Source organism: Alosa pseudoharengus, unplaced genomic scaffold, assembly GCF_046254945.1.
Source record: "Alosa pseudoharengus isolate Yale_2024_CS ecotype anadromous, Long Island Sound unplaced genomic scaffold, YU_APseudo_1.1 YU_APseudo_1.1_scf_22, whole genome shotgun sequence".
NCBI classification, from domain to species: domain Eukaryota; kingdom Metazoa; phylum Chordata; class Actinopteri; order Clupeiformes; family Clupeidae; genus Alosa; species Alosa pseudoharengus.
The window spans coordinates 15,581,596-15,725,774 of NW_027468680.1; the positions used below are offsets into that span (position 1 = coordinate 15,581,596).

Genomic DNA, 144,179 nt, shown 5'->3' on the forward strand with positions numbered 1-144,179 from the left:
CTGAGTTGTCATGCCTCACAGCTCAGGAAGAGGGGTCTGCAGAGAGTAGCAAGAGGGAAAGTAAATGTTGGTGGCAGAGTTGGAAAAGTAAACATTCGCAAAGCAACGGTATGAAGAAGTCCTGACACTGTCACAAAGATGCAGTTTGCCAGCGGATAGCACAACCTCTTTGCAGCAGAGGTATTAGCTGATGTACTTGTGAAAAATGTGAATTGGGAAAAAAAGTCATTCACACTCTTACAAGAACCAGGCAAAAAGCAATATATATTATTGACATAAATTTGGACTCGTTCACGGACAGACATGAACAGGAGACAGCCACAGGAACAATACCATCCATGACACACCAAAGGAGCTCATAGATCCTGTTCAGAGATAGTATAAGGGGCATGTTACAGTGATTGGTATTAATACAGGTTCAGATCAAAAATTTTCTCAAATGTCCAGTGCACCTTAATTCCCATTAATGTCAAAGTAAGATACCAACACTGTCAGTGTTAGAGAATCTAGTCTTTGAGTACATATTAGAAAATAGTTTCACTCTAGGGTTGACCTCAATAGTAAAAGATTGGAAAGGACCTACCTCACTGTGGGATATGAAGTCTGAATGCAGTAAGCCTACTGGTCACATTACAGTAATATATTACTTTTATGCTGTTTATTTTTATGTAATTTGCCATTTGTGAAAAATAAGATATCCAAATATCCAAATCAGTAAATTACTAGCAATAACATTATTGTCACTGAACACAAAAAATCCTACATACGAAATAACATAACTATTATAGCCATAAAGATAGAAACGAAGGTAGCTACACCAAAAATGAGACAGAAACACCTGTCACTTCTTACCCAGACTCACTAGATGGCGTCTTCGCTCAAAGCCTACATTATATTTTGTAGTAACTCGTTGTCACCAGAAGAGGGATATTCTGCTTCATTGCTGGCAGTCACGCCAGCATGAGCAAGCAAGAGAAGTGTAATGGAATAAAGGCTTATTTAATCTCAGCTATTGGTGCATTTTAAATCGTGTGTGCCGTTCTAACAGGAAAGATCATTTCGAGTAATGATGGGGTGTTGGTTCAACAGCTTCTTTTTGCACAGCTGTTGTTGAGCTTTTAGTCAATGAGTGCATATCGCTAACAATGCCAAGGTCACGGACTACGCCATTGGGAACACATGTTGTACCGTTATGAAATCTACCTCTTTCCAGGTCTGAAGAAAACAGAAACAGATTTTTCACCCGAAATATTCCGGTTGCTATAAGGTGTCAATCGTCATTCCTCAGTCAAAGAGTGGTGTATAGTGGCTGTCAGTGTCATAGGTCAACCTCTCAAGATGCTAGTTCTCTGTAGAATTATGGTAAATAATTATAATTCTGGTGACGCTACGGGAAAGCATCATCCATTCCAAATACATTTTTAACTGATTCAGTGTAACCTATTTTCTTCCTAGGTAGACAAAAATAAATTGAGTGGACAACAGAAAGCAGACCAGAAGTATCCTCTACTTCATAATGCTTACATAGAATGCTGTGTGTGTGGTGTATTAGCTGCACATGGCATATTCAATTTCGGTGTGGTGTGATTTTTAGATAGCATGAAGACAACTCTGTGCGTGCAATGCAGCATCTCCCATCCTCCCAATGAAGTCCTCTCGCTCCCATTGCCGTCACAGGCTGGGACAATGTTTGCTGTACGATTGGCTGGCAGCGATGGCTCAGTGAGTGCGTTGCTCAGCTGCTGCCATTCAAGAATTTGGAGACTCGTGCGCTGGGGGTGTGTCGCAAGTAGCGTAAATCCACGCCTCTTACATAAAGTCCAAAGGCAGAGCTGGCAGTGCTATAGCTCAGTGGTTGATGGTGAGAAGCGAACTGCTTTCAATTCCGCATTGAGCTGCGCTTGAAGAAGTTTTTTCTTTCTCGCACGACCAATCTTCCCAGTTGATCGCCATTGTTTAAGTGATTCTTGTAAAGGTACTGCAAGTGCGCAAAAGACACGAGCTTTCCTGGATCAACCCTGCGCCAGACACCTAAAAATTCATGTCTGTGTACCCACCTCATTTGTACTGGTAAGTTTCATCCATTTGTGTACGGGTTTGGTTTGGTGAGGTTTGACACCCTCGTCTATGACCGGCCAACTTTAGAGTTTGTCACATCTTGTTTTGCTGTAATTAAAATTGGCTCAGACCGACTTTTTTAAAATGATGTTTTTGTATTTTTGAAGAGTTGCGTAGGCTATATGCTTCTTGCACACCTGCTGTGTTTACGGTTATGCCATTTGCTCTGTGTGAGAACTAATTGGTTCTCTGTGTTATGGGTTTGCTGATGTGTTTATCTGTTTATTATTAGTCTATGAATATCTGAGCAAAACGTATGGGCTTCTTGCGCAGAGGCCAGAGATGAGACTCATATTAACAGCATGTAGGCAAACGGACCGCAGATGGCTGGAGGTCGGATAAAATGTCAATAGTTTTCGGCTCAGAGAGAAACAAATCGGCACTGACCTTTTTACAAATGGGCATTCTTTGTCATTCTGCAAGGAAATGTCGGGCTATCTTTAAACGCATTAGAGTGGAGGGAAACTGGTTGAGATAAAGTGAAAGCACGAGTTGAGCTTGAATGCTGCCCCACCTTCTTCTGTCAAATAAACACATCAGTCAGTGTCGAGTCGAGTGGTGGTGGAAATAATTATTAGTCGAAGGGTCGGGCTCTGGGTACCACTTCACAACATCTAAATCTTGCTTAAAGTTGTCTTACAGTTTTACCCGTACAAAGTAACACATTTGTGAAATAATGGTCAATGTTGCTCGATCTAAAAAAAACCCATCTTCATCGCTATCGCTCCATGGAAAAATAGCGCTTGCCACAGCCCAGAAAATGATTCTTAAAACACTGCACCAGGGTCTCGCCAAATTGGGTATTCTTGACTGAAAGTGGCATGCAATCTCTGCCCAGTCACGGTTTTGGAGAGGTCAGAGGCTTGCCATATAAAATGTGTAACATATGACGTGGACCTTCAGGCATGGGGACCGTGAGCGTCGTCGTCATAAAAGTTGGGCTCAAGGCGATTTTTTTGTTACTCGCGGCAGGCTACATCAGTTCACCAGCAGTGGGGAGCACCAATGCATGATAACTTAATTGTGCGCGCGCCACGCGTTTGCTGTGGTTTCATGCTCGGTGAGCAGAGGCGTTCTGAGGAGTCGCGTGGGAATCACCCCCTCCACGAGTTCAAAGCTTCCAAAACACTCGCGCCCACTCACGTAAGTGGAAAGCACGGCCTCAAGAGTGTCCCCATTTTGTTACTTTGACACCCCACAACTTTCCTTTGTTGGCGTGGTTTGTTTGTTAATGTCGGCGATTTTGCTATGGTGTAGGCTATTGTCACAGAGAAACGTTCTGGTTGATGAAACGCACCAGGTATTTTCCTCAGGCTCTCCCTCTCCCTCAGTGTTTCTTTCTTTCTTTCTTTCTCACTCTCGGTATTGTGTATCTTTCTTTTTCACCAGGAAGTGAAGACCTGACCTCTTTATTCTCACCGCATCGTTTTTGGGTAGAGCTGCCCTTTTAGCATCTCCCTGCTGCAGGTTGAGGTTTGCTGTCTGCAAACTTTTAGAGCTTGTCTGCAGTAGTACCTGAACTAAAGACAGTACAGAGTCATAAACTCATCATCTGTAAATTTTGGCTTGATTTAGGACGTAATTGCTCCTGGAACTGAGAAGTTACCCAGTAACTCATAACGTTTTCCAGGTTTAAAATGCCACCCACTTTTTGACACCTGTTTAACTAGACAGTGGAAAAAGAGATTCTTTTGAAGTTGTACTTTAATGAAGTTGACTTTTCAACTACTCTGACTGGTGAAACTTCATGTTTTGCCTTTGGACCTTGAGTTGGTGGGTGCTTGCAGGTGCTGGAATGACTGAATAGTTTCCACTTTCCACATATGATTGGAGAGTTTACATGCAATACTTTACTTGCATGAAAGTGAAAATGGTTTGTGCGGTCACAGTGGAAAGCAGCAGCTGAGAAGTAGAAGAGGGATGACCTTAACACTGAGCTGCAAATGCACAGCCTTGCAAAGTAGAAACAGCATCTCCAAGACACACACACACACACACACACACACAGACACACACACACACCCTTTCTGGTTGCATGGACAACCCTGATTAAAAAGCAGATTTAGTGCAGGATAGACATTTGTCACACAGACAACTTGAACAAGCACACATTCCCTCTGCATCCCTGTGTGTGTGTGTGTGTGTGTGTGTGCAACTACCAGCTCACATGCAGCAGCCAAAAATCCCTGACCTCCCATTCTGTACAAGCACATATTGGCCATTCAGATCAGACCTCTCGCGCTCTCTCTCTCTCTGTTTGTGTGTGTGTGTGTGTGTGTGTGTGTGTGTGTGTGTGTGTGTGTGTGTGTGTGTGTGTGTGTGTGTGTGTGTGTGTGTGTGTGTGTGTGTGTGTGTGTGTGTGTGTGTGTGTGTGTGTGTGTGTGTGTGTGTGTGTGTGTGTGTGTGTGTGTGTGTGTGTGTGTGTGTGTGTGTGTGTGTGTGTGTGTGTGTGTGTGTGTGTGTGTGTGTGTGTGTGTGTGTGTGTGTGTGTGTGTGTGTGTGTGTGTGTGTGTGTGTGTGTGTGTGTGTGTGTGTCTCCACCAATTTCATATGTTTGCTAATGTCCTATTTCCAGGGCAGTTTGATGCCAGATGTCCCAGCTCTGGAAAAGGCTTAGTATGATGTTCATGGGATTAATTGGATGTGGGGCCCCAGACTCTCTCAGGCTGCCTGAGTGGCATGTGGTATTTGTGATGTACTGTGAGGGTGAAAATATGTCTTTCTATAAAAGAAGGTGCCATCTTGTGTGTGTGTGTACCTGAACTCTTGGCATTTTAATGACCAAAAAGAACATTATTGTCTCTGAGAGACAATGAAGTGCATGTGAATGAGTTGCGGAGGTTCTGTCATGAGCTTAGACAGGATTAGACTGCTGTGAATCTAATCTTTCACTGTCTGAGATGCTTGCTCACAGGGACCTCTGACACTTTGATTTTAGGGTGCATCAGTGCCACTAGGTGTGTGTGTGCGCGTGCTTGTCTGTGTTCTTTTATGTTAAACATGTCCTATTGGGAATCCTGAATTTAGGTTTTTGTTTAATTTAGTGTCCATGATTCTTGTTGGAAAAGGAACATCGGCAGCCCCCAAATGGGCAAGAGGAAGGCAGGTTGTTGTGTAACTTCTGTCTGCCTTGTTGGGTTGAGTTGGTGAAATGTGTGCACACACACACACACAGTGTCAGTCTTCCTCTCCTGTGTGTGTGTGTGTGCACGCACTTGCTTGCTCAAAGTCTTCCTCTCGTGTGTGTGTGTGTGTGTGTGTGTGTGCACTTGCTCAAAGTCTTCCTTTCGTGTGTGTGTGTGTGTTTGTGTGCACTTGCTCAAAGTCTTCCTCTCGTGTGTGTGTGTGTGTGTGTGTGTGTGTGTGTGTGTGCACTTGCTCAAAGTCTTCCCCTCATGTGTGTGTGTGCATGCTATAGCATAGGGTCTGCAGTTCCTCTCGCAGCAGGATGTTTATACGAGCCCAGAGCTGAATCATAAGGGGCAGTACTGAAGTGTTTATCCTCTCCGCTCCGTTAAGCCCGCTCTTTCCTTTGTCCGTAACTCGCACAGGACACAAGTATTTATGCTGCTACAAGTAAAGATTACTCCCTTTCTCTTTTTATGGGATTTTTCACCACATTGTTCATTCACCATGGACAGCTGTGCTCTGTAGATGGTGTGCAGAATCCTGTGTTGATTTGTCAGAGACGGGGCTTTTTGTGCTCTCTCCAGGGTGCTGTATTAGAATGAGTGACTTGACACACACACACACACACACACACACACGCCACAATTCTGTGGTAGTGCTTGTTCAGGGCCCATGTCGGGACGGTGGGCAGTGTTTCCCATACATTGACTTATTTGTGGCGGCCCACCACAATATCCACATTGACCACCACACAATGATTTTCCAGGTTGTACTAAATTGTGCTTAAATCTGGTTAGCATCATAACCAAGCTGTGCTAATTTGTTAAAAGCTGTTGCATTCAAGTTAATTCTGCAAACCAACCACCACAAATTAAATTCAATTCTCTGGGAAACACTGGTGGGTGTAGTAGTATCGGTCTGCTACAGTAATCTGTATGGATCAGTGAACCCAGTTCACTTAACTCCTCCTTATTACCACCTCCATTAGTACTCCTCCAACTCCAATTCACTCCTCAAAGATGACGTCTTCAAGGATTTGAATTTTAATCTTTCTAGACATTGTTGGAGGAAGCAGGTGTTATAAGTCACAACTCTAGAAGACCATTAGATGAGCAGACTGTCCTGTAAATTATGGTTGATCGGATAGTTGTAGTTCTTTTGTGTTGAATATATTTTTAAATATGCAGTCTTCATGGGACTGTTTAATAAAGGCAAACATCATTGTGCTACATCTTGAGGATTTGCTGTGAGTTTCTCCCCTGATGGTCAGCAATTTGTCATGTATTTGACCTCACTGACCTCCACCTCCAAATTTCCAAAAACATGAAGGAGTGTTCAGTCCCCAAGCTTAGGCACGACTGCACCGTTATGATAGAGTTGTTGAGTGTGTTTATGTTCCTTGTGTTGGAGTCCTAAAATAATGCTTACTGGAATGTGGTTGAGAAGAGACACAAACAGAACGCTATTATTTCAAAAGCACTTTCATCCTGACTACAGCCGGAGGAGTTCAGTCCCGGTGATAAAACAAGTCAACTGGTATGACAAGTATGTGACTATGCACTCTAAAAGCATTGAAGAGGCATTAGGCAGTGGTTTTGTTGACTGGTCTTCCGGTTTAAGCCAGCTGTGTTGAATGCTAAGTGTGCTTAGATGTGTGTGGTTACTGTTATGGTTTATTTCGATTATATGTATTGCTGTGAAACTTTGGCCCATATCTGTAGTTTGCTCTATACTGCACGCCCACTGAGGGGCTTTCATAATGACACACACAGATACGCACACGCACACGCACACGCACACACGCACACACACACATACACACACACACACACACACACACACACACAGACACCTTGTCTGTCCAGGATTTATCCAGCCAGTCCTACAGCACTTCAGTGAAAGAATTTTAGGGGTTTTCTGACTGGGTGAAATCAAAGCCTTCATTTTTTTTCTGAAAATGTATCTTGTCATGTTTGACGTGTGATGGGCTGACACCTAACCTTTGACCTCTTCCTCCTTTAGCCCCTTGTTTGTGCCCACTGGAGAGATGACCGAGGTGATCATTAGCAGCACCCCGATGGAGGACATGAGGCTCAGCCCCACCAAAGAACGGCTGACTTTCCAGGTAACCAACACCTCACAGATCACCGATATGCCCTCCTCAAATATGGCCTCTCATGAACCTCGCTGTGCATTATGGGAAGTGTATTATCTGTTACTCCTAGTCTAGACCGAGGTCTAACAGTACATCTTTGGTGGTGACTGGCTTGAGCAATAAGGTCGGGGTGGCATCATAACGCATCTTATCTAAGCGATGTGCGGTCCACTGATGTAAGGCCAGCATTCTGCGCAATCTGCTGTCCTGTCCAGTTTAGTACATGCACACACAGCACTCTTGGCTTTCCAGCAAGGGGCTATTTATAGAGGAGATCATAATGTCTGAATGATTTCCACCCCTTCCCCCCTCCCTCTGCAGTGGAGTGGAGGTCTACTGACCTGTGTGGGGTTTAATTCGTTCCCAGAGAATAAATCAAATACAAGACAAAAGACAATTTTGTGTGTGTGTGTGTGTGTTCTTGAGTTGGCCTTGCTCACAGCTGTGTACTGTACTGCAGTGGTGGCCTTGCCAGGGGTTCATTGTTCCTTTGTTTGACTCATTTTGTCGGAGCATAGCACACTGACCTTGATGAGGACACCACCAGTGCCCTGAGTTATATGAATCGAGATAAGGTGTGTGTGTGTGTGTGAGAAGATGCCTTAGAATCCAGTGTCTTGGCATCAGTCTTGCTCTCATCTTTCGCTTTCTCTTGCCCTCTCTCACACTTGCTGTAGCCACATCCTTATTTTGCGTATTTTTCTCAGGGTTGGTTTTGCTTCTTGTGCCTGCGGAAGCTGTGTGCATCCTCACAGCTTTACCTAACGCACAGATCTGAATGTTGGGTTTAGTTAATTAATGTAGCTGGATAAAAATGAAATTAAGAGTAACTAACAAACGCTAGGTGATTGTGAAGGGGAAAATCCTTGAATAGTATTTTCTTCACCGACTCCAAACCTCCAAACCTTTTCAAAATGAATTTGGGGTTCGAGAGAGTTTGAGAAATCCTTTTGCCTCTGCAGATGTGTTGAGTCGTGCTCCTCTAAGTTTGAGGAAATGGAAATCTTTCTTTGCCACTCCAGTAATCCCAGCTATGTGTCTGGACTGGTGCCAGGTCCAGAGGAAGCGGAGTGCAGCAGGGTGCAGCAAGCACAGAGACCACGCTGGAACCTTTGCCTTTGCAGAGGAAGTGCTGGGGCTCGAAGAGGGAGCATATGATCTCTGGGTCCTCAGTTTTAGTAAAGCGGGGTGATCATTATTAGGATATGTGGTCTGGATGCTGTAGAATAGCTCTTTTATTCTCGACCAGAGTAGCACAGAGAGCGAGCATCATCTAACATGAATACCACTGGCTCTGTGTGTGTGTGTGTGTGTGTGTGTGTGTGTGTGTGTGTGTGTGTGTGTGTGTGTGTGTGTGTGTGTGTGTGTGTGTGTGTGTGTGTGTGTGTGTGTGTGTGTGTGTGTGTGTGTGTGTGTGTGTGTGTGTGTGTGTGTGTGTGTGTGTGTGTGTGTGTGTGTGTGTGTGTGTGTGTGTGTGTGTGTGTGTGTGTGTGTGTGTTCCCATCATTCTCTAGGGCCTTTGACCAGTCATGATTTATGACTCTGATTTCGAAAATGAGACTCAGGAAGATGTTGTTTTTTTTGTTTGCCAAGCTGCTAATTTCTTGTGGCTTGTCTAGGGTCTGTTTTTGAGGGAAATGAGGAATGTTCTCTTGAGAGGGGGGGAAAAGTAAATATTTTTTATACTATTTTTCTTGACTCCTTTTAATGTGATCCTCATGGTCATGCTCTCTCTGTGTCTGAAGTACGGGTGTCTCACGAAGAGTCTCACAAATCGATTCAGTCACAATTTATTGCCCACAATGTCACAATACAGCAGTGCTCAATATATTGCCAAAGATTCACCTACGATACAACACGATAGCTGTGCAAAAGGCAAAAAGCTTAGTTATGCATTTATTCACTACATTTCACAACTGAGTTTTTATCTTAGCACTTTTTAAAAATATACAAATAATTTGACAATTTGTTGAGGATTACCCTCAATTTTTTTGATAAGTGACAAGACATGTATAGTCACTCTGGTAAGTAAAATGTACATAGGAGTCCACTTAGAATATGAATGGTAGAACTTCATAATTTTGTCAGATCGATCACCAACATATTGATAGTGCATCGCAAATAGAAGCTATACAATATATTGCCGTATCAATATTTTATTCCAAAAAGTCAAGATTCACATTACGTCTCTATGAGACTTATCAAGGCTCCTTTATCTGTGATCCTCCTACACTGTATAGTTGAGAGCACATTATATTAATAAATTGACTACATCAGTTTAGCAAAAACTCCTCACATCACTGTGATCTATTGACTTCCTACAAGAAGATGGCTTTTTTTAACTAATTGTAATGATGTCTATTAACAGGCCTTTGAAACATGTTTCACTGCACTTTATTTGGTTACTTAGTGGTTAATGGGCTTTGAAAAGTAAAGAAAGACAAAGTAAAAAAATGCATTTAATCTGGGCTCGCTGCCCAAGCGGTGACATGGTTTTCCACCGAAGTATGCGTCTAAAAATACTCTTCCACTTCATCCTGCTTATGCACACGTCCTGAAATGTCCAGAGCCTTGAAACACTCTGGTTATCTTTTGTCCTTCACATACAAATATGCTCTTTCAAACACGTTGAATATGTACGCGCTCAAACTTTAAGGACCAATTGTTATAGTTCAATTCTTGAACCTGTATTGAATGTATTCCATCTCGACTAATACTGAGCATCTCTTTGTTTCTTTATTTGTCTCTCTCTCTCTCTCTCTCTCTCTCTCTCTCTCTCTCTCTCTCTCTCTCTCTCTCTCTCTCTCTCTCTCTCTCTCTCTCTCTCTCTCTCTCTCTCTCTCTCTCTCTCTCTCTCTCTCTCTCTCTCTCTCTCTCTCTCTCTCTCTCTCTCTCTCTCTCTCTCTCTCTCTCTCTCTCAGATCTTCCCGGACCCCTCAGACTTTGAGCGCTGCTGTAAGCTGAAGGACCGGCTGCCCTCCATCGTGGTGGAGGCGACAGAGGGGGATGTGGAGAGCGGCGAGCTGCGCTGGCCTCCAGAGGAGTTCCTCATCCCGCAGGAGCAGGACGACGCCGAGCTCGCCGCCGGAACCATCCAGAATGGACAGACAGAGCAGAACTCTCAGCACTAAAGAGAGACACATACACACGTAAACACACAAGCGTACATATTCATATACATACAAATACACGTTGCACACTTGCTTACATACGTAATGACCTGTGGACAACGCCACCCATGTACACGTATTCACATCAGAAGAGCGCAAATGCAAACACACTTGTGTGTAACAAAGACCTCCTGTGATTCCTCTGGACTCTGGATCACTTCTGCAAAACTCTCCCTTGCCTTCACCAACTTATATGCACACCAGCATCACACAAACTGATAACTGTAATTTCCCCTTCTAGTGTGTTTGTCATCAGAGGTGTGTGTCAAAAAAGGAACAAAAGACTTTTGTTGATCTCTAGTCCCTGTCCTCCAGCCAGTTAGTGGAAAGACCTCCTTAATCATTGGATCCAATGAAGAACATCAGTAACTGTGATAAGTTAAAGATTACACTGAGCAGAGTCTGCCACTGAAGGATTCCAGAGCTAGTATTTTTTTTCCACAGTGTGTGTACATACCTGTCACTATTTTGTTGAAATGCCATCTGAATCTTACAGTTGTACATAAGAGACACAAATGAAGCAGTAACAAAGCTATGAGGAGAAATAAGGATGTTTAGTGCAGGGAGTTAAGTGTTAAGTGACTTCAGATCTAGCAGACATACATGGAGATGACTAGATGGGGAGAGAGTGAGAGGGCAAAGAGGTTTTCGGTTTAAGTAATAATCAAGATATTCTCTGCACTGATCCTTAGGATAAGACACTGTAACTGTTAGATGGCCATGGGCACTGTCGGAGGGGAGGGGAGGGGAGGGGGGGAGGGGGTGTATATACGTTGGTGGAAAGGAGCACTGAACCCGCTCCATCATTTGTCCTGTGTTTGCTATGACTTTGGTCTTTGATCTCTCCCTACACCATGAAGCCCTTCTCTTGTTCCCATGACCATGTTATTTTTTTCCATTCATGGTTTTAGCTTTTAGATGAAATACTCATCCGTTCTTTTGAAGGGGTGTGGGGTGGGTTGGGAAATGCTGAATGGTCCTTATATTACTTTGCAAAGTCGAGCATTGCACACAGTTGTTAATTTTTTTATTTTTTTTTATGTCTATGGTGGGGAGCTGTAGCCCTAGCTACTACGGGCATGTGGCACACGTCGCCATGGGAACTCACCTGTGGGATTTGTTTTTGTAAAGTTCTTTTGTGTTCTCCTGTATCTTTCCCCCCCCCTTTTTTTTCCAACGACCATAGGGCTTTGTACAGAATCCTTTATCCCAATATAGCAAACTTATACAAGCATTCTCTCATACACACTGACACACATACTGTAGGTAGATCACTTCTTACTTTTGTAAGCTCAGGGAGAATAGCCACCATGTTGTTTTTTTAATTTTATTTTGTATGTAGACCACGTTCCCCTGCGGTTAGCAGGGATTGTAAATAAACATTTAAAAGTGCTTTCCAATTCTGTCTCTCTCCCTCTGTGTGTGTGCGTGTAGAATGTCTACTCTATTTGAAAGTTATGATTTAGGGGGGAGGGGGGTGGTGTTATGTCACCTCTGTGACATTAGCATAACATTAACTTATTGTTCCTTTTTGTGCATTTGTCTTTGATATGGATGTGTGTTTCAAGTTATGGATGCAGTGTGTTCAGTAGGCTCAGTAACAGAAGCTGTCTAATGGGGAAAGGCTTTTGATGTATGTTTCTTGTCTTGCAGAAGTTTCTGGCAGGAAACATTTCTGTGCACATGCCACCACCAAACAAGCACCCCCCTCCCCTCCCCCCTCCCATCCCCCACCTGAGAACAGAGCGAGAGACACGAGTGCTGCTGCATATTGCTACTTCCTGCCCATGTACAGCTGCTGCACTTGTATGTGCGTGTGTGTTCGAGTGCATGTTCTGTATATAGCAACCTGAAAAACCACACACTGCCTTCCTGTCATCCCAAACACATTTGCACATTTCCTTAACCATCTAGTCCCCCGTGTTGTGATGTGATCTTGAGCTTGACTTTTTTTTTTTTTTTTTTTTATCGCCAGAGGCGTGTGATTTGTTTTCCTGAACTGGCTTCAAGGCTTGCCTGATGGGAAGTCTCTTCTGAAGTAACAAAGGGGGAAAACCCATAAAGTTTTTCCACAACCTTTCTTCCGCCTTTCTTAATGGTACAGGTTCCTCTCCAGACCTGTCCTTCTCTTTTCTATTGATTCACTTTGTAAGCAACACGCACGCACACACACACACACACACATATATACACACACAACTACCCTCAAACTAGCCCTCCTCTGTATCTATCAAAAAGCAGTTCAGGAATGTGTCTCACATACTCCATGGTAAGAGTAAGCAGCATTTGTTAAACATTCTTGTGATGGCTACCCCTTCCAACCATAATGATTGTGTTTGCTTAAAGGTATAGTCCTGAAGTTATTTAGCATTGTGGGCCCTGACTAATTTATGACCACAGAGGTGTCCTAACATAGTTGACCTTGATGTTTGACACGGTGGGCCTTGGAGAACAGATGCAGAATGATGATGGGAGGGGAGGGGGCTCTGTGGTGGACGCATCACAGTTCCTCTGGTTCCTGAGGCACTTCCTGGGAACAGAACAATGACCTGACATTCCGGCCCCCCCGGCGAAATGCTCTGCCCTCCTGTTTCCTGGACAGACAGCGGCAGTGGCCATGGCAACGCAGGAGTACGCACAGGTGGGCACTGGACGCAGGCGATCAGACCATGTAAACCCTGTCCTGTCCGGAGTGCCATGTGCAGATGACTCAATGTAAACCAAAGCCATAAATGTGTTCTAGGAACCCTGCGGGTGACCGACATGTCCACAATTTCAGAGAATGGATTCCTTACAAACACATTCACAACCACACCCCCAACAACATCAAGCCACACAAAGTCAGCATTACACACTTATATTAATACTGTATGTAGCTTTAAAGAATTATAATTATGCATACACAAACATATTAGAAAGACTTGCCGCATTCAGAACTTAAGTGGTTTCTCTCAGACTCACTGACGCATGCAAACAAAACGGGTTCATATTCAGGGGCATGAACTTTTGAGGGATAGTGTCTCATTTAATGCTCTTGAACTGTTGCCATGGTTGTGTCTGTGTGTCTGGGTGTGTGTGTGTGTGTCTGGGTGTGTGTGTGTGTGTGTCTGAGTGTGTGTATGTGTGTGTATTTAGTCCTAAGCACTGTCGCTGATAGCACTTCTGTCTCATTCTTAAAATTCTTTCCAATGGAAACAATCTGGTACTAAGCTATGTCTGTCAGCACGGTCAAGCACTCACACCCACACACACACACACACACACACACACACACACACACACACACACAGTCTGTAGTCACTCCTCGTCTCACCCACTCCTGACTCACACACACACACACACACACACACAGGTTCACACACTCATGCCCTGGACACTCCTCAAACACACCTAAGACACATGCACACACACACACACACACACTCTCTCTCTCTCTCTGTCTCTCTCTCTCTCTCTTTTTCTTACTTATATTTTCTATCTACTGTATGTCGCTCGCTTTACATTAATCGTGCCATAAACATCTTCAGAACCCTTTGTCACCACCTAACACTATCCGTCTCTCTCCCCATCTATCTCTCTCTCCCCCCTCATCTCTCTCTCTCTCTCTCCCCCCATCTCTCTCTCTCTCCCCCCTCATCTCTCTCTCTCTCTCTCCCCCCATCTCTCTCTCTCACACACTCTCTCTTCCCCTCTCTAGCCTCTTTCTCACATGAATCCCATCTCACAGTAAAATAAATACAAACTGGTTAGACTTTTTCATGTTCTCTCTCCGTAATAGTAAAGTAACAGGTCTCCTCTGTTCTCACTCAAAGGCATTTAACAGGTTTGTGTCTCTGCAACCTCGCCAGAGTGAACAGGCAAGGTCAGGTGGATTATCTTAGCTATGAACTATCTTAGCTATTACTGCCTACTACTACTTACTATGAGGTTAAATCGGTATTTATTTCTAATCTTTGTTAACTATCTCTTATCCAGGGACAAACCAAATAAAAAAGGAAACAACACAAACTTGTGTTATCCCTATCTGGGCACAGAGATGTGTTAAAACAACACAAGTTGTGTTGTTTTTAACACATTCGTTTTAAGAGTGTATCTCTTATCCAGTGGCAGTTGTTAGTTGTTGCTTATGAACTGGCCAGGCAGCAGAGCTGTTCTGTCTCTCTCTTCACTGCTCTGGTGGGATGTTTCCCATAAGGTCGTAGAAGCCATGTGTTCAGTGCAGACACTATGTATTATGTAACCCTATATGTGACTTTGAGGCTGTGTGTGTCTATGTGTTTGTGTGTATGGGGTATGTGTGTGTGTGTGTGTGTGTGTGTGTGTGTGTGTGTGTGTGTGTGTGTGTGTGTGTGTGTGTGTGTGTGTGTGTGTGTGTATTTGTTTGAGTGTATGGGGTGTGTGTGTTTGTTTGTGTGTATGGGGTGTGTGTGTTTGCTATTGGTCTAAAATAATAGCCAGACATGTAATGTGAGTGTCTAATGTACATGCGTGTCCAGTAATCGAGAGGCCAGTTATGTGAGTGACAAGGAGAAAGTTTTGTGGTTTGTCCCAGGCTGCTGTGTGTGTGTGTGTGTGTGTGCGTGTGTGTGTGTGTGTGTGTATTTGTGTTATTCTGTCTGCCATGTGCGTAAGGGAAAGATTCCTTCCCTGGGGATCCAAGAGTCTGAGAAGAAATCAGATCCCTTAAGACCAAGAATCATATTTATACCAGCCCGACCCAAACACACAGAGCGCAAAGTACTGCCAGTACTGAGAGACATGGTGTGTGTGTGTGTGTGTGTGTGTGTGTGTGTGTGTGTGTTTAGAGGGAGTGAGCTGGAGACCACACAGTTTGAGCCAAATTCTGACAGAGATGGAGAGATAAGGGCAGAATCACACGGATGAGTGCAGTGGGAAATATATGGACAGGTTGGCAAGGAGACGCAAAGACAATAGGGGAACACAGACAGCATGTCTGATTATGTGTCCAGTGCATGCAAAAGAGGTGAAATCAGGCTGATGCATTAACAGGTGTGTGTGTGTGTGTGTGTGTGTGTGTGTGTGTGTGTGTGTGTGTGTGTGTGTGCGTGTGTGTGTGTGTGTGTGTGTGTGTGTGTGTGTGTAATCCAGATTAAGAGATACTGCATCTGTTTACTCTGCCATAACAAGGATCAGATGGAAAATTGCTGCCTCAAAATGGGCAATCTCATCACAGCCATCCATCACCACAAAACACCAAAATAGGTTGGTCAAGCTTACCTCTTCTAGAAATGATTTCTCAGGAGCACCAAAGCCTCTGCTATTAACAGCAGATTACATAGTCTAGATACTATTTGTGCATTTTCATGGATCTCAGAGGTTCAAGTGAATCAGGAAATGAGTCAGGCTAATGGGTGTCAGGCTTTAGGTGGGACTGTGAAAGGCCTTTGTATGTGTGTGTGTGTGTATGTGTGTGTGTGTGTGAGTGTGACAATGAAGTAATCTTTTGTCCCTACATGGCCTCATCTCAGCTGGACTGCAATCTGATGAGGGCAGTTGGAATGGGACATGCTCTTCTTGTTCCCTGGCTTTGAGGCTTCGGCCAGTGTGTGTGTGTGTGTGTGTGTGTGTGAGTGCATATGTGTGTCTGTTTGAATGTGTTAATCCACACTGTCCTGCTTCAGCATGAGTCGTCAGTGTTATAAATAGTCTGATTCTATCCCCCTGTAATCCTGGGTGGAAAAACTGTTTAACCTTAGAAAGAGAAATAGAGCAGCAGACAGAAACGGAGAGGTAGACAGAGAGAGAGAAAAGAACTGAGAGAGAGAGAGAGAGAGAAAAGAACTGAGAGAGAGAGAGAGAGAGATGTCATGATATTTGGTTTGAGATTTGGGACAAACAGTTCCACAGTCCACGTGCTGTGTCTGAGTCTGTGTTCAAGACAGGGATTATTGTTAAATTAAGTACTTTGAAACCCATATAAAATCCACATTAAATTACTATTAGAGACAATAAGGACAGCTGGATACTTTGAGTTTGACCCATCCTGTCCATCCATAGACACAACAACCACCCACTCTACTCATTCAGTCTCCCTCCCCACGCCCCCCCCCCACTCTCTTCATCGTCTTCATTCTTCTTTTCAATCTTCACATCTGTACCCATCTCTCTCCTCTCTTACCCTTTGCTCTCCATGTATCTTTCCACTTCTGTCCTCCACCCTCTCCATTCTCTCTGCTCGTCTCTCTGTCCTTCCCAAAATGTGGAGGCCTGTGAGAATGTTTTGAAAAAACAAACCAGCTGGGATTCTTTCCAATGAAGGCTCGTTAAAGTGCTATCAATAGCCCCCTTTGAAACAAGCCCAAGACCCAATGTCCAAAGCCTGCAGAAGAAGAAAAAAAACATGCTTTCTAAAAACATTCACTGAAGTCTTGTTTATTTTGGTGATGTAAGCTCACAGATATAGCATAAGTAGATTAGACGAGCAGACCCATAACTATGTCCCTGGGGCATGGAGTTTGCTTTTCCACGTTCCCCCTGTTCCTTTCCCTGTCTTATACCTATTACATAAAGTCACTGTTGTGATGAAGACCACAGCCATCTTGCGAAATGTCAAGAGTGCTGTCCATGTGCATATATACAATACAATCATATACAGTATGTACGTGCTGGTCTCAGAATATCTCTCTCAGACTGACCTTCTTGATCTAAATCAATCAGGCTTTAAGAGCTGTGACTCCACTAAAATGGCTTTGAAAGGGCAGTTAAAGCTGCACCTCAGGCCTTGCATCTAAGAGCTGTGTTTGACATGGTAGTGCTACTCTCAGCATCTTGGGGCAAAGCACTTTTGGTTTTGGTTTGAAATAGCTGACTGGACACTATGTCATGGCAAGGACAAAAGTCCATATCCCATCGCCTCTCCACAGGGGTGCCCCAAGGATTGGTTCAGGGGCCCCTTCTCTTTACAACATACACAGCCTCTTTGGGTCACATTATCTGCCTACTATACATGGCTCCTCACATCACCACTATTGGTAGTTTTCATTCCCAACATGCTGATGGTGGCCTAGGGACGAACATTTGAAGACATGGTCCAATAAAAACTTTTGCAAGAGCTAATGCGTAAGAGTGCGGTTTTCAACTTTGTTTTCACAGCTTTCATTCCTGTCAGATGATCCCACAATCTCTGTGCAGATGTTAGTTCATCTGTCAGAAGGATGGAGGAACTTTTAGCTTCAGCTAAATCTCTAAAAAATATAAAAATGGCTTCTTTGGGGAAGTGGCATCATCCGTACCAGTTTCAGGTCCAAGTGTCCATGGGGACCCAGATGACCCATGGTCATTTCCTGATCCCATACTAACTATCTCCCACTCGCTTCCTGTCAGTCTCAACAGTCCTATTTGAATAAAGGCAAAAAGCCCAGAAAATTGACTTTTCAAAAGTTATGAGGACCCTGGGTGTCATGATTAATGAATAGCTATCATTTTCTGGCCAAGTTGTGTCCATGCCATAGTTGTACCGCTTTGCTTTACACAACAAAAGGAAAATCAGACCAACCCTGATTCAATGCACAGTCACAGCTCTTACAGATAGTCCAGAACATTTTTTTTTGTATTTTTTTTATTTCTATCAAAAGGGAACGTGATACTTCACTGCTCGACCAATTCACAAATGTTTGCCAACAGAGAGACTTCTGGGACTTCACCTAGTAGTTGAACTTAATCATGCAAACATTTCATGAAGGCTCATGTTTTCTCAGAGAACATCCTTTCAAAACACCTCTAATACCCCAACATACTATTTATCTGATGTCCTGCCACTTTGAAATATTGTATGAGTAGAATTAATCCCTAAAATCCCTTGAAATTATAGTCTCTTAGACAAAACCTGCTCATTTATTATGACCGCCGCTAGCAAAGCGGTCATATAGGGATTGTCAAAGTTTTTTTTTTTTTTTCGTCATCTACTTCCTGAATTTTTGGTCAACGATACCCGGGACACCGAAACACCGGGGCACATGAAATTTGGTGGGTGTAGCCCCACTAGACTTTTACGGAAAAATTTCGTTTGGTCCCCGGGGGCCTTCCCCCCCCCCCCCCCGCGCTGGGCCCCCCGAAACCCAACAAAATGCAGTTTTTCCTAAATTTCCGCTGTTGATGCAGGCAGCTCACTGCGCCGGGATTAGTGTGTGCTCCACCTCACTGTGTGTACACTGTGTGCTGTGTGTGTTTCACTAATTCACGGTTTGGGATAAATGCAGAGACCAAATTTCCCTCACGGGATTAATAGAGTATATATACTTACTTATAAATTTAGTGACTGTACACTCATTGGCCTAGATGGAGGTGCACACATATACACACGCGCACACACACAGGCACGCACATACTATCGGTATCGGCAATTAGAACAGCCGATACATAATTACAAATTCAGTAGGATTAAAGGAAAACCAAATATTCATCATCATCATCATCATGGCTGCATTTCCAGTATTGGCGATACGTAGTCGTTTGTCCACCAGATGGCGTACCGTTGCAGTGAGACGTAATTTTGTTGGAAGTTAATCTAAAGTGGGTTGGAAAAACAATGGACGCTTCCTTCAAGGACTGTAGAACGTCTAATAGGACGATTTTCACATGAAATGTAATTCCCATTTCTTCTTGAAGCCGAAATAAATCTGAGACATCGGACATGCTTGGTTTTTACTGCAGGTACGTTAATCTTATAATATCAATAGCTATAGGACCTAGGTACAATAATGTTACCGTTAGCATTGGTTGAGTGATGGAGGCCAATTTGTAGAAAACTATAAATGCGGTTATACCAGAGCCCGTTTACGGAGAGCCGGATCACTCCCTATTAACTCCATTGTACCTGCAATCTGTTGTAGTTCCGCTAGGGGCGATCACGAAAAAGTGCAAAAACAATGGGGGTCTATGGAGCTAGACGGCTAAATGTGTCTCTTTCACCTGGTTGTCGTTGAAAAATCGAAGATTTGATTGTGGTTTCTGCAAGCTTAATATGGATTATAGGTCAAAAGTTGAATGAACGAGTACTTACGTCCTTTTGATTTCTTACAGGTTGGGTCGTTGTTGCCCACAACACACTAGCTTTCTGCTAATGAATGACGTCATTGACACATTTGAAAGGCTTTTTAGATCAAATAAGTGACTCAAAAAATATAAATCTCAGCGGTCTGTATTTTCTCTGCCCCCTCTTTCGCATGCAACATTCAAATTTCTGGGCAAAAAATTATATCCAGAGAAAAGTGGATTTGAGGGGTATAGCTCCATAGACCTCCATTCATTCTGCACTTATTCGTGAGCGCCCTCATGTGGAACCAGAAAAGGAACTGCAACCAGTTCAGAAACCGGAAGTTTCCAGAGAGTGGCGGTTCTCCCTTAGTCATTCTCTGGTTATACCAAGAAAATTGATAGCAGCACTGTAATTGTATCTTTCGACTGTCATCTCATTCCCTAACGCGATGGTTTTCTAATGGAAAATATACTTGAAAGATAACCTGTCTATGATGCAAACACCGGGCTGGGACATTTCTGCTTGCTAAATAGGTTTTTTTCTGCTGTTGATTTGGTCACAGTCCTTGGTGGCCCTGTCAGTGCTTTGTAAAGTGTTGCATTAAGACCACAAAAGTCTCAAAAAGCATCTGAGCTAACGTTCATTCCCAAACACTCACTAGGCTACTTCAATACTCTATTTTCAAAATTAACGCACCCGTGATGATCTACATCTAAACCAAATATTTTAGAGCCCACTTTGAGAGATGTATCCAAGGCAGGGCTGTACACATAATCGTAATAGTATTTGTTGCACGTGCTACAAAAATCATTCTGTGCAATGGATGATTTACCAACGTTACACCGGTGAAGCACCCGATTTGGTTCCCCATGCAATTCATGTTTCCCCTCTAGGTCTTTACCATAGACTGTAAAAAATAGGTCTTTTTACACGGAAGCTCTAGTCGGTTACCGTAGCTGAAAACACGGAAAACGCAATACAGCACTGTGAATACGCACGGTAACCTAGCAACAACGCAAGAACTTCAAAACAGTGGCGTAAAGGAAACAGGAATTCCGGAGGAACCAAATCGGGTGCTTCACCGGTCCGATACAGTTTTGCCTATGGCTATACATGCGTGAGACTGAGACGCCTGTTTATTTGTTTTAAGTGCATGCAGGGTGTGAGAGGGGAATCAATGTTCTTTGATTCCAGCTTGGTAGTTGTAGTCTGTGAGATTAAAAAGCACGTGTGTGTGAAGTATCCAAACAATGACACCTTCGTTATGGCTTTCATTATGGCTGCTTTAGCCACAGACCTTCAGCTACTGTGCAGTGGGTCCCATTTAGAAGTGGCTACTTCATTCGCGCTTTCCGTGATTCACGGAGCTGCGTGAATTTTATTACAACTTTTCGGCACGATATGGCAGCTTAAGTCCGCTGATACTGTAAGGCGTAAGCCATTGGTTTCCAAAGGAGATTTTATTTGTGTCGCCAGCATAGCCTATTGACAATTTATGCTGTAAATAGGCTACCTTATACCTGTAGTTTAGGGAAGCTAACAGCTTTCTATTAGGATCTAGTTTGTTAACAGTCACGGTTTTCTCATAACTCCCTGATGCATTTTTGCTTTTAGAATAGCCAGAGCATGGATATCTCAATCGGAAAATTAAACAATATTGCAATATAAAAGATTGAGCTTGGTCTGGTGAAAGCCAGACTAGCCATGACCTCAGTTAGGGGAGCGCGGGGCACAAAGTAACGTGGGGTTAAATGTAACACGGACTTTTCCCCTATTTGCAGGGGGTTGATCGAGGCATGCTATTGGTCAGTTAATCACATTACTATGAGACGGTGTTCCACAAATTTTCAGTCAGTATGGACGTGTTTCCACGTAGATCTGCAGCAAAACGCCTTTTGAAGACATCAACGTAAATGTCTAGGCGTAAATGTCTATCATATTAACCGTCTTGTAGGCTAAAAATGAACACCGTTTTGAAACATGTAGCCAACTCATAGCAGGAGCTAGCTTATCTTATAACAAACGTGACCCAGCGGGGTTAGTAGTAACGCGCTGTTACAACTAAGCCACTCATGCTGTACAATGACGTTGCAAAACAAAAATATGCGCGTATTAGTGTTAGTTTAGTTAGTTTTTGTGATGTTTTGCATTTTGCCTCATGTGTTTTCAGGTTTGAGGGCTTTTCTTGGCAGGATTGACCTTGGTTAGACTCTTTGCTTCCATTGGCGCATATTTCTCATGTTATTTCTCCGTATAGAAAATAAAGTCAATTTTCGACACACGTCTGTTGTTAGTTCATGACTTATGTATCATAAATAGTCAGATCCTATTCTATCATACACATTCAGATACATTTATTGAATTAATTTAATTAAAAACAGCCTTTGGGGTGAGTGTTACAACTAACCCCGCATATGGGGCAGGTTGTAACATTTCACCTATCGCCACTCTCGGTGGAATTGTAAAAGAACAGTAGCTCCTACAAACAAACTTCCAGTGCATATGTGTAACAGAGATATGTATGGGTCAATGACGTGACGTCTAGATTTTCTGTCCAACAGCATTTTTTAAGTTTATAAAAGGTTTGAATGCCTGAAGACACACCATATATATGTGGGAGCACTCCCATATTTGTAATCACTTTACCTTTTGAAAAATCTTTTGGTATTTTAAATTTTTCTCTTATGTGAAGTATCAAAATATCATGTGGTGCGACTATCCGACCATGACTGCTGTTTGGGAAACTTCTTTAAAATTACACTGAATCTATTCAAATGTGCGTTCTGCTCTATCTAGCATTTTTTCAAAAGTGTTTTGTAGCTCTGTAGAAAATGACACAGCATTTTTTTTTTTTATGTCCATCCTATTATACAAACAAACTTTGTCCGAAGATGTCAACTTAATCAAATATCATCTGGTGCAACCATCAAGAAACTGCCATTTTGAGACTTTTATTTTAAAATTATGGTTATGGTTATGGTTATGGTTATGGATTTAGCAGACGCCTTTGTCCAAAGCGACATATAAATACAAAACAACATAATAATATTTAAAAATGAACAGGGAACAGATTAAAATCTAGGTCAAATATAGTAAGGAGAATAGTTGTAGTACACAATAATATCAATTCAATCAATAGCCTAATAAAAAAAGCAATGTAAAAAAGGGGAAAGGCAATAATAAAACAATAATGTCAATTCAATCAATAATATAAAAACAATAACATGCTAAGACTACATTAAGGAGAATATCAATAATAAACAATAATGTCAAATTAATTAACAGCCCAATTAAAATAAAAACAACATTATATAAACCATAACACATAAGCGCTTAAACAACTAAGTATATGTTGAATAGGAATGTCTTTAGACCCCTCTTAAACGACCCAAAACTACCACAGGAACGGAGAGCACTGGGCAGTTCATTCCACCAACATGGAACCACTGAAGAAAAGAGTCTGGAATTAGACCCAGTTTTTATGACTGGTCGACACAACATACGCTCACCAGAAGACCGCAGTGGGCGGTTGGGCATGTAAGGCTTGATTATTGAATTAAAATAACTAGGAGCAGATCTAGTTAGTGTCCTATAGGCCAAAGTGAGAGAAATTAATTCAAAGATCTTAAGTTGCATTCATAAACTAGTTTGCCAGGCACCCATTGGGGCAGCAAACAAGTTTGTAATTATCTCTTATATTTGGAAAAACATAGCTTAAATAACAGCTGGTATGACCTCAACAATACAATGAATATTAATTTATTTGTCCAAATTAATTTTTGATTAGAAATGAAATAGTGACCTTTTAGAGGAATCAAGTTTGTTATGAGTAGGTGGTCAATTTTGTGCCTGTAAATTTGATCTCAAGTTGAAAATGTCATGTGGTGCGACCAAACATCATGTGGTGCGACTATTACAAAATGCTTTTTTGTGTGGTTTTACATTTAATTTAGGATTATTATGCCTATGCAATTTATTTTAGTGTAATATGGAATCAATTTTTATACATTCAGAGTACATTTTCAAAGATTTCAGAAAAAAACGTTTACATTTACTCTTGGTACATTATAATGACAAAAATGTAAATAAAAATCATTTTATATGTAAGGTTACTTTGGTAAATGTACATTTATTACAGTTTTTCTCAGTTGCTTTGGTGCTATTCTCACATCACTATTAACATTTGCACAGCAGTTAGTGCATTTCTCAAAACAATTAATGCAAACTGCAAAACCTAGTGGATGACCTGCAAAAGCACGTCACTTGCTCAAAATGGATAGTCCATTCCTCAAAAGCAGGTATTCATGTCAATGAAACTGTCAGTGTCATCAAAATGAGAAGTCTTGACACCATCGTTTATGAACAAGATAGTCAAATGGCTTTGTCATGTTTTCATTATGACAGTTCTCTCAGTGTTTTCCAATGCAAAAAAAAGGTCAGAACTCGGTGACACTACCTGAACATGCTCAAGACAGCACTATACAGTACATGTACAGCCATTTGAAAACTACAGTAAAGTTACACATTGCTGTAGTTAGGGGAGTAAGTGAGTACAAGACACTGAATACGTACATTTTTACTGTATGCTCTTTGCAATTCTACAGCATTATTATGTGTCACCGAGTTCTGACCTTTTTTTGCATTGGAAAACACTGAGAGAACTGTCATAATGAAAACATGACAAAGCCTTTTGACTACCTTGTTCATAAACGATGGTGTCAAGACTTCTCATTTTGATGACACTGACAGTTTCATTGACATGAATACCTGCTTTTGAGGAATGGACTATCCATTTTGAGCAAGTGACGTGCTTTTGCAGGTCATCCACTAGGTTTTGCAGTTTGCACTAATTGTTTTGAGAATTGCACTAACTGCTGTGCAAATGTTAATAGTGATGTGAGAAAAGCACCAAAGCGACTGAGAAAAACTGTGATTGTTGTTTTTTTTGCTTTGCAAGCACTATATTACCCTCATGAAATGAAAATATAACAGTTTATTAATCTCTCTACTTATATTTTTAACAATATGAGATCCTTGAGTCATTTGGTGCGACCACTCATCATGTGGTGAAACCAATAATAGCAATAACTGTGTTAAATTCTAAATGAAAAATAACATTTCTGTGGTTAAATTATTAATCAGTCATATAGTATGTTAAAGTCAATGCTATTTTTCAGACTTTTCCATCAGTTTTATAAAACTTACAGGAAAAATAAGGGTTCTAAATATATTTTATAAGGTGACAATGACAGTATAGAACAAAAATATCAGTCCAATATTCACAAAAAATAAAGAAATGTAAATACTTTGTTTCTAAACAGTTCATATTATTAAGAACTTGTAAACAAACTTTTAAGCATGTTAAGGAAATACATTTAATTTTAAGATAATCTATGGTCGCACCACATGACATTTATTATGGCCGCAACCAATTCATTCTCATGAAAAAACACTAAAATCACATTACTTGAAATTTTAATATGGATTTTCATATACCCAACATTCTTAATGTTTGAACAATTGAAACAGAAATTCTTATTTTTAGAATTTTAAATTTGGCCTGTTGAAAAACCTTATCCGTCATTGACCCCTATGTTGCTTGTTAAAAAGTAGGCTATAACTAGTGAAACTCAAATGATTTTAGAATTATTTAGCCATAACCAAAAAGTGTTACTTTGTGCCTCGCGCTCCCCTACACAATGCAAGGGAACATAAATCAACTTATATTTGCACGAACAATAACAGACAACAGCTCTTTAACTTGGCCCGTTAAAATGTGTATGAACAGTCTAGCGACGCATTTCATGAAGGCCCATTTGCACCACTGGTTAGATGTAAAACTGCATTTCGTTTCAGACTACTGGTACTTAATTTGTGCATTGACAATAAAGCATCACATGAACTAAAGATGACTAAAATATTATGTAGAAGAAGAAACATTCACAAAAAATCCATCCATCCAAAAATGACCTTTCTTTTTGATAGCAGTTGAAAACTGCATGGAACTGACAGAGATGTTTTTGTTTATTAATAAATAAATAAATAAATAAATAAATAAATAAATAAATAAACATTATGCTGATACCTTCTGCTTTCCCCAAATACAATGTAGCCTACAGGTGTACGTGACCTTTCATCAATCCAGTTGCAATGGATGAACTGTGATGAACTGCCCTACTTGTGATTGTTTAGAGATTTTAAATTTTTTATAACAATGCTACAACTGTTTTGGCTATTCTACAATCTATTCACCTTTGCAGCGCCAGTAGGCTACTTTATGTGCAGCCGCACACACACACACAGGCATGCCAAACAAGCATACACAACAGTTTCAAGAGTGGGGGATGGAGTAAAAGATGGAGACAAATTGATTAGTGTGATTTATTTTCGCGGAACGGATGTACATGACTGAGCGTCGGTGATATTTTGTACCGCTATACGGTACATCTAGTTTATTGTAATGGATGCAGAATGCACTGCACATCTTCAAAACTGCCATTATCACTATGCATTATTTTAATTCGCATTGATTGTCTTTTATTTCATGAGTCGTCAGTTGATACTCTTGAAGTTTAATCGAATCCTGCGTGCACAGAGGTAACATATTCGCAAAACATGCAACTTGGACTGAAATTCATTAATTTCTATAAAAACAGCGCCCCCTGTCGGCACCACCATTTGATTGGTGTTAAGAGGTCAATCTATGGAAGCCAGGAATGGCATGGTGGCGTCAACAAGCAAGCAGCTGCAGCCTGCAGTTTAGCAGTCGGCAGAGTCCTCTGCCAACATGCCTTTTGATGATGTAATTCCCCTGAATCTTGAAATAATTTCTGTCAACAAGGAAGTAGCAAACTCACGACTGAAAAAAATATATTTTTGTTTTGGTTCTAGCAAATAGCTAGCTGTGTCGCAATCAAACAAGCTTATTCATACTGTAGTGTGTTGTCAGCTAGCACGCTTGCTAACTTCGCTTGACCGCACCTTGAAATTGCCCGCGTACCTCCCTAGTAAGCAAGAGAACTCCAGCAATTCAGGTGGGTAAAGACTGAAGTACACATTAACATTACCATTTATTACATCGAAATATGCTATGTGAACACGGTGACGCATAACCATTTACAGTCATGTTCGGACCGATTGGGAAGTTAAACCGAAGCTGTTGCCTCAGTGCTCAATATCAATTGAGAAGCTTGCAACCTAGCTGACGAGCTAGCTAGATAGCTAACGTCAATCTACTTCCTAATCCGTGAGCCGATATTAAAATGGTAAAAGTCATGTTAACTTGGTGAGTTGGGTTTATAGATTGTTAGCTATGTATCTTAGTGTTTAGCTGCGACTGTCTTGCCATTGGGATGGTATGTGAAGTAGTTACTTCACTTAACTGTTAGCTTGGCACAGGTTGTGGTTTATATTGACAGTAGCCAGCTAACGTTAGCCGCTTTAGAATATAGCTGGGTAATGAACCTATGCATTACCCTTACCGTTTAACGTCAATGCATCTTACTGACGTCATTCCTTTAGTAATTTGCTCTATAGTCGGTGATGTAATAGCAATACAGTACTTTTAGCCACTTTACACTAGGGGCCCCCGTGCATCCTCGTGTTTACCCACTGGGGTTACACACAGTCATGTCGGAGGAAAGCAAATCCGGATACCTCAGGGACTATGCAGAGTTCGTGACGTGCATTATCACTCATCACTTCTCAGATGAAAGGCATAAAACCCCATAGTTTTTTGGGGGTCTAATTGCAGTTTTGTCCTTGTAAATCATACAATGCAGCAGTTTGAAACTACTTCCTTGAGATGTTATCTGTACTATCTGTTAAGTGTAGACAAAACAAAGGTTGTGTGGTTTGCTCTCACTCTGTAAACTGCACATTCGAAGCTGCTGTTGTTTGTTCACTCCTCAAGGCTCCATAAACAGCTGCACTCTTATCAAGCAGACTGGGTGGAAAAGTACTTTGCAGCTGTGTGCGTGTGGTTGATCCTCTGGTGCTGTGTTGTCCGTCTGCACTAACAAGAGCGGTGCTCGTAGTGCTTCCAAGTGGACTTGACTGCAACATTAAAATTGTAGAGCAGGAACCACCTCTGTTCCATCACCTGGACCACTTGAAGCTGGATAGATTACTTGATTCAGGTACTGTATGCATTTTTGTGTGCTCTGAAGCCGCTTGCTGAGCGTTCTTTTAATGGAGCACAGCATACTACAGTGATGCCGTATTAGATCAGCTGAAAAGGACACACAGTGTCTCTCAATCACGTGTGAGTGGGTTGCCCTGAGAGACACAGAGAGATTAAAATGCAAAGAGGATCACCCGGCAGGTCTGGGACAGCTGGGTGTGTCTGTCAGCCACACACACACACACACACACACACACACACACACACACACACACACATATACACACACACTGACTCATGCACATAAAATTGGACAAGATGTAGCCCAGAACATTAGCTTTCATCATTGATGTCATGGATTTTTTTTTTAATGGTACATTTTGAGTCTTAACTAGTAACAACTGTCTGAAGAGTTAAAGAACCAGAAAGAATCAGGTTAGTCATTTAAAAAAAAAAAAAAAAAGTTAAATTAGGACCAAACCTCCTAATTTCCTCCTAACGAGTCCCCTGGTTATTTGGATTTGCATGTAGAGGAAGAGAAAGCTGCGGTAGCCTAGATCTGCACCCACACAGTAGATGCTTTTGTCTAAAGTAGCTCAAGCCATAACGCAGTGAATGCTTACACTGGTCAGAACTGGCAATTGGAACTCTGACCCAGCTTCTCGGTCAGCTGGGTCATGGGTAAGTCTGGCAGGGCTTGTGGGAGCCAGTGGAGGTCAGGGCACATGTTGAAGCTTAGGTGGTCACCCACAGGATGAGGTTGGGCATTGGTCCACAACACTTCACACTAACCCTAATTATGTTGGAGTGTGTGATGCTGTGATGGAGAGAAGATAACCTTTTCATCTGTGTGGAAGGAGGCTACCTGTTCGAATTCTAAGCCCCATATTTGCAGGCCAATTTAGGAGCAGCTCTTTAAAATAAAAGACTTATCAGACAGAGAAGACTCCTTAATTATACTATTGAACTGATCATGTAGTTGTGTTGTTTACACTATTGATCAGGGCTCAACTTTAACTTTTAAAAGTGGTTGCCAGCTTGGTCATGAGGTTTTGGTTGCCGAAGCTAACCAAATCTGGTATCAATTTGGTAGCCAAGGGCAACCGGGCAACCGTTAATGTTGAGCCCTGCTATTGATTGACAGAATGTTCTGCACCACAATCAGCATTGCCTTCAGTTACATCTTGTCATTTAGGTCTAGAACTTGAGTTACTCTTTTATACTCTTTTAATATAGCCAGGCCTGCCACATATCTGAATCCTGGTACCGATTCAACTGTCTAGAACAGCGGTTCCCAAACTTTCCCCCCCGCGTACCACCGCCTACATTCTGACTCGGCTCGCGTACCCCCACCATCCGACACATAAACACATAAAAATGTAACGCATTCTATACCCCCCCCCCCCGCGTTGACAATATTTGTCCGTTTCCCGGTTTTAGGTGCGTGCATTTGGTCAGTTAAAAAGTTATGAAAATTAGCCTGCATAGTAGACTAACTACATCCACATACAATATCTTATAATAGGCCTACAACAACGCATGACAAGGATGACAAGGCTAAACTTAGGCTACCTTTAGTTTGTTAAATGTAAAGCCTAGCTTAATGTTACCTTTCTTGCCCATCTGAAATAACTCCTAGCTTTGCTCCTTTCCTCCTTTCTGTTTTTGTTGTTTTCAAAAACCTGTTATATCCGCGAAACTTTCCCCCCACACCATCCAACTTTTCATGTTTCCATATAATTATGGCCTGATTCGAAATTATGTATTTATTCATGAATTAATTACAAAAGATTTAAAATGTTCATTTTATACCTGTCCGCCATTGCCCTTTTCATCTCGCGTACCCCCTAGAAGCAGCTCGCGTACCACCGGGGGTACGCGTACCACAGTTTGGGAATCCCTGGTCTAGAAAGCAACGGTCTCGAATGGCATAGTAGCCAATTTAACAACTGCTTCTCCATGCTTTCATCTCCTTGTTTTCATCTCATAAAGCCAGCAAGACATGGCTGGCACCCTATGGGGAGGTTAGGTTGTTTTAGGTCAGGAGGAAAAATACCTTTCTAAACACCATCCAGCCAAAGAGTCAAGAGATGGTAGGCCTATACCAGGGTTGTGAGACAGAGCTCTCACTCAGGAGTGCTGTTGCCAAGGGCAGATTTGGGGCCGTGGATAAGTGAAGGGACGAGACGAGTGATAACAAGAATAGCTGAAGTGGCGAGGGCCTTTAATGCTATTACTCCCACTCCCATCATTCATGTATCTCTTAAAAACGAGATCTGTTGACCTCAAAATGTTTCAGACTGTTCTGTGCCAGTTCCTGCATGCATAAAGGCCAGGTCCTGCATGTGGTTAAGGCCCCGTTGATTGCAAGTGTGTTATCTTGTGATTAACACTGGATGTTCCTTGTGGATGGGAACGTGTAATGCGTTGTAAGCGAGGGGGGAACAAGGACAGGCCTGAGCCGAGAAGAGCTTTTAGATGCTGTGTAAGACAGTCATTCGTGAAGACACGGTGAGCTTTGACCGGCTGTTATTTCTAATCTTATGAGTGTGTTAGAGAGACTGGTATGCTGAGTCATGTGTGTGTCCCAGAAACGCTGTGTCTGTGTGTGTGAGTGTGTGTGAGTGATTGGGTAGGGGCCACGTGTACTCAGTCAGGCGTGATCCATCTGTAATCCTCTAAGTGTTTATTGTTCAGTGCCAGTGGAAAAAAAGTCATCAAAGCATCATTGCTTTTTCCATCCCTTCAAGCTCTGACCAAGAGACACTTTGTGTGTGTGTGTGTGTGTGTGTGTGTGTGTGTGTGTGTGTGTGTGTGTGTGTGTGTGTGTGTGTGTGTGTGTGTGTGTGTGTGTGTGTGTGTGTGTGTGTGTGTGTGTGTGTGTGTGTGTGTGTGTGTGTGTGTGTGTGTGTGTGTGTGTGTGTGTGTGTGTGTGTGTGTGTGTGTGTGTGTGTGTGTGTGTGTGTGTGTGTGTGTGTGTGTGTGTGTGTGTGTGTGTGGTCGTGGTTGTGTGTGGTGATGGCAGTAGGGGTTGAAGTCCTTTGTCATCTTTCCACCGGTGTTCAACACTCCACACATTCTCCCTTACCACATACACAAGCACACATTCCCTTAATCATTAAGTGTGTGTGTTGAAACAAATGAATAGCCTACATATTTCATTTGTTCTTCTCCAACAGTAGCAAGATTGTTGTACTATGACTTTAGTATGATAGTATGATTTGTTTAACCAAATGACTACTGCAGGACATGAGCAGTGCTTGTTTGCCAGGCAAAAGGCTCAGTCTGTATCAAGTCCTATCAGTGTGCATTTACTCTGAAGACTAGTGTTGGGAGCAGCAGGAGCAGGGAAATACATGTAGACACAGACTGCAGCTTTCCTACTATACTAATGTACCTTATTAACCTCTAAGAGAGGGTACAAATGACACCTCCCAGTTGACCGACCTTGGTCATTACATGTTGGAATACGCTAATGCTGAGATCGAAAGTGTGTGTGTGTGTACGTTTTTGTACCTGCTACACCAGTGTAAATTTTAACACTCTCAGCAGGATTGCAACCTGATAGTGTGGCTAATACTTTCCATCCACTTGCATGCACACACGTACCTTTCTTGTAATTGATATCATTAGGGAGGTAACGATCACTGATAGTCACTCTAATCAGCAGCACAGTAGAAAGATTTGAGTGTTTTATCAGTCACACACACACACACGAGATTCATATTGCACTTCTCACTCTATCTTTTACACACTCTCACACACGTTCCTCATCATACTCTGCTTTCACCAGCAGTAGTCCTGTTTACACAGCAGCTCTGACATCTGTGCTGCATTGATGTTCCCACAGATTAATTGAATCCGTTTTCACACACACACAAAAACACACACAAACACGCACACTTGCACTCACACTCACACTCACAAACGCACCTCAGGCAACACAAAAACACACTCTGTAACAGTGTCATTAATGTAACAAGCATTGGTTTATTTGTATGTATCAATGTCTTTCTTTCTTTTTTCTTTCTCTCTCTCTCTCAGGTATGGCGGTGTCTGCGCGGGGCCTTTATTTCCTGACCACTCTTTTCCTGGGCAGCTTCTTTGGGAGTGTGTTCATGCTGGGGCCGGTGCTGCCCCTCATGCTGATCTCCCCCGCCTGGTACCGCTGGCTCACTGATCGCATCGTCGCCACCTGGCTCACCCTGCCCGTGGTGGGTACCTGTCGGGGTGTGTGTGTGTGTGTGTGTGTGTGTGTGTGTGTGTGTGCGTGTGTGTGTGTGTGTGCGTGTGTGGGGGGGGGGGGGGGGTGGGGGTTGTATAGCGGGAGAGAGGAAGAGGAAAATCAATACCTTTGTTTTTTGTTTGTTTTCTTTATTTTTTTATTTCATGTTTTATAAACTTCTTATAATTTTAGTAATAATACGTTTTTTTACTTTTGCAAATCCAGGGCTCCCTTGAAAAAGAGATGTTTGATCTCAATGGGACTCCTAATTAAATAAAGGATAAATACAAATAAAAAATAATAATAGCATGTGTGTGAAGTTCACTTTGGCTGTGGTGGGTATGTGGTATGTGTGTATATCTGTGTGTGTGGGAGAGACAGAGAGGATGTGTGTGTGTGTGTGTGTATATATGTATACGTGAGAGATAGAGCTATGATGTGTGAATTTATATGTGTGCAGAAAAGCACGTGTGTGTGTGTGTATCTGTAATGTGCACTTTCCATCACAAACCGGTTTTGTGTGTGTGTGTTTGCGTGCAAAAACCCTCACGCCCGTCTGCATGCGCTCTTTCACTCACCTCTGACCAGCGTGATATTCACCACAAAACCCTGACCTTTTTACATGCTGACAAAGACTCTCACGTGTGTCACCATAAACTCATGATTGAGCTCAAGTTTCAATCTCACCGGAGCTTTCTGCTGATACAGTTGTGAAGAAGAGGCTGTAAGTGGTTCGCACTCTGAAAAAAGTGACTAGACAAAGTCTTGCAAAAGGAGCAGCTAGTTTTAATAGAGGGCAATAGCAGACACGAGCGTTGAGAATAGCCGGATGGCTGAAATGTCTGCTCTTGCTCTCTATTAAAACTAGTTGCTCCTTTTGCAAGACTTTGTCTAGTCACTTTTTTCAGAGTGCGAACCACTTATAGCCTCTTCACATTATTAGTTCTAACGCACCTGGACTTAAAAACAGTCATCTGAGCGCAACAATACTTCTCTGCCTCCTGCTGATACAGTTGTAAAAATATTATTTTTTAAGGGCAGGTATAAGTAACGTTATGATGCCACTAACGTGAGAAGTCGGAGAGGGTTGTTACGCTGACTGTGTGTGTTTGTGTGTGTGTGTGTGTGTGTGTGTGTGTGTGTGTGTGTGTGTGTGTGTGTGTGTGTGTGTGTGTGTCCCTCAGGCCTTGCTGGAGGTGGTGTTTGGGGTGAAGGTGGTCATCACAGGCGACGGCTTTGTGCCGGGCGAGCGCAGCGTCATCATCATGAACCACCGCACGCGGCTGGACTGGATGTTCTTATGGTGCTGCCTGCTGCGCTACAGCTACCTGCGCCTGGAGAAGATCTGCCTCAAGGCCGGCCTCAAAGCTGTGCCTGGCTTCGGTGTGTGGACACACACACACCCCAACACACACACATGTACACTCATGCCACACACTACACACACTGGTTTACGAGGATAGACTTAATTTGACCTTATCCTACATTTAGGGTGCAAATAAATGTTTGTGTGTGTCAAGTCTTGCATCATTGTTTGGTCCCCTGCAGCCCCCCTGGCTGCAGAATGACTGCTCTGATTAGAGTAATACTCCCACTGCTTCCTGTCACATCTCTTGTATTACCAGTTCTCTCTCTGTGTCTAGACTGGGCGATGCAATGCTGATAAAACCACTTTATACAGTGATATTAGCACGTCGCCATTTAGTTTTGAAAATGTGTGTGTGTGTGTTTGTGTGTGTGTGTGTGTGTGTGTTTGTGTGTGTGTGTGTGTGTGTGTGTGTGTGTGTGTGTGTGTGTGTGTGTGTGTGTGTGTGTGTGTGTTTAGGCTGGGCGATGCAGGTAGCCTCCTTCATCTTCATCCATCGGCGCTGGGAGGAGGACCGCACCCACATGGCCAACATGCTGCAGTACTTCTGCCGCATCAGGGAGCCCCTGCAGCTCCTGCTCTTCCCCGAGGGCACCGACCTCACCGGTGAGGGAGTACGCGCACACACACGCATGCCCATTCATATAAACCCTTACACTTATTGTTTCCTTTTGCTGACTGACTCTTCCCTCTTCCTCTTTCACGTGTTAGGTTATTAGGAGAGGTTTCACTCAATAGGTTGCCTTCACACTTGGTCCGTTTAACAGAACCGAACCTGAGTGCGATTACTCCCCCATAGCCCTGCCCAAGCACGTCTCTTCACATTGAATTTTTATTTGCGCACCCGGGTCTTTTTATGTTATAAACACTAGCTTTTATTTACCAATATCGCTTGGCAATGCCGCAAAAAAGTGATAAAATTATATGGACCACCAATAGTGTTTATTTGAATTGAGAATGTCACACACACACACACACACACACACTCTCACTCTCTCTAATTTGCTCATAATTACCGTACATTCTCTGTCTTTTACACTCACAGGCTTATTCTTGTACTCTGTTCTTCAGGGTCTGTGTGTGGCATTCATGCATACCTCTGTTGGACACAACAGAGGTCAGTGGAAATAAATGGATGTTGTACTGGCCCTGAAATAGCCAGCAGACCCAAGCTGGCAGTGGTCCAATTACAGCATGTCCAAACATACTGACCCCTGACACACACACACACACACACACACACACACACACACACACACACACACACACACACACACACACACACACAGACACACACACACACACACACACATGCAGATCAGATTCTCACCTGTCCATCAGATCCTCTTAGGATAGCTTTTGATTTAAATCTGTTTTAACACTGACTGCCCCCTCTCGCTTCTTCTATTGAGATGGGGGCAGTTAATCTCCTGAGTCTCCGTTACAACACTGGCCTGATTTAATTACTGTGTATTTGTGTGTGTGTGTATGTGTGTACTAGTGTGTGTCTTTTCGAGCAGATGCCCCCTCATGTCCCCGTGTCATTAATTAAAAACAGTATGACATACTTTTCCTCCAGTCTGTGTGTGTCAGAGGGAGGAGGAGTTGTCTGTGTGTGAGTGTGTTGGCACACAGGGAAAAAATAGATATTGAACCGTGTGTGTGTGTGTATGTGTGGTGCTTAAAGAAGGAGAGTGAATGAATGACAAGCACCTCCAAATCACGCTCTCACTGTGGATGGGTGAAAGCCAGATGCTGTTTGTAAACAAGTAGATGATAATCCTGTCTTACCTCTTCCTTTCCTAATCTTCCTCCTTCCCACTCCTCCTCCTCCTCCTCACTCCGCCTCCCTCATGCTGGTGCTCTCAGGCTGATGGAAATTAGGTTTAGTCACATTTCATCATGGTTTCTCCCTAGCCTTTCTGTCACTTGGGTTGTCATCTACTGCTTAGCTTTGTCAAGTTCCTTTGGACAAAAAGTGCCTGACAAATAAGTGAATGGAAGTGGTCTTTTCTCCTCTCCCCTCCCCTCCTGTGCTATTGTCTTCTGCTCGCTTCTGACCCTACAGACAACACGCGAGCGCGAAGCGACGTCTTCGCTGAGAAGAACGGCCTGCCCAAGTACGAATACGTGCTGCACCCACGCACCACCGGGTTCACCTTCATCGTCAACACGCTCCGTGAAGGTCAGAGGTCACTGCACACACATCGGCCAATCACCACACCTCACTTGTGATCTGCCCCCTTAGTTAGAATATTGACCGCAGGTCACACGGTTCATCAGCATTAGTCAGAGTCAATGTACACTGTTTAATACACAAACACTCATATAAACATGTCGTGTAATGATGCCATCATGGCCACAATATCCTTCCATGGCCTTGTATCTCACAAAGTGAATTTTTTTGGGATGAACAAAACCTAGACAGAATAGGCTAGAACTGAAACACTTCCTGGGTTTGGCATCCTGTCATATCTTGAATTTCCCCTAGGGATCAATAAAGTATCTATCTATCTATCAATATGGAAAAATGTAAGGCACAAGGTTATGTATTCAAGTATTCATATTACCGAACTGTCCAGACACCACACACACACACACACACACACACACACACACACACACACACACATAAAGAGATGATCTCCAGTGATTCATCCAGCTATGTCAAACACTATCCTGTAACTCGGACTGCTAGACTTGGCTGCTGTCCACAACATTCTGCAACACCATTGAGTAATGCCATCGATGTACACAGTAGGAGGCTGCAGTACTCACCCGTTTCCCAGTAGTGTGTGCGCTTGTGTGCGTGTGTGTCTGTCTGACGTCTGTGGCATAGAGCTCATATTTGTCTGGTGGAAAGGACAACCACCCCCTTCGTTTCTTCAATGGAATGCTCATCTGTCTCAGCCACACTTGTTTGCCCCCCCACATACACACACTAACACACACAAACACACACACACACACACACACACACACACACACACACACACACATACACACACATACACAGACTCTGACTCCTCATGGACACACTGCTCCCTGAACAGTTGTCTGGCCCTTGTCCAACTGCTTTGACAGCACCAGCCCGAGCCTTCAGTGGAGTCAGGGAGGTCACGGTGCTGACATGGCGTGAGAGCTGGGCACAGGGTGAGAAGAGCAGGGGAGAGAGTGAGTGAGGGAGGGAGGGAGGGAGGGAGGGATAGGGAGAGAGAGAGAGAGGGAGGGATAGGGAGAGAGAGAGGGAGGGAGGGATAGGGAGAGAGAGAGGGAGGGATAGGGAGAGAGTGAGTGAGAGAGGGAGGGAGGGATAGGGAGAGAGAGAGGGATAGGAAGAGAGAGAGGGAGGGATAGGGAGAGAGAGAGGGAGGGATAGGGAGAGAGAGAGGGAGGGATAGGGAGAGAGAGGGATAGGAAGAGATAGAGGGAGGGATAGGGAGAGAGAGAGGGATAGGAAAAGATAGAGGGAGGGATAGGGAAAGATAGAGGGAGGGATAGGGAGAGAGAGATAGGAAGAGAAAGGGAGGGATAGGGAGAGAGAGATGGAGGGATAGGGAGAGAGAGAGGGATAGGAAGAGAGAGAGGGAGGGATAGGGAGAGAGGGATAGGAAGAGATAGAGGGAGGGATAGGGAGAGAGAGGGATAGGGAGAGAGAGATAGGAAGAGAAAGGGAGGGATAGGGAGAGAGAGAGGGATTGGGAGAGCAAGAGAGGGATAGGGAGAGAGAGAGAGATATGGGGAAGGGGGGTGTAGATCCACACGAGGCGTTGACGAGAGCGCTGACGACAGTGGAGGCCACGGGTGGATTCACACCACGTTTGATTTTAGCCGCTCTAATGCCCTCCCGCTGCCGGCTGGCTTCGCACGGACAGACCGACTGAGCGCTCCCCCTCACAAATGGCCTAGTATGGGGCTGCCAGCGCCAAGGTCATCAGCGTCCGCAAGAGCGCTTTCACACTGGACACACACACACACACACACACACACACACACACACACACACACACACACACACACACACACACACACACACATACACACACTCTTATGTCCACTCAGATGAGTTAACTTAAAATAGTTTTGATGGGCTGTTTGATGTGTCAGTGTAAATAAATAGGATAAGATAATGTAAATACATTGCCCCCCCCCCCCCCCCCATAACCAACATAATGCATTTTTTTCTGTTATCTTTGTTGTTTGCGTTACCGGAGTGACTGGTCAGAGGTTTACAAGGTCCACACATGCTGGACTTGAGAAGTCCTTGTGTGTACTGATTAACAGTGGAGACGGCCCAGATTTCACAATGAAGTGTTTTTTGTAATACTGTTGATGTAATCATCTTCCAGGGTTACCTTGGAGTGACATGGTGAGGGGCCCCTTAAGGACTCTCTCTCTCTCTCTCTCTCTCTCTCTCTCTCTCTCTCTCTCTCTCTTTTTTTCTCTGTCTCTCTCAGGTGACAACCTGGACGCAGTGCACGACATCACCGTGGCCTACCCGAAGAACATCCCCCAGACGGAGCGCCACCTGGTGCTGGGCCTGTTTCCGCGCGAGATCCACTTCCACGTGCAGCGCTACCCGGTCTCCGCCCTCCCCGCGGGCAACGAGGCGCTGCAGGCCTGGTGCCAGGAGCGCTGGACCGAGAAGGAGCAGCGCCTGCGCGACTTCTACGCCGGCGAGCCGCGCGGCTTCGACACGCCGGAGGCGCGCGTGCCGCCCTGCAAGACGGAGCTGCGCGTGACGCTCATCAAGGTCGCCTCGCTGCTCTACTGGACGGTGTTCGTGGCGCTCTCGTTCGCCGCCCTCTGGCTGTGGGCGTCCGTGCGGCTCTACTTCCTGCTGGTGGTGGCCTTCTTCCTGGCACAGCAGAAGCTGGTGGGCGGTGTGGAGCTGATGGAGATGGCCTGCTACCGCTATTGGATGGGCGGTCGTCATGGTGACGGAGGAAGGTCAGGGGTCAAAGAGGACGTAGGGAACGGGATGGAGAAGAAGAAAGAGTGAGGATGGAGACCGGTCGAGCCACGCCCACCCATCCGCCCGCCCGGGGGAAACGGTTGAGGGTGTGTGTCTGGGACGACGTCCTTCCCAGGAGGTGACGGTGCGAGGCGAGTGCCATTTTTTTTTTTTCTCGTGGAGGCTGGACGGAGAGGAAACAATCACTCACACTCTCTCTGTCTCCTCATGTCAAAGCTTCAGACAGAGAGAGCTGCTCGCTTTTCCTCCCTCCATTCCTGCCCTCCATCTCGTGCTGTCGTTCACACTCCTTCGCTCACTAGTGTGTCCATATGCTGGCCGTCAACCGGGCAACCTGGGCTGTGCTGCCGTCCGCCTCTGCTCTGAAAGACGGAGAAGGTTTAAATATGAATGTGTAGACGGATGAGGTCACTGACTGGTACAATGTCAGGAACTAATGTAGAAGAACAGGCAAGATTAAGAAAAATCTTAAACGGAATGCTGTTCTGCCAATCATTGCTGTATGTGTTTGGTGAATGTTTATTGGTGTATGGCAGTTTGGTGGTTACTTTACTTGGAAGGTCAGCCAACCATCCACTTCACGATCCCTCTTCTCTCTCTTCTCCTCAGTTTCACTTTGTTTTGTCTTGTCTTAAATGGGAGAGGAGCATTTTTTATTTCTTTATCTTTTTTACAGCCTAGCCTGTCATATGTCATTGACATAATATTACTTCATATGCCAGATTATACCATTTTCTATAATCACAGCCATATTTTGTAAGGTATCTTTTTAAATCGTCATTGCTTTGTTTAAGTGTTTTGTTTTTTGTTGTGTTAGTTGTCCTTTCATGTTTTTATCCTTCAGGAATCAAAGCCATATTTGTGTTGCCATGCCACCCGCGGCCCTGGGCTGCACTTGTCATGTTTTTGAACATTAATCGCAACTGTAGCCAAATTTAGCGATGTGTTGTGGAGATGAGTCGAGAGACGTCACTCCTGTAGCCAATAGACATTGTTAGTAGTGCTCGCAGGCCGGCCGCGTTCAGAATGCAACGCCGTGCTGACACTCTCTCATCTGGAACCTCTTTTCTCTAAACTGTGATGAGTTTACACAGAGCCCCGACTCACCTTAGCACAGGTGTGTGTGTGTGTGTGTGTGTGTGTGTGTGTGTGTGTGTTGTGTGTTTTTGTACATTTATGAAGCCGCATCTTAACGTCCTGTTTTTCTATAGCAGGAGTATGTATGCGTTTGATGCTGGATCTATAGCTGTTTAGCTGTTTATACTGCAGGTGTGTGCGTGTGTGTGTGTGCGTGCTTGTGTGTGTGTGTGTGTGTGTGTGTGTGTGTGTTTGTGTGTGTGTGTGTGTGTGTGTGCGTGTGTGTGTGTGTGTGTGTGTGTGTGTGACTGTGTGCATGGCTATTGGAGCTGTTGCATGGGAACGGCAGAGGCAAAGGTAGTGCGCAGACCAACACTGTGTGGTGGCCTTAAGCCAACCACTGCTGACTTAGAGTGCTAACTGGAGATTAGAAAACATCACCAATCATAGACTACTCATGTTACGCTGAATCACAATCAGATGCTGTCTTGATGATGACATCCTTCTCTTCATAACAGATGTAATGTGTGTGCGCGTGCGTGCGTGCGTGCGTGTCTGTGCGTGCATATGTGTGCACGTGTGTGTATCTACATGTATGTGCAGAGGAAAACTGGCCTTGGACACTGTGATGGAGAACTGTAGCTTGCAAACTGGTCAACCTGTACCAATTACACTACTACTATAATAGATCTCATAAAGTTCAGTTCCAAACTGAGTTTCACTCTTTGCCCTTAGTCTCTCCATGTTATACTGGAGGTGATCCCCCTGTTATCCTCTCAGGTAAAGTTTATCACTTTCATGATCTCTGTAACCACTCTGTTAAAGAACTTCAAATAAATATTCACTTCTTCCACCAGCTTGGGATTCTTGTAATTATTGTTTTGTTTGTTTAACTGTTTTAGGTTTCAGAAACCTGTATGTTAAGTATTGGAATACGTTAATGAAGAAAATGAATTTTAAGCTTTCAGAGATTTCAGTAAAATCATTTCATTTAGCTATTGGTAGTATTACCAGTAATATTTCATTTTGTAAGTTAATATTTTTATGGTTGGAGAACATTTTGGATTGATTTCACCATTCAGTCCCATCCAAAATAAAAGATCTGTTGTCAAGCAATAATCATTCTTTCTACCTATGATCACTTCATGTGTCTGGCTTGGGGCAAGTCTGAAAACTAAAGGGTGATTGTAGACTGCCAAGGAGAGCTATATAGCAGAGAGGGTTGAATCAGAGCAATCAAGGATCTTTGTATATAGTGCTCTATGGAATCCAGCCAGTGAACACAGGTCTAGATTCCACCTCTCCTAGCAATACTGAGTGTTGTGTTCGTCTGTGTGTTTATTCAGTGGAGCCACGGTTTTTCCAGCAATGGATCATCTTAGTTGAACACAGGTGTAAATCAAGCATCATGGAGTCAATGTTTCATGTCACCTTCTCACAATGCACACAGGCTAGGAGGGACAGAAGGGGTCGTTTCGTTGAGACTTGGGACATTCGAAGGTGAAGAGGGGTTGCTGTGGCAACTCGTGTTGATTTCTTTTGTCTGTTGCCAGGCAACAGGAGGTGCTATGATGTAATTTGAGAAACCTCTTGCATGTAATTTTGTCTTTCCACTCCCTCGCTGTGTTGGTTATCTTAGCTGCTGCTTACTTGTGTCTGATATGATAGAAAACATGTATGAGGAGGGAGTGGAGATGGGTTGAGGTAAAAAAAAAGACATGAAGTGAGTTCATTGCTAAGCTGTCATTGGGTCTTTTCTTCTTTAAATGCAGCTTTCATCACAGATGTACAAGCTGCCTATGCCAATCGCACTAACACACCCCAATACCATCAAGTTGGATGGTCCTTCTTGTCTTTAGCACAGAGGCTGCAAGGTCCATGATTTCCATAAAAAATATCACATTTTGATTAGACTGACCACAGGACAGTTTTCCGCTTCCTCAGTCCATCTTAAATGAGATTGGGCCCAGAGGATGGCCTGTCAGGATCATGGTTTAATATGGTTTCTTCTTTGCATGGTAGAGTTTTAGACAGCATTTGTGAATGGAGTATCAAACTGTGCTTAGATAGTGGTTGTTGAAAGTTTTTCTGAGCCCTTGCAATGATTCCCATTACAGACAGGTCTGTTTTTTTAAGGTAGTGCCATCTGAGGTCCCAAAGATCATAGCCATTCAATATTGTTTTTCAGCTCTGTCCCTTGTGTACAAACATTTCTTCTGGATTCTCTGAATATTTGAATGATATTAAGTATGAAAGATGTTGTCCCCATCCCAACCTTTTTTGACCCATGATGCTGGCATCAAATTCAAAATCAGTGTATATTTTTCATAAAATTGTATGATTTTAGTTTCAACATTTTATATGTTGTCTATAATATTTTGCAATTAAATATGGGTTATATTATTGTCAGATTATTACATTCTGTTTTTATTTACATTTTACACAATGTCCTGACTTTTTTGGATATTAAGCCAATGAAAAGAGATGGAGATGTGTGTGTGTGTGTGTGTGTGTGTGTGTGTGTACCTGTGTACCTCAAGCTTTCACTGCCACCTGTGTCTTGCTCTTAATCCCACAGTCCAGTTTGTCCCCAAGAGCATTAAGCTGCTTTCCAGCAGCCTTTCAGGTGGAGCTGGGCGATGCAAAGGAACCCTCAAACGTCAGCATGTGGTCAAGGGGGAATTAAGCCAGTGGCGCACATAACCATTCTTTGATCACCCTGCTCACGTCATGGTCATAATTGGTGGGTGAAAAGTGATCCTCTGGCGACCTCTTGGAAGGTACTGGGATGATAAGATGGCAGGTCAAAAGGTCAGGAAAGGATGTCAGGATCTAGTGTGTCGGTACTCCACTTAAGTGTAACAAAATAAATTATACACACAAATACACTATACCTAGACTAACATTAGTTCAACCTGATTTGTTGTTGTTATTGAAATGCTATTGTCACTTGGTGATACAGGATAGACTCTGTAGTTGAGTGCTATGATTATTTTGGCTAATGGGTCATTTAATTATGGGCTAAACATATAAGGCCATCAGCTGAAATCTTGTCTTTGAAATTATAGCTGTAACTTATGTGAAACTTAATGTAACAAATGAAGTCAGACCATCATGTACACACACATAGAACAGTGGCAATTAAGGGTTTGCAATGAGCCTCTTTGTCTCCTGTCAAAGAAAACACATCTTTTAAATGAACATAAGCCACCTAGTCAAATCCTCTTTAAGAGAACCAGTTACTCACCAAAATAATAAAGTCTTGAAACACTTCAATGGAACTTGGACTGGAGGTAACTGGGAAACCGGGAAAGTCAACAGGCAACTCAAGGCCTGTGCAGCTGCTGAGCTGGGGGAGCCACTGAAGCACATCTTCAATCTAAGTCTACGCCTTGGACAAGTTCCAACACTGTGGAAGACATCATGTCTCACCCCTGTCCCTAAAAAGCCACATCCTAGTGAGCTTAATGACTACAGACCTGTCGCTCTAACATCACATGTGATGAAGACAATGGAGCGACTCGTCTTAGGTATGCTCAGACCCCAGGTACGCCATGCACTAGACCCCTTACAGTTTGCATACCAGGAGCAAGTGGGCGTGGACGATGCCATCACTTATCTTCTACACAGGACACATTCTCACCTGGACAAGGGGAAAAGTGCTGTGAGAATTATGTTCTTTGATTTCTCAAGTGTTTTTAACACCATCCAACCCCTCAGACTGGGAGACAAGCTCTTGCAGATGTGTGTGGACGCTTACCTGGTAACCTGGATCACAGCTTACCTGACGGAGCGACCACAGTTCGTCAGACTGAAGAACTGTCTCTCTAACACTGTGATCAGCAGCACCGGAGTGCCACAGGGAACTGTGCTCTCTCCAGTCCTGTTCACCTTGTACACATCTGACTTCTGCTACAACACTGAGTCATGCCACATGCAGAAGTTTTCTGACAATACTGCAATTGTGGGATGTATCAGGAACGGGCAGGAGGAGGAGTAGGAGCCTGGTGGAGGACTTTGTGCAATGGTGCAAACTCAATCATCTCCAACTCAACACTTCAAAGACCAAGAAGATGGTGGATTTCCACAGGTCTAAGCCCACTCTGCTACCAGTCTCCATTCATGGGGTCAATGTCGAGGTGGTAAGCACCTAAAAGTACCTGGGTCTCCACTTGGACAATAAACTGGACTGGTCAGCCAACACTGATGCACTCTACAAGAAAGGGCAAAGAAGGCTGTACTTCTTGAAGAGGCTGCGCTCCTTCAATGTGTGCAGCAAGCTCCTCAGGATGTTCTACCAGTCTGTTGTTGCCAGCGTCCTCTTCTATGCAGTGGTATGTTGGGGAGGAAGCACAAAGAAGAAGGATGCGGGGCGACTTGACAGGCTGGTAAGGAAAGCTGGCTCTGTAGTGGGAGCTGAACTGGAGTGCATCACTTCAATATCTGACAAAAGGACCCTGAACAAACTGATCAACATCTTGGACAATGAGTGTCATCCACTCCACAGCACAGTTGTTAAGCAGAAGAGCCTGATCAGCTGGAGACTTCGCTCACTGCCTTGCACAACAGACAGACTGAGGAAGTCATTCATCCCCAGGGCCATTGAACTGTTCAATGCATCACTAAAGGGAAGAGGAGAAATAGACTTCTCCGCATAGTCTGTCTGCCTCTTCACCACCTCCATGTCTTGAACTGTCTGTCCACTAGTCACTTTACCATTGTCTTCTGCCTCACTGTTTGCATGCTTTATTAGCACATATGCACATCCCCTCCCTCCATGCCACAGCCGAACTGTGACCACACTTATACCTTTCTTAATATAGTTATTTATACATAGATATATAGACTTTATTCTTGCACTTTTGGACTTACTCATTTGCACCATCACCATGACACTCATTCACAAAGAGCACCTTACCTTACTTTATGCAGAGGACCACAGGCTCAGTCCCTGCTTCAGTCATTGCAAGCGCACCTGATTGATTAATCACCCACTATGTGGATACTGTTTTAGAATTTATTTAGATTAAGTTTTATTTAGTATAATTTGTATTTTAGTATATTCTTTATCTTCTACAGTCCTTAATTTTTAATTACTTTTTCTGCTGTCAGTGAATGTGTGTGTGTATGTCTGTATGCTACTATGACCTTGAATTTCCCCTAGGGATCAATAAAGTATCTATCTATCTATCTAAGTCGATTAACCTGTCAGGAACACATGACTGTGGTCTTACCTATTACCTATCTGTGTTAAGTGAATGTCTGTCTGTAGATAACTGTAATATGTGCCTGTATTTCAGTCAATGAAACTTTTGCCTTTCGTTGGTGCTCAGGTCGGAGATCAGGGTTCTCAGAGATGATCTCTCCTTTCTCTCCAAGCAGGCGTTGTCTTTCTTTCTCCTCCTTTAGGGGGGAGGGTCTTTGACGTACTGTATCCATTAATTCTCCTACAGGCATACAGACAGTGGAGAGATTCCAGGTGTCATCACACACACACACACTCACACACTGCAGTCATCTCATAGCCTAAATATAGCTCTGTCCTCAACTGGGCGATATGAGAAGAACGCTGCGTCATTCTCTTGTTAATAGACGCTGCGTTCTCCTGTTGCATCATGGGAGCTTTGAGTCAGTGAGAGAACTGTGTATTTTTTAATCTCTCCACAATCCCCAGCTCCAGTTTCAAACATCAGTGTGCAGGTTCAGGAGCACACACACACACACACACCACTGTACCTCTTGTCCTCTGTCAGCGAGTAGGTCAACAGCCTCACTTGAAAATATGTACCGGTATATAAATCTATTCATATAACATAAATCTCATTCTACCATCATTAATATCTATATTGTTGCTTTTGTTTTACTTTTGAAAATGACTGAAAAATGCTCCCTTTCCCGTCACCTCATTCAATCTAGTCAATAAGCAGAATGTCATCTATCGTGTCACAGAGCAAGATACCTTGATGATCACTTATTAAATCACTTGAGATATTTTACTCATAAAACTGTTTTTGGGATTACATTGTGGAATGACATGTAGACATTTTGCATTTTGTACAACCCTAAATACATACAGTACAACCATATTCAATCGCTGCATCAGGCTGCGTGGTCCCGCAATGTTTTTGTTCTAGTGCCATCTACTGGCCAAAGCACCATGACACATATAGTTCCTTACTCTTCTCTCAGACCTGACATCAAGACTTGCATTATGGACTGAGACAGTTATGTTTGGATATAACTTCAGTCATGGAACTGACTAATGCATTTCAATACACATAAGGCAGGAAGGCTTATGAGAATACTAATTTCACTGAATGACTATTAGACAAAAACAAGTCACATTTGCTGTGACATCTACCTAATACAGTACATATCTAAACAGTGCATCATATTCAGTATAATTTTTGTTGCTCAAAAATCATCAGTGTATCAATCAATGGGAAGTAGCATTTATCCTAGTAACTCACCCTCACCTTTACCCATTAACTCACTACCGTCTCAAAGTTACAGTGCAAAGATTACGGGCGCTGACTGATTCAATTTATCAATTTATCAGAGCCTGGCATAATTACGTGTGTGTGTGTGTGTGTGTGTGTGTGTGTGTGTGTGTGTGTGTGTGTGTGTGTGTGCGCTAAACCCTGAATAGCTTGTCTGGCAGACAGTTGAGAAAGGGAAGGCACATTTGTACAGTACATATTTGGTCCAAACACACACACTGGCCATTTGAACTATTCAAATGTACAGATTGTCCTAGAGGCATATGGTCCTTTTGATCCTCAGTCCATGGACATCTTTCAAAAGAAAGAGCCAGTTGTTCAGTACTCCTCAGTCTCACTACAGTAGGAATGAAGCGTGTGTCAACTCTGGAGCAGCATCTTCTACCCTCAGCGATGGAGTAGCTCTAAAATTCTGTGCTTTGGACGGTCTTGCTCGCTCCTGCCCGTTCCCTCAGCAAGGTGCTGGTGCAGGTGCTGTCAGGCCCGTCCACGGACACCTCTGTGAGGGGCAGCAGAGGGTGCCCATTGCTCTGGCTCACGGCAGTCTGTTGTCGGGTGGCGTGCGGGCAGCAGGACAGCTTCTGGCAGGAGGGTTCCAGACAAGTGGCTGCGCAGACGCCCTTCCCCGGCTGGGGCTCACCGAACTCGGGCTGGAGGGTGAGGCTGTGCACCCCAGCCTGGTGGAAGATTTGGCGCATCTGACGGGAGAGGGAGGTAAAGGCGGCAACGCCGCCCTGGAGTTCAGGAGAACAGTGCACGTGGAGGGTGGCCACAAGCCGGCCCTTGCATAATTCCCACACGTGGACATCATGAACGCCCAGCACACCAGGAAGTTGGCACACTTCATCCACTGAGAAAGGGAGAGACAGAGATGAGAGCAGAGAGAACAAAAATGGAGTGAATTACCATCTCATATGTAGGCTACCATTCTAAACCACATAACTGTGTAGGTAAGGTAGGCTAGATAGCTAGCTAGCTAGCTAGCTAGATAGCTAGATAGATAGATACTGTATTGATCCCAAGGGGAAATTCAAGGTCTCAGTAGCATACAGACAACACACACGCATTCACTAACAGCAGAAAAAGTAATTAAAAGTATATAATATAAAAACACAACTAAGCAATAAGGACGGTAGAAGATAAAGAATATACTAAATATACTAAAATACAAATTATACTAACTAACACTTAATCTAAATCAATTCTAAAAACAGTATCCACATAGTGGTGATTAATCAATCAAGAGGCGCTTGCCATGACTGAGGCAGGGACTGAGCCTGTGATTCTCTGTGCATAGTAAGGTAAGATAAGGTGCTCTGTGTGAGTGAGTGTCACGGTGATAGTGCAATGGTGATAGTGGTCATGGTGACAGGGCCATGGGAAGTGAGTTTTGGTTGGGGGTGCTGTAGTCCGGGGGGGGGGGGGGGGGGGGGGCATACATCACTGTCAAGAACATTATGGCTACACTACAGAAAAAATGCGACAAAATGTCGCAAACCACAGATTGATACTAACGCAAACAAAGTAACCGTCTGCTATCTGACGCTACACTAGTAAGGTAACAAAGTTGCTGTAGCCTTGCACCGAAATCGACGGAACACGTGAAATATAAAACTGTTGAACACCAACATTAATAAAACGTAATAATTATTGACGCTTCTGACATGGGTGTCAAAACAGGCTAAATTAGACAGAACATTGACTCAAAACATATGCATAACATAGGCCTACACAACGCAATATTCATAGGCTAGCCTACATTAAATTGATCCACATATCACAAATATAGCCTACAACAAATGCTAACATCATAAACGCACAGTGTAAGTTAAGGTTAAAGAAGAGAAAGAACGCTCTGGAGGCCACTGAAACAGGCACGCAAAGACACAGATGAATAAGTTCATCTACCTCGCTGAAGAGAGCTCTTGTTTGTGGATGGAGCTTACTCAATATCCATGCCACCTTTCACCGTGGTGCACCGAGACTCCCCGATAACAGTATGCATCATTTTAAGCTGAAGATTGAGGCGGCCCGTGTTCAGCTCCTTGGGAAACTCACGGTAATATTCAGCTACTTAATATGGCATATTGTCGTTCCATAAAGCTATCGTCATAAGATATCTCCCTCAGGTTTGTTTTGTTAATTTGTTTAGTTTTTGTTTAGATCTCCCAGGTCTAATATAAAAATGTTTAGTGCATAATAGAATAATAGACAGGGGGACGGAGAGCTTTTTTTTTTCTGATCGTGAGTGGTATGACACATAAATACGCGTGCTTTCCTGCAGGGGGTGCCGCACCCCCAGCACCCCCACTTCCCACGGCTATGCATGGTGATAGTGCAAATGAGTAAGTCCAACAGTGCAAGAATAAGTCTATATATCTATATATATAAGTATATATATATATATATATATATATATATATATATATATATATATATAAGAAAAGGTATAAGTGTGGCCACAGTTCGGCTGTGGCATGGAGGGAGGGGTTATGCATATGTGCTAATGTGCTAATATAGCACGCAAACAGTGAGGCAGAAAGACAGTGGTAAAAAGTGGCTAGTGGACAGACAGTATCCAAACATAGAGGGGGTGAAGAGGCAGACAGACTATGCAGATAAGTCTATCTCTCTTCTTCCCTTAAGTGAAGCATTGAACAGTTCAATAGCCCTGGGGACAAATGACTTCCTCAGTCTGTCTGTTGTGCAAGGCAGTGAGCGAAGTCTCCAGCTGATCAGGCTCTTCTGCTTAACAATAGTGCTGTGGAGTGGGTGACACTCATTGTCCAAGATGTTGATCAGTTTGTTCAGGGTCCTTCTGTCAGATATTGAAGTGATGCACTCCAGTTCAGCTCTCACTACAGAGCCAGCTTTCCTTACCAGCCTGTCAAGTCGCCCCGCATCCTTCTTCTTTGTGCTTCCTCCCCAACATACCACTGCATAGAAAAGGACGCTGGCAACAACAGACTGGTAGAACATCCTGAGGAGCTTGCTGCACACATTGAAGGAGCGCAGCCTCCTCAGGAAGTACAGCCTGCTCTGCCCTTTCTTGTAGAGTGCATCAGTGTTGGCTGACCAGTCCAGTTTATTGTCCAGGTGGAGACCCAGATACTTGTAGGTGCTTACCACCTCCACATTGACCCCATCAATGGGGACTGGTAGCAGAGTGGGCTTAGACCTGCGGAAATCCACCACCATCTCCTTTGTCTTTGAAGTGTTGAGTTGAAGATGATTGAGTTTTCACCATTGCACAAAGTCCTCCACCAGGCTCCTGTACTCCTCCTCCTGCCCATTCCTGATACACCCCACAATTGCAGTATCGTCAGAAAACTTCTGCATGTGGCATGACTCGGTGTTGTAGCAGAAGTCAGATGTGTACAGGGTGAACAGGACTGGAGAAAGCACAGTTCCCTGTGGCGCTCCGGTGCTGCTGATCACAGTGTCAGAGAGACAGTTCTTCAGTCTGACGAACTGTGGTCGCTCGGTCAGGTAATCTGTAATCCAGGTTACCAGGTGAGCGTCCACACCCATCTGCAAGAGCTTGTCTCCCAGTCTGAGGGGTTGGATGGTGTTAAAATCACTTGAGAAATCAAAGAACATGATTCTCACAGCATTTTTCCCCTTGTCTAGGTGAGAATGTGTCCTGTGTAGAAGATAAGTGATGGCATCGTCCACGCCCACTTTCTCCTGGTATGCAAACTGTAACGGGTCTAGTGCATGGCGTACCTGGGGTCTGAGCATACCTAAGACTAGTCGCGCCATTGTTTTCATCATATGTGATGTAAGAGCGACAGGTCTGTAGTCATTAAAGGGACACCAGGCAACGTTTTCGTGTTAATTACTCATCTTCGTAAGTCGGTATATGGTTAAATGACTCATTACAGGGCGAATGAAGACTCTCTCGCCCGCCCCTACTGCCTGTAGGAAGAATATCCCGCTTGCAAGTTCAGTGTATCGTACCCGCCGACCGAAGCAGGATCAGTTTACATCCTGCATCCACAGCACAGAGGCAGGCTAACGAAACGCTAGCGATTGTTGCAAATGTGTGTATAATGGCAGAGCCGGCGAAAAAGCAGCGAAAACCCTTGACGGAAGATGCAAAGAAAAGGAAAAGAGCTTCAGACCGAGCGAGGGGGAGTTTTGTAGAGAAAAAGCATCAGGCTTGCCTGGTGTCCCTTTAAGCTCACTAGGGTGTGGCTTCTTAGGGACAGGGGTGAGACATGATGTCTTCCACAGTTTTGGAACTTGTCCAAGGCGTAGGCTCAAATTGAAGATGTGCTTCAGTGGCTCCCCCAGTTCAGCAGCACAGGCCTTGAGTAGCCTTGGACACAGTCTGTCAGGCCCTGCTGCTTTATTGATGCGCAGTTTTTTTAGTTGGGCTCTCACTTGATCTGTTGTTATGATGGGGGGTGTAAGGGGAGGGGAGGGGGGGAAGTGCATCTGGGATCTGTGTGTCTGATGGCTGTTGACTGAGGTCATTGTCACCTCATTGTTCGTGATCGCCATGTGGGGGAGGGGTGCAATATCCAGTGATGGTGGGGGTACGATAGCCTGTGATGATGGAGGTGAGTGTTGCACTGGTATTGAGGAGGTATGGGGGTGGGGGCTGGGGGATGACCACCTCCTTGATGTCCCTATCAAGGCTGCCAGAGTCGTAGACGCCTCAACCGGCACAGGCAAGGAGGCGTCAGGCGAGGGCAGGGCGTGAGGTGATGGTGGCTTAGGTCGTTGGGTGTCACCGGGATGCAGAGCTGGAGAGACTGGGAGGCTGGGAGGTGGGGGTAGGGCAGGCACGCAAACAAGAGCCGTGTCTGAGTCAGCTGGGGGTGGTGGACAGACCACCGCCATTGGAGCTGGAGCAGGGCAGTCAAACCTGTTGTAGAAGTGGTTCAACTGGTTCGCCCTGTCCAGGTCCCCCTCCACAGAGCTGCTGCTCTTCTTCAGGCATCTGCTCTTAACATGTGCAGTATGCAATGTATGCAGGCAATACTGTGTGCAGAAGTGAAAGAGTATGATCTGAACAGCAGCAGAATAGCATGACAAATGCTATACAGTGGAAGACACCCTTTAGGAAGGTGACATTACCAATATTATACATTCATTTGGAGCTACCCCACTTCTCAAATTAAACCTTGACATATTTCATTATGAGTATGTGTCGCCTTGGATAAAGTCATCTTTAACTTTAAATAACTACAGTATCTGTCCAATTATTATCATCTCTCTTGCACCGCTTTGAATAATGGGTAAATGCTTGTTGCCCTTTAGAAATATGGACTTGCTCAACCCCTTTGACTTCCCTCAACAGTTGGTGAAGACACCTGTGAGGACTCACCGAGCGCAGACAGAGGCAGGTCAGCCGGGCACATCTGCAGCAGCATGGTGGTGGTCTCCTTAAACAGCGGGGCAGCAGAGGACATGATGATGACCACCATGATGAGAGTGAGGCTGGGGTCCACGTAGCACTGCCAGTTACACTTGGCCCCAGGGTCCAGGGGCCACACGTAGAACAGGGCCGAGGCCACCACCACCACCACGGAGCCCAGTGCATCATTTAGAACGTGAAGGAGCACACCTGCATTGCAGCACAGAGGTTCTAAAGGTTCTAAGGTTCTACGGTTCTAAAGTCAGCATGGCTTCGCTGGTGTGCAAAACAAATATATCTAGCCTTCTGGATAGTGTGAGATCTGAATGTTAACACAGCATTTACTAAGCATTTAAAAAGATGTTGATTGATTGATTGTAAATTGTCTAATCAATTTACATGTTTTTTAATATGTAGGTCCATGTGTGTGTATCTCCAATCTTCTAACTGTAATGTTTCATTTTAAAATATCCTCTGTTTTTAAAGTAGAATGCCAGAAGTCCTTCATTTCTGTGTCTGTAGAAAACATACTACAGGGGCGTGTTTCCCAAAACCATAGTTGCTAACTAAGTTAGCAACTTTGTTGGTTGCAGTGCAATTTCCCATTGCCAACCAACTAAGTTGCTAACTGGTTAGCAACTATGGTTTTGGGAAACGCACCCCAGGATGTCAAATTTCAAGTGATAAGATTCTCAAGTGTAAAGATGGATTACTAGCCAGCCATAATCTGAAACTGTACAGGTCTCTCATTAATGCTGGGTGCACATTGCAGAGTGTAGTCAGGGGTTAAGCATTATGGTAAATATTTGATAGCATGGATGAAATGCCAAGTCACTGTTAAGGTGATACACCACACAGTCGTTTGAGTTACATAAACAGTTCAAAGGTCTCAGGCCTACAGTAGCGTCCTCAATGACCTCTCTTCTTCCAGAAATGCAATGGTTCCAGTGAACCAAACAAACAGATGTCCATCTAAAGGCATCATCTTTTTTTTATGTAGCTCTCACATGGACGTGTCACACTGACTATAAAGCCACATCTCTGAGAGCGGGATGACTAACGATTTTTCTGTTTTCTCTGTCTGTGCCATTACAAATTGCTCTTTAGCAGTCCATCCCTGTTAATAATAGACAGGTGTGAGTGCATGTTTTCAAGTGTTGTATTTGTCTGCACACATACCTCTGATATTGAGGGGCTGCCCCTCTTTCTGTGGCAGCTCACTCTCATCAGTTAGAACTGTGGTACCTGTGCCAAAACATTAAACATACAACAAGCTGTTAATGTAGATGAGAGAGAGTGCAGAAGATTTTACAGTACAAGGGCAGTGTGACATATTCATGGGACGTTTTTCTTGTCCAGACCATGAATGAAGCCCTTTATACTGACTTCCTCTGAGCACACAGAAGTGCATACTGCAGCAGTAGGCTTTGTTCTGCCCCACTCCTGAGAGACATGGTAGACAGTGCTGACTCTCATGGTGTTTGTGAGGGGGAAATGGCCACAACAGAAGCCTTGGCTTGTAGTCAGGGGGCCTATGTGGTTTCTGTAGGTTTGAAATGTAAATTTTTGGAGAGTGGTTGGACTGTCTTTAGAGGTCATTGAACATGGAGAAAAATTATGTCTCCATTTTTTTTTACCTTTTTCAACCCTATTTTTTAAAAATGGTATATTTCACTATAATTAACACCATACATTTCGCCTAAAGCACTGGCTATGATGAATAAAGTTCACAAAACAGTTTTTTTCAACAGTATGATTGTATGTCAGTATTATGATTGTATGTCAAACAATTAGAGATAAGATCAATAACCAATCAGTTTCACCAAATACACATACTCCATTGCTGAAAGATAGCAAAAACATAACAGAATCACAAATGAGACCTCGAACAACATTTAATTAATTTACATATGCACAACATATTAGATCTCACCTCCACAATTTCCTCATCAAAATCTGCAACTAGTCTACTAAACCCTATTCCTACTCACCTTCTTAAGACTGTTCTCCCCTTCCTGGATAATGTTTTGCTCTAGATTATAAATAATTTAATGCTATCAGGGCATGTACCGCAGTCGTTTAAGACATCTGTTATTAAGCCCTCCCTCAAAAAACCTAGCCTTGTATCAATACTGGTCCTCCTGGACCTCAGCGCTGCCTTTGACACCATAGACCATGACATACTACTTAGGCTTGAAAATTTAATAGGCATCAAAGACTCAGCACTCGCTTGGTTTAGATCATACCTTCCTAACCGTCAACAATTTGTACAGGTCCATAATAAACCATCTACCAAGATTATGGTAAAATATGGAGTGCCTCAAGGTTCAGTACTGGGGCCCCTGTTCTTTAGCAGATGATACATAACTATACCTCTCCATAAAACCTGATGAATTAACCCCGTTAGCCAAACTTGACACATGTATAAGTATAAGTATATATACTCTTTTGATCCCGTGAGGGAAATTTGGTCTCTGCATTTATCCCAATCCGTGAATTAGTGAAACACACACAGCACACAGTGAACACACAGTGAGATGAAGCACACACTAATCCCGGCGCAGTGAGCTACCTGCATCAACAGCGGCGCTCGGGAAGCAGTGAGGGGTTAGGTGCCTTGCTCAAGGGCACTTCAGCCATGCCTACTGGTCGGGGTTTAAACCGGCAACCCTCCGGTTACAGGTCCGAAGTGCTAACCAGTAGGCAACTGTACAAACAATGTATAAGAGATATAGACATGGATGACGAATAATTTCCTGCTTTTGAACTCAGATAAAACAGAAGTCATGGTTTTAGGTTCTAAAAAGATGAGGGATATCCTATCCACATCACAGGCTACATATAGTGATCTTCCACTAACCTCATCCACAATTGTTAAAAACCTAGGAGTTATAATTGACCAGGACCTAGCACTAAATAATCACATAAAACAGATCACCAAAACTTAATTTTACCATTTAAGGAACATTTCAAAGATAAGGAAGGAAGTCCTTATCCTTACCAGATGCCGAGAAATTAATCCATGCTTTTGTCACCTCAAGGATAGACTATTGCAATGCTATTACGCTGGCTGTAATAATACCTGTCTAAAGAGCCTACAGCTTATACAAAATGGAGCTGCTCACACACAAAAAATATGAACATATTTCCCCCATCCTAGCATCTTTACACTGGCTACCTGTTAAAAGTCATTGACTTCAAAATATTACTTAAATCTCTTGGTTGGTTGCCTGCATTGAAAGAGGACACCTAATGAAGACGCTCTTTTGTCTGCTTCTATTTTTTATTGTATGAAGTTATTAGGGTCAGCACCTTACAACTGAAGATACAATTCAAACTAAATACTTTGAGAGGGAAAATAACAGCAGTTTTTAAATTACATTTCTCTCTAAACACGTTCAATAAAAGGAAAAAAAAAAGAAGCAGACAAAAGAGCATCTTCATGAGGTGTCCTCTTTCAATGCAGGCAACCAAGCACTTATCTATGCTGGCAGCAGCTGCTGCTGAACAAGTGTACAAAGTCCCTCTAGATCAGGGATTCCCAAACGCGTACCCCCGGTGGTACGCGAGCTGCTTCTAGGGGGTACGCGAGATGAAAAGGGCTATGGCGGACAGGTGTAAAATGAACATTTTAAATCTTTTGTAATTTATTCATGAATAAATACATAATTTCGAATCAGGTCATAATGATATGGAAACATGAAATTAAAGGATATCATTTATAAACTCTGTATGTGTTCATCAAAAAAGGGCAGCTTATTAAACATGACGGCTGGAATAGCTAATAGAATGCGTTACTTTTGAATGCGTTGGATGGTCCGTGGGGGGAAAGTTTTGCGGATATATCAGGTTTTTGAAAACAACAAAAACAGAAAGGAGGGAAGGAGCAAAGCAAGGAGTTATTTCAGATGGGCAAGAAATGTAACATTAAGCTAGGCTTTACATTTAACAAACTAAAGGTAGCCTAAGTTTAGCCTTTCTAGGCTGTTTAGCCTAATGTTGTCCAAACGAATACATCGTTGTCAGGCGTTGTTGTAGGCCTATTATAATATATTGTATGTGGATGTAGTTAGGCTACTATGCAGGCTACTTTTCATAACTTTTTAACTGACCAAATGCACGCACCTAAAACCGGGAAACGGACAAATATTGTCCATCTCCATACTCTCTCATGGACAAAAACAAGAAATTTGGCATATAGTGATGGGTCATTCACCAGTCCACACATATCTGCCACTGGATACATAGCCCAAAATCTGTTTCTTTTAGAATATGTGTGCCATCACCTGACTAACAGAAAGACACACCTCAGAATATAACCTAACTAGACTGTGCCACCGTGAACTATGAAAATGTGCTTGCTCAGATGTAGAAGGCTAGGTCACTAATATCACCAACCATGAAGAACAGAGCACTATGTGCTTCAGGTTATTCAATATTCTAAATTCTATAACTGCCAGCTATCAACAGCCAACTGTCACTGGTAGTGTCTCTCGTTCTCTCTCTTACACACACACACACACTCACCTGTCTATTTGTCTATCTGATCCTTTTACCCTTTTTTTTCTTCACACTTACATAGGCTACGGAAGGCCTTACAGACTTCAGCTGGTACTAGCTATGTAAAAGTCTATTAAACTTTGTGCTCTGAATGGGTGTAGACAAGAACTGGCAGAGCAAGCTCAAGCACATTAATAGGCATGAATTGATAGTATTGATATTGAAGTATTATTTTTTAAGCTGACAATTTCGAGAATTTTAGGCACAATGTCTTGTTAAAGAGATCAATCATCAGCCTAAAAATGTTTGATAATGTTGTATTGTTTATTTGGTCCACTTTTGCACACTACCTTGTAGAATATCTTTTCTTTTTGGCACCAAACCCTATGCTATAATACCGGCAATGTGAGGTTTATGGACAAAACACCAAATTTGACCTTTTCTGAATTTGACCTTTGATTTGGGTCCTTCAAAACCTTCAAAAAATGGAGACATGTTTTTTTTTTACTCTTAAGAACCCCTAGAACAAAGATATGATAGGCTACTCTCCAAAAAGTAACATGCGAATCCCACAAGCCCCCAAATTAGACACATAGGCACCCCTACTATTGGTGCCAGGGCATCCCCAGGGAATAGCAGATGAGGTAAGTAAGACTTTCTACAACAAATCAAGGGTGAGTGGGAGAGGCTACTTTGACATGTATACAAAATTTCCGGACATTGCTGGGAAGGCAATCATATTGTTCTCTAAACTGACACAATTTTAGATTATAAAAAATTCTCTAAATGTCTTCTCTAAATGTGTCCGGGCTTTTCTAACGCTGAGCTGCTTGCGCATGTACCCCCTGACTGAAGATTCGTCAAAACCCTTATTATCTTGTTTCCCTCAAATGTGATCGGTTTTAAAGTCATTTAAAAAGTTGTACAAAAAAAATTAGAGCCTGAGATGATTTAAATATAAAGGCGACCGCACCTGCCTCGCCGTTCTTCTCACATCCCCCGTCTGATTTGGTTGATTCATGGGCTCTCTTCATCCGGGAGCCCAAGCAGCAGCAACTACGGCAGTCCTGGAAAATTAACAGCCCAACAATGTTAACGGCAAGCCCTAGGGCGCCGACCACGAGAACCAGTTTAGGATCGTCAATGGCCTCTGGCCGGGCAAGTCGTTTTATCGCCTCCACCGAAACAGAAAAGCACAGGGCGGCCAAGAAGACGGCGTTGGCCAGAGCACCAACCACCTCAGCCCGGACCCAACCGTATGTGGAGCGCCCTGATCCGGCACGACGCGACACCCACGAGGCCGTCAAGCCCACGCATAAAGACAGAATGTCCGACAGCATGTTGAAGGAGTCTGATACAAGTGCTATAGAGTTCCCCATGTACCCGGCGACGATCTCGGCCACGAAGAATATGACAGTGAGGACAAGCATGAAAATTAAGCGACATGTTTTTCCGCTGTAGCGTCCCATGGTTAGGCTACTCAATTTTCCTCCTGGAATTAACTGTTGCTCGGAGGAAAGGGAAAGTCATCCATCCAATTCACCTGTTGCTTTGGTGCGCTGCTTTTGCTATCTTTGTATCACCTTCTTTCTTTCTGTCTGTCAGCAAATATTGAACGTGACAGCTGAGTCAGACACATAGGGAGGGCAGGGCACTTCTCTTAGCGCGTCTTGATGAGGTCCTGGATGAGGTTTGCTCCTTTATTTTACCCTTGGCAAAAGTAAACCGGACATCGTTATCTCAAAGAAACAGGCAAGGGTTTATCTTGCCTTTTGCCAGCTCCGACCGCTGTTGACTGCGCAGTGAGCGTAGCATACAAACTGTCCCCTTTCAGACCGCCCCTGATATATAATGCCGTAGCCTACATGGTTATGGTATATCCTCTTCCTCAACCCTCATTCACTAAGGAGTCGGACCCAGCGTGATAGTGAGCGGAGTTAGGTATCCAAGCCTAATTTCAAGACCGTATTGCCTTTCAGATAATGTCAGTCAACAGTTTCGTGGGTCAGCGTTCGTAGGCTATTTCCTAGCGATCTGTGCATAATTACGAGCCTGTCGCCATTGTCCCTGTGCTTAGAAAATGACGACATGCAAGTTACCCAGCTAACAATTTATGGTTCCCAGAACGTTCTGGGAACCTTAGTTTTTGGTTACGGGAACGTTAGTTTTTGGTTCCCGAACGTTCCCTGAATGTTAGTTTTTGAGTAGACTAGGTTTTGGTTCCCATGGAAAGTTTGCTGCACGTTCCGGGAACGCACGTTGACGATTCTTGGAAACCTTGCCTTACCTCATCACTCTCCACCCGACACCACCGCAGTCAGACCTGGTTAGGGACTGTTAGTTATTTATAAACGGTGCCACCGGAGGAAAATAGGGGAGGGTCATGTCTTTTTATTCTTTGTTGAGGGGAGGGTCACCCATCTTTTGTATTAATGAAAATAGCAAAAAATCAAAGTGGTTTGTTTGATCGTTGATTTCTGTCACCATATAACGTTCTCGTTCGTTCCATAGCTCTGTCAACAATGAAAATAAGGGAGATTTCCCGGGTTTCTCACGCAAAATACGGAAAATGTTAACATTCGTCCCCATTAACGTTGGAAGGGTTGGAGCAACAAAGTAGCCTACTTTATTCACGCCTAACAGCTTATATCCATTTGGTCAACTTTATCCAGCCCTAAAAAAGCTACATTTAACTTTGGTTTACTTGTAGGCCTAGTTTACCGTGTAGCCTAACTTTAAACAGTGTTGCATGTGTAACCGGCAGACTAACTGCTGTACCAAGTTTGTCCTCCTGTTCTCACCGTAGCTCCTCTCCTATTGGTCACGCCCTCCAGTTAGCTTGCAGGTGGCTATGTACTCATTAGCGTCAATGGCACTTTCTATAAGACCGGCACCGGAGGTGGGCTAGTAAGTGATCCCTAGGCTCCGTACGTCCTCCCTACACTGTGTTCGCTGTGCTGTCACCTATGAAAGGTATGTGCCAACGCTCCTTTTTCACTGCAAACATGTTCTTTTAGCCAGCTGTGTTTAAAGTGCAACTGTTTGACAACAGGTATTTGGCTGTGTACCAGACGCTTCCGGGTAGTGTTTTGTTGATCTACCGAAGGTATTTACAAGCACTCTACACCATAGATGATTGAACTGTATGGTCCTTTTGTAAATGCCTTCACGCACATTCACAGCAATGTTTTTAACGTAGGTCTTGACTGAAAAGACGCCGTGTACGCGCAGGTTGCACTGTCTATTGGGAGATGCGTTAAGGTAACATTGGCTGTATAGCTCAGTAAGGTTTGCCATGTAATGTGTGTGCATGTGTATGGATGTTTATATGCATGTTTACAGTAACTGGATCTACTATAATGTGTCATGTTTCGCTGTAAGTCCTTGTGATTTAATGAGCCAATAACCTTTTATTATGTTGTATGTGGGCTATGCTTGTGTGTGATTTTTATGTAGGTTTGCGTACTGGAGAGATACCAGGGGGTCCCATTTCCATTCATGTTGAGTGGTGTATTCCTAGAGGTAAAAGGAAACCCTGTTGTATTGTATTTGTATTGCTTGATATTGGTTTAGGCTGTATTTACCATAAACAATGGATTTTAACTGTGTTTGTTTACCCCTTCAGAAAGATTGCCACTGCTGCTTTGCCTCCGGTAGATTTAAGTAATTGTAGCTCTTGCCTCATTTTGTTTTCTTTATTTTGTTTTGTTTGTCCGATTGATTTGGCCTAAACATAGGCGTGGCTGTGTTCATTTATCTGCCCTTCGTCGTGGTGTGTCGGCAACAGGTGTGGTATTGGCTGCCCCAGTATTTTGCTGTGGTTATGTGTTACGGTGGTAATGCTAACATCTAGCTTTCTTGACCCAGCCAGTTATTGCCAATAGCAACCATATCTTCCCTTCTCCCCTCCAGAGAAACAGAGTGTTGCAGCTGTTCCGCGGGGCAGGTCGCTGGATCTGAGTCCTCCTCTTCGCGTACTTCACACAGTATCTGTAGTGGTAACGTGCACCTCACTATTTGCAGTGATCACTCTTTGTAGTACCTGTGCCTATGCGAGTGTGTGTGTGTGTGTGTGTGTCTGTGAATAGGCAACAGAATCAGCAGCACGGGTGGTGTGTCGGTCTCACTCCTCTTCCAGGACAGGTAACCTCTCCCGAACAGCTGATCAAATTAACCCTACGTGATTACATGTAATATTCCTGGTGGCAGCCACTGCCTTCCTCTTGCTGGCCTATTGGGCCTAATATGTATTGCACTCCATCCTGAGAAACAAACCCAAGACTGACTTTTTACTGAATTGCTTGTAAATAAATATTGTTTATTTTTTCATTGAAATACCACGTCTCTGTCATTACTTGCTTATCTGTGTGCGAGAGCCCTCTTGTCTAAATCAAGGTGTTGGAGGTCTAGCTAAAGTACATCTTGGTGTGAAAGGCCCCAAGTGGCGTAGTCGAGCACCCTAGAGTCAAGACTGACTTGTCATCTGACTCCCGTGGTCACAATCTGGCGTAGTCGGCAGGATTAGTATACAGAGACGTGTATTTCATTTGTTTTTTTTTTGTTTGTTTTTTCCTTCCCTCCTTATATGTTTATGTGTTGTGTTCTTTTTGCTATTGTTTGAGGCAATATACCGTAAAGCAGGTAATAGAGGCAAAGCAGCAGCTGGCACATCAGGGGACCTGACAACTCTACCTTGAGGTACCATATCACCGCACCCTCTTGTGGCCACCCCAGAAGTAATCTAGCCCTTCTGTTTCAGCTATGGCGGAAGAGTTACAGGAACTGAGGGAGCAAGTGCGGCAGCTTCAAGCGGACAAGGAGCGATTGCTGTATCTCCCTAGGGAAAGGAAATGTCCTGTGTTCAGGGGCAGATCAGGTGTTGGTATTGATGAATGGGTGGAAGAAGTGAATGCTTGTGTGCGTGCCAGACATTTGGGTTCACGTGACCAGGCCTATTTTATGTTTGATCATTTGGATGGTGAGGCAAAGGATGAGATACGCTATAGGCCTAGGGCAGAGAGGGAAGACCCAGACCAAATTCTATCTATCCTTAAAGACCTTTATGGATGTTCAACATCTTATGTTGCCTTACAAGAGCAGTTTTTATCCCGGAAACAACTTGATGGCGAGTCCCTACAGGAGTATTCTCATGCTCTTCTCTCTTTAATGGATAAGGTTAAACAAACTTCCCCTGAATCAGTGCCCCAATCTGACTTGCTGCTGCGTGATCAGTTTGTAGAGCATGTCATCGACTCTGATCTTCGTAGAGAATTAAAGCGGTTGGTACGTCAGACTCCAGGGCTGTCCATGCTGGAGGTGCGGGCTGCAGCCATTCGGTGGGAGCGTGAAGGTAGGCCCAGCGACTTCCCCCGAGGTAGAAGTTATTCAGTCCCTTCCCTCTGTGCTATGCAGACCTCTAGAGGTCAGTATATTCCCCCTCCCCCGGTGAACCTGGCTAGTTCAGAAATGACAGAATTGAGAGCGATGTTGCTGAAACAACAGGAACAGATTAATCTGTTAACTAGCAGTTTGACTGCTTTGCAGGGACCTGCACGCAATGTCCGGTCCAGCCGCCCTTCCCCAGTCATCTGTAGGCGGTGTCAAAAACCTGGTCACTATGCAAGGGAGTGTGACAATGAGCGAGTGGTTTCAGCACAGCCCTTAGCTCCTCAAACCCATCGTCAGTCTGACTCCGTTTCCACTTCTCAGCTGACGGAAAACTAGCTCCCTCCAATGTGCAGAGCCACACGTTGGGTGGGGGCAGTATGGGCTCTCAGGGTCGCAACCCGGCACGCCATACTGTGTCGTCTCTTGTTGGACAGTGTCCCAAGGTAGCTGTTAGGGTAGGGGGAGTAATTGTTAACTGTTTATTGGATACAGGGTCCATGGTGTCCACTATGGTGGAAAGTTTCTTTGTAGATAATTTTCAAGACCAGCTCCAGCATTGTCATTGGTTGCAGCTTCGCGCTGCAAATGGTTTAGAAATACCCTACACAGGCTATGCAGAGTTCACGGTTGAGTTGCTGGGGAGGGTAATCCCTCATCGTGGCTGGTTAGTAGTCAAAGATCCACCAGGTCAGTCTCTTTCATCTGCAGTGCCCGGTGTGCTGGGAATGAATATCATTCGAGAATGTTATGATGAACTATTTGGCCAGCATGGCCCCGCCCTGTTTGATCTCCCACCAGTGGTGCATGCTTCACCTCCATGGCAGAGAGCCCTGCAGCATTGCCACCAAGCCCAGTTCAACTTCCCTGGAACTAAAACTGGGATTGTTAAAGTTAGGGGTCGGAGGCCCATCCATATACCTGGCGGTACTGTCAAGTTGGTGCCCGCCACCTGCTCTCCCCAGTTCTGTAACGCCTCTGCCGTTCTTATTGAACCAGCTACCAATTCGTTACCTGAGGGCCTTCTTGTTTCACCTGCCCTAGTTCATGTAGAGCGAGGTACAGCTTTTATTCCTATTGTTAATGTTGGGTTTACTCGTGCTACACTTTACCCCCGTAGTTCAATAGGTGTGGTGGTCCATGTCACCGTTGAAAGCCTCCCTACAGGGATTACTGAGGTTGTTCAGGGCACTAATACTGTTACGGCCACCCTTAAGGCCCACACTGGACAGGTTAACTGTGTGACTGAGCAGATCCAGGCCATTGACTTATCCGTGCTCTCAGAGTCTGAACAAGAACACGTGAGGGCCTTCCTGCTGAAGCATGAGTCAGTTTTCTCAGCTTTTGAGGGTGATATTGGCTGTACCAACCTGCTGTCACACGACATTCCCCTGTTAGATGACAGGCCTATTAGGCAGAGGTATAGGCGTCTCCCCCCTTCTGACTATGATGCTGTGAAGGCCCACTTACGGCAGCTTTTAGACAGTCAGGTCATCCGGGAAAGTAGTAGCCCCTATGCCTCTCCTATTGTTCTGGTGAGGAAGAAGGATGGCAGCCTTCGCATGTGTGTGGATTACCGACAACTCAATCACAAGACACGGAGGGATGCCTTTCCACTTCCCCGCATTGAGGAGTCCTTAGATGCATTGTCTGGGGCACAGTGGTTTTCCACGCTAGATCTGACTAGTGGCTATAACCAGGTACCAGTAACGGAGAAAGACCGCCCAAAGACCGCCTTTTGCACGCCCTTTGGGCTATTTGAGTTCAATCGAATGCCTTTTGGGCTGTGCAATGCTCCAGGCACCTTCCAGCGCTTAATGGAGAGGATGTTTGGCGCTCAAAACTGTCAGTCACTCCTGCTGTACCTGGACGACATCATTGTTTTTTCGTCTAACATAAATGACCACCTGTCCCGCCTAGATCTGGTGTTGAGCCGACTCCAGAAAGAAGGCTTGAAGGTAAAACTGGAGAAATGCTGCTTCTTCAGGAAGGAGGTCCAGTATCTGGGCCACTTAATCTCCCGCGACGGCGTGTCTACGGATCCAGCCAAGGTGTCTGCCGTTGCCAACTGGCCTCATCCTACCAATGTCTCAGAGCTGAGGTCTTTCCTTGGATTTGCAAGTTACTATAGGCGGTTTGTTGAGGGGTTCTCAAAACTAGCGGCCCCATTACATCGTCTGGTAGCTGAGCTAGCAGGGACTAAGACGAGGAAGGGCCACGGACCACGGCTAGATGGAGCCTGGACAGACGCCTCCGAGCAGAGTTTCCAGGAGTTAAAGAGGAGGTTAGTGAATGCACCTACCCTGGCTTTTGCTAACTTTACTCTCCCCTTCATCCTTGAGGTGGATGCCAGCCATATCGGGCTTGGAGCAGTGCTCTCACAGGAGCAGGAAGGCAAAGTGCGCCCAATTGCCTACGCCAGCCGGAGTCTTAGCCCTGCCGAGAAGAACTACAGTTCCATGAAGCTGGAATTCCTGGGCATGAAATGGGCAATGACTGAGAAGTTCCGGGAGTACTTGTGGGGCCAACAGTGTACTGTCTGGACTGATAACAACCCTCTAAGCCATCTGGATACAGCCAAATTGGGCGCGACCGAGCAGCGATGGGTAGCTGAGTTGTCTGCCTACAACTACACCATTCGATACCGTTCTGGTCGATCAAATAAGAATGCAGACTCTCTGTCCAGACAGCCCCCTGCAGAAGGCCCCAACCCTGTTTCAGGGCTATTAGCGGTCGGAACTGCTCTACCTGTGGCCGTACAACAAGCTGCTCGACGAGAGGAATGTCTTCAGGTGACCCAGGCGGCCATGTCTGTCTTTCCTTCTCATACCACTGAGGATCTGCAGGCACTACAAGGGACAGACCCGACTATCAGGGCCTTCCTCCCATTCTGGCGAGTGCAGAAACCACCTAACTCTACAGCCCGGGAACGCCTACCTGGACCAACCAAGGTACTGTTCCGCCACTGGGATCGCATGGTGGAAACTGCTGGTCTGCTTTACCGCCGGATTCACCGGCCTGACGGGGGTGAGGAAGTTTATCAACTGCTGCTGCCAGGATGCCTAAAGGGTGAAGTGCTGAAGCAGCTGCACAATGATCACGGCCATCAGGGCATCGAACGCACTACCGAGTTAGTGCGGCAGAGGTGCTATTGGCCGGGAATGAGGGAAGACATCAGACGGTGGTGTCTAGACTGTGTGCGATGTACCCTCGCCAAATCCACTCACCCCAAGCCCCATGCGCCCATGGGACACTTGCTAGCGTCCCGTCCAAACCAGATCCTAGCAGTGGACTTCACCTTTCTGGAGCCCTCCAGAGATGGTAAGGAACAGGTTTTAATTATAACTGATGTGTTTTCTAAGTTCACACAGGCGGTGCCCACCCGGGACCAGAAGGCGGCGACAGTGGCTAATGTGCTGGTCCGGGAGTGGTTTTTCCGATACGGGGTCCCCGCTCGTCTGCACTCTGACCAAGGCCGCTGTTTTGAGAGTGCTGTTATTTATCAGCTGTGCAGCCTGTACGGGATCCAAAAGACCCGGACGACACCTTACCACCCGCAGGGCAACGGTCAGTGCGAGCGGTTTAACCGCACTATGCATGATCTGTTGCGCACGCTCTCGGCTGAGCAGAAGAGCCATTGGCCTGAGTATCTCCCTCAGTTGGTGTTCAGCTACAACACCACAATCCATCAGTCAACGGGTGAGTCCCCGCATTTCATAATGTTTGGTCAGGAGCCTCAACTACCTATTGATTTCCTTTTGGGCAGGGTACCAGAACCAGAAGGTGGCAGAGTGAGTGAGTGGGTGCAGGAACACCAGAGACGTCTAACCGTGGTCTTCCATGGTGCTAAGGAAAGGTTGCAGGCGGCTGCTGCACGGAGGAAGGAACGGCATGACCAAGGAGCCCAGAATGTTCCATTGGAGGTAGGACAGTTCGTCTATCTCCGAGACCACGGAGTGAGAGGGCGCACCAAGATCCAGGACGCCTGGAGCCCAACCCTACATCAAGTGGTTCGAGCCCCACCCCCTGGTGGTGTGGTATACTCCGTAGCCCCCGTGCATGACCTCAATGGGAGTCGGCAAGTACACCGGGTGATGCTAAAGCTTGCCCGCCAAAATCACCACCCAGAGCCTCCCGATGTACCCTTGGAGCCTACGACAGCAGCTGATCATGAGACTGAAGATGATCACACCGGTCAGTGGGTTGTTGTGAGGGCACCCGGAGTCCAGACACAGCCTGCCCATCTTGACCCAGTGGCCCCTCCCCCTGAAGTGTCGGATCCATCTAGCCCCCTGGTGCAAGTCGACCCGTCTGCTCCGGCTCCATTAACTCCTACAGCAGCTAGCCCTGATCACGGCGCCCTAGCTCCACGGCGGACCTCCCGGACCACTGCTGGAAGACATGGAAATCTCCATCGGCTCCCGGTATCAGTGGTGAGTAGGACAGACGGGGCTACGAACTCCCAGGTTCCTGGCTCTAGCAGTAATATGACTGCAGTTTTCAGACCCTGGTGTTACTAGGACCCTGTTTTTATTTGTTGTCCTAGATCCAGTGCTTTTTATTTTTATTTATCTGCGGGACGCTGATAAAGAATGGGGGGGTAGAATGTAACCGGCAGACTAACTGCTGTACCAAGTTTGTCCTCCTGTTCTCACCGTAGCTCCTCTCCTATTGGTCACGCCCTCCAGTTAGCTTGCAGGTGGCTATGTACTCATTAGCGTCAATGGCACTTTCTATAAGACCGGCACCGGAGGTGGGCTAGTAAGTGATCCCTAGGCTCCGTACGTCCTCCCTACACTGTGTTCGCTGTGCTGTCACCTATGAAAGGTATGTGCCAACGCTCCTTTTTCACTGCAAACATGTTCTTTTAGCCAGCTGTGTTTAAAGTGCAACTGTTTGACAACAGGTATTTGGCTGTGTACCAGACGCTTCCGGGTAGTGTTTTGTTGATCTACCGAAGGTATTTACAAGCACTCTACACCATAGATGATTGAACTGTATGGTCCTTTTGTAAATGCCTTCACGCACATTCACAGCAATGTTTTTAACGTAGGTCTTGACTGAAAAGACGCCGTGTACGCGCAGGTTGCACTGTCTATTGGGAGATGCGTTAAGGTAACATTGGCTGTATAGCTCAGTAAGGTTTGCCATGTAATGTGTGTGCATGTGTATGGATGTTTATATGCATGTTTACAGTAACTGGATCTACTATAATGTGTCATGTTTCGCTGTAAGTCCTTGTGATTTAATGAGCCAATAACCTTTTATTATGTTGTATGTGGGCTATGCTTGTGTGTGATTTTTATGTAGGTTTGCGTACTGGAGAGATACCAGGGGGTCCCATTTCCATTCATGTTGAGTGGTGTATTCCTAGAGGTAAAAGGAAACCCTGTTGTATTGTATTTGTATTGCTTGATATTGGTTTAGGCTGTATTTACCATAAACAATGGATTTTAACTGTGTTTGTTTACCCCTTCAGAAAGATTGCCACTGCTGCTTTGCCTCCGGTAGATTTAAGTAATTGTAGCTCTTGCCTCATTTTGTTTTCTTTATTTTGTTTTGTTTGTCCGATTGATTTGGCCTAAACATAGGCGTGGCTGTGTTCATTTATCTGCCCTTCGTCGTGGTGTGTCGGCAACAGGTGTGGTATTGGCTGCCCCAGTATTTTGCTGTGGTTATGTGTTACGGTGGTAATGCTAACATCTAGCTTTCTTGACCCAGCCAGTTATTGCCAATAGCAACCATATCTTCCCTTCTCCCCTCCAGAGAAACAGAGTGTTGCAGCTGTTCCGCGGGGCAGGTCGCTGGATCTGAGTCCTCCTCTTCGCGTACTTCACACAGTATCTGTAGTGGTAACGTGCACCTCACTATTTGCAGTGATCACTCTTTGTAGTACCTGTGCCTATGCGAGTGTGTGTGTGTGTGTGTGTCTGTGAATAGGCAACAGAATCAGCAGCACGGGTGGTGTGTCGGTCTCACTCCTCTTCCAGGACAGGTAACCTCTCCCGAACAGCTGATCAAATTAACCCTACGTGATTACATGTAATATTCCTGGTGGCAGCCACTGCCTTCCTCTTGCTGGCCTATTGGGCCTAATATGTATTGCACTCCATCCTGAGAAACAAACCCAAGACTGACTTTTTACTGAATTGCTTGTAAATAAATATTGTTTATTTTTTCATTGAAATACCACGTCTCTGTCATTACTTGCTTATCTGTGTGCGAGAGCCCTCTTGTCTAAATCAAGGTGTTGGAGGTCTAGCTAAAGTACATCTTGGTGTGAAAGGCCCCAAGTGGCGTAGTCGAGCACCCTAGAGTCAAGACTGACTTGTCATCTGACTCCCGTGGTCACACATGCTTAACATAAAGCATTGTGCTTCATTCATCCACACATATCCAGCTCCTAACGTTTTGAAAAGCATTTCTACCAATTGACCTTGTTCCTGCCCATCTCTAGCTTTGCTGTCTCCATCCTTTCTGTTTTTGTTGTTTGCAAAAAAATATATAGTAGGCCCTTCTTATTGGTAACCAGCAGCAAGTGCAATTTGTTAATCGCAAAAATTGTGCAAAAGGTGAGTTTTGCCCCAGCGGTGGGGTAAAACGCCACCCAAGGGTGGGGTAAAATGCCCCCACCTTGTCAAAGCAATGCCCCTTATACATTAACCAACAGCAAAACCAAAAGTAAACAACTAAAGTAAACAAAATCTATTGTGGAGCAATAAAATATAATCAATGAATTGATTAGCTACTATATTTGATCAATATATTGGCAATATCCAACTTTGTTTTAGTGACTGCTGAAAATTAGAACACTTGCCTAAAAATCCATTTTTCTTTTGTTTTCTTGAAGTACAGAGCATGCATCCATTTTATGGTGGGTACTTGTACATCACCATTGTCAACATAGTGCATAGAAATAACATCTAGTGATTAGTTTGTGAAATATAGGAGGGGGGCCCTTTTACCCCAAGGGGCGTTTTCCCCCACTCTAGCCTACGTTCCAAGTAGCAGTGCGTAATTCTGCTTCATAAAGTTGAACAAATACATTGGTCATATAAATAGCCAGTTTATGGTCTACAGTGTAGAGTTGGTAAGTGGTAGGCCAACTTGGAGTGAATATACAGGGGTAATTCTTTGTCTACTCGTAGCTGAATAGCCTGGCAGGTGCGCACGTAGACAGCCTACGGCTGAACGCTGCAAGCGCCAATGAATCGTGCTCTCACGACAACCACGTCATTAACTTAAATAGGCCTAGGTTAACATCACTCTGAGTTCGCATTCAAGCAAGCAAAACGATGATTTGAATACATCTGTTTCACTGGAAGGGCAAGGGGTAACAACAGAACAACACAGAGACAGGCCAGAATGCAGGACTAATGTTATGAGAGTATTACAGTAATATGGGATATTCTACGGGAAAATATTAAAACGGCAAAACAGCGGGGAAAAGTTAAAATGATAAACCCGGAAAAAGTTGGCATGTTAGGTATTTTTCGGTCCCTGTGGTTATTTGTGAAATTGTGCAAACGGCCTTTTCAAGTCATTTGAGAAGGAAGGAGTGTAGTAAGCTCTAAAATTGATGCTCGTCTGAGAAATTGAGTTTTGGATAATGTTCAGCTTCGGCAGCTTTACAATGACTGATGAAGCCTAAAAACGAGCCAACAAGTTCATGTGTTGAATTTGTTATTACCCAGTGTGCTTTCTTGAATGGTCTCAATGTTTTATTGTTTTATTTCATGTGAATACTTACTAGAGGAGTAAATTATTTCAAGTAGGCTAATGCAGTTGCAGGAAGTGTGCATTTAGTTTCCATGCTTATTGTGTTTCCACAACAATGTTAGTGAGTAAATCTACTGAAATGGCCACCATCTTGGTGAAGTGTGATGTGTAAGATATATTGAATACGAAGATTAGCAGGAGGTAGCCTATCATAAGTTTGTTGCAAATTTTACTGTAAAGACATTGGAAACATCAATGCATCTAGTCAAAATAAAATGTAAAATAAAAGAAGACAATACTTCTGAAGTACTATTGTTGCAACACCAGTCTTTATTCAAAATCAACACTGCTGAAGAAATGTGCACAATAAGGAGGAATAAATCAGTTTTAGTTTTTTTTTGTTTAAATCTGACATCAAAAATGAACTTGATAATAGCACTATTACTCAAAGCCATACTTAACAGAAAATGGCCATGTACTGACCATATTGTTCATAACCATAACAATAGAAATAATGATACTTATACGATATATCATAACTATGACACTCTAATATATCACACAAATGAAAAGAGTAAGTAAGGAAAGGAGGGAGAAGCAAGGAAGAAACAGGAAAAGGAATGACAGCCTCATTGAGACCATCAATAGAAATTACATCATGGAGAATCACTTGGCCATCACACGTACGCTTCATTGCGCACACAGACATTCAAAAAAGTATTCAGTCTCACACGCTAACACACGCTAACACACACACACACACACACACAGTACAGAGTGGAGCAGAACTGGACATGCAAACCCAGGAGTCTTTGTAAGGAAAAACTGTAAAAAGCTCTTTGTAGGATTCTCTCAAGCCAGCAATACAGATGGGAGATGGAACACACACACACACCTATGTCTTAAGAGATCTACCTAGAAATCCGCCAGAGCGAGGAGAAAACCACTCCTCCTGGTGTTGAGCGCAAACATGTTTATATATTCTGTTGGTTTGAGTATCAATGTATGAGTGTGAATGAGTATGATAGGGAAGGATGTCTCAAGTTTGCGGTGTTCCATGGTCTTTTGTCATGCCACCTGGTACTGGAGCTGTTTACGCTACATTCACGAGTGCTGCGTGATATGAGAACATTCAGAGTGTGGCTCAGGTCCCTCTCTGTGCGTTCGGCTGGGTCAGCTGCATGGGGCGGGAGACACAAGGCAGGGACATTCAGTACAGCCAGTACAGGGTCTACAGTACAACATCTGCCCACGCCAGCAACAGCACATACACACACAGAGAGTCAAGATTGAAAAGTTGCTTGGCTTGCTTTGTTATTAACTCTTTAGAGACATGGTGTCTGTTGGTATCTGTAGTCGTCTGTTTGGGGATGACATACATACTGTAGTGCACATAAGTTACAGCATCTGTGTGGCTACGACACAATTGTGTTGGTAGGGGCAGGGAATATAGTGTTATCAAAAAAATATATATTTTTAAGTATTCAATATGTTTTGAGCTCTGCATGTCTTGGAGTCAGAGTATTGCTCAGAGGCTGTCACTACTTTGTTGTGCACTTCCACGTGTGTGGGTGTGTGTGTGTGTTAGTAAACGTCTCAGGAAGCGTCAGAGGGAACGTGCTCCTCGAAGCCCTCGCTCTCCCTCACCAGCGCCCGCTCCAGGATGACACGGCCCTCCTTGTAGCGCTGGCTGTCCTCTGTGGCAAATTCGTAGATCCAGCCCAGCTTGCTGTTGCAGTTCTTACAGCTCACGTCACGTACCATGTGCCTCCCCGTCAGCATCACGCGGTCCTGCACCTCACTGTACTGCAGGTTGACCACCTGCACACACACACACACACACACACACACACACACACACACAGAGACACACGCACACACACTTAAGTTTATTACACCAGTAACTTGTACCTGTGTGTGTGTGTGTGTGTGTGTGGTGTTCATTTGAATAGTTCAGGGATTGTGTGTGTGAGCATTTATGTGTGTGTGTGTGTGCAAGTGTGTCTCCTGTTTGTATAAATGACCAAGCATTTATAGATTTAAGGTAGACACTGTAGTTATATGTCTAAATATCTGAGTATGAGAAAGTTCCCTTGCATTTCTTATGATGAGGTTGTTGTGGTAATGTGTGTGTGTGTATGTGTGTGTGTATACCTTGTTGAAGAGGAAAGCCCTGCCCGTGGCCCCTGTAAAGCGTGTGGAGATGAGCTTGGAGCGGTTGGTGAGGATGGTGTCACAGTTGGAGTTAGGTATCCAAGTCTAATTTCAAGACCGTATTGCCTTTCAGATAATGTCAGTCAACAGTTTCGTGGGTCAGCGTTAAATTCGTAGGCTATTTCCTAGTGATCTGTGCATAATTACGAGCCTGTCGCCATTGTCCCTGTGCTTAGAAAATGACGACATGAAAGTTACACAGCTAACACTTTATGGTTCCCAGAACGTTCTGGGAACCTTAGTTTTTGGTTACGGGAACGTTCGTTTTTGGTTCCCGAACGTTCCCTGAATATTAGTTTTTGAATAGGCTTTGGTTCCCATGGAAAGTTTGCTGAACGTTCCGGGAACGCATGTTGACGATTCTTGGAAACCTTGCCTTACCTCATCACTCTCAACCCGACACCACCGCAGTCAGACCTGGTTAGGGACTGTTCGTTATTTATAAACGGGGCCACTGGAGGAAAATAGGGAGGGTCATGTCTTTTTATTCTTTGTTGAGGGGAGGGTCACCTAACTTTTTTTTGTCTAGGAGGGGAGGTCACCAATCTTTTGTATTAATGAAAATAGCAAAAAATCAAAGTGGTTTGTTTGATTGTTGATTTCTGTCGCCATAGGCTAACGTTCTCTTTCGTTCCATAGCTCTGTCAACATTGAACAATGAAAATAAGGGAGATTTCCCGGGTTTCTCACGCAAAATACGGAAAATGTCAACATTCGTCCCCATTGACGTTGGGTTGGAGCAACAAAGTAGCCTACTTTATTCACGCCTAACAGCCTATATCCATTTGGTCAACTTTATCCAGCCCTAAAAAAGCTAAATTTAACTTTGGTTTACTTGTAGGCCTAGTTTACCGTGTAGCCTAACTTTAAACAGTGTGCATGCTTAACATAAAGCATCATTAATCCACACATCCAGCTCCTAACGTTTTGACAAGCATTTCTACCAATTGACCTTGTTCCTGCCCATCTCTAGCTTTGCTGTCTCCATCCTTTCTGTTTTTGTTGTTTGCAAAAAGATATATAGTAGCCTAGGCTCTTTTTATTGGTAACCAGCAACAAGTGAAATTTGTTAATCGCTATCATTCTCTCTCCTGCCAACAAAAATGTGTTAGGGTAGAGTGGGGGAAAACGCCCCCCTTGGAATATGTGATATTACTGTGAAACAAAAAGCTAAATATATGTAGAATTGCTATCCTAGTTTTGAGTGACAATGTCATGAATTATAAACCAAATATGAAAATTGTCCAGAGTTAACAGTTAATTAGTAGCCTATTTTACCAACAACAAAAATTGTGCAAAAGGGGTGTTTTGCCCCAGCGTTGGGGTAAAATGTCCCCACCCTGTCAAAGCAATGCCCCTCATACATGAATAGCAAAACCAAAAGTAAACAACTAAAGTAAACAAAATCTATTGTGGAGCAATAAAATATAATCAATAAATTGATTACAAGCTACTATATTTAATCAATATATTGGCAATATCCAACTTTGTTTTAGTGATTGCTGAAAATTAGAACACTTGTCTAAAAATCCATTTTTCTTTTGTTTTCTTGAAGTACAGAGCATTCATCCATTTTATGGTGGGTACTTGTACATCACCATTGTCAACATAGTGCATAGAAATATAAACAACAACATTTTACTTCATCTAGTGATTAGTTTGTGAAATATAGGAGGGGGGCGTTTTCCCCCACTCTAGCCTACCCTACGTTCCAAGTAGCAGTGCGTAATTCTGCTTCATAAAGTTGAACAAATACATTGGTCATATAAATAGCCAGTTTATGGTCTTCAGTGTAGAGTTGGTAAGTTATGGTAGGCCAACTTGGAGTGAATATACAGGAGGAATTCTTTGTCTACTCGTAGCTGAGTAGCCTGGCAGGTGCACACGTAGACATAGCCTACGGCCGAATGCTGCAAGCGCCAATGAATCGTGCTCTCACGACAACCACGTCGTTAACTTAAATAGGCCTAGGTTAACATCACTCTGAGTTCGCATTCAAAACGATGATTTGAATACATCTGTTTCACTGGAAGGGCAAGGGGTAACAACAGAACAACACAGAGACAGGCCAGAATGCAGGACTAATGTTATGAGAGTATTACAGTAATATGGGATATTCTACGGGAAAATATTAAAACGGCAAAACAGCGGGGAAAAGTTAAAATGATAAACCCGGAAAAAGTTGGCATGTTAGGTATTTTTCGGTTCCTGTGGTTATTTGTGAAATTGTGCAAACGGCCTTTTCAAGTCATTTGAGAAGGAAGGAGTGTAGTAAGCTCTAAAATTGATGCTCGTCTGAGAAATTGAGTTTTGGATAATGTTCAGCTTCGGCAGCTTTACAATGACTGAGGAAGCCTAGAGACGAGTCCATAGCAACAAGTTCATGTGTTGAATTTGTTATTACCCAGTGTGCTTTCTTGAATGGTCTCAATGTTTTATTGTTTTATTTCATGTGAATACTTACTAGAGGAGTAACTTATTTCAAGTAGGCTAATGCAGTTGCAGGAAGTGTGCATTTAGTTTCCATGCTTATTGTGTTTCCACAACAATGTTAGTGAGTAAATCTACTGAAATGGCCACCATCTTGGTGAAGTGTGATGTGTAAGATATATTGAATACGAAGATTATCAGGAGGTAGCCTATCATAAGTTTGTTACAAATTTCACTGTAAAGACATTGGAAACATCAATGCATCTAGGCAAAATAAAAGAAGACAATACTTCTGAAGTACTATTGTTGCAAGACCAGTCTTTATTCAAAATCAACACTGCTGAAGAAATGTGCACAATAAGGAGGAATAAATCAGTTTTAGTTTTTTTTTCTTCAAATCTGACATCAAAAATGAACTTGATAATAGCACTATTACTCAAAGCCATACTTAACAGAAAATGGCCATGTACTGACCATATTGTTCATAACCATAACAATAGAAATAATGATACTTATACGATATATCATAACTATGACACTCTAATATATCACACAAATGAAAAGAGTAAGTAAGGAAAGGAGGGAGAAGCAAGGAAGAAACAGGAAAAGGAATGACAGCCTCATTGAGACCATCAATAGAAATTACATCATGGAGAATCACTTGGCCATCACACGTACGCTTCATTGCGCACACAGACATTCAAAAAAGTATTCAGTCTCACACGCTAACACACGCTAACACACACACACACACACACACAGTACAGAGTGGAGCAGAACTGGACATGCAAACCCAGGAGTCTTTGTAAGGAAAAACTGTAAAAAGCTCTTTGTAGGATTCTCTCAAGCCAGCAATACAGATGGGAGATGGAACACACACACACACCTATGTCTTAAGAGATCTACCTAGAAATCCGCCAGAGCGAGGAGAAAACCACTCCTCCTGGTGTTGAGCGCAAACATGTTTATATATTCTGTTGGTTTGAGTATCAATGTATGAGTGTGAATGAGTATGATAGGGAAGGATGTCTCAAGTTTGCGGTGTTCCATGGTCTTTTGTCATGCCACCTGGTACTGGAGCTGTTTACGCTACATTCACGAGTGCTGCGTGATATGAGAACATTCAGAGTGTGGCTCAGGTCCCTCTCTGTGCGTTCGGCTGGGTCAGCTGCATGGGGCGGGAGACACAAGGCAGGGACATTCAGTACAGCCAGTACAGGGTCTACAGTACAACATCTGCCCACGCCAGCAACAGCACATACACACACAGAGAGTCAAGATTGAAAAGTTGCTTGGCTTGCTTTGTTATTAACTCTTTAGAGACATGGTGTCTGTTGGTATCTGTAGTCGTCTGTTTGGGGATGACATACATACTGTAGTGCACATAAGTTACAGCATCTGTGTGGCTACGACACAATTGTGTTGGTAGGGGCAGGGAATATAGTGTTATCAAAAAAATATATATTTTTAAGTATTCAATATGTTTTGAGCTCTGCATGTCTTGGAGTCAGAGTATTGCTCAGAGGCTGTCACTACTTTGTTGTGCACTTCCACGTGTGTGGGTGTGTGTGTGTGTTAGTAAACGTCTCAGGAAGCGTCAGAGGGAACGTGCTCCTCGAAGCCCTCGCTCTCCCTCACCAGCGCCCGCTCCAGGATGACACGGCCCTCCTTGTAGCGCTGGCTGTCCTCTGTGGCAAATTCGTAGATCCAGCCCAGCTTGCTGTTGCAGTTCTTACAGCTCACGTCACGTACCATGTGCCTCCCCGTCAGCATCACGCGGTCCTGCACCTCACTGTACTGCAGGTTGACCACCTGCACACACACACACACACACACACACACACACACACACACAGAGACACACGCACACACACTTAAGTTTATTACACCAGTAACTTGTACCTGTGTGTGTGTGTGTGTGTGTGTGGTGTTCATTTGAATAGTTCAGGGATTGTGTGTGTGAGCATTTATGTGTGTGTGTGTGTGCAAGTGTGTCTCCTGTTTGTATAAATGACCAAGCATTTATAGATTTAAGGTAGACACTGTAGTTATATGTCTAAATATCTGAGTATGAGAAAGTTCCCTTGCATTTCTTATGATGAGGTTGTTGTGGTAATGTGTGTGTGTGTATGTGTGTGTGTATACCTTGTTGAAGAGGAAAGCCCTGCCCGTGGCCCCTGTAAAGCGTGTGGAGATGAGCTTGGAGCGGTTGGTGAGGATGGTGTCACAGTTGGAGTTAGGTATCCAAGTCTAATTTCAAGACCGTATTGCCTTTCAGATAATGTCAGTCAACAGTTTCGTGGGTCAGCGTTAAATTCGTAGGCTATTTCCTAGTGATCTGTGCATAATTACGAGCCTGTCGCCATTGTCCCTGTGCTTAGAAAATGACGACATGAAAGTTACACAGCTAACACTTTATGGTTCCCAGAACGTTCTGGTTACGGGAACGTTCGTTTTTGGTTCCCGAACGTTCCCTGAATATTAGTTTTTGAATAGGCTTTGGTTCCCATGGAAAGTTTGCTGAACGTTCCGGGAACGCATGTTGACGATTCTTGGAAACCTTGCCTTACCTCATCACTCTCAACCCGACACCACCGCAGTCAGACCTGGTTAGGGACTGTTCGTTATTTATAAACGGGGCCACTGGAGGAAAATAGGGAGGGTCATGTCTTTTTATTCTTTGTTGAGGGGAGGGTCACCTAACTTTTTTTTGTCTAGGAGGGGAGGTCACCAATCTTTTGTATTAATGAAAATAGCAAAAAATCAAAGTGGTTTGTTTGATTGTTGATTTCTGTCGCCATAGGCTAACGTTCTCTTTCGTTCCATAGCTCTGTCAACATTGAACAATGAAAATAAGGGAGATTTCCCGGGTTTCTCACGCAAAATACGGAAAATGTCAACATTCGTCCCCATTGACGTTGGGTTGGAGCAACAAAGTAGCCTACTTTATTCACGCCTAACAGCCTATATCCATTTGGTCAACTTTATCCAGCCCTAAAAAAGCTAAATTTAACTTTGGTTTACTTGTAGGCCTAGTTTACCGTGTAGCCTAACTTTAAACAGTGTGCATGCTTAACATAAAGCATCATTAATCCACACATCCAGCTCCTAACGTTTTGACAAGCATTTCTACCAATTGACCTTGTTCCTGCCCATCTCTAGCTTTGCTGTCTCCATCCTTTCTGTTTTTGTTGTTTGCAAAAAGATATATAGTAGCCTAGGCTCTTTTTATTGGTAACCAGCAACAAGTGAAATTTGTTAATCGCTATCATTCTCTCTCCTGCCAACAAAAATGTGTTAGGGTAGAGTGGGGGAAAACGCCCCCCTTGGAATATGTGATATTACTGTGAAACAAAAAGCTAAATATATGTAGAATTGCTATCCTAGTTTTGAGTGACAATGTCATGAATTATAAACCAAATATGAAAATTGTCCAGAGTTAACAGTTAATTAGTAGCCTATTTTACCAACAACAAAAATTGTGCAAAAGGGGTGTTTTGCCCCAGCGTTGGGGTAAAATGTCCCCACCCTGTCAAAGCAATGCCCCTCATACATGAATAGCAAAACCAAAAGTAAACAACTAAAGTAAACAAAATCTATTGTGGAGCAATAAAATATAATCAATAAATTGATTACAAGCTACTATATTTAATCAATATATTGGCAATATCCAACTTTGTTTTAGTGATTGCTGAAAATTAGAACACTTGTCTAAAAATCCATTTTTCTTTTGTTTTCTTGAAGTACAGAGCATTCATCCATTTTATGGTGGGTACTTGTACATCACCATTGTCAACATAGTGCATAGAAATATAAACAACAACATTTTACTTCATCTAGTGATTAGTTTGTGAAATATAGGAGGGGGGCGTTTTCCCCCACTCTAGCCTACCCTACGTTCCAAGTAGCAGTGCGTAATTCTGCTTCATAAAGTTGAACAAATACATTGGTCATATAAATAGCCAGTTTATGGTCTTCAGTGTAGAGTTGGTAAGTTATGGTAGGCCAACTTGGAGTGAATATACAGGAGGAATTCTTTGTCTACTCGTAGCTGAGTAGCCTGGCAGGTGCACACGTAGACATAGCCTACGGCCGAATGCTGCAAGCGCCAATGAATCGTGCTCTCACGACAACCACGTCGTTAACTTAAATAGGCCTAGGTTAACATCACTCTGAGTTCGCATTCAAAACGATGATTTGAATACATCTGTTTCACTGGAAGGGCAAGGGGTAACAACAGAACAACACAGAGACAGGCCAGAATGCAGGACTAATGTTATGAGAGTATTACAGTAATATGGGATATTCTACGGGAAAATATTAAAACGGCAAAACAGCGGGGAAAAGTTAAAATGATAAACCCGGAAAAAGTTGGCATGTTAGGTATTTTTCGGTCCCTGTGGTTATTTGTGAAATTGTGCAAACGGCCTTTTCAAGTCATTTGAGAAGGAAGGAGTGTAGTAAGCTCTAAAATTGATGCTCGTCTGAGAAATTGAGTTTTGGATAATGTTCAGCTTCGGCAGCTTTACAATGACTGAGGAAGCCTAGAGACGAGTCCATAGCAACAAGTTCATGTGTTGAATTTGTTATTACCCAGTGTGCTTTCTTGAATGGTCTCAATGTTTTATTGTTTTATTTCATGTGAATACTTACTAGAGGAGTAACTTATTTCAAGTAGGCTAATGCAGTTGCAGGAAGTGTGCATTTAGTTTCCATGCTTATTGTGTTTCCACAACAATGTTAGTGAGTAAATCTACTGAAATGGCCACCATCTTGGTGAAGTGTGATGTGTAAGATATATTGAATACGAAGATTATCAGGAGGTAGCCTATCATAAGTTTGTTACAAATTTCACTGTAAAGACATTGGAAACATCAATGCATCTAGGCAAAATAAAAGAAGACAATACTTCTGAAGTACTATTGTTGCAAGACCAGTCTTTATTCAAAATCAACACTGCTGAAGAAATGTGCACAATAAGGAGGAATAAATCAGTTTTAGTTTTTTTTTCTTCAAATCTGACATCAAAAATGAACTTGATAATAGCACTATTACTCAAAGCCATACTTAACAGAAAATGGCCATGTACTGACCATATTGTTCATAACCATAACAATAGAAATAATGATACTTATACGATATATCATAACTATGACACTCTAATATATCACACAAATGAAAAGAGTAAGTAAGGAAAGGAGGGAGAAGCAAGGAAGAAACAGGAAAAGGAATGACAGCCTCATTGAGACCATCAATAGAAATTACATCATGGAGAATCACTTGGCCATCACACGTACGCTTCATTGCGCACACAGACATTCAAAAAAGTATTCAGTCTCACACGCTAACACACGCTAACACACACACACACACACACACAGTACAGAGTGGAGCAGAACTGGACATGCAAACCCAGGAGTCTTTGTAAGGAAAAACTGTAAAAAGCTCTTTGTAGGATTCTCTCAAGCCAGCAATACAGATGGGAGATGGAACACACACACACACCTATGTCTTAAGAGATCTACCTAGAAATCCGCCAGAGCGAGGAGAAAACCACTCCTCCTGGTGTTGAGCGCAAACATGTTTATATATTCTGTTGGTTTGAGTATCAATGTATGAGTGTGAATGAGTATGATAGGGAAGGATGTCTCAAGTTTGCGGTGTTCCATGGTCTTTTGTCATGCCACCTGGTACTGGAGCTGTTTACGCTACATTCACGAGTGCTGCGTGATATGAGAACATTCAGAGTGTGGCTCAGGTCCCTCTCTGTGCGTTCGGCTGGGTCAGCTGCATGGGGCGGGAGACACAAGGCAGGGACATTCAGTACAGCCAGTACAGGGTCTACAGTACAACATCTGCCCACGCCAGCAACAGCACATACACACACAGAGAGTCAAGATTGAAAAGTTGCTTGGCTTGCTTTGTTATTAACTCTTTAGAGACATGGTGTCTGTTGGTATCTGTAGTCGTCTGTTTGGGGATGACATACATACTGTAGTGCACATAAGTTACAGCATCTGTGTGGCTACGACACAATTGTGTTGGTAGGGGCAGGGAATATAGTGTTATCAAAAATATATATTTTTTTAAGTATTCAATATGTTTTGAGCTCTGCATGTCTTGGAGACTGTCAGAGTATTGCTCAGAGGCTGTCACTACTTTGTTGTGCACTTCCACGTGTGTGTGTGTGTGTGTGTGTGTGTGTGTTAGTAAACGTCTCAGGAAGCGTCAGAGGGAACGTGCTCCTCGAAGCCCTCGCTCTCCCTCACCAGCGCCCGCTCCAGGATGACACGGCCCTCCTTGTAGCGCTGGCTGTCCTCTGTGGCAAATTCGTAGATCCAGCCCAGCTTGCTGTTGCAGTTCTTACAGCTCACGTCACGTACCATGTGCCTCCCCGTCAGCATCACGCGGTCCTGCACCTCACTGTACTGCAGGTTGACCACCTGCACACACACACACACACACACACACACACAGACACACACTTAAAGCAACACCAAAGAACTTTTCATCTGTCGCACGCACTATTTGTTTATCCAGCACCGGCTTTGCAAATAACAATGTCCACAGACAAGGTAGAATAAGTTGCATGATTTTATGAAAGTACGATGTATTGCGACATCAGATGCAAGTGAAATTTGTAGTTTCTCATGTCTCATTCCATCGAACTACAGATCCGCTACCCGATGCAGCAAACTTACATAGTGCGGTAATAGCCGATAGAGGGCCGCGAAGCGAATGCAGAAAGTGCCGTTCACCCTGTTACGAGTTGATGAACCACTGAAACGATTTTGGAAACATTATTTTAAGGTACAAAAAACTCTTTGGTGTTGCTTTAAGTTAAGTTTATTACACCAGTAACTTGTACCTGTGTGTGTGTGTGTGTGTGTGTAGAGGTGTTCATTTGAATAGTTCGGGGATTGTGTGTGTGAGCATTTATGTGTGTGTGTGTGCAAGTGAGTCACCTGTTTGTATAAATGACCAAGCATTTATAGATGTAAGGTAGACACTGTAGTTATATGTCTAAATATCTGAGTATTAGAAAGTTCCCTTGCATTTGTTATGATGAGGTTGTTGTGGTAATGTGTGTGTGTGTATGTGTGTGTGTATACCTTGTTGAAGAGGAAAGCCCTGCCCGTGGCCCCTGTAAAGCGTGTGGAGATGAGCTCGGAGCGGTTGGTGAGGATGGTGTCACAGTTGGCGCAGGAGAAGAGACGTGTGCCTCCAATGTGATCCAGAAAAATCCGCCCCATCACGCTTACTGCCGACACACACACACACACACACACACACACAGAAGGTAGATATTTCTTATGCCACATCAAGTGCAGCTACATCCGTCTCACTACAGAAAAGCACTGACACAATGACCTCCACCATATAATCTGAGCTCTTTGGATGATTGTGTTAAGTCTCCTCTGGGTGGCAGGTCTTTCAGCGCTATGGTCCCCAAGCTCTGGAATTCCCTCCCTCAATCCCTCTGTGACTGTCCCTCCTTTCCTTTCTTCAAAACTCATTTCAAGACCTTTATGTTTCAGGAAAACTTCTAATCTTCCGCCACTGCTTGACTCATATATATATATATATATATATATATATATATATATATATATATATATATATTTGTTGTGTTGTGTTGACTTTGACTGTAAAGCGACCTTGAGTTTGAGAAAGGCACTATATAAATAAAACATTATTATTTACTATATTTGGTCCCCCAGATTATTTGCATTTGGATTGTCTGCATTGCTCCTCCCCTGGATTTGCTTCAAAACAAGCAGAATAACCACTTCATTCTTAAAGGGCAGCATTTACCAAATTGACCTCATAGAAGGGGTAAACGACAGATAGAGATAGAGTAAGAGATGATGGGTCACCTGTAAAAATAGGGACCTCACTCAACAAAGCAGCTTTAGAGAAAAAACATTTAGGCAGACACACACTTGCCTATATTTTTCACACCTTTCTTCTAAAGGCTAATTAACGTCTGGCCTGTCCATTTACCTGGTGTTGCATCTGGACATTTGCCCCGTGCCAAATCTAATGATACGCCCTAAAAATGTGTTTTGGGTGCTGGGATGCACCAGTCTGGTGGTGTCCCTGGCAACAGGGCTATTTATAGCACAGACTCTAAGATCACCAGACACACATACTGGTACAGATGCGCGCACACACACAGACACACACACACACACACACAGAAAGATCAAGGCACAGACTGCAGGGAGAAGGACTCGCAGCTCAAACACACTCACTCTCACCAACCTCCACATCAACAACCACACACACTGAATCCCCCCCCCCTCCCAACCCCACCCAGGTCTGCTTACAGTCAGTCCAACATAATGAGGTTAAGATGACTTTCCTACTGTTAGCCTACCATTGAATGATACTGAAATCATTCAAACTCTTCCACTGGCATAACCTGGTAAACTAACAATATCACATAATGATAGATCAGCCTCATGTTGCCTTTTTTAATTAATTATTTACTACCACTATTATAACATCTTATATGTGGTACAATCTTGCATGCTCGGACTACCAAACATGGCTTAATGCTGCAATAAGCCAGAATAGGTATTATTGTGCAGGGAGTTTCCTCTTCAGTCCCATGTTATGATCACATGTAAAATTCATAATTAAGGTTTTGATCCCCAAAAGCTCAGCTGTCTGTTTGATCATAACATGTACTAATGACTTCCTCACACATACAACCGATCTGATCTTTCTCTCTCTGTAAATGAGAACATATCGTCGCCCTTCCTATTGCATTTACATTTTGAGAATGTCTGACTCAGCTGTTGTCTGACGCAATCAGATAAATTAAGCCAGATTGGAAGCAGGCTAGCCTAACGTTATGTTGCTAGTTAGAGAGAACTTGTAACGTTCAAACAAGGACTTCTCATCTGGTTAAACCCTATCAATCAGTTATGAGAACGATTTACGTCGAAAAAAGAGCGATAATTTGAGATCTTGCTACAAAACAGCTAGCTCATCTGCAATGACACAAAACATGACCTAGCTAGCTAGCAAAATAAGCTCGATCGCTTCGGCGTTGTATGTTCTGTGAATAGACCTACCTTTTGATATAGGATCAGACCATATCGTTTAATCATCATACAACTGATATTTCGCTAAAAACAACAATATTCTGTAAAAGAAAGCGAAGACCAAAAGACAACACGGAAGAGACACCGTGGCGTTAAGTCTCTCACCTCCTCCTCTCGCTGATGTTGAAAGTCGAATTATTTTGTGACAGCGACTTGTACAGACGTGACAATCATTTAAAGCACGCAAAATATGTGCAATTGTACCACTTGTATGTTTAAATTCGCTCTGGTAGTTTAGGTATTCTTCTGTATGACACTGTAACGAATAACTAGCTTTGTTGTTCTCTCTCAGCTGGTCCCGCAGCTTCTATCAACATCCGGTGCAAAGCTAACAGCGTGGAGGTTAGATGTTACCTGATTGGTTGTTGCACTCAGCCAATGACTGACACAGGGTTATCAACGTTGTGTCAAAATGTCTATCCATATTTTCTTGATAGGCCTCATTGATAATCCCCGCCTTACGCGTCATATTTTACATTGCCCCTCACATCAGTTCATTGCCCCATATTCCTGTTTTTTTCTTCAACAAATTGTTTTGTGAGGAAAGACATAAATATCTGCAAACTTTTTTTTTATCTAATAAGAGCGGCCACTGGGTGGCAATGACGTTCTACTTATGTTATACAACTGTAGCCTATTAGGCCTGCATGTAAGCCGTCTCTGAAAAGTTAAGATTGCTCATTGGTAAGTAGCTAAGTAGCTTTTCTCCAGGCCCGTGCTCAAACAGAAGTCTTCTGTCTTTGAAACAAAGAAACACACAAGCACACACAGTCTCATGCACACACACTTGCATGCACGCAGGCAGGCACACACACACACACTTACACTTACACTTCATGCTCTCAGAACTAAAAAATAGCTCAGTTCAGGTCCTATGTGGTAAATTGTTAATATCTGTACTGTATTGAAACATGCTACAACTGCTTCTACATTCCCAATAATTCTGTAATCCTTGGCTGACTACAGTGTATATATTTTAGGCCTATTGTATTTATTATGACCGCCGCTAGTGAAGCTAGCAAAGCGGTCATATAGGGATTGTCAATTTTTTTTTCTACTTCCTGAATTTTTGGTCAACGATACCCGGGACACCGAACCACCGGGGCACATGAAATTTGGTGGGTATGTAGCCCCACTAGACTTTTACGGAAAAATTTCGTTTGGTCCCCGGGGGCCACTCCCCCCCACCCCCCCACGATGGGCCCCCCGAAACCCAAAAAAAGCAGTTTTTCCTAAATAACTACCTGAACCGTGGCACCGAGGATGAAGACATTTTTATGGTATGTTGGTCTCAAGGGCCCACATCAACCTAGCCCATAATCACTCATTTGTGATTTGCACCCCCCCGGTAAAAAATGAAAATGCAATATCATTCTGCTTTAATCGCCCCTCTCTTCAGTTAAGATGTTCAGAACTGCACCAAATTTTATGTGACATTTAGTGACTGTACACTCATTGGCCTGTAGATGGTGGTGCACACATATACACACGCACACACACACACACAGGCACGAACATACCATCAGTATCGGCAATTACAACGGGCGATACATAATTACAAATTCAGTAGGATTAAAGGAAAACCAAATATTCATCATAATAATTTGGCTGCATTTCCAGTATTGGTGTCACGTAGTCGTTTGTCCACCAGATGGCGCATTGTTGCAGTGAGACGTAATTTTGTTGGAAGTTAATCTAAAGTGGGTTGGAAAGACACTATACGCTTCCTACAAGGACAAGACTGTAGTTTACCGCAGAGAACGTCTAATAAGGGTAGGATGATTTCTGCATGACATGTAATTCCCATTTCTTCTTGAAGCCGAAATAAATCTGAGAATGTTTATCGGACATGCTTGGTTTTTACTGCAGGTAGGCTACGTTAATCTTAAATTATATCAATAGCCTAGAGTAGGTAAAATACCGTTAGCATTGGTTGAGTGATGGAGGCTTGATTATTGATGTATTTGTAGAAAACCATAAATGTGGTTATAGGCTACCAAGAAAATTGATAACAGCACTAATTGCATCTTTCGACTGTCATCTCATTTGCTTATGACCATAACCTAGGCTACTAACAGGAGCTAAGTGAGTTAGCCACAACACGTTTGCTATGTGATGGTTTTCTAATGGAAAATATATAGGCTACCTGAAAGATAACCTGTCTATGATGCATCCTAAACACCGGGCTGGGACATTTAGCTCAAAGTCTCAAAAAGCATCTGAGTCAACGTTCATTCCCAAACACCCCTACTTCAATCCTCTATTTTCAAAGGTGATTCAAGTAAGGAAGAGCATGGCTCAAAGTAAAGTAACTAGGACTGAAACTACATAAATTCGTTAAGTGAATAATTTGTGTCAACTCGCCGCAATGTAGATTTATTAACGCACCCATGATCTACATCTCCATTTAAACCAAATGTTTTAGAGCGCACGTTGAGAGATGTATCCAGGGCATGGCTGTACCTACACATATTTGTTGCACGTGCTACAAAAATCATTCTTTGCGATGGATGATTTAGTACCAACGTTACACCGGTCCAATACAGTTTTGCCTATGGCTATACCGTGAGACTGTGATGTTTTTTGTTTGTTCGAAGTGCGTGTTTAGGGTGTGAGAGGGGAGTCGATGTGCTTTGATTCCAGCTTGGTAGTAGTCTATGCGATTAAAAAACACGTGTGTGTGAAGTATCCAAACAATGATTACGCTTTCATATATTGCTGCTACTGGAAGAAACTGGAATCCATGCATTTACATGGAATTATTTTTGGAATCTGATCCCTTATCATACCTGTTCATTCTTACTCGTCGCACGACTTATCGTGACTAAATTCAAGATGGCTGCAAACGCTAAACTTCGTGAAGATACTGTCTGTATAAATCGTCTTGTAAGTAAACTACCAGTGCTTTTTCAAAGTTCTCAATGTCTCGTTTTATATGTCAGGGCCCTCGGAAGTCTACCAATGAAGTATGGAGATACATTGAGCCTCGTAAATGGTGTAAAACAGTGATTTATTTGCATGGCTAGCCCGATGCCGAAGCACCACCATTGAAAAAGCTGTTGGTAGCATCGGCTAACTAGCGCCAGATTTTGGAGTGCAGGGGACAAGCCGAGATCGGCTATGAGACATACGTTCACACTCGGTATCATGTTTCAACACACGTTAAGTCAATATCACACCGGAATTCTCCTTTAATTGAATATTTTGGCTGATATGTGTAATATTTAATAAAATACATTTGGAACAGTAGATGTTATTTTTGCTTGAAAACACACGTTTTGTTGTGTTTTGGAAACATGTGATTGGGCAGTCGTGGCCTACTGGTTAGGGCTTCGGAGGGTTGCTGGTTCGAACCCCGACCAGTAGGAACGGCTGAAGTGCCCTTGAGCAAGGCACCTATTGTTAATTTCGTCAGACGAGACGAGAGGAAATATGTTCGTCAACAACCTTTTTTTTCATGACTAAGACGAGAAGATGACGAGACGGCACTAATGTCCTGTAACACTGACTAAGACTATCTTAAGATGCATTATTGTTGACGAGACTAAAATGAGACGAGACTAAAATGTTTTGCATGAAATAAAAACTAAGATAAAATCTCTCTTCATTTTCGTCTACAAAATGAGAAGACAGAATATCTAGCTGTTACGTTTTCAAAATATTCCGAATGAGTTCATGCGCAACAGCTTCCTGTAGGCTAGTCTATGTGCTGTTACTGCAACCCTGTGGCTGCAACACGAAACTACATGGAACAAGAACACCGGGGATTTCTGCCAGAGTAAAACTACCTAAGCTTTATGCCACAATGCTACATACCCAGAAATTGAAGCTTCTCTCATACAAATTAACACCCCCCAGAATGTCCATACAAAAATGTTCAGCATGTAATGTCAACTATTTAACTAGTTACACTGATGATGTAAAGTTTGCTAGCAAGTAAGCTCATATGGAAAGCTCGCTAGCAAGTTAGCTATGGCTAAGATGCAGAGTTTGTTTGGGTAATGTGTTGCGTTTGGGCACATTTCGCCATCTAGCGTGGCGAAGTAAAACATTAATAATCAAACTTTTTCAGACGAAGGACTTACTTTACCACTTAACTAACCCTAACTAAAAAAAAAAAAAAAGATTAGACCTACTTCAACAGTATATTAGACTACACAATAGGCCTACTCACTAAACCGCCTTGCTTATTGTCTTTGCACTTGTCAGAGGATTCATATGATTTAAACTGGCATATCTTACATAGACAGAGTTGCAGAACTGTTTGGATTTACATACAAGTTGGTTCAATATTGCAAACAACTCATCTATATTATATTTTACCACGTCTGCTCGTGGACCACGTGGGATAGCTTTTGGACCACCAGTAGTCCCTGGACCACACATTGAGAAACACTGGTCTATGAATATCATGACAGTGGTCCAGTCAAATATTTTACTGTCTGGTCAAATCCCAGCCGAGCTATTACTGTAGCTTGACTTACGTGCATGTAAACATACTGACTGACAAAAAATCAGAATGAGTGATTATAATAGACGAGTAGCCCTGTGGACACACAATATTGTTGGAAAATTGAGATGTGTGAAACACTATTTCACTCAAATGCAGGGGCGGAGCCAGACATTGTAAACATTCGGGGCTTAGCCCATTTTTTTTTTTTTTTTAAATAACCCCTTAAATAATGACTTCTAGTGCATTTTGTGTAAACTAATGGACACATTGAGACTTAAAAAATTTGAAACTAACATTCAACAGATTCAAGGTATCTGACTGGCACTACACTGTGTAAAATTATAGTTTTGGGTCTTTCAAGAGGCAATATCTGTTCATATCTGTTTAGCATGTACTTAAGTAGTTAATAGTTAATTGTAGTTAATTAAGCGTTTCTTATGGTTTGTATATTATAGTATTTGTTTATTTTCATTAGGCTATTGTTTGATATGACATTATTGTTTATTATTGCTATTCTCCTTCTTCCTCTTCCCTGATCTCATCTGTGTGACAAATATATAGAATATCTTATACTATAATATACATAATATTATGATATAATTACAGTATGGCCAGTCATCATGATACAAGGGTATTTTAGAAGGAATGCATTATCATCTTGACATAGGCGTTTCTAAATTATATTAATTTGTAATTTAGCAAGATTATTCATAGGTTTCATCAGGTCCCTTTACACAGGTGCATAAAATCAAGCACCTATTATGAATGCAGACTGCATGGTGCTTGATTAACACACTTATGGAAAGGGCCCTTTCCTCTCAATATATCATTGTAATGTTTTTTTTTTTTAGTTTTTTAGTTTTTAGTTGGATAAACCATCTGTCTATCACCACCTTTGTTGGTTATCGACGGGCCAAATCAACCAATTAGATGAACAAAGTATTCTTCTAATGCCGTTTAACATACAATTAAGTTAGGTAACGTGACAAACGTTAAGATGTTTTAACTTACCATTTATGAACCTAATCAACGACAATTCCCATCAAGTTTTCACGGTAGGCCCTACACTTCTGAAGATAGTATATTCCTCCATTATGAACTGGAATCAGCCGTGGAGGATGTCTGTGTCGTTCATTCCTCCCAGCTGCATGGCTGAGACTCATAGCTTCACAGTTTACCCAGGAATACTTTCTAATTTGAATAAAACTTGCGCGATAGCTATGCTCATCTCTGTGGATGCCGTCATGTTGTTCGTTGCGTCACACCTCAACCCGCCTCAAAGCCAACGCTGATTGGACGTAGGCCTGTCGCGATATTCAATAAATCAATTAATCGCATGATAATTAAAATTAGCTCGATAATTTTTCTGGCCGCGATAAATGCCATTTGCTTGTTTGTTTTCCTCGTCTCTCTCTCTCCCTCTCTCGGGTCCTTAGAGTAACGATGAGTGAACCCTCATGTCAGTCACTTGTCAGTCGCATGGTGTGTGGGGAGGCGGGACTACTGGCGTATCCTACCACAGAGTGCAGCTAAAGAGCCGCGTGAGAAGTATACCGGTAGGCACTAGGCAGAGAGAAAGCTAGTTGCGAGTTCCAGTAGGCTACGCCTAATAAAGACAAAAAAGATGGAATTGTTTCTAAGCCAAACGCGACAGCTGCAGTGTGGGAGCATTTCGGATTTAAACCAAATGCCCGTGGTGAATCACTGAACGTGTGCGAGTCGGTGTGTCGCATTTGTTGGAAAACAGTCGCAATTAAAAGCGGCAACACAACAAACATGCATATGCATCTAAAACACAATAATCAGCTGCACTTTTCCCAGTTGGGGGAAAAAAAACACAAGTGGGCCGTCTTCCTCTTCCCGAGGAAAATTCTCAGAACGACAATATTATCGCTTATCGCAATAATTTCTGAGACAATTTATCGTCCAGCAAAATTTGTTATCGTGACAGGCCTAATTGGACGTTCGTTTGGTGAACTGCTCCAAATTTTCTTTAACGGAAAGTATCCGAGTGAAACCCTGAAGCTCGCGAGATCAGGATGGTCTCACGAGGCTAGTGGTGGATAGGATATCAACAAGGTTTTAAGGTAGGCTAACAGTTAACATTCTTTTGTGCAACATATGACACTGAAAAGTTGACATGGGCAGATAACTGTTAATGGGATTTTCTGACATTTCAAAACAATGTAGCCTAATTTATTACAAGACGAGGATCACTTTGTTTTGGGAGCTGGAATTTCTTATTCTGCAGTAGGCTTAGTTAGCCTATGAGAGTACTGAATTTGCCTTTTCCGCCGACGAACGAGGACATTTAACGTTAACGTTAAGCATTTAGGGAGCTAGCCAAGTAGCCTAACGTTAGCCTGCCTAACTGACTGAAAGCTCTTAACGTGAAATCACCAACCTGAAACAACACCATCCGTCAGTTCACTGGGCGACGCTGTTGCTTGAACGGAGCTGGGTGGTCTTTTGATAAACTTTCTAATATCCATAACGTTTCAACAACATGTACACAAAGTGTTTTATCACAGACTGTAAAAGTGACAGACTTCTGACAGAGGCTTTTTGGAACACCGAAGCCATGACGTAGCGTTGTCAAGGCAGCATTTTCACTGGATCTAAACAAATCAATCTAACCATTGAAATCACCATAGCGGATAGCCCAGAGACCTGGCATAGATCGTGTAGCAAGTCAAATTTTTTTTAATATTGGGCTTTGAAAATAAAGGATATATTTCCTCAGTAATAGAGCATTTGGTGACATTTATAGAGAAACTGAGGGGAAGTTATATAGGAAATAAGAGTTGCCGGGAATTTAAAACACTAAAAAAAGATTCGGGGCTTTTGAAAAAAGATTCGGGGCTTAAGCCCCCTAAGCCACCCCCTAGCTCCGCCACTGCTCAAATGGTAATCAGAAATAATTTGTTATAAAAAAAGAAGACTAAAATGTTTTGACTAAAACTGACTAAGACTAAGATACCTTTAGTTTTCTTTTGACTAAAACTAGAATAACATTACGAGACTTTTAGTCGACTAAAACTTGACTAACAAAAATTATATTTGAATGACTAAATATGACAAAGACTAAAAAGGACATTTTGTCACAAGACTAAGACTAAATTAAAAATAGGTGACAAAATTAACACTAGCACCTAACCCCTCACTGCTCCCCGAGCGTGGCTGTAGCAGGCAGCTCACTGCATTGGGATTAGTGTGTGCTTCACCTCACTGTGTGTTCACTGTGTACTGAGTGTGTTTCACTAATTCACGGATTGGGATAAATGCAGAGGCCAAATTTCCCTCACGGGATCAAAAGAGTATATATACTTACTTATACTGGAAATGACAGTTAGACTTTTGGAATAAAATGTCAAAAATATATATTATTCAAGTAAAATCTTTACAGCCACTATTAGGGCAAGTTTCTAGAAAGAGTAGATAATTAAACCATGCAAAAAGATTTTTACTGAAAGATGTTACATTTTCTGAAAATTACCAGGTCAAAGAGTACCATAGTTGAAGAATAACCCTGCAGCAATAGCATATGTCTTATATTAACGTCAATTCCAGTTTTGTTAACACGGATAGGAAGCCAAGTTGTAGCTCCGAACTTACTGACAATAGCCTAAGCATGATCAATGGCAACATCCGACTCTGATAGGCCTGCCTATACAGAGAGATGAAGAGACTGTCTGACTGACTTTTGTTCAAAAAAGTGAAATAATACTGTTCATAATATTTTTCCCCTCAGGACCAGATGGCTGTATGATATGTTTTCAGTTCTGTGCAAGGAACCACCATCACACCATGGTAAGTGATAACTTACTTGTCCTCCATTTACTAGTGTCACAATGTAGCCAACGTGTAGCCTATATTATTATAAGTTATAGGGATATTTTGGAAGCATTTATTTACCAATGAGAATAGCCTAGCCTAATGTTATCCCTTTGCATCTCTCCACAGGGATACACAAAGGCTAGGGTTGAGTGATGTTTTTGTATCAAAGAAGGGACTTATTTTATGTGGCATTTTCAAAATGTGTTGGCTATGCAGGTCATGTAACGCCTCTTCCGAGACACAGGCTCAGTTACTTTGCCATTATTAGTTAAATCACAGTCAGTTTTCAAGGGTCAGCCCATTACCATGCATACACCACTCATGCATTTGCTCATTCCAGTCTATTAATGCACTGAACATTCATCTCTCACGATTTCATAGAAAGACAGAGCAGGAGGTTGGATATCAGGAGCGTGAAGGAGTTAATATTGTATTTACATGTCAGCTGTACTATAGTCTTATTTAATATATGCATAGGATTAATATTCTGCTGATTTGTCTTCCCATTACCCCACAATCCCTCTGTCTTTCTAGGAAGACGTCAATGTCAACAGCAGAAGGAAAATGACTCTGCAGGCCCTTGATTTTTTAAGACCTGGAATGTAAGTTTTTGATTAAATTGTGTATCCTCTTTCACTCTTTCTTCTTTTTTTACTTTGTCTTCTCTATATATCTCTATTTCTATTCAGCCCTCTCTGATACTACCTTGCAGCCAAAAGACAACAACCACAACCATCTTCCTAGCCACCAGAATAGCATTTAAATCATACTACAGTAATTCACCAAGAATGTCAAATTTGGAAATTTTACCTTAACTTTTCATTCACTGTTATTTCATATTATATTAAATACACATGTAGTGTTTTTCATTGACTACTCTACTCATTAACTAATTACTGTCATGTTCTTCAGGCAGAAGAAACTGACCTGCCAGACTTCTCCGATGCAGCTGTAGCTATTCTTACTGTCTCGGGTGATACAGACTCCCTTGTGAAGTTTGGTCCTGCTATCCATTCTATAGTTCTTGACGGAGATATTGTTGTGTGTGATATAGCAGAGTTGACAGAGACAGAATTTGGCTATTTGGCTTAATTTATGCACTTCATCTCGATTATCCAAAGCAATTGTCCTACACATTTAATTTCATTCAAAAAATTATAATGGGTTTGGAAGTCCTGAAGCGGTTACCTCCTAGACTGCTGCTTAGCCTTAAAAATAAATTGCTGTTAATACTCAAGCAAGCAATGGAGCTTTTCGCTTTTATTTATGTTGGTCTTTTATTTTGTTATTTGAGTATTATTACCTTTGTTGAAGTGGTGAAAGGTTGTTATTTCTTTGATGTTCTGTATTAACCGCATTGCTGGGGATGTTGTTCTGTTAGAATTCTAATGGAATTCTTAAATAAATGGAATCTGCATTAAAATTGTCTTTTGAGTAGTTTTTTATTTGAATCATACAAATAAAATATTTTTGATTTTGAGGTAAATAGTAAACCTAAACAGTCAAAAAATGTGTTTCAATGAAATCAACTTAAAAATATAAGAGACTGAAGTGACAATGTTTAGGTTTGAGAAACTGAATGAGTCATGGTGATAACATGAATATATTATTAGGAGTGATAACTTAAAAACATCAACTCCATTTCCAGTGTCAATTTTGTTAGTTTTAACAATGGTTTTAAAATGATCAGGTTCATTGAACTTATCAACGATTTAAGTAGCGATTACTTAAAATGTTTGTTTGTCAAAATATTATGTTTCAGTTCATCAACTTCCTAAAAAAATGAGTGTGAATAACTTCTAGTTTAGAGTAGTAATTACTTAAAATGTTTGTTTGTTGAAATTATTTGTTTTAATGTTGTTAATTTTCTCAAAGATTTGGAGTCTTAAGAGCTTCTCTGACTAATGTAACAATAACTTAAAACATCTATTTCTCACATTATTCTTTTTAATTTTATCCTTGTCCTTAAAGATTTTGAGCATTAAAAAAAGTCTCATTTTAAGTAGAAATTACTTAAAATATTTTTTAACATAGCTAAATATTTTGAGGTAATCAGTTTCATCAAATATTTTGAGTTCATTGAACCTGTTGGGGTGTTAGTTGTCCTTTCATGTTTTTATCCTTCAGGAATCAGAGCCATATTTGTGTTGCCATGCCACCCGCGGACCTAGGCTGCACTTGTCATGTTTTTGAACATTAATCGCAACTGTAGCCAAATTTAGCGCTGTGTTGTGGAGATGAGTCGAGAGACGTCACTCCTGTAGCCAATAGACATTGTTAGTAGTGCTCGCAGGCCGGCCGCGTTCAGAATGCAACGCCGTGCTGACACTCTCATCTGGAACCTCTTTTCTCTAAACTGTGATGAGTTTACACAGAGCCCCGACTCACCTTAGCACAGGTGTGTGTGTGTGTGTGTGTGTTGTGTGTTTTTGTACATTTATGAAGCGGCATCTTAACGTCCTGTTTTTCTATAGCAGGAGTATGTATGCGTTTGATGCTGGATCTATAGCTGTTTAGCTGTTTATACTGCAGGTGTGTGCGTGTGTGTGTGTGCGTGCTTGTGTGTGTGTGTGTGTTTGTGTGTGTGTGTGTGTGTGTGACTGTGTGCATGGCTATTGGAGCTGTTGCATGGGAACGGCAGAGGCAAAGGTAGTGCGCAGACCAACACTGTGTGGTGGCCTTAAGCCAACCACTGCTGACTTAGAGTGCTAACTGGAGATTAGAAAACATCACCAATCATAGACTACTCATGTTACGCTGAATCACAATCAGATGCTGTCTTGATGATGACATCCTTCTCTTCATAACAGATGTAATGTCTGTGTGTGTGTGTGTGTGTGTGCGCGTGCGTACGTGTCTGTGCGTGCATATGTGTGCACGTGTGTGTATCTACATGTATGTGTGACCAAGGGAGGGCGCTCAAGGCCCACTATGACAGTTCTGCACAAGGGAACACAACACACCGGGTCAAAGATAAAGTTAAAATCAACAAATTTTTATTGGGGGGGAAATTTAGACAAAAGGGAAGGGGGGGTTTCGGTTGTCGTGGCTCAGAAGAGTGTTGAGGCCGGGGGGATAGAAGCTGGAGGGCACTGGGACAGCGGTGGCACGCCTCGTCTAGCAGGGGTCTCGTTAGCGGCTGGACCGCATCGGGACAGCGGTAGGCACAAACCGTCTGGTGGAGGCCTCGTCAGTGGCTGGGTAGTGTTGGAGCAACGGCGGGTACGACCTCGTCTAGTGGGGACCTTGTCAGCGGCTGGATGGCGTTGGGGCAGCGGTAGATCTAACTCGTCTGGTGGGGGCTTCGTCAGTGGCTGGACAGCGTTGGGACAGCGGCGGATCTGGCTCGTCTGGTGGGGGCTTAGTCAGTGGCTGGACAGCGTTGGAGCAACGGCGGGCACGGCTCGTCTAGCAGGGGTCTCGTCAGTGGCTGGACAGCACTGGGGCAGCAGCGGGCACGGCGCGTCTAGCAGGGGTCTCGTCAGTGGCTGGACAGTGTTGGGGCAGCAGCGGGCACGGCTCGTCTAGCAGGGGTCTCGTCAGTGGCCGGGCAGCGTTGGGGCAGCGGCGGATACAGCTCGTCTGGTGGGGACGGGCAGACTAGTGATCAGTGGCCGGGGCACAGGGCTTAACGCCCAGGGGCTCGGCCCAAGCGTGAACAGCGGCTGGCGGGCCTGGGGCTGCAACAAGTTCAATAAAAATACCACAGCCAGTCACACTCGTGAGATTAACAGAGGTTGCTCTGACAAACACTTCAAGATACAGCACGTCACAGCAAGGTCAGAACAATAGTGTTCAAAAACAGATGCAGCCCAACTAACATGCAAACAGGTTGCCAACACAGCTGAATGGTACACTGACACTACTACTCGATGAAAAGACCACTTGCCGAACTCGAAGGCCAGTGTCTCGTCAGAGTGCTCAGCGGAGCCAGCTTCAGGGACAGGCTACTGGAGGCTATATTCAGTGCAAAATACACAACACTGCAATCCGTGAAACTCAAACTCAACACTGCAATTCGTGAAATCTCAAACTTGCATGTACATTTCTTAGTGGGCACAGCAACATGAGTATACAGGGGAACGATGCACATATACAAACAATCCCAGTAGCCTATGATCACCCGGGAAGCACCGAAGGCTAGCCGATAGCAACGATACACTAACAGCACGTTTCCATGGGTACTTAGCTGTAGCTGCCCTCTTGATTCTCCATCTTCCAGAGTTCCCGATTTCCTTCCTTGGATGCCCGTCTCGTTAATCGTCTTTTCCTCCGGTCTCCAGTCTCGTCTTCACCGTAGCTCAGCCCGCGTCCTCTCCCGTCTCCCCCGTCGTCTCTTTTGTTGAATACTTGCAGCATATATAATGCTCCCCCTCTAAAAGCACACCAATCATCGAAACGAATTGTTCCCGCCATCCAGCTGAGCTGCATTGGAACAATAATTAAATTAACACAGCGCAAATTGCTAAACAACAGCCTGTGCTACTCTGTTTACATTTTTGGGACAGTGCGCCGCCATCTTAATCCCGGATGGTTTCGCTAAAACAGTTCCCTACGGGAACAATAAACACAGATTAGTTCCGCCCCCATTGGAATGTAGTCACCTCCGTGACACCCTCCCCCTCTTTTCGGGTCCTAGTCTCTTAGGACCTGTTGGGGGACATCCAGGAGCCATACCTGTCGGGTGGCCTTCCTCGAGTCTCCCTTTGGGAGCGTCTTGGTTCTGCTGCGGCATCTTCATCGGTCGAAGGGGCTGGGGCACCAGGGGCTAGGGCCCATCCGAGCAGGGGTACTGGGGGAGCCACGGGCACCTCTGGAGCTTCTGGGGCTGGGGGCTTTACTTGAGGGTAGTTGGGACAGGGTCGGAGCAGGTTGCGATGGAGCACTCGGTCAGGACCAGCACGACCCTCGGGCCTCACGGTGTACACAGGACTGTTATGTTGGGGGCAGCCAACCACTACGTAGGGCTGGGGTTCCCAGCGGTCACTCAGCTTCCCTCGTCCGCGGCGCTGGTGCTCCCGAACTAAGACCCGTTCCCCCGGTAGCAGGGGTGCATCCCGTTTTATTGAACCGCTCGCATCCACCGTTCCCTTGAGGATGGTACGGAGTGGTGCGGGTCTTCCGGCACCCGTAGAGCTGGCACAACTCCCGTATGACCTTGGCTTCGAAGTTTGGACCCTGGTCCGAATGCAGAGTCTCGGGGCAGCCAAAGGGTTGAAACACGTTACTCCACAATGCCCTGGCGGTGGTGACGGCCGTTTGGTCAGGGGTGGGGATCGCCCAGGCAAACTTGGTAAACAAGTCTGTGACCACCAAGATGTTCTGATACCGGTCGGTTGGGCGGCTCAGAGTCAGGAAGTCGGTGGCCAGGATGTGCAGGGGAGCTTTGGGCACCAGGGGGACCAACGGGGCGCGGGCATCTGGCCTCAGTTTGTGGAGGGTGCAGCGGGGACAGCGTTGGATGAAGGTATCCACAGACTCCTCCATCCTTAGCCAGAAGAAATTCCTTCTGACAAGAGACAGTGTTCTCTCTTGGCCCTGGTGGCCCATGTCGGTATGGTAGGCCTTCAGTAAGGCCTGTATCTGATTACGGGGTACCACCACTTGCTTCAAGACTTCTTGGGTCCCGCGGTCTTGTCTGGTCCGGCACAGCACTCCTTCCCGTAGGCTCAACCGACCCCAATGGCTCAGCAGCTGCCTCACGTCCCGGGTCTGGGTTTTCCTCTCCGGGCCTGGAGGCAACACCCCACGCCGCATGTAGTTCCGGACCGCCCGCAGGTTTGGATCAGCCCTCTGCAGCTCTTGCCACAGTCTCGGGTCCCAGCCCCAACTGGCAGGTACCGTGGCTCCACTAGTCCCTGGTGCTTCGACGATTCCCACCATCAGACCCTCCTCCGATGAAGCGTCAGCGGATGTGCGCGTGCCTGGAGCAGCCCCGCCTGTGACTGGTAGCCTGGAAAGTACATCAGCGTTAGTATGTTCTCTGCCTGGACGGTAGCGTATCTGATAATTGTAATTTGCCAATTGGGCCACCCATCGCTGTTCCATCGCCCCCAGTTTCGCTGTGTGGAGGTGGACGAGGGGGTTATTGTCTGTTACCACAGTTACCTGGGCACCCCAGAGGTAGTCTTTAAATTTCTCGCTCAGTGCCCACTTCAAAGCTAGGAGTTCTAGTTTAAAAGAACTGTAGTTCGCGTCATTCCTCTCTGCAGGGTGTAAGCTTCGGCTAGCGTATGCGATGACTCTCTCGGCCCCCTGTTGCTCTTGGGCCAACACAGCGCCCAGCCCTGCGTTACTGGCATCGGTGTATAGGATAAATGGCAGAGAGAAATCAGCGTAGGCCAGGATGGGGGCCTGCAGCAGCTCGGCTTTTAACCTCTGGAAGGCAGAGTCGCAGTCGGGGCTCCAGGCAACAGGCGGAGACCCCCTGCCGCGGGGCCGTCCCGTTCCACCCAGTAGCGCATTCAGTGGTTTGGCGATCTTGGAGAAGTCCTTGATAAATCGCCGGTAGTATCCGACAAACCCCAAGAAGGAGCGCACCTGCCGGGTGGTCCTTGGAGCTTGCCATTCCTGCACTGCCGACACCTTTTCGGGATCCGGGGAGACTCCTTGGTGGCTAACTCTGTGGCCTAGGAACTTCACTTCTTGCCGGAGCAGCTGGCATTTCTCTGGCCGTAGTTTTAAGCCGTACCTCTCCATAGCCTGGAACACCCCCTCCAGGTGGTCTAGATGGGTGGAGAAGTCTGGGGAAAAGACAATCACGTCATCCAAATACACAAGGGTGGATTCCACTAATTGGCCCCCAAGACACCGCTGCATTAGTCTCTGAAAAGTGGCTGGTGCGTTACAGAGGCCAAATGGCATCCTGTCCCACTCAAAGAGCCCAAAGGGCGTTGTAAAAGCAGTTTTCTCTCTATCTGGTTCTTCCACCCGTACCTGCCAGTAGCCGCTAGCCAGGTCTAGGGTGGAGTACCAGGCTGCCTGGGACAGGGTGGTGAGAGAGTCTTCAATTCGGGGTAGGGGGAATGCATCTTTCTTGGTTACGCTGTTAAGCCGGCGATAGTCAACACAAAACCTCCAGCTGCCGTTTTTCTTTCGCACTAGGACAATTGGGGCGGCCCAGGGGCTGCTGCTTTCCCTGATAATACCTCCCTCCAACATACCTTTAAGGAGGGTACGAACTTCCTGGTAGAGCATAGGGGGTACGGGACGATAACGCTCACGGCTTGGGGCTGCATCGCCCGTGGGGATCCGATGTCGTACTGCATCTGTGCACCCATAATCCTCGTCATGGGTCGAGAACACATGTTGCCACCTTGTGAGCAGCTGGTGGAGTTGTTGCTTTTGGTCCTCTCCCAGCCCTTCCCCCTGCAATGACTCACAGCGTAAATGTTCAGGCATGTCCCCAACTACAGTCCCCGCCTCTAGAGTGGCCTGTGTAATGCCCACTTCAACCACCCCAGGTCCCACCCTAGTAAAACAGACGTCGTTACCTTCTATCACTTGTGGTGGTGTTACAGTCGTGACTCTTGCAAGCCTTTGGTGACGGTGTAGATGGACTGGGTAGGGCTTGATGTTTCTCACCCGTATTGGCACTCGGCCTCTGTGGTTGGTGGCGATAGAGCGGGCAATCTCAACCACGTTGCCGTCCCGATGGGGCTCCACTATGACCCACCCTTTTGACCCATGGGGGCGTGTTGGCACTCTAGCCCAGACCAGAGCTTCGCTGTTGGCGGGGATGGCTAAGGCGTAGCGACAGGCAACCCGGGCCGTGTCTTCCCGCTCCTGCTGCACCTGGGCATGACTGATGCGGCGGCAGTCTGCGAGGATATGGTCCCATCCCGGGGTCGGCCTGGAAAGAGCGCGTGGAGAAGCAGGGCCCTTCTTAAATAATTCCTCCCTACAGGCAGAGATGACATTCATGCCCAAAAGCGCTCGATGTTTGCCGAGGCAGTGGTCCTTTACGACAACGATCCCTTTAGCTGGTACAGCGACCCCTTGAACGTTGAAGTTAGCGACCACATAGCCGGTGTAAGGGATGTTGAGGCCATTAGCACCTCGTAGAGTCAACCAGGATGCTTCTGTTGACCGTAGTTGCTGGTCGTCAAAGATTTCTTGGCACAAGGTTTCTGAAAAGAGAGTCACCTGGGACCCTGTATCTACTAGGCACTGGACTTCCTTGCCATCAACTTGGATTTGGACAACTGGACATTGTCCGATCAAGACGTCTCGGCTGACAGGTGAGGGGTCGCTCGAAGAGGCCCCAGCCACTTGACCCACAGTGGCCGGCAAAGCTAAAAATCCGGTTGAGAGGGGCGCCGTGCTCCACAGCTTCGACTCATGTGTCCCGCCGCTCCACAACGGTTGCAGATTGGTCTTCCTTCCTCATCCCACTGAAATCGGGGGCCATTCGGTCGAATTGGCCTTCTCTCTTTGGCGCCTTCTGAGTAAGACCTCTCTCGGGGTGGGGGCAAGAGACTGGAACGGTTCCTGCGCATCTCTTCCAGTAGGGTCTTGGAAAGTTCTGCCATCTGTTCCTTCACATCTTTCATGATTTCCGTGTGTAGCTCGCGCTTCCAGTCAGATGTAGCAGGGGGGGCAGGAGCACAAGCGCTGCTCGCAGCCTCTCTTGCAGGCTGTTCATCGGTATCTTGCTGATCCAACTCAAGTTCCAACGCTTCTTTCCGGAGGTCCTCATAGGTCAAGGTGGCAGTGCGGCGGAGTTGGCTCTTCAGGCACTGCCGTATGGGGCCCTCACGAAGGCCCAAAAGGAACTGATCCCGCATCAATGAGTCTTCCTCTCCCAGGCCATGGTCTCTCCGATTCTTCAGGCGTGTTAACAATTCTCGTAGTTGCAGGGCAAAAGCGCGAATGGACTGTTTGGGGCCCTGCCTGCAGTTAAAGAAATGGGCCCTTAGAGCAGCTGTAGGAGTTTTGTCTCCGTAGAGCTCGTTAAGATAATCAAGGACAGCCTGGGAGGTGTTCCGGTTGACTTCAGCTGCTGCGAGCACCTCTCTCTTGGCCTCTCCTTCCAAAGAGCCCAGCAGAAACTGCAACCTCTGTTGTTCTGTCAGGCCCTGTAGATCGGCTAGATACTTCGTCTGGGGGGATAGAAGCTGGAGGGCACTGGGACAGCGGTGGCACGCCTCGTCTAGCAGGGGTCTCGTTATCGGCTGGACCGCATCGGGACAGCGGTAGGCACAAACCGTCTGGTGGAGGCCTCGTCAGTGGCTGGGTAGCGTTGGAGCAACGGCGGGTACGACCTCGTCTAGTGGGGACCTTGTCAGCGGCTGGATGGCGTTGGGGCAGCGGTAGATCTAACTTGTCTGGTGGGGGCTTCGTCAGTGGCTGGACAGCGTTGGGACAGCGGCGGATCTGGCTCGTCTGGTGGGGGCTTAGTCAGTGGCTGGACAGCGTTGGAGCAACGGCGGGCACGGCTCGTCTAGCAGGGGTCTCGTCAGTGGCTGGACAGCACTGGGGCAGCAGCGGGCACGGCGCGTCTAGCAGGGGTCTCGTCAGTGGCTGGACAGTGTTGGGGCAGCAGCGGGCACGGCTCGTCTAGCAGGGGTCTCGTCAGTGGCCGGGCAGCGTTGGGGCAGCGGCGGATACAGCTCGTCTGGTGGGGACGGGCAGACTAGTGATCAGTGGCTGGGGCACAGGGCTTAACGCCCAGGGGCTCGGCCCAAGCGTGAACAGCGGCTGGCGGGCCTGGGGCTGCAACAAGTTCAATAAAAATACCACAGCCAGTCACACTCGTGAGATTAACAGAGGTTGCTCTGACAAACACTTCAAGATACAGCACGTCACAGCAAGGTCAGAACAATAGTGTTCAAAAACAGATGCAGCCCAACTAACATGCAAACAGGTTGCCAACACAGCTGAATGGTACACTGATACTACTACTCGATGAAAAGACCACTTGCCGAACTCGAAGGCCAGTGTCTCGTCAGAGTGCTCAGCGGAGCCAGCTTCAGGGACAGGCTACTGGAGGCTATATTCAGTGCAAAATACACAACACTGCAATCCGTGAAACTCAAACTCAACACTGCAATTCGTGAAATCTCAAACTTGCATGTACATTTCTTAGTGGGCACAGCAACATGAGTATACAGGGGAACGATGCACAAATACAAACAATCCCAGTAGCCTATGATCACCCGGGAAGCACCGAAGGCTAGCCGATAGCAACGATACACTAACAGCACGTTTCCATGGGTACTTAGCTGTAGCTGCCCTCTTGATTCTCCATCTTCCAGAGTTCCCGATTTCCTTCCTTGGATGCCCGTCTCGTTAATCGTCTTTTCCTCCGGTCTCCAGTCTCGTCTTCACCGTAGCTCAGCCCGCGTCCTCTCCCGTCTCCCCCGTCGTCTCTTTTGTTGAATACTTGCAGCATATATAATGCTCCCCCTCTAAAAGCACACCAATCATCGAAACGAATTGTTCCCGCCATCCAGCTGAGCTGCATTGGAACAATAATTAAATTAACACAGCGCAAATTGCTAAACAACAGCCTGTGCTACTCTGTTTACATTTTTGGGACAGTGCGCCGCCATCTTAATCCCGGATGGTTTCGCTAAAACAGTTCCCTACGGGAACAATAAACACAGATTAGTTCCGCCCCCATTGGAATGTAGTCACCTCCGTGACATATGTGCAGAGGAAAACTGGCTTTGGACACTGTGATGGAGAACTGTAGCTTGCAAACTGGTCAACCTGTACCAATTACACTACTACTATAATAGATCTCATAAAGTTCAGTTCCAAACTGAGTTTCACTCTTTGCCCTTAGTCTCTCCATGTTATACTGGAGGTGATCCCCCTGTTATCCTCTCAGGTAAAGTTTATCACTTTCATGATGTCTGTAACCACTCTGTTAAAGAACTTCAAATAAATATTCACTTCTTCCACCAGCTTGGGATTCTTGTAATTATTGTTTTTCTTGTTTAACTGTTTTAGGTTTCAGAAACCTGTATGTTAAGTATTGGAATAAGTTAATGAAGAAAATGAATTTTAAGCTTTCAGAGATTTCAGTAAAATCATTTCATTTAGCTATTGGTAGTATTACCAGTAATATTCCTTTACTTCAAATAGGTTGCTTGAGATCATTATTAAACTGTCAGTTGTGGCCCGAGAGTCACATGTTGCCCATTGTCTGGTCGGGTGCCCTCTTTCATTTTGTAAGTTAATATTTTTATGGTTGGAGAACATTTTGGATTGATTTCACCATTCAGTCCCATCCAAAATAAAAGATCTGTTGTCAAGCAATAATCATTCTTTCTACCTATGATCACTTCATGTGTCTGGCTTGGTGCAAGTCTGAAAACTAAAGGGTGATTGTAGACTGCCAAGGAGAGCTATATAGCAGAGAGGGTTGAAGCAGAGTAATCAAGGATCTTTGTATATAGTGCTCTATGGAATCCAGCCAGTGAACACAGGTCTAGATTCCACCTCTCCTAGCAATACTGAGTGTTGTGTTCGTCTGTGTGTTTATTCAGTGGTAAAGAGCCACGGTTTTTCCAGCAATGGATCATCTTAGTTGAACACAGGTGTAAATCAAGCATCATGGAGTCAATGTTTCATGTCACCTTCTCACAATGCAGACAGAAGGGGTCGTTTCGTTGAGACTTGGGACATTTGAAGATGAAGCGGGGATGCTGTGGCAACTCGTGTTGATTTATTTTGTCTGTTGCCAGGCAACAGGAGGTGCTATGATGTCATTTGAGACCTCTTGCATGTCATTTTGTCTTTCCACTCCCTCGCTGTGTTGGTTGTCTTAGCTGCTGCTTACTTGTGTCTGATATGATAGAAAACATGTATGAGGAGGGAGTGGGGATGGGTTGAGGTAAAAAAAAAGACATGAAGTGAGTTCATTGCTAAGCTGTCATTGGGTCTTTTCTTCTTTAAATGCAGCTTTCATCACAGATGTACAAGCTGCCTATGCCAATCGCACTAACACACCCCAATACCATCAAGTTGGATGGTCCTTCTTGTCTTTAGCACAGAGGCTGCAAGCTCCATGATTTCCATAAAAAACATCACATTTTGATTAGACTGACCACAGGACAGTTTTCCACTTCCTCAGTCCATCTTAAATGAGATTGGGCCCAGAGGATGGCCTGTCAGGATCATGGTTTAATATGGTTTCTTCTTTGCATGGTAGAGTTTTAGACAACATTTGTGAATGGAGTATCAAACTGTGCTTAGACAGTGGTTGTTGGAAGTTTTTCTGAGCCCTTGCAATGATTCCCATTACAGAGACAGGTCTGTTTTTTTAAGGTAGTGCCATCTGAGGTCCCAAAGATCATAGCCATCCAATATTGTTTTTCAGCTCTGTACCCTTGTGTACAAACATTTCTTCTGGATTCTCTGAATATTTAAATGATATTAAGTATGAAATATGTTGTCCCCATCCCAACCTTTTTTGACCCATGATGCTGGCATCAAATTCAAAATCAGTGTATATTTTTCATAAAATCGTAGGATGTTAGTTTCAACATTTTATATGTTGTCTATAATATTTTGCAATTAAATATGGGTTATATTATTGTCAGATTATTACATTCTGTTTTTATTTACATTTTACACAATGTCCTGACTTTTTTGGATATTAAGCCAATGAAAAGAGATGGAGATGTGTGTGTGTGTACCTGTGTACCTCAAGCTTTCACTGCCACCTGTGTCTTGCTCTTAATCCCACAGTCCAGTTTGTCCCCAAGAGCATTAAGCTGCTTTCCACCAGCCTTTCAGGTGGAGCTGGGTGATGCAAAGGAACCCTCAAACGTCAGCATGTGGTCAAGGGGGGATTAAGCCAGTGGCGCACATAACCATTCTTTGATCACCCCGCTCATGTCATGGTCATAATTGGTGGGTGAAAAGTGATCCTCTGGCGACCTCTTGGAAGGTACTGGGATGATAAGATGGCAGGTCAAAAGGTCAGGAAAGGATGTCAGGATCTAGTGTGTCGGTACTCCACTTAAGTGTAACAAAATAAATTATACACACAAATACACTATACCTAGAATAACATTAGTTCAACCTGATTTGTTGTTGTTATTGGAATGCTATTGTCACTTGGTGATACAGGATAGACTCTGTAGTTGAGTGCTATGATTATTTTGGCTAATGGGTCATTTAATTATGGGCTAAACATATAAGGCCATCAGATGAAATCTTGTCTTTGAAATTATAGCTGTAACTTATGTGAAACTTAATGTAACAAATTAAGTCAGACCATCATGTACACACACATAGAACAGTGGCAATTAAGGGTTTGCAATGAGCCTCTTTGTCTCCTGTCAAAGAAAACACATCTTTTAAATGAACATAAGCCACCTAGTCAAATCATCTTTAAGAGAACCAGTTACTTACCAAAATATTAAAGTCTTGACACACTTCAATGGAACCTGGACTGGGGCAACCGGGAAAGTCAACAGGCTACTCAAGGCCTGTGCAGCTGCTGATCTGGGGGAGCCACTGAAGCACATCTTCAATCTAAGTCTACGCCTTGGACAAGTTCCAACACTGTGGAAGACATCATGTCTCACCCCTGTCCCTAAAAAGCCACATCCTAGTGAGCTTAATGACTACAGACCTGTCGCTCTAACATCACATGTGATGAAGACAATGGAGCGACTCGTCTTAGGTATGCTCAGACCCCAGGTACGCCATGCAGATCCGTTACAGTTTGCATACCAGGAGAAAGTGGGCGTGGACGATGCCATCACTTATCTTCTACACAGGAAACATTCTCACCTGGACAAGGGGAAAAGTGCTGTGAGAATTATGTTCTTTGATTTCTCAAGTGCTTTTAACACCATCCAACCCCTCAGACTGGGAGACAAGCTCTTGCAGATGGGTGTGGACGCTCACCTGGTAACCTGGATCACAGATTACCTGACGGATCGACCACAGTTCGTCAGACTGAAGAACTGTCTCTCTGACACTGTGATCAGCAGCACCGGAGCGCCACAGGGAACTGTGCTCTCTCCAGTCCTGTTCACCTTGTACACATCTGACTTCTGCTACAACACTGAGTCATGCCACATGCAGAAGTTTTCTGAAGATACTGCAATTGTGGGGTGTATCAGGAACGCGCAGGAGGAGGAGTAGGACTTTGTGCAATGGTGCAAACTCAATCATCTCCAACTCAACACTTCAAAGACCAAGGAGATGGTGGTGGATTTCCGCAGGTCTAAGCCCACTCTGCTACCAGTCTCCATTGATGGGGTCAACAGACATCCCAAGTCTCCCGGAAGTTCCGGGAGTCTCCCGCATGTTGATAGCGGCTCCCTGACGCCCGCAAATTAGATACAATCTCCCGATGATCTAGAGCGAGCGATCACACAGACCGAGACTTAAAATCGCGTGTGCATCTGAGTGTAGCGCGCACAAGACAGGGGGGAGAGAGGGGTGTTGCGTGTGTGCCTGAGCGCATCCAAGACAGAGATCATCCTGATTGGCCTGTTTCGCTAAATCAACCAATCAGTTTTCAGTGTAGGCGAGCTTTTTATCTCTTTTCTCCCAAACTTAATCAGTGTAAAGTGTATAAAGTGTATCTAGGAACAGGAGCGTCATGGCCCCCAAAAAAGGAAAATGTAAGACCCATTTCAAAGTGTACCCTTGTCTCATAACCATACAAGTAAAAAAGAATGATAGGCCTAGTTTTGCACTGCACTATTTGTAACAGTGACTTTAGCATTGCCCATGGCGGGTTAAATGATTGCAAAAAACATGTTGAGGTGAGTTTAACTAGTGTCAATTCATGTGCATATTATTCAGGCCTATACTAGATGGCTAGTTGCCAAGGCTACATGAAAAGACCAAACTACCAAAATCTACATTTTATTATGACCGCCGCGCAGCGAAGCGGCGGTCATATAGGTTTAGTCAGATTTTTTTTCTTTTTTTTTTTTTTCTTTTTCGCATGCCCAAATTTCCATCAATGAGTCCCGGGACACTGAAAGACCGGGGTACACGAAACTTGGTGGGCATGTAACCCCACATGGATAGCATGGAACCATCGTTTTTCGTTTTGATCTGTAGCCCCCCCGCTGGACTGGACCCCCCGAAAGGAGGGTAGGGCAGACACAGTTTTCTGTGAATATCTCGAGAACCGTAGGGTTTAGGAGGACCATTTTTTTTTTGTATGTTGATCTCAAGGGGCCATGTCAACCCATTCCATAACCACTCATTTCATGTATAGCGCCACCTAGTTAAACACAAAAAAGTAAAAATGAGGTGTTGTAATTGAAGGTATCTGTGACCTAACATAGTCAAAACTGCACGAAATTGGATGTGTATGATCATTATGACACCCTCTGTATGCACGCCAAATTTTGTGGAATTCCGTTCATGGGGGGCCACACAATAAATTAATTTATGTTACTATACACCAACTGGCCTGTAGGTGGCCGGAGACAGTTTTCTGTGAATATCTCGAGAACCGTAGGGCCTAGGAGGTCCACCTTTTTTATGTATGCTGGTCTTAACGGGGCATGTCAACCCATCCCATTACCACTTATTTCATGTATAGCGCCACCTAGTTAAAAATTAAAAAGCAAAAAATTAGGTGTTTTCATCACAATATCTCTGGCTGACAAGGTCAAAACTGCACGAAATTAAAAGTGTAGGATCATTATGACACCCTCCGAATGCATGCCAAGTTTTGTGTACTTTCGTTCATGGGGGGCCTTACAATAAAATAATTTATGTGTACATTTAGTGACGTACACCAACAATGATTCCCGGGACACTGAAAGACCGGGGTACACAAAACTTGGTGGGCATGTAACCCCACATGGATAGCATGGAACCGTCATAGCATGGAACCGTTCGTTTTGATCTGTAGCCCCCCCGCTGGACTGGACCCCCGAAAGGAGGGTAGGGCAGACACAGTTCTCTGTGAATATCTTGAGAACTGTAGGGACTAGGATGACTATTTTTTTCCGTATGTTTGCCTCCAGGGGTCATGTTAACCCATTTCATGTACACACATGTGCACAAACAGATACACACACACACACATACATTCACAGTAATCATACGTATGACACATACTCACACAGTAGACATATGTACGCTTGCACAGGCACATACGCAGGCACACACACAAGCGCACGCACACGCACGCACGCACACGCACACACACGCACACACACACACACACACACACACACACACACACACACACACACACAACATAAACATTAACATGCACACAATTCAAGAATTTCTCAGAATTATGAACAGGCAAGATGGAGGTGGGGTTGTATAAAATGAATTTTACATGTGAAATCTATGAACTAATCATGTTTTGGTACTTGTTGTCTAGCAGATATCAGTGGATAATGCAATTTAGTGAGACAGTTAGAATCATATAGGCCTTTCAGCGTGATTTATTTTTGTGGAAAAAATGTGCTGGACTGGGCGGCGGTCATATTTTGTACCGCTCTGCTTTACATCTAGTTTTCACAATTTCTATCTATAGGCCTTCCTTATTTGGTGTGCTGACTAGACTTTATTGAACAAACATATTAATCTGTATTTCAGTAACTAAGTAGGCAATTTTTTTTATTATTAATATTATTATTATTTATTTATTTATTTATTTTATTTTTAAAAAAACTTTTTTTGGGGGGGGGCTTCGTGATACCTCCCTGAAATTACTTTTTGCAGGTTGGGATGTCTGGGTCAATGTCGAGGTGGTAAGCACCTAAAAGTATCTGGGTCTCCACTTGGACAATAAACTGGACTGGTCAGCCAACACTGATGCACTCTACAAGAAAGGGCAAAGCAGGCTGTACTTCCTGAGGAGGCTGCGCTCCTTCAATGTGTGCAGCAAGCTCCTCAGGATGTTCTACCAGTCTGTTGTTGCCAGCGTCCTCTTCTATGCAGTGGTATGTTGGGGAGGAAGCACAAAGAAGAAGGATGCGGGGCGACTTGACAGGCTGGTAAGGAAAGCTGGCTCTGTAGTGGGAGCTGAACTGGAGTGCATCACTTCAATATCTGACAGAAGGACCCTGAACAAACTGATCAACATCTTGGACAATGAGTGTCTCCACAGCACTATTGTTAAGCAGAAGAGCCTGATCAGCTGGAGACTTCGCTCACTGCCTTGCACAACAGACAGACTGAGGAAGTCATTCATCCCCAGGGCCATTGAACTGTTCAATGCATCACTTAAGGGAAGAGGAGAAATAGACTTCTCCGCATAGTCTGTCTGCCTCTTCACCACCTCCATGTCTTGAACTGTCTGTCCACTAGCCACTTTACCATTGTCTTCTGCCTCACTGTTTGCATGCTTTATTAGCACATATGCACAACCCCTCCCTCCATGCCACAGCCGAACTGTGACCACACTTATACCTTTCTTAATATAGTTATTTATACATAGATATATAGACTTTATTCTTGCACTGTTGCACTGTTTGACTTTCTCATTTGCACCATCACCATGACACTCATTCACAAAGAGCACCTTACCTTATGCACAGAGGACCACAGGCTCAGTCCCTGCTTCAGTCATTGCAAGCGCACCTGATTGATTAATCACCCACTATGTGGATACTGTTTTTTAGAATTGATTTAGATTAAGTATAATTTGTATTTTAGTATATTTAGTATATTCTTTATCTTCTACAGTCCTTATTGCTTAGTTGTGTTTTTTTTTTAATATTATATATTAACCTGCATGGTCGTTTAACCTGTCAGGAAAACATGACTGTGGTCTTACCTATTACCTATCTGTGTTAAGTGAATGTCTGTCTGTAGATAACTGTAATATGTGCCTGTATTCCAGTCAATGAAACTTTTGCCTTTCGTTGGTGCTCAGGTCGGAGATCAGGGTTCTCAGAGATGATCTCTCCTTTCTCTCCAAGCAGGCGTTGTCTTTCTTTCTCCTCCTTCAGGGGCGAGGGTCTTTGACGTGTCCATGAGTTCTCCTACAGGCATACAGACAGTGGAGAGATTCCAGGTGTCATCACACACACACACAAACACACTCACACACTGCAGTCATCTCATAGCCTAAATATAGCTCTGTCCTCAACTGGGCGATATGAGAAGAACGCTGCTTCATTCGCTTGTTAATAGACGCTGCGTTCTCCTGTTGCATCATGGGAGCTTTGAGTCAGTGAGAGAACTGTGTATTTTTTAATCTCTCCACAATCCCCAGCTCCAGTTTCAAACATCAGTGTGCAGGTTCAGGAGCACACACACACACACACCGCTGTACCTATGGTCCTCTGTCAGCGAGTAGGTCAACAGCCTCACTTGAAAATATATAATATGTACCGGTATATAAATCTATTCATATAACAACATAAATCTCATTCTACCATCATTAATATCTATATTGTTGCTTTTGTTTTACTTTTGAAAATGACTGAAAAATGCTCCCTTTCCCGTCACCTCATTCAATCTAGTCAATAAGCAGAATGTCATGTATCGTGTCACAGAGCAAGATACCTTGATGATCACTTATTAAATCACTTGAGATATTTTACTCATAAAACTGTTTCTGGGATTACATTGTGGAATGACATGTAGACAGCATTTTGTACAACCATAAATACATACAACCATATTCAATCGCTGCATCAGGCTGCGTGGTCCCGCAATGTTTTTGTTCTAGTGCCATCTACTGGCCAAAGCACCATGACACATACAGTTCCTTACTCTTCTCTCAGACCTGACATCAAGACTTGCATTATGGACTGAGACAGTTATGTTTGGATATAACTTCAGTCATGGAACTGACTAATGCATTTCAATACACATAAGGCAGGATGAGAATACTGATTTCACTGAATGACTATTAGACAAAAACAAGTCACATTTGCTGTGACATCTACCTAATACAGTACATATCTAAACAGTGCATCATATTTAGTATAATTTTTGTTGCTCAAAAATCATCAGTCTATCAATCAATGGGAAGTAGCATTTATTTTACCCATGAACTCACTACCCTCTCAAAGTTACAGTGCAAAGATTACGGGCGCTGACTGATTCAATTTATCAATTTATCAGAGCCTGTGATAGTAAATGAGAGTAATTAACAGGTGCAAAAGTGCATCATAAATGAAATTGATCACTGGCATAATTACGTGTGTGTGTGTTTGTGTGTGTGTGTGTGTGCGTGTGCGCTAAACCCTGAATGGCTTGTCTGGCAGACAGTTGAGAAAGGGAAGGCACATTTGTACAGTACATATTTGGTCCAAACACACACACTGGCCATTTTAACTATTCAAGTGTACAGATTGTCCTAGAGGCATATGGTCCTTTTGATCCTCAGTCCATGGACATCTTTCAAAAGAAAGAGCCAGTTGTTCAGTACTCCTCAGTCTCACTACAGTAGGAATGAAGCGTGTGTCAACTCTGGAGCAGCATCTTCTACCCTCAGCGATGGAGTAGCTCTAAAACTCTGTGCTTTGGACGGTCTTGCTCGCTCCTGCCCGTTCCCTCAGAAAGGTGCTGGTGCTGGTGATGTCAGGCCCGTCCACGGACACCTCTGTGAGGGGCAGCAGAGGGTGCCCATTGCTCTGGCTCACGGCAGTCTGTTGTCGGGTGGTGTGCGGGCAGCAGGACAGCTTCTGGCAGGAGGGTTCCAGACAAGTGGCTGCGCAGACGCCCTTCCCCGGTTGGGGCTCACCGAACTCGGGCTGGAGGGTGAGGCTGTGGACCCCAGCCTGGTGGAAGATTTGGCGCATCTGACGGGAGAGGGAGGTAAAGGTGGCAACACCGCTCTGGAGTTCAGGAGAACAGTGCACGTGGAGGGTGGCCACAAGCCGGCCCTTGCATAATTCCCACACGTGGACATCATGAACGCCCAGCACACCAGGAAGTAGGCACACTTCATCCACTGAGAAAGGGAGAGACAGAGATGAGAGCAGAGAGAGCAAAAATGGAGTGAATTACCATCTCATATGTAGGCTCCTGTACTCCTCCTCCTGCCCGTTCCTGATACACCCCACAATTGCAGTATCGTCAGAAAGCTTCTGCATGTGGCATGACTCGGTGTTGTAGCAGAAGTCAGATGTGTACAGGGTCAACAGGACTGGAGAGAGCACAGTTCCCTGTGGCGCTCCAGTGCTGCTGATCACAGTGTCAGAGAGACAGTTCTTCAGTCTGACGAACTGTGGTCACTCGGTCAGGTAATCTGTAATGCAGGTTACCAGGTGAGCGTCCACACCCATCTGCAAGAGCTTGTCTCTCAGTCTGAGGGGTTGGATGGTGTTAAAAGCACTTGAGAAATCAAAGAACATGATTCTCACAGCACTTTTCCCCTTGTCTAGGTGAGAAGTTGTCCTGAGTAGAAGATAAGTGATGGCATCGTCCACGCCCACTTTCTCCTGGTATGCAAACTGTAACGGGTCTAGTGCATGGCGTACCTGGGGTCTGAGCATACCTAAGACCAGTTGCTCCATTGTTTTCATCACATGTGATGTAAGAGCGACAGGTCTGTAGTCATTAAGCTCACTAGGGTGTGGCTTCTTAAGGACAGGGGTGAGACATGATGTCTTCCACAGTGTTGGAACTTGTCCAAGGCGTAGGCTCAAATTGAAGATGTGCTTCAGTGCCTCACCCAGTTCAGCAGCACAGGCCTTGAGTAGCCTTGGACACAGTCTGTGTGTTTTTAGTTGGGCTCTCACTTGATCTGTTGTGATGATGGGGGGTGTAAGGGGAGGGGAGGGGGGGAGGTGCATCTGGGATCTTTGTGTCTGATGGCTGTTGACTGAGGTCGTTGTCACCTCATTGTTCGTGATCGCCATGTGGGGGAGGGGTGCAATATCCAGTGATGGTGGGGGTATGATAGCCTGTGATGATGGAGGTGAGTGTTGCACTGGTAGTCAGGGGGCCTATGTGGTTTCTGTGGGTTTGAAATGTTAATTTTTGGAGAGTGGTTGGACTGTCTTTAGAGGTCATTGAACATGAAGAAATGTCTCCATTTTTTTTACCTTTTTCAACCCTATTTTTTAAAAATTGTATATTTCTCTATAATTAACACCATACATTTCGCCTAAATCACTGGCTATGATGAATAAAGTTCACAAAACAGTTATTTTCAAAAGTATGATTGTATGTCAGTATTATGATTGTATGTCAAACAATTAGAGATAAGATCAATAACCAATCAGTTTCACCAAATACACATACTCCATTGCTGAAAGATAGCAAAAACATAACAGAATCACAAATGAGACCTCGAACAACATTTAATTAATTTACATATGCACAACATATTAGATCTCACCTCCTGCAACTAGTCTACTAAACCCTATTCCTACTCACCTTCTTAAGACTGCTCTCACAACTTACTTTAGGATTACTTTTAGATTACTTCAATAAATATGCCCATTAAGTAAAAGACACCACCACAGAATTGATGAAAGAATTCTCATTCTATTTTTCTCCACTCTTCTCCAAACATGCACAACTCAGCTTAACCTTTATAAGGGCTCACCTGGACAAAGAATTTAGCTTTCGCTGGATTTTTTGACCCAGGGACATGGCTTGAGATTGGCATAAAAAAGGGAAGCATTAAACCCAAATGACACCATGTCCATTTCAATTGTGCGGTGAGAACATTTTGGGAGGTTTTTCAACCAGGGGGACCTGGTGACTTTCTCAAAGTAAACAGTAACACTAAAACAAGAGGCTACATTAAGATTAGGAGGAAAAGATCAGGCAGTGTGCCGAGAGACCTGCCCCAATAGTATGTAAGTTCGTAAGTAAGTATATCTTGATCCCGTGAGGGACATTTGGTCTCTGCATTTATCCCAATCTGTGAATTAGTGAAGTCGAACCGGCAAGCCCGAAGGCCGAAGCCCTAACCAGTAGGCCATGGCTGCCCCAAAAGGCAGCATTTGAACATTAAACCACACAATGATCCAAAACATACAGCCAAACAAGAAATGGTTAACAGAGAACAATATCAACATTTCAGAGCGGACTTCAATCCGTCAAAAAAGTGAGCACAAGGCCAAAGTGATGGCAAATAATCATTCCTGCCTCAAAACCCAGATTGCTGCTAAAAAGGTGCAGTCTACAATCATTGTGGAGACATGAAGAGGCTTGGTGGGTATTATGAACCATTTTGAGAGCTGCGGTGGTAAATAAAGATGTTTCCAGTGATTGTTTAAAAACGGTATGAATAATTTTGGGAAACGAAGGGGTGCGCGCACATCACAGGAGTGCAGGTGCTGGACCAAAAAAAGTAACTGAGAAGAAATAATAAAGGTCCGCACACTGATTGAAGCTCCCAAACATGGATTTATTTGCACATTTATTTTTGTGCAAATAAATCCACGTTTGGGAGCTTCAATCAGTGTGCAGACCTTTATTATTTCTTCTCTATGAATAATTTTGAACACGCAATTTTTCATAAAAATGTTAAAAAAGATAAAAACACTTTTTTTATTCCATGTTTTTACCACATTGTCTTGCAACCTTTTGGCATGTGCAAGTGTAATTTTAAGAAAGAACAAACTTATTGGTCAAGAGAAAATCAATATTTGCCAGGGGTATGAATAATTTTGTTCTTAACTATATCTTTAAAAAGTCTAAAAAGTGCACTAAAAAGAGCTAGGCTATCATAAAAAAAAGTTGCATTGTTTGCATGATAACATGTAATCAGGTAATCCCCAACAATGTAACTGTAATCTGATTACAACATTTTTGTATTGTAATCTGGGCTGATTATAGTTACTTGATTTTTGTAATCTGATTACGTAATCCAGATTATCCATTATCCATGACATACTACTTAGGCTTGAAAATTTGATAGGCATCAAAGACTCAGCACTTCCTTGCTTTAGATCATACCTTCCTAACCGTCAACAATTTGTACAGGTCCATAATAAACCATCTACCCAGATTATGGTAAAATATGGAGTGCCTCAAGGTTCAGTACTGGGGCCCCTGTTCTTTAGCAGATGATACATAACTATACCTCTCCATAAAACCTGATGAATTAACCCCGTTAGCCAAACTTGACACATGTATAAGAGATATAGACATGGATGACGAATAATTTCCTGCTTTTGAACTCAGATAAAAGAGAAGTCATGGTTTTAAGTTCTAAAAAGATGAGGGATATCCTATCCACATCACAGGCTACATATAGTGATCTTCCACTGACCTCATCCACAGTTGTTAAAAACCTAGGAGTTATAATTGACCAGGACCTAGCACTAAATAATCACATAAAACAGATCACCAAAACTTAATTTTACCATTTAAGGAACATTTCAAAGATAAGGATCCTTATCCTTACCAGATGCCGAGAAATTAATCCATGCTTTTGTCACCTCAATGATAGACTATTGCAATGCTATTACGCTGGCTGTAATAATACCTGTCTAAAGAGCTTACAGCTTATACAAAATGGAGCTGCTCACACACAAAAAATATGAACATATGATCATTTGCTTATTAGTACTGGAATGACAGCTAAAACCTCTTGCTCCAAGCTACATGTATTTTCAAGATCTGTTTACAGACTCTGAAGTCGCAGACCCAGAGACATCCTAACGACGCATGTCTCACTTCCCCCGCTGGCTTCTCATGGTTGGGACAGAAGTGTGATGGTGGAAGACACAGCTTATCGAAAGGGGGACAGCCCTTTGATCTGATATCCAACACCACCCCTGAAGACCCCAGCAGCACAGTGTCCTTGGGAGAGCAGCATTTGGAAGTCTTGTGTACCATCCCACAAAAGGACCTTGGTCAGAACATCACGAGAAAGATTGGATTCATTTAGAATAGTGGACCTGCTGTGGGCAGAATAACCCCCAAAAACAGCAAGGATCCGAAGGTTCCAGGTAGTCGACCCTGACCTTCAGACTAGAGAATTTTTATTTTGTTGGTATACTTTAAAGGTCCAGTATGTAGGAAATAATGGAAAATAAACTGTAACCAATCCAAAAATGATTACCATATGTTGTCAGAGAGTAAGGAAACATGATGAATTGAAGTAATGGCTTATTTGACAACATTACTCTAACCCGTAAAACCCATGAAAAAAAATGAGTTACGGGGCGGAATCTCTTGGAATTTTTGTTTATGTTTTGAACGATTAATTCTAGAATAGCGTATTAATAATAGGCTAGCGCGTCCTCCTATTTGGGTTGCCAAATTAGCAAAAGCCAACTGTCAACAGCTGTCAGTTGTAGTCATGAACGCCTACGAGAGGCAGGCAAATTTCCAAAATTAAAACAAGAAACAAATTAAGTGGACATCGGAGGAGCTTCCTGAGATGGTGACGTCTGACGTAGAGCTGGCCATTACTCCACAACAGGTAGCCTAGGCTAAACTTTATTTGCATCGCTAACTTCAGCTAAATATGTTACGTTGGTTAGAGAGGTATTTTTTGTTTTCACTGTTTCCGTAATGTGTAGCTGGGTCATGGTTGGAGAAACGTTAAAGCAGCTGCAGGTCAACTAACGTTAGCTAAGTCTTTATTACATCTGGCAACCCAGAAGAGGCTCGCGTCTGGTAGTCTTGAGAACGTTCACCAGTGTTTTGATTTTGGCCTACAGAACGTTCGGTAACAATCCTACAAATCGCACCTTTAACTGGAGAAGGAAATATTGAAGAAAAAAAAGAGGAACACAGGGTGTGGGGGAACACCCCCTATTAATAGAGCCAAGCGCCGCCCTAAGCACATTTTGCACACACATACACATTCTAAACATTGTGCACCACATGAAAGCAACCCACCTGTGATTTTATTCTATTGCATTGTGCACCACAAGAAGAATGGAAACTGGCTTTGGGTGCATTCTTAGCTGTTTCTATGGTAGATGATGTCAGTCCAGACCCGGTGGCAGACACAAATTCACGGACGGGCATTACACCTTTCCAGGGGGGGCACGGGAACATAAATTGATCACGGTAGTTCATACCTGTCAACCCTCCCGTTTTTCCCGGGTTTCTCCCGTATTTCAAGGTCATCTCCCAGCACCCTCCCGTTTTGATATTTCTCCCGGAAAACTCCCGTAATTTGCATGGGCAACTTCATTTTAAAATCACTGATCCATTCAGGTTGCCAGATTGTGTATGAAATACACCCTACACATACACGATCACTTAGTTTCAATTTCAACCGTTTTGTCATAGGCTAAAACCTGGCAACCCAAAACCCAAATAAGCGGGTGCCGACTGCGCAGCCTGAGTCTCGTCGTAAGCAAGCGGGCTAGTTGAATGGCCTACTCCAGAACTAGCTGTTGTGAAATTGTTGGGAATTTAATTGATTAACACATCACATAAACTGTTATTGAGTATTGTTGATACACTGAACTTGTTCCTTCGGACAGCAAGCAGCTTTGGAGTTTTGGAAGCAGGCTGCAGGCAGGCAGCTGATGGATACATAACTGGCATGCGTAAGGTAATGGTAAGGTAAAAGCAACGACCGAAATGCAGTGTTGAAACACGTGTATGAAACGTATTAAATATGCAAACACAGATCCGGTATAAACACTGACATTTAATTGTGGAAGTAGGGGGTGTATGTGTAGGGACATAAACATGAACTGGACATTTTAACTACTGCGTCAGCGTTTTAACGTATTTCTTAAGAATATTATTACAATTTACTATACGTTCATATAAGTAACTTACTAAGTTACTAAGCGTTCATGATGACAAGGGTTTATTTTTTTATTATTTTTTTAGGTTGGTTGGGGGCCCCCCTACTAAGACTACTGGTAGGGGGCCCCAAGCAGCCGCCTACCTATGCCTTTATGTTAAGACCGCCCCTGATTGATTAGCTACGGAATAATACATATTTTACAAGTTTTATTTGCTACTTGCTAGATTGACAAACGTATAAGATATGCCTACATTTAATAAGTGTTCAAAATCAATCTATGGGATTGGGGTTGGTTGGTGCAGCCAAGCTCGTCCAGGGCGGGCACAGATGACTTCCAGGACGGGCCTGGCCCCCCCATGACGCCGGGACTGTGTCAGTCTTTCTACTGTTATTTTTATTCTCCCATGATCTGTAACCTCCTTCCACACCCTAAAAGTCCTCTGTTTGTTATAAGCTGATTCATATTTTATGTGAATAGTTCAATGATTCAAGTCTTTATGACTTGAAAAGGGGGATTTGAAAGTGTTGTGAATCAGACTAATTTCTGTAAATGTACATACTGTGTACTTCTTATGGTCATCTGTGATTTTTTTACCCATGTGTACCCTGTGTGTGTCTTTGGTCTGTATGCAGTGTATCCATTGTTTATCCTTGAATGATTAGAATTCAATGAAAGCCTGTCTAGATGCCTTTTGCCTATCACCAGGTGTGAAATGTTAATGTTTGTAGAACAGCATGTGTCCAGGCCTCTGAAGGACTTCCCAGGAAAGGGGGTAGTTTTAGGCCTAGTCCACATGTACCAAACCGATCTTTTTTTCCTCCGTCTTCCCTGGAACCGTATCAAGAATATTTGCGTCCAAACGGATCCATCTCAACACGACTCAACACGTTACTTCATATCCAGGCCTATAGTTGGCACTGTTTCTTTACAGTAATTGACCAAAACCTTCGCGCTGTAGGCTGTAGGATGTGCGGTTTCGCTGTCCAAACGAATTCAAAAGGGCTACGGTTTCAGATTTTTCCACGCCGGGACCAGGTTTCAAAAAAGTGCGGTTTCGGGCAGTGCGTTTACAGGATTCGTTTGGACGCTCGGCCAAGACGAAGCAAAACCTCTGCGTTTAACCCAAAAAGCGTCTCCGTGTGGACGGGCCCTCAATTAAAAGACAATAGAAGCTGGCCAGACTTGATGTCACCCAAAAGGCCACATCCCCCACACACCACACCTTTACCTTGCATATTCATACTAGGTCACTCCTTCTCTTTGTGTGTAACTTTAAATATGGTAGACTGTTTCTGTATAGTCAGAGAAGTCAGAGAATACTGAGAATCTGGTGGAAACCCATGATGGGGTGACACAAACATGCCATCTCTCCTTTGAGGGCCACTGGCCCCTCATTGAAGAGAATAAATGCCTGGATCCTGATCTTTCATCGTCCTGATTAAGTCTTAAGAGAAATATGGTAGTAAAAAATATACTATCACACTGGCTACCTGTTAAAAGTCATTGACTTCAAAATATTACTTATATCTCTTGGTTGGTTGCCTGCATTGAAAGAGGACACCTCATGAAGACGCTCTTTTGTCTGCTTCTTTTTTTTATAATTATTTTTTATTGTATGAAGTTATTAGGGTCAGCACCTTACAACTGAAGATACCATTCAAACTAAATACTTGCAGAGGGAAAATAACAGCAGTTTTTAAATTACATTTCTCTCTAAACACGTTCAATAAAAGGAAAAAAAAAAGAAGCAGACAAAAGAGCTTCTTTATGAGGTGCCCTCCTTCAATGCAGGCAACCAATCACTTATCTATGCTGGCAGCGGCTGCTGCTGAACAAGTGTACAAAGTCCCTCTAGATGGACTTGATGCAGTTGCAGGTGTTGCTGCAGGTTCAGAAGATGATCTACGTCTTTTCTGAAGACACTGAGTCCTGCCTGCTTCACATGATTTCTAGTAGCGAATCTTAGCATGCTGCAGATACTCACTGTTACAGGTGGATTTGTAGCAGTTCCTGTGCCAAACTGCTTTGTTCTGTTGTAAAATAACTGCACTGTAACAATGTAATCGTTGGCTGATCTGTGATCACCATCTCCATACTCTCTCATGGACAAAAACAAGAAATTTGGCATATGTCTCTAGTGATGGGTCATTCACCAGTCCACACATATCTGCCACTGGATACATAGCCCAAAATCTGTTTCTTTTAGAATATGTGTGCCATCACCTGACTAACAGAAAGACACACCTCAGAATATAACCTAACTAGACTGTGCCACCATGAACTATGAAAATGTGCTTGCTCAGATGTAGAAGGCAGGTCACTAATATCACCAACCATGAAGAACAGAGCACTATGTGCTTCAGGTTATTCAATATTCTAAATTCTATAACTGCCAGCTATCAACAGCCAACTGTCACTGGTAGTGTCTCTCTTTCTCTTTCTCTCTCTTTCACAAACACACACACCTGTCTGTTTGTCTATCTGATCCTTTTACCCTTTCTTTTCTTCACACTTACATAGGCTACGGAAGGCCTTACAGACTTCAGCTGGTACTAGTCTATTAAACTTTGTGCTCTGAATGGGTGTAGACAAGAACTGGCAGAGCAGGCTCAAGCACACTAATAGGCATGAATTGATAGTATTGATATTGAAGTATTATTTTTTAAGCGGACAATTTCGAGAATTTTAGGCACAATGTCTTGTTAAAGAGATCAATCATCAGCCTAAAAATGTTTTATAATGTTGTATTGTTTATGTGGTCCACTTTTGCACTACCTTGTAGAATATCTTTTCTTTTTGGCACCAAACCCTATGCTATAATACCGGCAATGTGAGGTTTATGGACAAAACACCAAATTTGACCTTTTCTGAATTTTCTTGATTTGGGTCCTTCAAAACCTTCAAAAAAATGGAAACATGTTTTTTTTTTACTCTTAAGAACCCCTAGAACAAAGATATGATACTCTCCAAAAATTAACATGCGAATCCCACAAGCCCCCAAATTAGACACATAGGCCCCCCTACTATGGTATTGAGGGGGTATGGGGGTGGGGGCTGGGGGATGACCACCTCCTTGATGTCCCTATCAAGGCTGCCAGTCGTGGACACCTCAACAGGCACAGGCAAGGAGGCGTCAGGCGGGGGCAGGGCGTGAGGTGATGGTGGCTTAGATCATTGGGTGTCACCGGGATGCAGAGCTGGAGAGACTGGGAGGCTGGGAGGTGGGGGTAGGGCAGGCACGCAAACAAGAGCCGTGTCTGAGTCAGCTGGGGGTGGTGGACAGACCACCGCCATTGGAGCTGGAGCAGGGCAGTCAAACCTGTTGTAGAAGTGGTTCAACTGGTTCGCCCTGTCCAGGTCCCCCTCCACAGAGCTGCTGCTCTTCTTCAGGCATCTGCTCTTAACATGTGCAGTATGCAATGTACCTGTGAGGACTCACCGAGCGCAGACAGAGGCAGGTCAGCCGGGCACATCTGCAGCAGCATGGTGGTGGTCTCCTTAAGCAGCGGGGCAGCAGAGGACATGATGATGACCACCATGATGAGAGTGAGGCTGGGGTCCACGTAGCACTGCCAGTTACACTTGGCCCCAGGGTCCAGGGGCCACACGTAGAACAGGGCCGAGGTCACCACCACCACCATGGAGCTCAGCGCATCATTTAGAATGTGAAGCAGCACACCTGCATTGCAGCACAGAGGTTCTAAAGGTTCTAAGGTTCTACGGTTCTAAAGTCAGCATGGCTTCGCTGGTGTGCAAAACAAATAGATCTAGCCTTCTGGATAGTGTGAGATCTGAATGTTAACACAGCATTTACTGAAAAAAGATGAGTTGATTGATTGATTGTAAATTGTCTAATCAATTTACATGCTTTTTAATATGTAGGTCCATGTGTGTGTATCTCCAATCTTCTAACTGTAATGTTTCATTTTAAAATATCCTCTGTTTTTAAAGTAGAATGCCAGAAGTCCTTCATTTCTGTGTCTGTAGAAAACATACTACCAGAGAGGGTTAAAGCGGAGTAGCTAGTAATCAAGGATCTTTGATACTACAGGGGCGCGTTTCCCAAAACCATAGTTGCAGTGGTTGGTTGCAGTGAAATTTCCATTGCCAACCAACTAAGTTGCTAACTGGTTAGCAACTATTTTTTTGGGAAACGCACCCCAGGATGTCTAATTTACTACAACTTTTATATATTAATTGTAACATTGATATAACATCAAGACGAGTTATTTCTAACATGCATTGGGGCAAAAGCTTACATGTATGAGTTCTAACAGTGTCTTATAGACAGGGGCGCTGCTAGAAAATTTGGGCCCTATGACAATATTCTGCTATAGTATTATTAGGGGGCTCTCTGGGGGGCCCCTGTCAGTGCTGGGCCCTTAGAATTGTCTTAACCCCCCCCCCAGCGGCGCCACTGCTTATAGGTGTTATAAATGCTGAGCAGGCTATAGATGGCACAGGTCAAACCATTTCCTGGTGGTCAATACAATTTTCAAGTGATAAGATTCTCAAGGGTAAAGATGGATTACTAGCCAGCCATCATCTGAAACTGTACAGGTCTCTCATTAATGCTGGGTGCACATTGCAGAGTGTAGTCAGATTTTCAAGTGTAAAGATGGATTACTAGCCAGCCATAATCTGAAACTGTACAGGTCTCTCATTAATGCTGGGTGCACATTGCAGAGTGTAGTCAGGGGTTAAGCATTATGGCAAATATTTGATAGCATGGATGAAATGCCAAGTCACTGTTAAGGTGATACACCACACAGTCTTTTGAGTTAAACAGTTCAAAGGTCTCAAACAGTAGTGTCCTCAATGACCTCCCTTCATCCAGAAATGCAATGGTTTCAGTGAACCAAACAAACAGATGTCCATCTAAAGGCATCGTCTTTTTCTTATGTAGCTCTCACATGGACGTGTCACACTGACTATAAAGCCACATCTCTGAGAGCGGGATGACTAACGATTTTTCTCTGTTTTCTCTGTCTGTGCCATTACAAATTGCTCTTTAGCAGTCCATCCCTGTTAATAATAGACAGGTGTGAGTGCGTGTTTTCAAGTGTTGTATTTGTCTGCACACATACCTCTGATATTGAAGGGCTGCCCCTCTTTCTGTGGTGGCTCACTCTCATCAGTTAGAACTGTGGTACCTGTGCCAAAACATTAAACATACAACAAGCTGTTAATGTAGATGAGAGAGAGTGCAGAAGAGTTTCCAGTACAAGGGCAATGTGACATATTCATGGGACGTTTTTCTTGTCCAGACCATGAATGAAGCCCTTTATTACTGACTTCCTCTGAGCACACAGAAGTGCATACTGCAGCAGTAGGCTTTGTTCTGATGCCAACCGCCAATAAACCCCACAAAAAGAAGAAGAAGGCTTTGTTCTGCCCTACTCCTGAGAGACATGGTAGACAGTGCTGACTCCCTTATGGTGTTTGTGAGGGGGAAATGGCCACAACAGAAGCCTTGGTTTGGTGCCAGGGCATCCCCAGGGAATAGCAGATGAGGTAAGTAAGACTTTCTACAACAAATCAAGGGTGAATGGGAGAGGCTACTTTGACATGTATACAAAATTTCCGGACATTGCTAGGAAGGCAATCATATTGTTCTCCAAACTGACACAATTTTAGATTATAAAAACCTTCTCTAAATGTGTCCGGGCTTTTCTAACGCTGAGCTGCTTGCGCATCTGTAGCCCCCTGACTGAAGATTCGTCAAAACCGTTATTATCTTGTTTCCCTCAAATGTGATCAGTTTTAAAGTCATTTAAAAAGTTGTACAAAAAAGTTAGAGCCTGAGATGATTTAAATATAAAGGCGACCGCACCTGCCTCGCCGTTCATCTCACATCCCCCGTCTGATTTGGTTGATTCATGGGCTCTCTTCATCCGGGAGCAACAACTACGGTAGTCCTGGAAAATTAACAGCCCAAAAGTGTTAACAGAGAGCCCTAGGGAGCCGACTACGAGAACCAGTTTAGGATCGTCAATGGCCTCTGGCCGGGCAAGTCGTTTCATCGCCTCCACCGAAACAAAAAAGCACAGGGCGGCCAAGAAGACGGCGTTGGCCAGAGCACCAACCACCTCAGCCCGGACCCAACCGTATGTGGAGCGCCCTGATCCGGCACGACGTGACACCCACAAGGCCGTCAAGCCCACGCATAAAGACAGAACGTCCGACAGCATGTTGAAGGAGTCTGATACAAGTGCTATAGAGTTCCCCATGAACCCGGCGATGATCTCGGCCATGAAGAATATGACAGTGATGACAAGCATGAAAATTAAGCGACATGTTTTTCCGCTGTAGCGCCCCATGGTTAGGCTACTTAATTTTCCTCCTGCAATTCACCTGTTGCTTTGGTGCGCTGCTTTTGATATCTTCGTATCACCTTCTTTCTTTCTGTCTGTCAGCAAAATTAAACGTGACAGCTGAGTCGAACACATAGGGAGGGCAGGGCACTTCTCTTAGCGCGTCTTGATGAGGTCCTGGATGAGGTTTCCTGCTCCTTTATTTTACCCTTGGCAAAAGTAAACCATACATCGTTATCTCAAAGAAACACGCAAGGGTTTATCTTGGCTTTTGCCAGCTCCGACCGCTGTTGACGCCTACAAACTGTCCCCTTTCAGACCTCCCCTGATACATGGTCCTACATAATGCCGTAGCCTACATGGTTCTGGTTCAACGAGTCTGGCTTGCACAGTAACTTTGGGAGTATTTGTTAACACCAGGGCCGTTTCAAGGAATTTGGGGGCACCAAGCAAAATGGACATGGAGGCCCCCCCCCACCGCACGCAAAGCCTACAGGAACCACCGCATAGCCATACAGTTTAAGTTCACCCACAGTTTATATAAATACAACATTTTGACAGTGCAATACTGCAGTTGCATATATATATACTGTGCATTAGTTTTGAACATTTGAACATTTGCAAAAACACCACAGTACCATAAAATCCAATATAAATGTAAAAAAGTGCACAATAACTAAATCCAACATACTTAAACACACTCACATTAACATTTTTCAGTTCTCACAAAGTGAGAAAATAAAACACTGCCATCTTATGCAGAAAAAGGATGCATTGTTCAAACTATAAAGAGTGCAGGTTGTATAGCAATTTAAAAATCCAACATAAATACAAGTACACACACACATACACACACATAAGATTAACCTTTCAGGCCATCTTCATCAGTGGAGGTATCCTTAGGAAGAGCCTGAGGGCTGAGAAATTTAAGCAAAGCACCTTGAGGGAGAAAGAAAAGATATGTTAGCATTTCCATATTTTGATATTTAGAAGGGATGCAGCTGCTTTCACAACTACCAATGCTTACTGTAAAAACATCCCAAGCTAATGTTATACATTGACCTAGGCCTACTTGTAGCTTAACATAGCATTTAAGCATTCTGCTGTTTGAGAATTAGACAGACGCACCTGATGCTTTAAAGACAGTAAACAGCTGGCGTGCATGAATACTACTAGACATGAATGTTCCAGTCTGCTTTGATGCACAGAATTTATTGTGTGGTTTTCCTAACCCCCATTTGGTAAATAGATTATCACGGTCGAATAGTTAGTATAGCAGAGAAGCTATGCCACTTTCATCAAAACCTATTACAAAGCTATTAGGGGTTTGCACTGCGTGTCATCAGATCTGGACATCGACATATTGGAGATACTCGCCTCATTAGAAAGCATTAGGCACTGAAGTAAATCCCTAACATCGTCAAGGAAAATGGTTAATTATTGCCGTGTTTTAGGTTGTACCAATAGGTTAGACTGAGAAAAACATCTGGTGTAGGTATCGACTTCCAAAAGTTATTAAAAAACCAGGGAGAAGGGACAATAATGCCAGAAGTTATCAGAGGAAGGGGGGCGCTTGTGGTTGAACTTGGTACTTCGTCTCCCTCACCCAACTCATATGGATCTGCGCTGCCAATAATCCGTAATTTCTCGAAATATCGCACCTTTTCTTGTGGTCCAAGCCCTGCCCTATATGCCTTTGCATCTTAGACGCATTTTGATGAGCTTTTCTGTTGTTTAGACACGGCTACAATCACATAAGATATCCAAAGTGCATAATACTCCATTGTACTTTATTCACGGAGTATCGCCAATATGGCCGCGCGTGCTGGGTTACCATAGTTACCGGCCAGAACGTGACGTCGGTGCAAACCCCTAATAGACCTCTGAAGTTCGCCTACAAAAAAGATCCAAAACGGCCATCTTTGCCCATATAAGGAGATCCGGTTGTTAATTGAAGCTAACTACCTATGGCAAATTGCATTGCAAGTTAGCTCTGGAGTAGCAAAAATCTAAGTGTGCCGCCTTCAGTTACCGGAGATCACAGTATCCACTCGAAGGCAGAGGACAAAAGTGTGTTCAGGAAAACGTCTGCATTTCAGACTTTTTCATCCCCACGAGACTTTAACAGGTGCGATTATTCAAAATCCCCATGTTATTTTCCCATAGGAAAAATCGCCAGATACCGGATGTCAAAGATGGCAGCTTTTTTGTAGGCGAACTTCAGAGGTCTATAGACCTCTCCAGAATAAGTCCCGCCTCCGTAACTTCCGTATCCATCCAACTTCCTGGCGTGGATTGTCTATGGGGAATAACATGGCGTTTCGAAATATCATACCGGTAAAACATCTGTAGGTAGCGAAGTTGAAAAAGCTGGTGGGCAGATTGGCCTACACACTTCTGCCATCTAGTTTCCACTGGATTTTTTGATTGTCGGTGCCGTTTAAGTAGTATACTATAGACTATACTAAAACGGCACCGAAAATCAAAAAATCCAATCCGGGAACTTGACTCGTGACAAACGTTCCCGCCCCTTTCGGGGGGAAAACAAACAACCCCTCTCATTAACTCCAACGCAAATTAGGGTCAATAAACGTAATTCGTACAGAAATCGCAGGAATAAATAATAACAAAAAATACCACAAATCAATATGACCACTCAATATATAACCACTTTGCCGGTCGTTGACCGTGAAAGATACCTACAAAAGCTTAATTCAATTAATATAAAAACATGTCCCTTCAGTCTCCCGAGTACGAAGTGGTGCTACAACCCCACTCAGTCATACCCGGACATTTACTCGTAGCCTATCTCATCGAGTCACCAGGTAAGTAACTAAATTGTTTTCCTGTATTTTTGCCTTCATATTTGAATTTTAATGTAGTGTAGTTGACTCACAGGCTCAGATGTAAAGTATGTTAGTTAGATAATTCTGAGATATGATAATTTCTGTCATAGCCGTTAAGTGTTAGCCTAGATTTCTGTTTTCTTTGGTCTGATTCATTTTTGGTGTAACGTTAGTTGTTTGTCTTTTGAAGACTAATGAACGATATTATAATTTCATAAAGATTTAATAACTAGGCTAATATTTATTTGCCAGCACAGCTGTAGCCTAACCCACCTGCAACTTTTCGGCATGTCTACCGGTTCACTTTGGCTTGTTCTGAGGGAATAGGGGAGTTCGACTTGCGGCAGATCTGTGCAGCTCTGACTTGATGTGATGCATGCTGGGTTGAACACAATGCATACTGGGATGGACGCAATGCATACTGGTTAGAAATTCTGTCCGACTTCTGTCAGCCGGGGAGGGACCATAGACAGTAAAAGAAAGGGACTTACCACCGTGACACCATGTCACATGGCCTTAAAATATCGCGGGAGTCTTAGCCTGCAGACAGATCTTGCAGTTGCCTTCCACGAGCTGCACGAGCTGAAACACGCCCTCATGACGTCAGTTCAAAGACGTGATAGGGCCATTTGGGAGGAATGTCCTCATGACGATTATGACTAGAGGCTCATGCTGCTTCCTTATGTTGGAATATGCGAAAATAAACAGAAATCGAAGGGATACCTTCTTATACGTGATTTCTGCAACAATGGTAGGCTAGCCTACTGAAAACGTTTGGATATTCTGTTATTTTCTGCTGTTGGCTAAATAGATAGACACACATATAGGGGAAACACTTGATATTGAATTTATGTGCTACAATGCAGGCCTGTTAACTGTATGACAACAGTGGTTTATTTAAACTACATCATAAGAATTTATTTCGTCAGTCATCATGCTCATTTTAATGAGTAAGAATGAAAGTTCTGCTGTGTTTATTGCAAACAACATTCCGCGATATCTCCCGCGAGTCACGTCAGGCAGACTGTAGCCTTTCTGTCCGGGATGAGCTGCCCTCTGTTGTAGCTCCTCCCAGCTAGGCTCTGAAGATCACGTTTACGTAGTAAGCCAGACCAAGTCAGACTCAGCCGAAGTCAAACAAGCCTAATGTTTTCCCCTCAAAAGGGGCATGGCGCAAACAACCTGCTCTGTGTGACGCGGGTCCGGTTGTAAGTATAGAGTGTCCCAATGACTTCCGTTTTACTTCCGCTACAAGGGACCTATCTTTCAAAAAAATATGAACGGGAGTTATTTTTTGGTCCAGTTTGAATTGTGCCACGAATTTCACATATGATGTGTGTGAATTTAAAAGATAATTTTTCACGTCAAGAAAGTACTGTTGTTCGATAGACTTCAAAAGTTATGTTGGTTTTGTGCGAATCCGCTCAGTGGACTACTGTCTCTCGTCTCGAACGATGTACGTCACCAACGTAATTCAACCATAGACTTACCAGAGCCCGTCTACGGAGAGCCTTGCCACTCCGTATTAAGTCCCATTGTACCGAATTTTGGTTGCAGTTCCACCAGAGTTCCACTGGGGGCGATCGCCATGAGTGCAGAATGAATGGGAGTCAATGGAGCTAGACGGCTAAATTTGCCTCTTTCACCTGATTGTCGTTGACAAATCTCAGATTTGATTGTAGTTTGTATAACTTCAACATGGGTTATAGGTCAAAAGTTGAATGAACGAGTACTTATGTCCTTTTGATTTCTTACAGGTTGGGTCGTTGTTGCCCATAACACGCTAGCATTGTGCTAATGAATGACGTCATTGACACGTTTGAAAGGCTTTTTAGAACAATTAAGTGACGTTAAAAAATATAATACTCAACCAAGTGTATTTTCTTTGCCTCCCCTTTCGAAAACAATATTCAAATTACTTGGAAAAAAATTATATCCCGAGAAAAGTGGATTTTGAGGGGTACAGCTCCATAGACCTCCATGCATTCTGCACTCGTGGACGAGCGCCCTCATGTGGAACCACAGAAGGAACTGCAACCAGTTCAGAACAGTTTAGAAACCGGAAGTTTTCCGAGAGTGGCAGTTCTCCCCTTATTAGACATTCTCTGGACTTACAGTCTATGAATTCAACGATAAGATTAGCTGTTATGCTAGTTAATGGTTGCATCTTGCTGCCTGCTATGTCACTTTATAGTATGTACAGTCTATGGACGAATACAATTTACCTGATGTGTTTAATCCTCTGACTCATGGTATTTTCATCGGCAAGGAAAGCCCAATTAAGACCTGTTGCTGGTATGCTTGTACAATCTAGCGTGGCTGTGAATGAGCTAACGTCACTAGCACGACTGATGGGTTTGTAGTCGTTGGAATTACGATCTTTCACAATGTTAACAAACTGCAAATGTCTTTACATGAAAAATTGTCTTTAAGGTAAAAAAGACGAAAAGTATTGGAGGAAAATGCTGCCAAATGTGCAAAGCTTCCAGATTGTTTTTTTGAAGAGGACAGACATATGTGGCAAATACTGGACGTTGTAGTTGTCAACCTATTCGCAAGCAACATATTAAATTAATTAAAATATTGTATCATCCAATATGGCGATTCATAGACTTTGCAAATATTGATAACAAAACCCAAGCTTGATCTATGCAGCAGAAAAATAATAGTAGCCTCTGAGCAGCAGATCAGCCAGTCCCCCGGTGAAAATGATGAGCCCGAAATTACCTATGACTACAGGGACAAATAGAAAGGATAATAGAGTTAATAGAGAAAGGATAAGAGAGTTAACCATATGAATTAAAGTTATTTTATGTAAGAAAGAACAGTTATGACAGCAGTAGGCTATATGACAGCAGTAGGCTACATGATCAACCTATATGCCTTGTTTGCTCAGAAGTGGGTGTAGTAAAGGAGTAAATCACCAAACAACAACATGATAGCTGACCCACGCAGAAAAAACATGTTCAATACAGTAGTTCAATATGCCTCTGGAATTGTGGGATACATTTCAAATGCTTTATTTCTTCCTTCCTGTTTTTGTTAACTTATCAACCTATCCTTGTGGAATAGTGGAATATTGGTAGCCTATAATAAAAACTACAGGATAGTAAGAGCTGAAATGTTGCCTTATTTATCCAATTTCCACCACCACTAAAAAAGTGGGCCGGTCTTGGGCCTGAAACTCCCGGGCTGAAAAGTTGCCCCACTCCGGCCCTGGAGACCTTCCCCTAACGTTCCCTAACCGTTATAACCATTCACGATTCTTGGAAACCTTGCCTCTTCATGACTAGGTAGACATACGAAATGATTTGCCTGTAATCATCACTCTCAACCCGACACGACCGCAGTCAGACCTGGTTACACATTTCCCTAGTTTCCAAATATTCACTAGATTAAGGTGACCAGATTTCTGAGACAAAATCCGGGGACATTTTCAGTTGAGAAGCATAAAACTTGTAATGTTTAATCTTTGTAAACTTAAAACGGGGACACTGTCCCAGGGGCATCACTAGACTAGAGCGCTGCACTAGTCCACAAGCCCCCCTAGGGGGGTTCGGGGGCATGCTCCCCCGTAAGAAAATTTGGTATATTTTAATGTTTAAATGTTAGCCTGGCGAGCCAGACCCACATTAAAATGTAGGGTCTGGGCACTCACCGTTCGCAGTGCTCAGTCCGAGGGGCGGGATAATCAGTTGTCTTTCAAATTCCCTCTGCACGCAATAGAACGCAATAGGATATTTGTTTTCAAGTAGCAGGGAATTCAAGCCAAACCATTGCAACTCTGCCATCAATCATTATGTTAAGCCCACCAAAGAAAGAAAGTGCGTGCAAATTCACCCATTCTCAGTTCAACTACTCGCGAAGTAGCCTATTCATCACACAGACATCACAAGTATCACATGAAAGAGCTTTTTCTCAGCTTTTAAACGATGTTAGCCGATAATTGCTGTGTTGAACGGTTCGCGAGAAAAGTAAATAATATAATTCAATTTAATCATACATTCTACTGAAGGTTTTGCGTCCCATGATCTCCCTACCCATTCATCTCGGTGGAATACTTTACGAACCCTTCTTTTAACACATGACAATCCATATATCAGAATAAACAGGAGACCTTACCGAACACAAAGGTGTAAAGCAGTAAATTTGCAGTAAAGTTCGACATACATTTACCAAATTTGGGCTTTAAGTTTTACAATGTGTTTAAATTGTTCCACATTATTTCATAACGGGCCAAATACAAAATAAATGTTACAAATATCGCCTAGATATTGGTAAATCAGAGGACAGCTGAGTTTCTTAAAGCTGAGCTGTGCTTAAATTGTTCAATACATGATTTCATAACAGGCCAAATATAAAATAAATGTTATATATAGCCTAGATATCTGTAAATATTAGATGATCAGATGATTTACAGTTCTATGTAATATGTCATGTTTCGTGTTTTTGTAATGTTTCATACAGTGATGCAGGTCTACTGCAGTGAATAGGCTAAATACAACTTTGATCATTTTTATAGCCTACTACTGTATAGTTAACTTTGGTCTTGGTGCCCTGACATGTGGCCTTTGTGCCCCCCACCAAATATGCCCAACTGAAGGCCAAGTGGCCTTCCCCCCAGAATGGTGAAATTCCAAGCCTGGTTGGGGGGATGACAGGGGAGATGGGATAGTGTGCTGTGTATGTGGGGAGAGGGCAGTGTGCAATATGTGTGTTGGAGAAGCTTCCTGATGAAATAATGTGCTGTGTATGTATGGGAGAGGGGGGGCAGTGTACTGCAAGTATGGTGAAGGGACTTACTATTGCAAGCAGAGTACTGTATGTATGATGTATGTGAGTGATGACAGTGAAGATGTGTGTGTGGGCGGGAGGGGAGTGGAGCAGTGACTGTGTGTGTGTGTGTGTAGTGTGTGTGTGGGTAGGTGGGGGCAGTGTGCTGTAAGTATGTAGAGGATGTGTGTTGGAGAAGATCCTGAAGACAATGTGCTGTGTATTTAGGGAGGGGGGGCAGTGTGCAGCAAGTATGTAGAGGAGGCTTACTGTAGCAAGCAGTGTGCTGTATGTATGTGAGGTGATGACAGTGATGATGTAAGTGTGTGTGTTTTTTGTGTGTGTGTTGGGGATAGGGGTGGGGGCAGAAAGGCTAGGCAATCAAGGACATGGGTAGATGTCAGAAATCAAAAATAATAAATAAAAAGTTCTATGGAGATGTGCAAAAGTTGGAGAAAGTCAGATATGTGTGTGTGTGTGTGTGTGTGTTTTGACGTGTAATGAAATAAGAAAATAAATAAAGGTCTGTAGCATAGGGAGAGGGATGTAAAAGTGCTAAAAGTCTTGTAGGTGTGTGTGTGTGGGGGGGGGGGGGGTCATGAGTGCTGAGGAGTGAATGCGTGCAAAGTCAGTATAGTGTGAGTTCAGAGTTGGGAAATGTTTAAGAGTACTGAGGAGTGAATGTGTGCAAAGTCAGTATAGTGTGAGTTCAGAGTTCGGATGGCCTGGGGATAAAAACTTCTCCTGAGTCTCTCAGTTCTGGCTTTGTGACTACATAGGCGTCTTCTTGATTTCAGCGGTATGAATAATCCATTGTTAGGATGAGAAGAGTCCTTCAGAATCTTTTGGGCTCTTAGGAGTACTCTTCTGGAATAGATATCTTGTAGAGCAGGGAGTTGAGTTCTTATAGTACGTTCAGCTGAGCGCACTACTCTCTGCAGAGTACTACAATCTTTAACTGTGGAGTTCCCATACCAGGTGATGATGCTACCAGTTAGAACACTCTCAACCGCTGAAGTGTAGAAGGCCTTCATGATGGATGTAGAAACTTTGAATTTCCTTAGCTGATGAAGGAAGTAGAGTCGTTGTCTGGACTTCTTCAGAACATTGAGTGTTAACAGTCCATGTTAAGTCTTCAGTAATGTGGACACCAAGGTATTTAAAACTTGTGACTCTCTCTACAGGTTGCCCGCTGATCATTAGTGGGGTGTAACTGTAGTTCTGCTGCTGCCTTCTGTAATCCACTACCATTTCTTTGGTTTTATTGATATTCAGTGTCAAGCTGTTAGATTGACACCACTGTGCCACCTCATCAACCTGATCCAAGTAGAGCTGTTCATTGTTGTTACTAATCAGGCCCAAGATCACTGTGTCATCTGCAAACTTGATGATGGAGGTATGACTACTGTTGGCTTTGCAGTCATGTGTGTAGATGTTGTACAGCAGTGGACTCAAAACACAGCCTTGGGGAGCACCAGTGCTGATGGTTAATGAGTCAGATGTCAGACCCCCCACTCTAACCACTTGTGAACGGTTGGTGAGGAAGTCAAATATCCAGTGACACAGGGTGGTGTTCAGTCCTAAGGCCTTCATCTTTGTGACCAAGGTGAGAGGTACTATCGTGTTGAATGCTGAACTAAAGTCAATGAACAGCATCCTCACATAATTCCCATTCCCCTCCTCCAGGTGAGTTAAGGTGGTGTGCATGAGGTTTGAGATGGCATCCTCTGTAGACCTGTTGGCTCTGTAAGCAAATTGGAGGGGATCGAAGGAGGCAGGGAGGGATGAGCAGATAATGTTTTTCACAAGCTTTTTAAAACACTTCATCACTGTAGACGTCAGGGTTACTGGGCGGTAGTCATTCAGACATGATGGACTTTTGTTTTTCGGTACTGGAACAATAACAGACTGCTTGAGGCAAGTAGGAACTGTCTCTTGAGCCAATGATGTGTTAAAGATATAAGTGAACACAGGAGCTAACTGAGCAGCGCAGGATTTCAAAACCCTGTTAGAAATTCCATCCGGTCCAGCAGCTTTTCTACAATTAACCCTCCTAGGCATTGCTCACATCGACCTCAGAGACACAGAAAGGTGCATCCTCATTTGCTTCACATGCTGCAGCTAGTGCAAGATAGTCTGTGTTTTTCATGTCAAAGCGAGCATAAAAAGCATTAAGTTCATCAGGGAGGGATTTACTCACATTCATCATAGGAGGGGACTTTCTTTCAAAGCTAGTGATGGTTCGGAGTCCTTTCCACACTCGTGCTGGATCACCCTCCAAGAAATCTATATAGCGCCGCTTAGCATCTTTAATAGCTCTACGTAAACTATAAGATGCTGCTTTGTAATCCGTCATATCCCCTGAAATAAGCCCAGCATTATAAGTCATGGTGCATGTCTTTAAAGGGACACCAGGCAAGCCTGATGCTTTTTCTCTACGAAACTCCCCCTCGCTCGGTCTGAAGCTCTTTTCCTTTTCTTTGCATCTTCCGTCAAGGGTTTTCGCTGCTTCTTTGCCGGCTCTGCCATTGTACACACGTTTGCAACAATCGCTAGCGTTTCGTTAGCCTCCCTCTGTGCTGTGGATGCAGGATGGAAACTGAAACTGCTTCGGTCGCCGGGTATGATACACTGAACTTGCAAGCGGGATATTCTTCCTACAGGCAGTAGGGGCGGGTGAGAGAGTCTTCATTCACCCTGTAATGAGTCATTTAACCATATACCGACTTACGAAGATGATTAATTAACACAAAAACGTTGCCTGGTGTCCCTTTAATGCACTTCTCTATCCACCCATGGCTTCTGGTTAGGGAAGCTTCGGATCTTTACAGTTGGGGTGATGGAATCAGTTAGCATATTGATGTAACTCAATGATACTTCCGTAAACTCATTGATGTCAGCAGAGTTCGTCTTGAACATAGACATAATATACATAGACGCCGCATTGACCGCTACTCTCTTTTACTGTCTATGCTCCTTACTAGCGCTGACAAGATTTGGAGCCGCCATCTTGGACCGGTCATCCACTCCACTCAGTGTAATCTGTTTTGGCCAGTGAGATGAGCTGTCAGCGCACTTAATTAATCATATCTCACTGAATACCGAACAGATTCTCACACGTTTTTTTTGTGCTTTTTTTTGCATACATGTAGCTATGATACAGGACACATGATTTAGCGTATTTTAATATTCATAGTGGGTTTAACAGTAATAGAATATTCTGATATATGATATGTGACCTGACGTCTGATATCAAAACTGGGAACATAATCCATGTTTGACAGCATAGACAAAACTAGTTTGATACAAGTTTAATGAGTTAAATATAGTTCACAGTTGACAGAAAAGTTCCATCAACAGCATTATTCACAGAAAGGTTCCATAAACATTTAAGTGAGATCAGTGCCATTCAGACATCTGAGGGGTATTCCAAGTAGGCCTATGTGGTTTAGTGACAAACTTGGGTAAATTGACAGAATAAGTTCTTAAAACCTCCCAGTAGAAAAGCTGTATGATACAGGAAACATGGTTGTGTGTATTTTAATATTCATAGTGGGCTTAATAGTAATAGAATATTCTGATATGATATATTATAAAGTGATGACATCCAATATAAACACTGGGAACATAACTAATCCATTTTTGACAGCATAGACAGAAACTGGTTTGATACAAGTTTTAATGGGTTAAATTGACAGAAAAAATCCATTAACATTTTCAGTTCAGTGCCATCAAAAATAAAGTTGGTTGTTGCACTCAGCCAATGACTGACACAGGGTTGTCAACGTTGTGTCAAAATGTCTATCCATACTTTCTCGATAGGCCTCATTGATAATCCCCGCCTTACGCGTCATATTTTACATTGCCCCTCACATCAGTTCATTGCCCCATATTCATGTTTTTTTCTTCAACAAATTGTTTTGTAAGGAAAGGCATAAACATCTGCAAACTTTTGTTTTATCTAATAAGAGCGGCCACTGGGTGGCAATGACGTTCTACTTATGTTATACAACTGTAGCCTATAGGCCTGCATGTAAGCCGCCTGTCTCTGAAAAGTTAAGATTGCTCATTGGTAAGTAGCTAAGTAGCTTTTCTCCAGGCCCGTGCTCAAACAGAAGTCTTCTGTCTTTGAAACAAAGAAACACACAAGCATAGCCTACACACAGTCTCATGCACACACACTTGCATGCACGCACACAGGCACACACACACACACACACACACACACACACACACACACACACACACACACACACTTACACTTATACTTACACTTACACTTACACTTCATGCTCTCAGAACTAAAAAATAGCTCAGTTCAGGTCCTATGTTAAATTGTTAATATCTGTACTGTATTGAAACATGCTACAACTGCTTCTACATTCCCAATAATTCTGTAATCCTTGGCTGACTACAGTATATATTTACGGCCTATTGTATTTATTTTATATAGGCTATTGTATAGCCTACCCTAGTGGAGACCACTAAAAACTAATTGCTATAAAAGCTGATCTGACCACACAACAGGGTTGCTTGCCATCTCTGTTAAACCATCATCAACATTGTGCATTGTGAAGGAAACCTTGCTCCGTTTTCTTAAAACATTATAAACATAAAACCTCAGCTTCAAGCACTATATACAAAACCTCTGACTCCTCTTGCAAAATCAAACTTTCGCCTCAAAACAGTTTAACCTGTGCTCAAAATGAAACTTTCACCTCAAAACAGATTTACCTGTGCTCAAAATCAAACTTTCGCTTTAAAACAGTTTTACTTGTGCTCAAAATCTAACACTGCTCTCAAATCATAAACATAGTGATCAAAATGATATACACTATAAAGCATTAAGTAAACAATACACCAGAAAATAGAAAACACATTGTTTAAAACATAGTGTTCTCAGGGAGAAGTACATTTTTAATCTAAAAAACAAATTTCATATTTTCCGTCATTGTCTTTTGATGAACGAAAACATCAAGTAGAAATTACTACTTTCCTTTGCTCTTTGCATTTTCTTGTTCTTCCTCCTCCTTATACCCCTATTTTTACGGTACCCTGCATCTCACAAACTTGTCTTTGATTCTTGTTCTTTGTTGATATGAACTTGCAACCAGTCAAAATCTGTCAGTACTGTAAACAAATGGAAAGCACAATGTTCAGGGCCATACAATTTGTACAATACATACAATTACAGTATTATACAGTATACAGCCTACAATGCACTGTACTACAGTGTCCAAAATCTCTTTCTTGCCATCCTCCCTCCCTCCTCGTCCCCCACCTCGCATATGCACTCGTCCTCGTCCTCTCACATTTTCTTCTATCCATTCTCATTCCCACCTTCAACAACCTGTTTGCTCTCTGAACTGGCTTATATTGGTTTTGTCACATCATTTGAAACAAGTGAAATCAATTTTGAGTGGTTGTGTTTAATCAATGACATGTTTATGTCTATTTCTATTTCTATTTCATGTTTGCCACTTGTGTTTACCAGTATGGATGCATGTGCATTAGAGTGCAGGATGTGTTTTGAGAATGAGAATGTGTTCAAAGTTTTGCTAAAAATTGTAAGTGAGATCTGCAAATTGTGTTTTACCATGTGAAATGGTTTAAGGTATTGACAACAGACTAAACAATTAGCTTAATGAGTTTAAGCAACTGAGAACGTTCTTCAGCCAATGGGTTTTAGTTTAGTTTAGCAACTGAGAAAAACTGTAATATGACTTCCCTCTATTTAATCTCTGATCCGTTTGTCGCCCATCAGTATAGATATAGCAGAGAGAGTTAAAGCGGAGCTTGTAATCAAGGATCTTTGGATACAGTCTACAGGTAACATTTCCTTATTCTTATGACTCGTACCTCATTCTGTATACATTTCTCAATCTCCCATCCCGAAATGTTCTGGTGACCTTCAGTGGCGTGTACTACACAGTGCCATGGCCACATAGATTCAGTTGAGGACTGATGTTATCTCCCCTGCATCTCTACCTGATATAATTTTCACAGTTTTTTTGTGGTCAAAAATTGTTTTTTCTTTTTTTCCAACTTTTGGAGGTAGTATTTTTGGGGTCAAGTAATAATAATAATAATAATAATAATAATAATCTTTATTTATATAGCACTTTTCAAAACAAAGTTACAAAGTGCTGTACAATATGAACATAAATGAAAATGCAAATAAGACATAATAATATAACAATCAAATAATATATACTAATTCAATTAGAACTTAACATACATTTGAAAAAGGAAAATAAACTTACACTGAAATAAAGCTTTCTGAAATAAAACTTGACACTGAAATAAAACTTAGGATACTGAAATAAAACTTGACACAGAAATAAAACTTACTAAAATAAAACTTGACACTGAAATAAAACTTAACACTGAAATAAAACGTAATAAACTTAACACAAAATGGAGTATATTACTTAAACAAAACTAAGGAAGGCTTGCTTGTAAAGATGAGTTTTAAGGAGGGATTTAAAAGAGCATACTGACTTGGCTGACCTGATTTCATCAGGCAGGTCATTCCAGAGCCTAGGTGCCCTGACACTAAATGCTCTCTCCCCTTTAGAGATTGACCTTAGAAATAGTTAGGAAACCACTACCAGATGATCTTAAAGTACGCACAGGTGTATAAGGTACTAGGAGGTCAGATATGTAGTTGGGAGACAGGCAATGTAGAGCTTTAAAAGTAATCAGAAGAATCTTAAAATCAATTCTAAAGCTTTTTTTTTTTTTTTTTTTTTCACAGCAAATTACAAACAAAGACAGATGAACATAAAGGACAAAGAAAAAAAAGAAAAAAAACACACTCACACACAAAAGATGTAACCCCCCACCCCTTTTATCCAGATATCAAAATGTATATTATCGCAAATCTTACCCAGATCTTCTATTTATCCCATCCTTCTACTTCTTTAATTTTAACCCATCTTTCCATATATTGTTTCCTGTCCATAGCATATGCCATTAAGCACTCTGTCATTGAGTAAGACCTAACATATTGTTTAAATCTGGCTAGATTAAGGCATTTTAGCTCCTCTGTTCTAATTATAAATATTTTCCCCAAAAAGGTAACAATATTTTTTATACTAGTTCCATTTTTCTCCAAGTCACCCAGAAGCACTGTACATAAATCCAACTGAAAATCTTCATTACATGAGGACAACCATTTTGTAACCTCAGTCCAAAAAAGGGCAACTATGGAGCAATACCAATATAAATGTTCTACAGATTCATCATCCTCTTGACAAAAGCGGCAAGATGATGACGCAACTAATCCCCAAGTATTTAACTTTTGTCGAGTTTCTAAGAACCTATATATTAATTTATATTGCATATATCTAATCTTTACATCAAGTGTTGTCTCATATATTATGTTAAATACTCGAGTCCAAGGTATCGGTGCATCAACAACATTTTCCCATTGCTCAAATGTCCTGTATGGAATAGATACTAATTTATTTTCTGTCAAGTAAAAATTATATATCAGCTTATTTATTTTTTTCTTTTTAATCCATGATGTAATTTTCATACTGGGTCTACATACTAAGTTGAATTCCTTTTTTTTCTTAATGATCTTCTTCCACGTTAGTGGCAGAGATCCTAATAATTGGTTGTATTGCTGAATAGTACAAGTTGTTCCATAAATCTCTGTTATTTCTTTAAATGTCATAACTTCTCCTTTTTCATTAATTATATCATTGACAAATATTATTCCTTTTCTTAGCATTTGTTCAAAACAAAATGTGTGTTTGTTTATTAACATATTTGAATTGAACCATAGCAGCTGCTGTCTTACCTGCTCGCTGTTTTCCGGTGGATGATACTGAAAATAAAGCCAACATTGAAGTGCTTCCGACTGAAAAACAGACATCTTTGCAGATATATGACTGATCATTGAAAAGTACTCAGGCTGTATTTGTAGAAAAGGAAACAAGCTTCTGTTGAATAATGGATGAACTAATTTATGAGTTTTGTTGAAAACCAATCAGGATTATGGTAGTATGTTGGTATCAGAGAAGCTTTCAATGATAGAGTTAAAGCCTTCAGATTCAAAAGCTTAATTCCACCCATACTGTAATCATTATACAGGTATGAACGTTTTATTTTGTCTTTTTTGTTGCTCCATATAAATTTAAATATTTGCCGTTCATATTCCTTAAAGAAATCTTCTCCAGGTATTGGCAAGGCTAACATCAGAAATATGAATTGGGTGACAATCATTGTATTAATTAGTGTTGTTCTCCCATAGATAGATAATTTACTTCCTTGCCAAGGTTGAAGGATTTTTGAGACCCTACTTAGTTTTTCATTATAATTAAGTATTGTTACATTCTTTATATTGTCTGGTATAATGATACCTATACTTTATATTTCCATTAGTCCACTGAATTGGTATACTGCATGGCAGAGTAAAATGTGTATATTTTAGTTGACCAAGTCGCAGCATAGTTTGGTTTTAAACCAGATATGTTTGAAAAGTTATTCAATTCTGTTATTAAGTTTTGCAAGGATGCAACATCTGGTGACAGTAGAAAAGTTGTGTCGTCTGCATACATTGATACTTTTGTGTTTATACTTTGAAGGGTCAAACCTTTAATTTTATTATTATTTCTTATTTTCATTGCTAGTATTTCAATTGAGATAATAAAAAGATATGATGATAGGGGACAGCCTTGTTTAACCCCTCTTTGCAATTTAATCGGACCCGAAAGGTATCCATTATTTATAATCCGACTTGAAGAGTTTTTATAAATAACTTTTATCCACTTTATTAGTGAGTCTCCAAAGTTAAAATAAGTTAAAGTTTTGTATATGTATTCCCAATTTATTTTGTCAAAAGCCTTTTCAAAATCAGCCACAAACACAAGACCTTTTTTGTTGGTAGAGTCATAATGTTTGACTATTTCTAATAATTGCCTAATGCTATTTGAGATATTTCTTCCTTCCAAAAAACCGGTCTGATCATGATGAATTATTTGCGATATAACTTTCTTAATTCTTGTAGCAATACATTTAGCTAGTATTTTAGTGTCATAACCTTGCAGAGTTAGCGGCCTCCAATTTTTTAAAAGTATTGGATCTTTATATTTGCCACTAGACTCTTGCTTTAACAGCAAGGGTATGACACTCTCCCTCTGAGTGTCAGTGAGGTTACCTATTTTATAGGAATAGTTAAAACACTCCAGTAATGGTTTTTTAATCTGTTCAAAAAAAGCTTGATAAATTTCAATTGGTATCCCGTCCAGGCCAGGCGTTTTACCTTTTTGAAATGATTGTATTGCTTGTTGGAGCTCAACTTCTGTGATTGGCCCTTCACATGTTAATTTTTGCTCATCTGATATTTTAACCTGATGTGAGGGGAAGAAACCATCAACATTATGATGTGACAAATCTTCAGAGAAGATTTTTGTATAATATGTTTCTATTTCTTTCATAATGTCCATTGGTGTTTCAATGATTTCTGATCCCTCTGTTTTTAGTTTTTGTATATTTTTCTTGGTAGTGTTTCTTTGTTGTAATTGCAGAAAAAAGTTATTACATCTTTCCCCTTTCCCCATCCATTTTGCTTTTTCTTTTAAGTATGATTTTTCAGCTTTATTATATAGAATCTGTTCTATTTCCTTCTGCTTGTGATCAAGCTTGTCTATTATATCTTGGGTGGCATCTGTATGTTCTACATATCTCGTTAGTCTCTCAATTTCAATTTTGATTTCTTGTTCTTTTTGTGATATTTGTTTTTTCCTTCTAGATGCCATCTTTATTGTGTGTCCTCTAAAGGCACATTTAAAAGTATCCCAGACAACTTGTGGATTTGCTGATCCGACATTGTGGTGAAAGAAGTCAGTAATAAATAATGTTGTAACTTCTTGAAATGTTTGATCATCTAAAAGTTTTTGATTGAATTTCCAATCATTTTTTCCTTTTGGATATTCAGTTAAGGTTAGGTTGAGTGATATAAGCTGATGATCAGACCTGATTTTATCTTCAATTTTGTTTTTTTTTTACTTTTGGTAACAGGGAAAAAGATATGAGAAAAAAATCTATTCGGCTTGCTTGATTTTGCCTGTGCCATGTATATCTTTGGAGTTCTGAGTTTTTAAATCTCCAAATATCCACCAGGTCATTTTCATCCATGATAGTTTTGATTGTTGTTAAGGCCTGTGGATGATAGTTTATTGTCTTCTTTCCTTTTTTATCAATTTGACTATTCAAGACAACATTATAATCTCCCACCATAATGTAGTGATCACTTTGAAATTTCTCTTCATTCATCATATTGTTTATCTCTTCAAAAAAAGCTGGTTCATCAGTGTTGGGGGCATATAAAGAAACCAAACAAATTTTTATTTTTTCAATCATCATACTTGTTATAACCCATCTTCCTTGCTGATGTGATTCTACATTTAGTATACATTCTTTTAATGGTTTCTTAAACAAAATCATTACCCCTCTTGAATTTTTTAACCCATGTGCAAACAAAATTGGACCATCCCATTCTTTTCTCCATAGTGTTTCGTCAACTGGAGTTGAGTGAGTCTCTTGTAAACAAAAAATTGCATAATTTTTTTCTTTTAGCCATGTAAATATCTGTTGCCGCTTTCTTTTATCTGCCAGGCCGTTACAATTATAGCTTGCTATCTGTATTCCATCAAATGTCATATTCCACAATTTTCTGTGCTTTTCCCATTTTTAGGGTAGGTCTTTTTTTTTTTATATAAAATAGGTTTTTGGATGGCATATTGTTAATTATTCCATTATTTTCTTTTTTTCAAAAACACTGGGCATTTGAATGTACTGTTCTTCTTGTTTTTCTCCCCAGACACAAACACCACATAAATCATTAACACACCCACATAAAACAAGCATACAAATAACAGGAAAAAAAGAAAGAAAAAAAAGAAATATAAACCCCTTTCCCTCCCCAACGCAGTTCCCACCCTTTCCTCCCTCCCACTAGGTTAACTGTTGGCCTTGACCCCTTGCTATGGTCTTTGAGCCACAGGGCCCCAAACCATAAAAAAAACACTCAACAACACACATATAGCTTTACCCGTTCAGGCCAAAAAGGGAAAAGAAAAATTAACACAATACACCACAATAACAACAACAAAAAAGAAGAAGAGATCAGCGCTTCAACGCTGCACCATGATAGTTTTTTATTTTATTATTATATGAAATAATGTTTCTCTCAAATGAGTTTTTTTTTTTTTTTTTTTTTTTTTTTTTTATATATAAACTAATGTCTCTCTCAGATGAAAGTCACATATGATTTGTATAGATAAATGACCACCAACTCAAGGCTTAGTCTAAAGCATCAGAGTCTTCAGCAACTTGCTCAGATAGTGAAAATATGAAAAGAGACATGATTGAGTCACTTTTTTGTATTGAAGCAAGGTATATACTCACAACCATGTTGTCACTTTTGAGTCCCTGTATAGTGCGTCATTGACGTAGAGCTTATCCACTACCAGACGCACTTTTACTTTTTTCGCCTTGTATTCCTTCATGATAGGATAGAGCAGTGATTCTTGAACTAGGGGTCGCGACCCCAAATGGGGTCGCCAAAAACTGCCGTGGGGTCGCCAATGATTTTCTGTATTCAGTCTGAAATTATTATTAGGTGAAACAAAGGTAAATAATATTGGCCTTTTCTGCCTTTTTCTTATTTACACGCAGTTAAGAGATCTGGTTCAGTCTATGGGCTACTGGTCCGCTGATAGAAACAATGTAACTATCTGCTCCCACTATGTAAACTCAACTTGTTCCCGCTATTTTAAGTAAAACAAAACAAAAGGTAGCCTAGCCTACTAGCCAAAATGGACAGGTGGCTACTTAAAAAAATTAACAAAAGCTCGGAAGTGCCATCTACCAGTGCGTCTACTCCTCCGTGATCGTCAGATGGGACAAGTCTACAGGCCGGTGAGAATAAAAAAGAACAAACAGCGCGTCGGCTTTATCAGAAATAATTTCTGAAATATGCATTCACTTGCCAAGTTAAAGATAACCTCGACCACGCACAATGTGTGATTTGCGGCGATGTTCTGACGAATGAGAGCTTAAAACCTGTCAAAATGAAACGACATCGCAAAATACAGATGTCGTCTCAGCACCGTGGAGGAAAATCTCCGTGTCGCCGTATGCAGCATTCCTCCTATAATTAACTTGCTATGTTCACGGAAGCATGCCCACCCTTCCCATTGAAATTGTTAAAGATAGTAAACCAGAAAAGGGAAATAAAAAAATACTGTTATTGTTATCGCCATAAATATAATTCATGTAACGTTGTAGGCTTAATGCTGCATGTGTATGTGTGTGTGCGTGCTTGTGTGTGCGCGCGCTACGCACATAGCGCTCTGATCTGATATGGCGGCAGCCTACACTTGTTTATCGTGATTGTTTGGTTTTCTCGGTTCTTGTTCATATGGAGTAAATAAAACAAATGACTTTGCTTTCTAGTTTTTGCTTGATTTAGTTGTTAACGTTTGAGGGGGGTATTTGAGTAAGGACTTAGAATGGGTTTGGGGAAAGTGGGGTCGCCAGACCTCGCCATACTTTTTTGTGGGGTCGCCAGACAAAAAGTTTAAGAACCACTGGGATAGAGGATCTTTCTTCTCTCAACGATTTCCCGGGGAAATTGCTCAAACATAGAGAAATTCGAGCCCTTCAGCTTATGTCCTTGCCCGATTATATCCAATTTGGTTTTAAAGACGGAGAATTTCACCACAACAGCCCTTGGTTTTTCTGGTTTTTGAGTGCGGCCTAGTCGGTGTGCCCTCTCGATCGAGGCCTTTTCCACCTGCTGCTCCGGCATTTTCAAGCCCACTTTCATAAACTCCTTAACGATTCTTTCTGTTGCGTTGTAGTCCTCGTTCTCTTCTTCTTTCAGGCCCATTATCACGATATTGTTTCTCATATTACGGCATTGTATATCCAGCAATTCAGCTTTCATTTGTTTGTTTTCGTTGGATAGACTCGTCATCTCCGTTTGTAAGGCGTCCACCGTTGTTTTTAGGAGACTGTTTTCTTGTTTTAATTCCTCTATTAATTTGTTAGTAAAGTCCACAGAGGTTTTCAGATCGGCAATATCTCGGATCATGTCTTGCAATAAGTCCAGTTTCTTCAATTGATTTATTTGTTCGTGCATAGCCTCGAGCATTGCACGGTCTGCTGGAGTCAAGGCTTCCGTCTCGCTTTCGCCGGTACTTGAAAGTTCTGCTTTAGATCTTTTAGATTTTTTTTTCTCGACGACATGTTGTAATGTTGGTCAATAAAACTTTCAAGTTCAGCTAGAGAATCGGCCAGTGTTAATTTGATTTAGATCATTAAATTGAAGTATATCATGGGCAGCGTTTAAGTCTGGCGTCTCTCATACTCTACTCAGTGAGGCTAAAACAGGAGTAATGTGATTACACTTTGTCTTAGTAAGAAGCCGGGCAGCTGAATTCTGAACAGTTTGAAGTCTCTTTATAGATTTTTGGTTCAGACAAGAAAAAAGACTATTGCAGTAATCCAGGCGTGAAGAAATAAATGCATGTATAAGGGTCTCAGTGTCTTTAAAAGTTACTACATAAGCAAAAAAGAGCTCTGTACTGAATTCTTTGACTGGTCAAGCGAACGGGCAAATTGTTAATCTAGAAATAGCTTTAGTGGAATTGAGGGTCAGAGTTAAGTTCATTTAACCTTTAAACACTGTTCGTTGCTACCCCCCTTAATTTACTGTTCGCGGTCAAATTTGACCGAACAGTTTTTACTGCTCTTAAATACCAATACCATGACAAAAAGTATTATTTA

The 144,179-nt window shown here is 43.1% G+C and overlaps 7 protein-coding genes and 1 long non-coding RNA gene across 14 annotated transcripts; 3 read left to right on the top strand and 5 right to left on the bottom strand.

The window, feature by feature from the left end:
- Positions 1–1,839: 1,839 nt before the first annotated feature.
- Positions 1,840–11,972, top strand: lbh (LBH regulator of WNT signaling pathway). The gene is made up of 3 exons (XM_076300745.1): positions 1,840–2,070; positions 7,270–7,372; positions 10,324–11,972. Exons 1-3 carry the CDS (start codon positions 2,042–2,044, stop codon positions 10,531–10,533), a joined length of 342 nt encoding a protein of 113 aa, XP_076156860.1. The 5' UTR covers positions 1,840–2,041; the 3' UTR covers positions 10,534–11,972.
- A 14,307-nt stretch (positions 11,973–26,279) lies between these two features.
- On the top strand, positions 26,280–40,191 carry lclat1 (lysocardiolipin acyltransferase 1). Its single transcript, XM_076300746.1, has 6 exons — positions 26,280–26,604; positions 31,737–31,906; positions 33,102–33,300; positions 33,743–33,889; positions 35,352–35,468; positions 37,741–40,191. The coding sequence occupies exons 2-6, from the start codon at positions 31,739–31,741 to the stop codon at positions 38,283–38,285; spliced, it is 1,176 nt and encodes a 391-aa protein (XP_076156861.1). The 5' UTR covers positions 26,280–26,604; positions 31,737–31,738; the 3' UTR covers positions 38,286–40,191.
- A 5,113-nt stretch (positions 40,192–45,304) lies between these two features.
- Positions 45,305–58,009, bottom strand: LOC143139915 (calcium/manganese antiporter SLC30A10-like). 3 transcript variants are annotated; one of them, XM_076300753.1, is made up of 5 exons: positions 57,988–58,009; positions 56,674–56,767; positions 52,380–52,445; positions 51,171–51,410; positions 45,305–46,685 (listed from the first exon to the last, which is right to left on the bottom strand). In XM_076300753.1, exons 2-5 carry the CDS (start codon positions 56,732–56,734, stop codon positions 46,240–46,242), a joined length of 813 nt encoding a protein of 270 aa, XP_076156868.1. In that variant the 5' UTR covers positions 56,735–56,767; positions 57,988–58,009; the 3' UTR covers positions 45,305–46,239. The 3 variants fall into 3 exon arrangements, with proteins under 3 accessions (XP_076156868.1, XP_076156867.1, XP_076156866.1); XM_076300752.1 differs by lacking the exon at positions 57,988–58,009 and adding an exon at positions 57,244–57,718; XM_076300751.1 differs by lacking the exon at positions 57,988–58,009 and having other exon boundaries at positions 56,674–57,718.
- Positions 58,010–58,449: 440 nt separating this feature from the next.
- On the top strand, positions 58,450–67,126 carry LOC143139917 (uncharacterized). 2 transcript variants are annotated; one of them, XR_012990479.1, is made up of 5 exons: positions 58,450–58,673; positions 58,753–58,806; positions 58,900–58,961; positions 59,157–59,843; positions 66,852–67,126. It is a non-coding gene; the product is annotated as an uncharacterized LOC143139917 (long non-coding RNA). The 2 variants fall into 2 exon arrangements; XR_012990478.1 differs by having other exon boundaries at positions 58,900–59,843.
- Positions 67,127–69,245: 2,119 nt separating this feature from the next.
- Positions 69,246–71,370, bottom strand: LOC143139559 (protein yippee-like 5). Its single transcript, XM_076300137.1, has 3 exons — positions 71,356–71,370; positions 70,959–71,063; positions 69,246–70,625 (listed from the first exon to the last, which is right to left on the bottom strand). Exons 1-3 carry the CDS (start codon positions 71,368–71,370, stop codon positions 70,401–70,403), a joined length of 345 nt encoding a protein of 114 aa, XP_076156252.1. The 3' UTR covers positions 69,246–70,400.
- Positions 71,371–74,952: 3,582 nt separating this feature from the next.
- On the bottom strand, positions 74,953–75,989 carry LOC143139560 (protein yippee-like 5). Its single transcript, XM_076300138.1, has 3 exons — positions 75,975–75,989; positions 75,594–75,698; positions 74,953–75,260 (listed from the first exon to the last, which is right to left on the bottom strand). Exons 1-3 carry the CDS (start codon positions 75,987–75,989, stop codon positions 75,036–75,038), a joined length of 345 nt encoding a protein of 114 aa, XP_076156253.1. The 3' UTR covers positions 74,953–75,035.
- Positions 75,990–78,365: 2,376 nt separating this feature from the next.
- LOC143139916 (protein yippee-like 5) lies at positions 78,366–82,879 on the bottom strand. Of its 2 annotated transcripts, XM_076300756.1 has the most exons (4): positions 82,667–82,879; positions 80,561–80,709; positions 79,718–79,891; positions 78,366–79,235 (listed from the first exon to the last, which is right to left on the bottom strand). In XM_076300756.1, the coding sequence occupies exons 2-4, from the start codon at positions 80,699–80,701 to the stop codon at positions 79,203–79,205; spliced, it is 348 nt and encodes a 115-aa protein (XP_076156871.1). In that variant the 5' UTR covers positions 80,702–80,709; positions 82,667–82,879; the 3' UTR covers positions 78,366–79,202. The 2 variants fall into 2 exon arrangements, with proteins under 2 accessions (XP_076156871.1, XP_076156870.1); XM_076300755.1 differs by having other exon boundaries at positions 78,366–79,891.
- Positions 82,880–109,342: 26,463 nt separating this feature from the next.
- LOC143139909 (calcium/manganese antiporter SLC30A10-like) lies at positions 109,343–122,931 on the bottom strand. Of its 3 annotated transcripts, XM_076300749.1 has the most exons (5): positions 122,798–122,931; positions 122,277–122,361; positions 121,531–121,596; positions 119,883–120,122; positions 109,343–110,712 (listed from the first exon to the last, which is right to left on the bottom strand). In XM_076300749.1, the coding sequence occupies exons 2-5, from the start codon at positions 122,335–122,337 to the stop codon at positions 110,267–110,269; spliced, it is 813 nt and encodes a 270-aa protein (XP_076156864.1). In that variant the 5' UTR covers positions 122,338–122,361; positions 122,798–122,931; the 3' UTR covers positions 109,343–110,266. The 3 variants fall into 3 exon arrangements, with proteins under 3 accessions (XP_076156864.1, XP_076156862.1, XP_076156863.1); XM_076300747.1 differs by having other exon boundaries at positions 122,277–122,931; XM_076300748.1 differs by having other exon boundaries at positions 121,531–121,573; positions 122,269–122,931.
- Between the last annotated feature and the right edge of the window lie 21,248 nt (positions 122,932–144,179).

Coding starts and splice junctions, on each gene's coding strand:
- LOC143139560 (XM_076300138.1), bottom strand. Junction 75,261..75,593: donor GGGCTTTCCTCTTCAACAAG/GTATACACACAC, acceptor GTGTGTGTGCAG/GTGGTCAACCTGCAGTACAG.
- lbh (XM_076300745.1), top strand. CDS start 2,042: ATGTCTGTGTACCCACCTCATTTGTACTG. Junction 2,071..7,269: donor TACCCACCTCATTTGTACTG/GTAAGTTTCATC, acceptor TTCCTCCTTTAG/CCCCTTGTTTGTGCCCACTG. Junction 7,373..10,323: donor AAGAACGGCTGACTTTCCAG/GTAACCAACACC, acceptor TCTCTCTCTCAG/ATCTTCCCGGACCCCTCAGA.
- LOC143139915 (XM_076300751.1), bottom strand. CDS start 57,169: ATGGGACGCTACAGCGGAAAAACATGTCGCTTAATTTTCATGCTTGTC. Junction 51,411..52,379: donor GCAGCCCCTCAATATCAGAG/GTATGTGTGCAG, acceptor GCTGCAATGCAG/GTGTGCTCCTTCACGTTCTA. Junction 46,686..51,170: donor CCTGCCTCTGTCTGCGCTCG/GTGAGTCCTCAC, acceptor TCCCTTTCTCAG/TGGATGAAGTGTGCCAACTT.
- LOC143139559 (XM_076300137.1), bottom strand. Junction 70,626..70,958: donor GGGCTTTCCTCTTCAACAAG/GTATACACACAC, acceptor GTGTGTGTGCAG/GTGGTCAACCTGCAGTACAG.
- LOC143139916 (XM_076300755.1), bottom strand. CDS start 80,701: ATGGGGCGGATTTTTCTGGATCACATTGGAGGCACACGTCTCTTCTCC. Junction 79,892..80,560: donor GGGCTTTCCTCTTCAACAAG/GTATACACACAC, acceptor GTGTGTGTGCAG/GTGGTCAACCTGCAGTACAG.
- LOC143139909 (XM_076300747.1), bottom strand. CDS start 122,763: ATGGGGCGCTACAGCGGAAAAACATGTCGCTTAATTTTCATGCTTGTC. Junction 121,597..122,276: donor TGAGATGAACGGCGAGGCAG/GTGCGGTCGCCT, acceptor GTTTTGGCACAG/GTACCACAGTTCTAACTGAT. Junction 110,713..119,882: donor CCTGCCTCTGTCTGCGCTCG/GTGAGTCCTCAC, acceptor TCCCTTTCTCAG/TGGATGAAGTGTGCCTACTT.
- lclat1 (XM_076300746.1), top strand. CDS start 31,739: ATGGCGGTGTCTGCGCGGGGCCTTTATTTCCTGACCACTCTTTTCCTG. Junction 31,907..33,101: donor CCTGGCTCACCCTGCCCGTG/GTGGGTACCTGT, acceptor TGTGTCCCTCAG/GCCTTGCTGGAGGTGGTGTT. Junction 33,890..35,351: donor CGAGGGCACCGACCTCACCG/GTGAGGGAGTAC, acceptor CTGACCCTACAG/ACAACACGCGAGCGCGAAGC.